Consider the following 144,179-nt stretch of genomic DNA (forward strand, 5'->3'; position numbering starts at 1 on the left):
ACAATATCATGACATTTGAAGGCAAGCAGATAGAACTAGAAAAAAATCATCCTGAATGAGGTAACCCAGACCCAAAAAGACAAACATGGTATTTACTCACTCATAAGTGGATAATAGGTATTTTTTTTAAAAAAAGGATAACTATGCTACAATCCACAGGGTTCAAGGGGAGACACCCAGATCTCCCTGGAAGGGGAAATAGAGGAGATTTCATGAGTGGACTGCGGGCAAGTGGGGATGGGAACATGAAAGATCAGGTTCGGGGGTTGTGAAGGGGGAGAGTAGTGAAAGAGACTACTGGAAGGCAGGTGCATCTCAGGGTCAGGTAAAAACCTGGCACAAGGGAATCTCCCAGGAATCTATAAGGACAACACCAGCTAAGACTCGCAGAAAGAGAAGATATGTATCCTGAACTGGTCATCTCCTGTGAACAGGCAAGACTTCAAGTAGAAGGAATGGGAAACCAACTCAACCACATAACCTCCAACCGACAGTATGTCCTGCCTATGGGATGTGCTGGGGTAAGGGTGGCCTAGAGATTGAGGGAATGGCCAACCAATGACTGGTCTAGCCTGCTGTGGATATCGTTCTATATAAATAAAACACTGATGGCCAGTGACCAGGCAGGAAGTAGGTGGGACAAGGAGAGAGGAGAATTCTGGGAAGCGGAAGGCTGAGGGGAGAGACACTGCAGCCACCACCAGGAGAAGCAGCATGTGAAGACACCGGGAAGCCACCAGCCACGTGGCAAGGTATAGATTTATAGAAATGGGTTAATTTAAGATATAAGAACAGTTAACAAGAAGCCTGCCACGGCCATACAGTTTATAAGTGATATAAGCGTCTGAGTGATTATTTTATAAGTGGATTGTGGGACTGCGGGGCTTGGGGAACCTGGAGAGAAGCCCTCCAGCAACAAATGGCGCCCAACGGCTCGAGTTTCCACGTTAAACCTGAGAATATTTAATAACCAATTCTAAACAGAGCCAAAACCAGGTTCCTGCTTCTTGTCTCATACGGGCAGCTAGACGCCGCAAAATGCAGGTTTGAACACTGGCGGGTTCCTGGCGTGTGCGTTTGACCGACAGTATGGCGGAAATGAGGGGTCTGCCAGAGGCACATTAAGCTGTGTGGTAGATTTAGTCTTTACTATTATTAAAAAAAAAAAAAAAAAAAGGTTTCTGGGCTACAAGCTGCTTTGATAAAAGCTTAGACCCACTATTTCTGAGACTTGATGACTCCCAGAGCTGGCAGAAAATGTACCACTGCCATGTTGGGCAACTGAAGTGGGTGGAGCCAGCAGCCACAGCGCCGTTTCAGTCTTAGAATGGTACAGTTTAAAGCAATAGGCTCAAGGCTCAAGGTAATATAAAAAATAAGCCACATAACGATGGCTACCACACAGAGAATCTGGATTATGTTGTCTTTGATATTTGTAACTGAAGAAAAACATTTGATTGCAAAAGCTGTTGAGTTATGCCAAAATGTATATTTTAAAGGTACCTTGACTTCAAAATTTGGATTTAAGGATATGTTGCTTTGGAAAAGAGGTTCTGCTTTTGTTTCCACAGAAAGCCAGAGGCTGTGGATTTGTTCCAGATTAAGATACATCAGGTTTCACCAGCCAAGACCCCCTGAAAGGTCTCCGATGACACCATGGCCCAGATGATCCAACATCCAGAGCGGTTTCAAGACAACTGGTTCAAACAATACAGCCTCACGGACTACCCCATAGGTCTAAAATTTTCTTTGCATCCCCATAAGATACAGCACCCCCCTCCAGCAGGAAATAGTAAGAGATGCTACACCCAAATTCCCAAATATACCAAGCTGGCTTTAGAGGTGGAATTGGCTCACTCCCCCTCTAAACCCAGACATATTGCTTTAAAAGAAAAATGGTTAAGAGATTCTTGTGTCCCAAATCAGAAGAGCCCTCTGATGTGGGACAGAAAAAAAAAAAATTTTTATTTAAAACAGGTTGATTATAAATGTGATCTCTTTCTAAAAAAGAAAAGGGGATATCATATAGATATATAGGAGGATATAGAGATGATAAGATAAAAGGGTAGATTAATGAACCTACTTTTAAAGAACAACTTGTTTAAAATGTTTTACATTGGTATAGATTTTAGTTTATGTTTAAAATGTTTTACATTGGTATAAATTTTAGTTTATTGATGCAAGCTTGGGGTTAATTTTGTTGTACTGTATATATATATATATATATATATTCTTGTTTGAGGTATTATGTTTATGTAACTCATTTAAAGTTGTAATGGATAATTAAAAATAGATTAATAATTAGTCATCTATGATAATCATATTTGTAGCCATGTTAGTTAAGTCTTCTAGGTATACATAGATATATTTCAGATAGATAGGTAATCTTCAAACACTTCATAGACCTAGAGAATATGGCATTTAAATAACTTAGAATTCTGTTGACATGAGACACAATTGCTCCTGGCTACACCAATTTGATCCTGAGAGAATGTTGGGCTTCTAAGACATTTCCATTTGGAAGTTTGTCTTTTTGGCACAAAATGGCCTACTGGACAAAGAACTGTCCTTGCCTTGATGGCTGACAGTACAAATGCAATGCTGTCCTTTCTGGACAAACAGGACACAAGGAAAGCGACCACTGTACTCTGCCAAGACAGGGTAAGATGGTTTTTCAGAAATCCTGCTTCTGAAAATGGTCTGTCAGATACTCTAGGCCTGTAGCCAATTTGAATGCACCAACAATACTGAGAAACATTAGGTGACTGTCCAGGCTGCCAGCTGTCTTGGTCTACTCTTGCAAGATTCCCGAGAGTTGCTTGCATTCATCTACTACTTCTCAGGTACCATTATGTTCCTTCTCAGGTCTTTGATGTGGTTGAAAACTAGATAGTTGTAATTTCCTCAGTTATGATAAAAGATAAGTTAGATATAAAACCTTAAACTCACAAATATAAGATAGGACATCTTCTTTAATATTGTAACTATAATTCTTGCTCGGTAATTGTTTTGTTATATGTAATTTTACCATGTTAAAGTTAAAAACCTTACTTTTTAAAAAAAGAAGAAAAGGGGAAATGCTGTGGATATTGTTCTATATAAATAAAACACTGATGGCCAGTGACCAGGCAGGAAGTAGGTGGGACAAGGAGAGAGGAGAATTCTGGGAAGCGGAAGGCTGAGGGGAGAGACACTGCAGCCACCACCAGGAGAAGCAGCATGTGAAGACACCGGGAAGCCACCAGCCACGTGGCAAGGTATAGATTTATAGAAATGGGTTAATTTAAGATATAAGAACAGTTAACAAGAAGCCTGCCACGGCCATACAATTTATAAGTGATATAAGCGTCTGAGTGATTATTTTATAAGTGGATTGTGGGACTGCGGGGCTTGGGGAACCTGGAGAGAAGCTCTCCAGCAACACTAGCCTAAAGCCGTTGCAGAATATTTGTTTGCACAGTGTGAAGATGTGTCACTGTGATTGGTTTGATAAAGAGCTGAATGACCAATAGCTAGGTGGGAGAGAATAGGTAGGACTTCTGGGGAAAGAAAGGACTGAGGAAGAAGAGTCTAAGTGGGTGAGAGACATTGAAGAAATTGCACATACAGTACAGAGGAGAGGTAACTGAGCCAGGCAGCAGAATATAAATTGATAGACAGGTTAATGTGTGTTATAAGAGCTAGTTGGGGAAAAGTCTAAGCTAAAGCCAAGCTTTCATAATTAACAATAAGTCTGTCATTATTTGGGGGCTGTCAGTCCCAATGAGAAAGTACAGCTACACAAAACTCATACCAGGAGAATAAGCCCACCTCTGACACTGCCTGGAGCACTAGGACCCATAGATCCTGATCCCACTGTTAGGAGTCCCACAAGAGGACCAAGCTACACAACTGTAACATGTATCCTAGATAACCCAGAAACCTAGGATAGAACCAAGCACAACTGGAGAGGGAAAAAATGTCAATGTAATGATACCTAACAATATTCTGCTATACTCATAAATTGGTGCCTAGCCCAATTGTCATAAAGAACACGATCTTTAAGGGACAAAATAGATTAAATATTCAAGTTTCCTTTGAAGTATCTTATAAAAATCTTCATAAGGAAAAACAATAATTTGTCTGGATGTAACAGATGGGTTTTTTTGTTTTGGTTGTTGTTGTTTTTGTTTTTGTTTAGTTTTGTTTGGGGGGGGTTGAGACAGGGTTTCTCTGCATAGCTTTGCACCTTTCCTGGGACTCACTTTGTAGACCAGGCTGGCCTCGAACTCACAGAGATCTGCCTGCCTCTGCCTCCCAAGTGCTGGGATTAAAGGTGTACACCACCACCGCCCGGCACAGGTGGGATTTTTAAAAGAAACAAGAATACAATTATTTTGTCACAAAATGTGGCTCTCTTTTCCAGTATGAACTTCTATGCAAAATTTTGAGGTAATCATTTTAAAACAGTAGTCACTGGGGCTGGAGAGAAGGCTCAGCAGTTAAGAGCACTGGCTCTTCTTCCAGAGAACCTGAGTTAAATTCTCAGAACCCTCATAGCAGCTCACAACCATTTGAAACTCCAGATTTCTGGTATCCACTGCCCTCTTCTGACCTCCATAGGCACCAAGCATGTAGGTGGTGCACAGACATATATGCAGACAAAATACCCATATATATAAAATAATTTTTAAAAAGTAGTGGTTACTTACTTAAACCAGAAGATAATAGCACCACAAGATGGATCACAAGAATCTTTTAACTGCACTGTGATAGAAACAGCTATAGCATCTTGTGGGAATCCCTAAGTCCTAGGGATTCCCTAGATACTCTACAGCCCAGAGTCCCACTGTATACTATAAAGAAGGACACTGTGCTCCAAACATAATTTACATAATTTACAAAGAATGCATTCTTCAGAGTATTGGTGAAATTGGCCACTCCACGTAGTTAAAAGGAAGGTTTATTTAGTGGATAACTTACAAATGAAGGGATAGGTAGGTGACAGGTTCTGGAAAAGATACAGTGCAGTTCTGCAGTATTCTCTGGAGAACTCTCCTTGGTCTACCTCTAGCGTCCAGGTCCAGCCAAACAAGAGAGAGTGGCGCATCCCGATCTCGGGTCTTCAGGGCCCTCCCTTGGCCCCACCTTGTAGGTGTGATAGTTACCAAAGCCTCAATGGGGGTTGGAACTTCCAGACCAAAGCTGGAATGGCTACCCACTACATCTCCCCCTTTTTGTCTAAATAAGAAGGTTCTAACTTAATACAAGATTATATACAAAGGAATGGTTATCAAATATTGTCCAGGAGTAATGAGGAATAATGACCTAGATATGATGGAACTACAATCAATGCAAGCAATATCAAGCAAGAAACACATAGTAAAATCCAGAGAAGTCTAGAGTGTAGGTAAATGGTATGTTACAAAGATCATTCCAAAAGGTGTCCTATCCTAAAGAACCTGAATCTAATACTTAATATGTTCTATCTAAGAGATTATATATACTAAGCTGTAACTATAACTGCTAGTCTTCAATCCCATCAAAGACCTGAGAAGGAATATGATGGTACCTGAGAAATGGTAGATGGATGCAAGCAACTTTTGGGAATCTTGCAAGAGTAGACCAAGACAGCTGGCAGCCTGGATAGTCACCTAATGTTCCTCAGCATTATTGGTGCATTCAAATTGGCTATAGGCCTAGAGTATCTGACAGACCATTTTCAGAAGCAGGAATTCTGAAAGACCATCTTACCATGTCTTGGCAGAGTACAGTGGTCACTTTCCTTGTGTCCCCCTTGTCCAGAAAGGACAGCATTGCATTCGTACTGTCAGCAGTCAAGGCAAGGACAGTTCTTTGCCCAGTAGGCCATTTTGTGCCAAGAAGACAAACTTCCAAATGGAAATGTCTTAGAAGCCCAACATTCTCTTGGGATCAAGAAAATATTCTTGCCTGGACTGCTTGATCCACTGGACATTCAGGACCCATAGGAAGGTGACCACTGAACTTGGCTTGACAAAATGGTCATTCGGGTTCCTGCTTTGTGGAGGAAACTGCCAGACATTCTACAGGACACAGAAAAAAGTGACTGAGAGACTCTAGGCCTGTGGACTAAAGACAGATGCCCCAACTTTACAAAAAAAAACTTTGGATGACTGTCCAGGCTGCCAGCTGTCTCTGTCTACCCTGCAAGACTTCCGAAAGTTGCTTGCATCCTTCTCCCATTTCTCAGGTAGTATTATATCCTTCTGAGGTCTTTGATGTGGTTGAGGACTAGATAGTTATAATTTCCTCAGTAATGATAAAAGATGGGTTAGATATAAAACCTTAGACTCACAAATATAAGATAGATAGGATATATTCTTTAACATTGTAACTGTAATTCTTGTTTAGTAATTGTTTTGTTGTTTGTAATTTTACTATGTTAAAGTTAAAACCTTCCTTTTTGAAAAAGAAGAAAAGGGGAGGTGCTGTGGATATCGCTCTGTATAAATAAACACTGATTGGCCAGTAGCCAGACAGGAAGTATAGGAGGGACTAACAGAGAGGAGAATTGAGGGAACAGAAAGGCAGAGAGGGAGACTGCCTGGAGCTGTCTCCAGGACAAGCAAGATGTAAGGTACCAGTAAGCCATGAGCCACGTGGCAAAGTATAGATTAATAGAAATCGGCTGAATATAAGAGTAAGAGCTAGACAATGATAGGCCTGAGCTAATGGCCAACCAGTTTAAATAATGTAAGCGTCTGTGTGTTTATTTGATAAGTGGGCTCCGGGACTGGCAGGACTTGGTGAGACCCAGAGAGAAAAGCTCTCCAGCTACATCAGAAGTCATGATTCATTGTTGAATCATTGTTCCTTCAAAATTTTTAATGTTATCTATCATACAATTGTAGGAGGCACAGATTAAAGAAATCATTAGAGGAACCAGACTTGTTAAAAAGGCAGGCCTATCTTCTTCAAAGGAAGAAATATGACTGTAGTTGGTCACTCAGAGGGCTGCCACCTCCATCAATAGAATATATCCTTCCACTTATTACAAATCCTTCCTCCTTACTCCTTGCCCTGACCACTGTTTATCAGTCCATAGAACTCACTATAAAGGACACAGATACTTTGTTACTTTGCTAGGGTGTGAGTATGCCTAAAATGATGATTGTCACATGGAAACATGCTTACATGTGTAAGAGAAATAAACCATGAGGTCAAACTCTGAACATTTTGAACCAGCCCCAGCTGAAATGGTATGGACTAGAGTTTCGTTCTTCACCTCAGACAGCTCTGAGGCTTGGGGCAGGAGGAAGGTCCCAACAATACAATGGAATTGTAGTACACAGTTTCAAAAAATAACTTTATTCACTTGCTCTTTCCTTGTTTTCTAGCGTTTGAGACCCATAACAAACAACTAACACTGGACACCAAACAAAATGGTGCATCTTGGTTTCCAGGCAGGAAAAGCAGAAAGTTCCCAACATCTGTACCTTTAGAAGAAAGTTATCTATTATAATCTTGAAATATTATTATCTTGTTGAACTTGATACTGAAACATAAATATTAAAACTTCATAAATAATGCATAGTTAAGACATTGTCTTACAACACTTGGGGTATAGCTACTTTAGAACTATTTTATATAAAAATGTCAGTGCTATTTTGCAGCTATTGATCTTTACTGATAGTGATTCAAAATCTATCAGGTGTTCTTGTTCTCCTGAGAGTGAAAGGAATTTCAAGTGTGAAGTGAAAATTAGCAAGATTCTGCCACATTTTGATGGTGGTTTTCCTGAGTGAATTGTTTCTGCTGCTTGACTGCAACCTTCAGAAGCAGAGGTGCTGTCTGTATTCTCTTTTCTACCTTTAAAGTCAATAGAAACAATGAAAAGTGAAAGAGGCCAAGCACAAAAACATGTGGAAAAGGATCACCAGTTATTTAATACCTATGACAACTGAGCTTAAGCTTACATTTGAGGGCTGTCATGAAAACCTGTCAGCAAAATTTAAAGTAAAAACACTCCACTAAGTGCAAGATACTGTCACTCAACTGAATCTTCTATTCAAAGAATAGTGCCATATGCTTTTGAGAAATACCTGCAGACTTTTTGATTAAATGCTAAAGGATTTTCTGATGAGTAAATAGTCAAAGACCAGGATAAAAGATACAATTCCAAATACTTTAGCAGTGTCAAAACCTTGGGGTCTTTTACTGAAATTGACTCCTGAGAAGATTCCACAATATTTTCTATTGGCTGGTCTGCTTACTTTAAAAAAAAAGTACAGGGTCTGTAACTAATCAAATAGACAAAACAATACTATATTTTATATCTTTACAGAAGAGAGAAAATTCTTATTGAGATTGTCAAGATGCAAGTGGAAAACAAAATGAATGGAAATGGTTACACTGAAAAATTAATACTTGGATCAAAAAGCAAAAAATACTAAATAAACACCAAAAAAGCTTGCTAATTACTATAAAAGAGATGTCTCTGGAATGCTATAGAAGTGCCTTGGTGGGTTGGTTTAGTCAAGAGAAGCATCATAAAGGACATTTGCACTCAGGGAATCATTGTAGAAGATTGGCCTGAGGATGAACATCGAGATGAGGCCTCAGTGCAGTACTGATTTCCTCTATAAGTGAGAAAGAGCTGATAAAGATTGTTGAAGTGGGCACTAAGTGACAAGGTGTGATATTTAATAACTCGCTCTGCCAGCAATAGATAAAGGGCAAGACCAGAAGCTAATTAGTAGATTGTTGGAATGATTGACACAGAAGGTGACAAATGCCTGCATGAAGACAGTGGCTGTAGCCATGAAGTCAACTATGAAGCATGTGCTTTTGAAGCAGGGCTGTACATCCCCTTGGAGACAGTAATTGGCATTGAATCAGATCCAAACCTGAGTTTTGGAGACATCTGAAGCAAATTGGTAAATTTAAGTTTTTCCTCTTTGACATGTAGAAAAGGAGTCTTATTTAGCATATATCTATCCAGGTTACTTTTTAAAACTTTAGTGTTAATCAGTCTTATTTTATCCTTGTATATTCTATAGGACTACAATCAGTATACAAATAAGCCTTCTCAGATATAGTTTGATAGGTTTCTCAAACAAAGCTATTCAAGCATTTTTGTATATTAAGGCAATGTCATTATTAAAATCTATATTACCTATTAATTCAACTCATTAAAGATTTATGAAACTTCCTGAGGGATTCTCATGTGATACTCCATACAGAACATTATTCTAGGTCCTGAAGGAATTCAAAGGCATTGTGTCCAGAAAAGCAAATGCATCACTGAAGAGCAGCCACTGAGCCTAAGCTATATCTAGCTAATGCATTCATTGCCTCATTTATTGAGCATTTATTGTACACTGTGACTATGAAGATATATCAACTTATAAGTGCTGTTACAGAAGCTTATCTAGATGACTGTAACCACACTAAGAAGTTTTGTTTTTTTATACAGAAAATAGTAACGCATTAAAGAATTGTAAGCATAAGACAAATGTGACATGGTTTTTTTAAGGCATGCAAGCTAATGCATAGAAAAAAGAACCAGAGAGCATAAGAAAAGAAGCCTAGAAAAGAAAGCCAATTAGCTAACAGCACTCAAGAGAAGAAATAGAAAGAACCAGACTCTAGGCAATTGGTGTTAGAAATGAGGAGAAGCTTACTAAGGAGGTAGAACCAAAAGGATGCAATGATGAAGAGTGGTAAGGAAAAGATTGCTATGACCCCACTTTCAATCAGCCATGGAAATAATGTCACAATACTCTGAGTGAGAAATCCAGGAGGGAGAGCAGGTTTGTAAAGTAAATCTACTGTCATTACACATATGACCATCTATAATGTGGAATAGTTATAAAGAAAATGTCCCACTCAGATCAAGGGACCCACTGCAAGGAAGGTAGCTGCCCAGAAGCAGAAACCAATGTAGCCTCATCTCCTAGAAAACTGAATTTGCCTACTAAACCACAATCTATGCACCTCTATAAGTCAACTTTTGCTCAGGGAATCCCATATCAACCCACCTGAGACTTCCTTAGACCTATATTGCAGCTAACAGGTCTTCCTACTCAATATGTCCATCTCCCTGTCCTCTCACATGTTAGCACTTATGGTGTAACCTAAAGACTTTCACTATTTCTGTTCCTTTCTTTGTCCTCTACCACAAACATTTATTCCAAATAAATCCCTTGTGTAACTAATGTCATTTTGGCATTACCTCCAGAAGGACCCAAACTTACATTGGCAATACACACAATGTGAAAAAAGCAGCTGAAGCAACAGGTTTGGGAATAGCTAGTCACTGGGATCACTGAAACTTGGGTGGAAATGAGTCTGTTCCACAGCTATAGATTCTAAGAAGCTGCCATTTTATAACATTTTGCTGCATATACTAGCAGCTAGAGGGACCGTGGCACAGGGCAGGCAACATGATGTATTTAGAATAAATAAGGTAAATGAGGCTCTAGAAAAGTTAGATTACATTGTAGCACTAGACATACACAAATGGGAATTTTTTAGCTCTCATCTAGTCCTATTTTCAATCTGTGTATAAATAAGTGGCATCTTACAATTTTCAAATCTTCCTACTATTATTGAATTCTGAGAGCTGAGCTATGGTTTTACTCCATTGTTTCCAATCCCAATATACTATGTACTTGAGAACCCAATGTTCCTCTACTTGGTGGAAGTCTTACCAACAAAATGTCATCTGGCTTGGCTCCAGTAGCACACACTTAATCCCCTTAGGACTCTGCATCTGAACATATTTTTAAATTTTTAATTAGCCACATAGATGATCGTGGGGTGTGTTTGTTCATATAAAATATTTTAACACTCACTCTGTTTCTACCTCATCTTGAACTTCTTCCACTTCCTTTGAAACTTGCCAAATCATCCTGTGCATAGTTGAAACCAAGAATTGTTAGTAATGATAAGGATACAATAGCATAATTCTATTCATGAACCACACAGAAATTGAATCTGAATTCAAATTATCTGAAGGGCTGATTTCTCTATGACATCACAGCTTACATCTTTAGGTTTCCAAGAATTGATACAGTCAAAGCACTAGTATTTAAGTCAAGTAGGCTGCCAACTCTGGACTCACCCCAACTCTGCCTGACAGTACATAGGCTTATCTGGGTAGAGGCTAACTGGTGTTGCCCAAAGAAAAAACAGATCCATGGTTCTTTGAAAACATCTATAGTATGCATAGATAAGAGAGAGAAAGAAAATGGAAGCAAATTTGACTTGTGTTAAAACTGCTCCACAAAAATATGACAATTCTTCTAGTCTACATAAGAACTAGCATTATACCACTCTGGCATATACCCAAGGAATGCTCAATCATACCACAAGGACACATGCTAAACTAAACATAGCAGCATTAATTGTAATAGCCAGAACCTGGAAACAACCTAGATGCCCCTCACCTGAAGAATGGATTAAGAAAATGTGGTACATATACATAATGGAGTACTACTCAGCAGAGAAAAACAATGACAACATGAGATTTGCAGGCAAATCGATGGAACTAGAAAATATCATTCTGAGTGAGGTAACCCAGACTCAGAAGGACAAACATGGTATGTACTCGCTTATAAGTGGATACTAGATATAAAGCAAAGGATAACCAGACTACAACTTACAACTCCAGAGAAGCTGGCTAACAAGGAAGACCCAAAGTGGAATGTATTGATCGCCCTGGGAAGAGGAAATAGATGAGATCTCCATGAGTAAACTGGGAATGAATGGTGAGCAATGGTGGGTAGGGGATGGAGGATGAAAACACAAGGGAATGGGATGGTTGAGCTGGAACAGGGATGGAGTGGGAAAGCAGTGAAATAAATACCATGAGAGAGGGAGACATCATGGAGATAGAAACTAGGTGCTAAGGAAATTCCCAGGAATCCCCAGTGATGACCCCAACTTAGACTACTAGAAATAGTGGAGAGGGTGCCTGAACTGAACTGCCTTGCCCCAGAGATGAGATTGATGAATTCCCTAACTGTCATCACAGAGCTTTTCTCCAGCGACTGATGGAAGCAGATACAGAGATCCACAGCTAGGCACCAAGTAGAGTTCCAGGAGTCCAGTCAGGGAGGGAGAAGAGAGATTCTATGAGCAAGTGCATCAAGATCATAATGGGGAAACCTGCAGAGATGACCAAACCAAACTAGTGGGAACTCATGAAAGTTGGATCAATAGCTGTGGAGCCTGCATGGGACTGGGCTGGGCCCTCTGCATAGTGAGACAGTTGTGTAGCTTAATCTGCTTGGGGGGGGGCGGTGGCATTAGAATCCATCCCTAGTGCATGAGCAGGCTTTTAAGAGCCCACTACCTATGATGGGACACCTTGAGGTGGGGGAGGGTCTTGGACTTGCCTCCACTGGCTGTGCCTCCCATGGGAGGCCTTGCCTTCTTGTAGAGAGGGTTGGGGGGTGGCTTAGGAGGAGAAGGCTGGGATGGGGGCAGGAGGAGGAAAAAGGGAAATCTTTGGTGTGTAAAATGAATGGAAAATTTTTCTTAATTAAAAAAAAAGAACTAGCATTTTTCTCACTGAAGATCATTATACTTCATAACCTATGTAAAGTCATACTTTAAATTCAAGACTGTAAATGTGATGGGCCAGTTTCAAATACTCAGGTTTAAAATCTTACATCTAGAAGCCAAAGTACATTATATAGTTTTGCCTTGACTCAACAGTCAAAGAGATGATAATATTTTGTAGCCTAAATTCATCTTTCATCCAAACATTATTAAAATATTTGGTTTTTATATAGAACTATTTCAATCTTTCTTTCAAGATTATCTAAAATTATTTGGGAATCACAGTGTGTGTTCTCTGTGTACCATTAGTTTTAAAATGTCCATTTTTGCTGGTTAAAGAAAAAACCTACCGCCTGGCGGTGGTGGCGCACGCCTTTAATCCCAGCACTTGGGAGGCAGAGGCAGGTGGATCTCTGTGAGTTTGAGGCCAGCCTGGGCTACTAAGTGAGTTCCAGGAAAGGCGCAAAGCTACACAGAGAAACCCTGTCTCGAAAAACCAAAAAAAAAAAAAAGAAAAAGAAAAAGAAAAAACCCAAAATCTTTTTCTCTTCTGTAGATTAATTTATTATTGTCAGTCAAATTTATCCTTAATATATCATCAGGACCATGGATGTTTAACAGTATTCATTGAACAATATTAGAGGTATTTTCAAGTTAATAAACACAAGTCAAGATATAATATGCAATTAATAAACCCTAGTTCCCTTTAAGGTATTAATGAAAACTGAAAAAGTAAGGTTTTATATCCCATTAATTTTTTTTTTACACAGAATTGGTCAAATTAAAAGAAGAAACAAAATTATTTACCTTTTTGAGTTTCTGGGTCTACAAATTGCTGAATTAATGAATAGTGATATGTTGATGTTTTCTTGACCATTTGTTGAATAATAAGCACATAATTCACTAATATATCAAATGCCAGTAATAAAGTCAAAATAGTTACCTTATATTTTAACTTCTTGCGTAGCTGAGAAAGGTAAAGTAAAATATCATATATTAACAAAGCATAATTTAAGAAAGGTCATATAAACACTACTTAGTAACCATCAGAATCAGAGCAATGGCTTAATGGTCAAAAACTAAACACTGTTAGAGAAAGAGAACATTATTCTCAGCAGAGATGAACTCAGCCATCACAAGGAAAAGCATAATTGCCATATTAACTAGGAAGACATCAATTCTAAGTGATAAGTGTTTTAAACATTGGAAAGAAATAGGTTGGTTCAGTACAGTGTAAACCATTATATTAACTGAAAATAAATCTTTCTATCAATGGGTACATAGTTCACCTATTTACCAATGTGGCATTAGCAAATGAGCATGCTAACTAACTTAACCACTAGATGGTGCTTTAGGCAGCCTCTCTATGTGTCTACATCACCCTTGTAAATGTCTCAAACAAGATCAAGTATTGAATGCCACTCACTTAGGGCAGGTGATTGAAATCAGCTTAAATGAGCTGTTAGTCTCTGAAAACAGCAATCAGATGTTTCTACTTCTTAACTTGACTTCACAAGACAAATAATCCCAGTATTCACATAAACTGATAAATTTTTTCCTTCCAAAGATCCCATGCACTTTTCCCAGCTATCATATTTTTTTCAGAATGTCTCTATTAGCTAGAAGCTAAATTATTTCCCTATAGTTCATATACAATAGAAAACAAAGTTAAATACAGTCATCATGATCACACAGCCAAAAGAATAGCAAGACATTTTCCTCTGAGTTTTCCATTTCTCTCTTTAAATGAAGCAGTTTTCATTATTATGTCTGTCTGCTGAAGGTGAACATTTGGTCAATGTTAAGGCTGTACATATCTAAAAGTGTTAGATGAATTTACAAAAGTGAAACAGTACCACCCACAACTTGTGATTTGTGGTGAAACCTCTGGTAGTGTCTACAAGGCTGTCCTCAGAGCACATAGTGCTACTGTACATCCTAGCAACAAGTTCAAGCAGAAGAGATCCAACAGCTGCTACTTCTATGCCTCTGGTTGTACAGCAGTGATGTTGCAAAGCCCAGAAAGCAAAGGCTGAAGAACAGTAGGAATACTCCATAACTGCCTGGGAACACAGCTAGAGCTCGTGGATACACAACACTTCTGCAGTGAGAACATAAGCTACGTGGAGGAAGCAAACTAAGCTTTTAATTCTGAGGTCAAGAGTTATTCTAAGACTCTGTGGCTATGATAGCCTATAAAATAGAGATCATGTAGCTTTCATGTTACCTATATGGATGTAAATACTGTTCTTAGAATCCACAACTACACTGGCATATGTATAGCATTATTTTATATCCAAGAATTGAATGACCATGATTTCTTCTCACAGGGGCTGAACAAGCAAAGTGGAATAAGTAAGATTCACCAAGCATCTCCACATAAGCATATAGCTATGTATCTCAGACTACACATCAATTCCTTTTCACTGATAATACCAGCCTTAAAGTTGCAGGAAGAATCAAAGCCAAGCAACACTGCACACTCAGGATTGTGAGTTCAACTTCTAAGAAATATTTTTATAACATCATATACCCAGAGCTGAACTGAGGTCACTTCATAAATTAGACAGGCCTAGGAGTCACAAAGCACAAGTTTTCGTTATTCATGTCAATAATTGCCTATGACTTGGATCCATCTACTTACTACATTTCTTAGCTTTCCTTGTTTATAAAACAATAGTATAAAAGGCACATGGTATGTATGGGGGGAATGAATAGTATACACAAAACATTCTTAGAATTCCAAAATCCTGAAGAATGCACACTGCTAGGGATAGACAGCTAATTTTTAGCAGAGGACACACTACCTTTTTGACTGTTTAAACAAAGAATAAACAACAATAAAAAAATTATCTACCTTTTTCAGGAAATTATTTGAAAGATCATGTAATCCCCAGTGCTATATTTACAAGATACAGAACCCTAAAATCAGTGATGTTAAACAACGAGACAATAGTCATTTGCTACACCAAAGTGTGCCATAGAATAAATCGAGACTTCTGTCTCTGGCTTACTGCTGGCTTCTGTCTCTACTAGGAAAACAAATGTTAAACATACATATATGCACATATGCACACATTTCTGCTTCATGATATCACAGAGCAATCGGTGCAGCCAAGAACTGCTTGTCAGGAATTGCTGACTATTGGTTGTTGGAGTTTGGATATGGGTTGTTCTCTCACAGACTTGTCTTTGAACACTTGGCCACCAGCTGTCAGCACTGCTTGAGGTAGTTGTGGAACCTTTAAGAGGTGGGTTCCCATTGGAGGAAGTAGGTTACTGACAAGTTAGTCTTGAATTCCTCACTAGCCCAGATGTGAGCAAACTCCTGCAACCAGGCCCTGATAGATTATATCCCCTCTAAATCTGAATTAAAATAAAACCTTTCTGGAGCTCAAGAGATGGATCAGTGATTAAGAGCTCTTACTCGTTTTTCAGATGACCAGGTTTCAGTTCCCAATACTGACATGGTAGCGCATAGCCAACTGCAACTCCAGTTCCATGGGCTCTAATGCCCTCTTCTATGGCCTCCTCAGGTTCCTACACTCACACTGTGCACATAAACTCACAGTCAAACACACATACACAAAATTAAATAAGCAAACCTTTTTAAATTAAAAACAATTCCTTCTTTACTCCCTTCATGCATTTTACCAAAGCAAGAGGGAACATTAACTCTTACTCTGGCGAAATGAAAAGGCTAAGAAGCTGGAGTAGGGACAATGCACAAGAACCCTGACAACTTGGTGCAACCTCACCGGACTAGGAGACAAAAGAACAGTGTTTGGGCCTGGCAAAGCAGCCAGAAACTGAACCATGTGTTTGGAGAAGCCAGAAGTCAGTTGCAACTTCCATAATTTATTTTTCACTTTGGTGTTATGGGGACTGGCTGTTGCCTTCCTGTTTTGAGCTTCATGCCACTACTCTCTGTAAGACAATGGGAGCAATTACTTACAATGCAGTGAGATGAGACAGTTGCCACACTGGAGGGAAAAAGCTAAATGTAAAGTTCTAAAATGCAGTGTCAAGACCTAATTCCAACAAAAATGTATGTGGTATAGAATACAAATGTTATACTTTGGGGCGATTAGCTATGAGGTACAGATCTCACACCATGCTAAGTATTTCATGTGTCACGTCATTACCCTCACCTCTTAGAAAAGGAAATGCACTCTCACAGAAGTACCTTGCTCAAGATTTCACAAGTGGGACTTGACTGTCAGATGACAAACCCTCAAAGTAGGGCAGGGCCACAAGTTCTACAGGCCTTGCTATAATAATTTATTGTATCAAGTTAAAGAAAGCCACATTTTCTTGTCTTTTAACTCTCCTATCGAGATGTGAGGTCAGCCGGGCAGTGGTGGCGCACACCTTTAATCCCAGCACTTGGGAGGCAGAGGAAGGTGGATTTCTGTGAATTTGAGTCCAGCTTGATCTACAGACTGAGTTCCAGGACAGCCAAGACTGTTTCATAGAGAAACCCTGTCTTGAAAAACCAAAAAAAAAAAAATGTGAGTTTAGTCTCTGTGACTTTGAATAATGATCAGGAAATGATAGTTGTGGAGCCTAAGAGACAAGCCTTTCCACTTCCTGTCTCTGATACTAGCTGCCATTGGAAGCAGCCAGTGTGCCTTGAGGAGCTTACACTCATGCAAAGGTCTAGATGGAAGGGATCCAAGGCCCATTCTGCAGTTATTCTGACTGTCTCCCAACTGACATTGCCTCCTGCATGTGAGACATTCAGCAGGTCTTGAGCCTTGAGTTGCTCCAAAACAGGTAATATGAACAAAAGACTCCTAAACCTGAGCAGGCTTCAGAGTCAGGAGCAAAACCAACACTTGCTGGCAGTGAAGGGTGTGGAGGTTTCAGATGGCTGCAATGAGCCCCTACAGGAAACAGGTAGAAAATACCATCTCTTTAAGAAAGCACTATGGGCATTAAAACATTCTCCTCATTCACCTAATCATTCAGTAGATTCTGTACTTCTTCACATACTTATTAGTACTAGGAACTCAGTCCAACCTGCAGTCCACCTGTGAGTGAGTTGGGAGTGCCATCTAGAGTTGAAAAGCCTGATAAGAGCTGTCTTCATCAATACCAAAATGCAAAGGAAAATTTGCTTTCTTTTCTTTTCTTTTCTTTTCTTTTCTTTTCTTTTCTTTTTGTTTGTATTTTGTTTTTCAAGACAAGGTTTCTTTCTTTGTGTATCTTTGTGCCTTTCCTGGAACTCACTCTCACTCTGTAGCCCAAGCTGGCCTCCAACTCACAGATGTCTGCCTGGCTCTGCCTCCCAAGTGCTGGGATTAAAGGCATGTGCCACCACTGCCTGGCTTAAATCAATGTTTTTTTTGGGGGGGGGTCATTTTTTTACTTTTATTTCATTTGCATTGGTGCTTTGCCTGCATAAGGGTGTTGGATCCCCTGGAACAGGAGTTACAGACAGTTGTGAGCTGCCATGTGGGTGCTGGGAATTAAGCCTGGGTCCTATGGAAGAGCAATGAATACTCTTAACCACTGAGCCATCTCTCCAGCCCCCTTTTCTTTATTTTGTAAGAATATTTCTCTCTGTCTCTGTCTCTGTCTGTCTCTGCCTCTCTCTCTCTCTCTCTCTCTCTCTCTCTCTCTCTCTCTCTCTCTCTCTCTCTCTCTCTCGTGTGTGTGTGTGTGTGTGTGTGTGTGTGTGTGTGTGTGTGTGTGTGTGTGTGTTGTGTACAGGGGCCTGTGGGGGCTATCTGATCCTGGGCCATCTCTCCAGTCCCCATGGGAAAAAAGTTTTCTTAACCAGTTTTACAACATGAACTGGAAAACACACTGAGAATCAATCCCGAATACAGCCCTTAAGGCAGGAGAGCCAGGCACTGAAAAGGAAGACGGTGGAAAGTTGACTCAGTCACTCAACTGGGTTGTGAAGAAACAGTAGGACATGGAGGCTACTGTGGTGACACTAAGAAGAGCCACTCTACCCTATGACAGTGGCAAAAAGAAAGGTGACATGCAGGGTTCTGCTGGATTTCTACTGCTCTTCCTAGGCTTTAAATCTGCCTTCAGCCCATACCCCAGAGCCAGGAAAGAATGATACTGCTCAGCCTACCTTCAGGAAGTTGTGATACCAAAGGCAGAGAAATCACTGAAGCTGACTCTACAGCATATAGCACCATTCCATTCATTTTTAAAGGAAGGGAAAAAAAACTATAATACACAATTATACCAGCAAGCATGAGTAAATGCATGTGTGTGAATTTATAATGAGTATAATATGCATGGATTTGTAATCTCTTCCAACTAATTGTAATTGCATAAACCAAAATGTTAAGTATAATCATTTTTTATATTTATTTATTTTATGTATATGAGTGTTTTTCTCACATGTATGTCTGTGCACCACAGGCATGCCTGCTTGGTGCCTACAGAGGTCAGAAGACTGTGTCAGACCGCTGAAACTGGAGTACAGACAATTGTGAGCCACCATGTGGGTTCTGAGATTTTACCCCATGTCCTCTACAAGAGCAACAAGTGCTCTTAACTGCTGATCCATCTCTCCGGCCCCAAGTATAATCATTTTAATGGATACTTTGCATTGCTTCTATGACATATTTATTTCATTTGCAGAAGAATATTTTTGTAGCATTTGGTCAGTTACCAGCCATGTTCTATGAGTTACCTAGTATGTCAATTTTTCAATAAGAAATGTGCAATCAAAGAGAAAAGGCATTAGATGAAGAGCATTAGACAAAGTGTACCAGCACATGTGCTGGCTCATGCTGCATGGAGCCAGTGATGACTGCAATCCCACACTGCATCTCAGTATTGACTCTACAGACAACAAGTTCTCTGCATTTTTTTCAAACACAGGAGATATAACTACAGAAAACACTAAATTAAACCAATTGCCTGAAAATATTGTCCATGGAAAACTGATGGTTGCAAGTTGCCCTCACAACCTTGTAAATTGACTAGACATCAATGAGTTACACTCTTTAAAGAGGTGAATTTATGTTATATGAATCATATTTCAAAGTTTTTAAAGCATACCATAAAGGGAAAACCTAAGAAAAAAATTAATTCCTTAGTTAGCAAGGTGGTTTAGCAGGTAGAGATGTGCTGCCAAGCCAGAAGACCTAAGTTCTATTCCCAAGACCCACATGGTGGAAGGAAAAGTGACCCTGATAAGTTCCTAACTTCCCACACTGACACTGTGGCATGTGCATGCCCCCCCCCCACACAAATAAATGAATTAACTAATGAATGAATGAATTGAATAAATGAATGAAAATAAATAGGAGCTGGAGAGATGGTTCAGCAATTAAAAGCACTGGCTGCTCTTCCAGAGAACCCAAGTTCAATTCCTATCACCTATATGAACTGTAACTCCAGTCCCCAGGGATCTGATATCCTCTTCCGGCCTCTGAAGACACTGTATGCACACGATGCACAGACATACATGCAGACAAAACACTCATACACATAAAAAGAAATAAATAGAAATTCTAAAATTACTTTTCAGAGACACAACTCCTACCATTTCAGAGTCTCTGATGATTAATATTGATTGTAAAATGTATCTAGATTCACTATGAAGACAAATATCTAGGCATGTCTGTGACAGTTTTCAGACTTTCATGTATGAAGACTGCCCCCAAATATTAACAGCAGCATCCTATGAGTGGGGCATGCAGAGAGAACGAATAGGAAGAGACACAAAGATGGAGAGAGGAAGGGAGAAAGAGAGGGAGGGGGAAAGAGAGAGGGAAGGAGGGAGGAAGAGGAGGAGGGAGAGGGGGAGAGGGAGAGAGAGGGGGGATATAAAGCAAATGGGATAAAATGCTGGCCTCTAAAGTTAGGTGTGAATCAGACAGTATTCTGTGATATTCCTTCTATTTATGCCAATGTTAAAAATTAACAAAACTTAAATGAAATTCAGCTTTCCTTTCTCCCAGTAGGGCACTCTCTTCCTTTAAAGATACCAAGGGCAGAGGCTGGCAAGATTGCTCAGCAGTTAAGAATATCTGCTGCTCTTATAGAGGCCATATTGGGTTCCCAGTGCCCACAGTGCAGCTCACAACCATGTGTAACCCCTGTTCCAGATCAAATGTCCTCTTCTGGCCTCCATGGGCACTGCTTGTACATGGTGCACAGACATACATGCAAGCAAAACACACATACACATAAAAAAAAAAACTTACCAGGCACAGTGGTACACACCTTTAACCCCAGCACTTGGAGGCAGAGCAGGCTCCTTGAGTTTGAGGCCAGCCTGGTCTACAGAGCAAGTTTCAGGACAGCCAGGGAAGTTACACAGAGAAACCCTACCTCAAGAAAACAAAATAAAATAATAATAACAATAAAACAAATATGTAATAATAAAGTATTTATTTTTAAAAAGTCTTAAAGATACCAAGGACAACCAAGCAAAGCCAGGCATCCCATCCTGGCTGTGTCCCAGGGAAGTTCATTTCTCCTTTCTTCCCAGTTCCTCAGTTGTGAAATGAAACAGAGCTATACTACAGCGTCTCACAGTCCTTATAGACATGAAGTCCCTCCATTCCATCCTTTAAAGAAGTACCTACCAACAGACTCACTTTCTTCAGACCCCATTTTCAGTGGTCCATTGGCTTTGGGACTGAAATCAACTCCCCAGCATGGTCACCTACACAGCAGTAAAGTTCTTGGAGAAGGAGGTGTGGCCCTGGGCTCTTTCTCTGGCTTCACTTTTTCATGGAGTGATCACTTCAGGTTGAAAGACATGTTGTGAATTTTGGTAGAAGGAAAAGACTCTGAGTCCACTTCTTTGACTTTCTTAGCTTGACTACCTGAGAGAAATTAAAACATTTCTCATTATGAAATTTCACAGTGTGACAATGTATGTCTGGAAAGAACAAGATAATCTTGGATCATAAATATAATGATACCTTTTTTAAAAAGTCTACTCATTAATTCTAAAGTGGTTGGTTCCACTGTAGTTAATCTTCTGGTGGCTTAGTACAACTGTTACTACATAGCAAGGCTCCATTGGCTTCATCATGGCTGGCTTTTTCCAGAACTCCAATCCTCAAAGTACCCTAGGTTTCATTTTTTAATTTAAAATTTTATTTTGCCACACTACACAGCCAAAAGTAAAATAAGTACCTTTATCTGTTTCATAAAACATAATTCTTATTTAGATTATTATTTGTTTCTATAGAAACAAAGAAACCAAATCCTGGTGTTAATGCTCACACATATAAATTTCAATTTATAAAATGGTATTTCTCCCCATTATTTTAATAGATAGCAAATTGGAAAATGCCATTTAAGCTAAGTTCTTTTTTTTTCAAAGATTTATTTATTACATATACAGTGTTCTGCCTACATGCCAGAAGAGGGGACTAGATCTCATTACAGATGGTTGTGAGCCACCATGTAATTACTGGGAACTGAACTCAGGTCCTCTGCAAGAACAGCCAGTGCTCTTAACCACTGAGCCATCTCTCCAGCCCCTTAAGCTAAGTTCTTTATCATAATATCTGGAATGAAGAAAAATCCCAACACTCTCCAAGAAAAAACAACAATAAAAAGACATATATGTCACAGAGTTGCTGAAAGTACGAAGGGTATGGAGTAATAAGGTATTACTCTGTGTGTGTGTGTGTGTGTGTGTGTGTGTGTGTGTGTGTGTGTATGTGTGTGTGTGTGTAAAATGGTCTTCTGCTTCTAGCTTTGTAGAGTTGGAATTCCAGGCACTTGTGAGTCACTTATGCGGATGACCTGGAACACAGGTCCTCTGGAAGAGCAGGTAGAGAGCTTAACTGATGAGTCATCTCTCCAGCTCCTGCTAACTTCATATTTTAAAAATTACTTTGAAGTAGTTTACTTCTTTCTTCTCATATCTTCTTAAAATAAAATAGACATTATATTACATTTGCACCCATCACAAAGAAAATATGTTTTAGTCAAAAGTCCAAGGAAATGTTTGAGATAGTCTACTGTCCATGGGAACAAGACTCTATGTAGTTGATGTATATAATAAATTGTTAAATAACAGAAGGCACCACATTCTGGGCACTTTATAAAAAAAAGATCAGACATGGCCCACAGAACAAACCCGTATCAGAGATAATAATATTTTCAAACTGCCTGGCATGAAAGTGGAGACTCAGAGAAGTTAGGTGACTTGCCCAAATTAAGTGGCAGAACTGGAAATCAAGTCCATGTCTGCTTCTAAATCCTGTTTTTTCAATTTCTATTTTCTCTATCACACCAAGACTACAGCTAAATGTTACTTCATTTTCTCTCATTTTTGAAAAGTAGTGTTTCTCCATATGATGTGAAAAGAAGGCATAAAGGGGGCAGAAAGTTTTAACTAGGAAAGTGGTCAGAGGAATAGAAAAAAAGTAATGGTTGTGGGAGGGTCAACCAAAACCAAAGATACATGCAAAAACCACGTGGAAACCCATCACTATATAAACCTAAAATATAATTCAAAGAAGAAATTTTAATGGAGGTACTCTGTGTCATTTGAAAATATTGTCCCCAGAAGCCATGGAATCCCAGTGCCAAGTGCAATATACTCCCTGAGTCTCTGACCAGACATCCCCAAGAAACTACCAAAACAATATAGGCCATTGCCATTATTCTTGGTTATCCACCAGAACTAGATGATAAAACCATAATGCGAATGATACCACATACCCTGGATACAAGACACAGAAAAATGAAGCAAGAAGTGATCTGGAAGCTTCCTCCCTGCTACCCAGCTTCCAAAGTGCTAAAAGGTGCTAGGCAGGCTAGTGGGAATAAGAATTTATCAATAGTATTTCCTGGTATGCTATAATTCTGATGTACTGAACAAGATCTGCCCACAAATGCAGCAGTGTCAAGCATACTCTGGGATCAATCAGCATGTTGCTCAGTTGTATTTGAGGCCTATTCCATAGGAGGTAAGACATGCCTGACACTGTAAACTTAAAGTCCATGGCTAGAAAGGGCACAGGCCCTAGGGAAGAATGTACTACTAATCTTTTGCTAATTGGACATGTACTCCTACTGCTTCCCAAAGACACTTTACCTAAAAACTAGAGCTCCCTCTGCCTGGGTCAGAGAAATTCCTCCCTGAAGAGGGTAACAGTCAATGTGGTGTCCGAGAACAAGTAACAGCTGAGTCATTAGCCCTAAATAACACACACACACACACACACACACACACACACACACACACACACACACACACCAATGCCCAGGGAACATCACAAAAAAAGGGGGGTGGAAAGAATGCAGGAGCTAAAGGATAGAAAGAAACTGTAACACAAATCTTAAATGGTCTTATAAAATAATAATAAAAAAAAAAACTCGGTGCCAGCTATTGGGGTAAATTCTGAAAGATCAGAGAGACAGAACAAGGCACAGTTAACCTCACCTCACCAATTTCTCAGCCAATCCTGTTTCCTCAGACTGGAAGCCTCTGAGTCCTCATCCGAATGGATCTCAGCTGAACTGCTGCTAAAAGCCTAAAAGCTTAAAAGCCTCTAGTTCCTGGTCCTCACACCTTATATACCTTTCTGCTTCCTGCCATCACTTCCTGGAATTAAAGGTGTGTGTCACCGCGCCTGGCTCTGTTCCCAGTGTGGCCTTGAACTCACAGAGATCCAGATGGATCTCTGCCTCCCAAGTGATAGGATTAAAGGTGTGTGTGCCACCATTTTCTGGCCTCTATGTCTATCTAGTGGCTGTTCTTTTCGCTGACCCCAGACAAGTTTATTAGGGTGATCAATATATTGGGGGACACAATATCACCACAAGAAACACCACAAAATGCTGTGTTCTGAATATGGGATGGCTATCACAATCGTAAGCACACAGCAGCTGTGGCTACCTGCATAAGACCAAACAAGATCCTGAAGAGCACAGTCTCTTGATAGAAATTCTCAGGTATTGTTTGTGCTTTGACTGGCACAAAAGAATGCAATCAGTCCATTGTGGGGTCTCTGCAAATACCATGGCCAAAAGAGCAATGATCTACACGAGGCAAGAAGGAATCAGTGAGGTTCAGAATGACTCAGTAGCTGGTATTCTTTCAAATTTAAGAGTCTAATACCAGGCAGCTTATTTTAGGCATATCTGAGTACAGTATGATTGGGGGGCTGAGGGGCTTCCTGGTGTAGCATAATCCCATGTGCACAAGGAGGTATAATTACATCAAAACTCTTTTCAAAGTATATGTCACTTGTTCCATAAAGATGGGTTCTAGAGATAGGCTACATGTGTTAATCTTTTTTTTTTTTTTTTTTTTTTTTTTTTTTGGTTTTTCGAGGCAGGGTTTCTCTGTGTAGCTTTGCGCCTTTCCTGGGACTCACTTGGTAGTCCAGGCTGGCCTCGAACTCACAGAGATCCACCTGGCTCTGCCTCCCGAGTGCTGGGATTAAAGGCGTGCGCCACCACCGCCCGGCTACATGTGTTATCTTAAGGGTCTAGGGAGAGCATCTGGTGTGATTTCAGTCATACAGATAGCATAGTGGTCATCTAGACCACTATAGGAACTTGGGAGAGCTCCTGGCCATACAGATAGCTCAAGGATCACCTAGGCTATCAGACACCTCCATTCCCAGCCTCTGAGCAGAAAACAGGTGATATGTCTCTTCCATTGAAGAGACAACCCTGTGTGTTTAAATGTCCTGGTTTCCCTCGTGCTTATCTGTGAACACAGGACCTTTGTACTTGCAACAGGGCCTTATGGCAGTGAAGGCATCAGGGTAAGAGCACACTGCATCCCTATACTATGTTTTTAACTGGCAAATAAATGATTGTTCCTGTATCTTTTATCAAGATGTAGTGTACGATGTCTTTAGAGACCACCCTCCTTGATCCCACCTCTTTCAGAATCTCCCTGATCTTTGTACTACCTCTGGATTCATCCCAAGTGTCGCTGGTTCATTTCCTTTTGGACATTTTTTAAAAGACTGAATGATTCCATTTATATGGCATTCTGGAAAGGACAAACTATAAGGAAAGAAAATAGAATAATGGTGCCAGTGGTTAGGAGCAGGAAGAGGGTTGGACGCTAAAGGAACAGCATAAGGGAATTGGAGGAGTGAAGAAATTGTTTTAGAACTTGACTGTGGTCACCATTCAGTGTCTGTGTATGTTTATCAAAAGTTATAGAACTGTACACTTAAAAGAGTGTGTTTTATTTTATGCAAACTATACTTTAACAGAAACAGAGTAAGGTTCATACCAATTAAACAGCAAACTAGACAATACTCGGGTTTGTCTTCAGATCATATAAACTTTTTGCCTTTTGGACATTTTTTAAGTTACTGTTTAGGTAGTTTTTCTTAAGCAAGCTTTCAGATGGTACTGTGAAAAGTCATTAGACTCCGAAGGACAAAAATAAACAAAATTACTGCTTTACATTAACATTCATAATACCACCACTGCTTGTTGTTCCTATCCCCATTGAAAATTAGCTGCCTTTCTAGTAATCCTGTAGAGGGTTTTTACAATAATCTGTAAATGTGGTATGTGATTTCTTTAGTGTGCAAACATACCAGTTAGGAGCTGTATCTGTGTTTTGTCCCTGGGTGGTGGGATTAAAGGCATGCACTGTGACCACATTTTTCACTGTAACTCTAGAATTTAGACAACAGCTAATTTATAGATATCTGCCTGTCTCTGCTGGGATTAAAGGTGTGGGCTACCACCATCCTGCTCAAATATTTTATTCAAATCACACCAACTCTTAGAGATTTAGAAAACAACTTTGGACTATAGTAACCTTTTGAATTTACTTAAAACATTTTAAATCTTTTAACTGTGTTTTTATTACCAAACAACAAAAAATATCCTTTTTATTTAAGAAGAGAACTCATAAGATGATGTCTCAGATAGCATGGTCCACATGGCAATCTATAGTCCAGCATTCTAACATGGAATTAAGACACGGAGTCCAATCTTAGAGAGAGAGGAGGGATTATATGAGCAAGAGATATTGAGACCACGGTTGGAAAAAGCACAGGGACAAATAGCCAAACTAGTGGAAACACATGAACTATGAACCAATAGCTGAGGAGCCCCCATGGAACTGGATCAGGCCCTCTGGATAAGTGAGACAGTTGGTTAGCTTGAACTATTTAGGAGACACCTAGGCAGTGGGAGCAGGACCTGTCCTTAGTGCATGAGCTGGCTTTTTGGAACCTAGAGCCTATGCTGAGACACTTTGCTCAGCTTAGGTGAAGGGAGGAGGGGACTGGACCTGCCTCAACTGAATCTACCAGGCTGAGCTGAATCCTCAGGGGAGTCCTTGCCTTGGAGGAGGTGGGAATGAGGGGTAGATTGGGGGGAATCCGTGGCTGGTATGTAAAATTAAATTATAAATTTATATAATTATAAAAAATTTTTTAAAAAGAAAAAGAAAACCCATTTTTCATTTCATGCCAATAAGGCAAGTGTGTCCTTGTTAATTGCTCTGTGGATGAGTTTCTTGGACCCTGACGGGGAATGAGTAAATCAAATTTGATATCTGATAGGAGGCCATTCAGAGTATTTCCAGATGGCAAAGGGCTACCTTGCCTGACTCTTGTTGATATGTATTAGTTATTCCAATACCAGTCTTTGCCACACTTTCTGCATACTCAAGAAGACTGGGGCCTTCTTTTTGTATTATCTTTAGAAAAAAACTTTGTTTCTAGGACATGAATCTTCTCTTATCAACATCACATTGCACAATGGATAAGTCACACCAACGTCCATCCTGGACCACTCGGAATCTCTCTTTTCGTGGAGCCATCCTAGCCTTCTGTTTCTAGCAAAAGCATGTTTGCAAAGGGAAAGTGAGAAAACTGCTAGGGGCTACCTCTCTCCCCTCTTTCTCTCTCCATTAAAATCTTATTTCTACCAGTCATACTCAGAGGTTCTCACATCACCAAAATAACTTGCTTGAAAGATAGATGGAGCCTGATTGTTTTCACCTGAAATGAAAACAAATCTATTTCTTGAACCAAAAAACCTAAGAATATCACTACTATACAACTTCTTTTCTTTTTTTTTAATGGATTTTTAAGACAGGGTTTCTTTGTGTAGTTTTTGGCGCCTGTCCTGGATCTTGCTCTGTAGACCCAGCCTGTCCTTGAACTCACAGAGATCCACAACTTATTTTCTTACCTTCACTAACCACACAGAAAATAAAAAATAAGTGATATATCTGGCTCTTTTGTCTTTCTGTTACCAATGTTTGGTGTATTTAGAAGTCTATAGAAAGTTTAAAAAATCATTACATCGATTCGTAAAAGGATTCTGTAAATTTATTTTTGCCAAAGTGTTTGAGGAGAACTGCTGGAAATAGCAGGTGGTGGCAACAGGAAGGTAAATGGAACTCACATTTCAGAAACTAAAGACAGCACGTGATGGATGAGAGCAAGAATTAATAAACAGCAACATGATCAGGACATATTCAGTGACACACAACTGTACATACCACATCAGCTCCAACTTCCTATGACTTGGAAGTTACCACTGGGGGTTCCACAATCAGGCTGCCCTGTTCCCACCATTCACAAAGAAGGAGAGGAACACACACAATCCCATATCTGGAATTTCAAGTTAGAAATATTTTCCATGTTACAGTTACTTTTTGCAAACAGTGTATGTTGTGGTTTAAAGTAACCATGTCATGCTGGGCACTTACTATGTGAGACACTGAGGTACCTGCTGAGAATGTAGCCATGATCAGGACAGGCATGTTCTGTGCTGAGAACTAGAATATCATGTTACAAGGTGCTGAGAACACACAGAAGAAAAGGCCTAGTACTGGACAGACAGTCCAGAAGGTTTCTTTGAATATTTATGAGTTGTAATGAATAAATAAATGAAGTATGCCTCATGGGAAGTGAGATATACAAATGCTGCATCCTTGCAACTACTGTCTAAAGACTTAGACTCTAAATATCACCTCCCTCTTTTCCATTCTTTGAGTTTTACTGAAATTCTTAATTCTGAGCCTTGGTGCACACACCTTTAATCCCAGCACTTGGGAGGCAGAGGCAGAGGATCTCAGTGAGTTTGAGGTCAGCCTAGTCCTAGTCTACAGAGTCAGTTCCTGAACAGGTAGGGCTGTCACACAGAGAAACACTGTCTCAGGGGAAAAAATGGAAAAAAGAAAGAAAAGCATGGTGCTAAATGGAATAAAGGGAGTGGCGACATTAGGGCAAGACCTCACTTAAGAAGTAAAGGAATTGAGTAAAACCAAAACTTATTATAAGCCACAGTCATCCTAGGGTCCCCACAAAACTCAAGTCCAAGTGGATCAAAGGCCTTTATATCTAGTATCCACTTGCTTTATATCTAGTATCCACTTATGGTGAGTACATTCCATGTTTGTCTTTCTGGGTTTGGGTTATCTCACTCAGGATGATATTTTCTAGTTCCATCCATTTGCCTGCAAATTTCATGCTGCCATTGTTTTTCTCTGCTGAATAGCACTCCATTGTGTGTATGTAGCACATTTTCTTAATCCATTCTTCAGTTGACGGGCATCTAGGTTGTTTCCAGGTTTTGGCTAATAGGAATAATGCTGCTATGAACATAGATGAGCATGTATCTTTGTGGTATGATTGAGCATTCCTTGGGTGTATGCCCAAGAGTGGTATGGCTGGGTCCATTCCCAATTTTCTGAGAAAGTGCTATACTGATTTCCAGAGTGGTTGTACAAGTTTGCACTCCCACCAACAATGGAGGAGTGTTCCCTTTGCTCCACATCCTCTCCAACATTGACTGTCATTAGTGATTTTGATCATAGTCATTCTGACAGGTGAAACGTGGTATCTCAGAGTCATTTTGATTAGCATTTCTCTGATGATTAAGAATGTTGAGCATTTCTTTAAATGTCTTTCAACCATTTGTGATTCTTCTTTTGAAAATTTTATGTTTAGCTCTTTAGCCCATTTTTAATTGGATTGTTTAGCATTTTGATGTCTAGTTTCTTGAGTTCTTTATATACTTTGGATATCAGTCCTCTGTCAGATGTGAGGTTGGTGAAGGTCTTTTCCCATTCTGTAGGCTGTCGTTTTGTCTTATTGACCATGTCTTTTGCCCTATAAAAGCTTCTCAGTTTCAAGAGGTCCCATTTATTAATTGTTTTTCTCAGTGTCTGTGCTACTGGTGTTATATTTAGGAAGTGATCTCCTATGCCAATGCATTCAAGACTACTTCCTACTTTCCCTTCTATCAAGTTCAGTGTAACTGGATTTATGTTGAGGCCTTTGATCCACTTGGACTTGAGTTTTGTGCATGGTGACAGATATGGATCTATTTGTAATCTTTTACATGTTGACATCCAGTTATGTCAGCACCATTTGTTGAAGATACTTTCTTTTATCCATTGTATAGTTTTGGCTTCTTTATCAAAAATCAGGTGTTCATATGTGTGTGGATTAATGTCAGGGTCTTCAATTCGATTCCATTGGTCCGTATGTCGGTTTTTATACCAGTACCAAGCTGTTTTTATTACTATAGCTCTATAGTAGAGCTTGAGGTCAGGTTGGTGATGCCTCCAAAGGTTGCTTTATTGTACAGGATTCTTTTAGCTATCCTAACTCCAGCCCTCTTGAACAATATGCCCAATCACACACTTTCTTTTATCAGTTGCCTTGGTCATGGTGTTTTATCACAGCAATAAAAAAATAACTGACACAGATAGTCACAGGAGCTTTCTAAAGTTGTCTACAACTAAATTGGTAAATTTGCTATAAAAAAATAAACACAGAGACCCAAATGTAGGATATATAAGCAAGGTATAGGAAGCAAGTGTTTGAGGTACATGAACTGAGACTTCTCCAGTCATTTGGAAACAAGGAAAGGAAAAATCTGACCATGGATAGTGTGAAGAAATCAGGGGATGGGGTTGGCGAAGAGTGATTAAAGAGCTAAAAATTTATTCTGACAATAAGTCAAGGTAGGCTAGTCATGGTAATACAGCAGGAAGACTGTGAGTTCCTAGAATAGTTAGCAAATTCCAAGCCAGTCTAGGATACCTAGTAAGAATTTGTCATTTCAAAAATGCAGAAAAAAATACTCTGAAGTTTTATAATAAGTAAAATTATAATATCAGAATTGGGACTCAAATAGATTTACCGTACAGAGAAGACTATATTGGGAGGTAGGGCATTGAGGCAAAGGGGTGATATCAAGAATGAAAAAGAAATAAGTTTGGGTGCTATTGTGATACCTGAGACAAGATGATGATGAAGAAGGCAATGTAGAAAGAAAAATGAACTGATACAAAAGATACTTTGCATCCTGAAAGCCCCTGGGAAGGGGCTGGGAGACTAGGGTCAAAGAAAAACTATCTAGACTCTGGTACACACCACACACACACACACACACACACACACACACACACACACACACACACACCAGTCACTTAAAAGGCATACACCTTGAGGACTAACAGCCAGCCAGTAGAGCAATATTCCTTGGAAAAGCTAGAAAGGAGCAATTAAAAAGGAACCCGGAGGGCAAATCAACAGAGCTTGGTAAGCACATGGGTTTAGAAGTCAAGTACATTGAGAAGCACCAAGTATCCTTGTGTCTAGCAACAAGGATGCCATGTGTAGTAATTTAGCCTGGTAGTGAAAGTTGATAAGAAGCTAAAAATCAGGCATTCAGCAAGAGTACAAAAAGTGTAAGCACATATGAAATGAAGTGTGAGGAATAATGACAGTTAAAGGTTTAACCATGGATGCTACACAAAGAAAAATGTAACACCAACCTAACTATAAACTCTTTGATCTACAGTAATGCCCTGCCTGCAAAATATGCTAGTGCAATGGCGGCACAAAGCCTGTGGGAGTAAACAACCAATATCTAATTTGAGTTAAGGCCTATTGGTGAAATTATTAAGGCCACTCCACATAGTTAAAAGGAAGATTTATTTAAGTGGGTAACTTACAAATGAAGGGATAGGTAGGTTGCGGGGTCTGGGGAAGGTGTATCGCAGTCCAGCGGTGTTCTCTGGAGCTCTGCTTGATCAACCTCCACTGTCCAGGGTCCAGGAACAGAGAGAGAGCTGGCCCATCCCGATCTCGGGTCTCCAGGGTCCTCCCTTGGCCCTGCCTTGTAGGCATGACAGTTGCTGAAGCCTCAATGGGGGTTGGAATTTCCAGATTAAAGCTGGAATGGCTACCCACTACAAAGACCCACTACATGAAATTAAACCCATACTCAACACTGCTTGGGTAACCAAAAAGGTAGCACCAGATAGCCCAGGGACCTAGGATAAAACCAAATACTACTGTCTACTAAAGGAAAATAGAAATAAAATGACTCCTAATGGCATTCTGCTATACTCATAGATCAATATCTTGCTCAGTCATCATCAGAGAAGCTTCTTTCTGCCACAGATGGGAACAAATACAGAGACCCATAGCCAGACAACATTCAGAGAGTGAGAGATCTCAGGACACTGATCCCTAAACAGGATTTTCCATTAAATCCCTCCTCTCAGGGCTAAGGGAACCCTGTGTAAGAAGAGGAAGAAAACTTGTAGTAGCCAGTGGGGATAGAGAACACCAAGGAAACATGACTCTTACTGCCATTTTATTTATTTATTTATTTATTTATTTATTTAGTTAGTTAGTTAGTTAGTTAGTTAGTTTTTAAGAAATTTACCCTGGGGCTCCCTGGCAATAGGATCAGGATTCATACCTGCTGCATGAGCAGGCTTTTTGGAGCCCACTACCTATGGTGGGACACCTCTCACAGCCTTGAGGTAGAGGGAGGGCCTTGGACCTGCCTCTACTGAATGTACCAGGCTCTGCTGACTCCCCATGGGAGGCCTTACCTTCTTGTAGGAAGGAATGTAGACGGGTTGGGATGGGGGAGGCTGGAGGGGTGGGAGGAGGGAAGAGGAGGATCTGTGGTTGGTATGTAAAATGAATTAAAAATATTCTTAATAAAAAAAGAAATCTACCTATATATTTTGGTTTTATATTTTTATGGGATTCCTGAGTGTGCAAATGAGTGTGTCTCTGCATCTGTATCTGTTTCTTGCACCTTTTCTTTTTTCTTTTTCATTCTGTTTGTTTGTTTTGTCCTAATCTAATTTGTCTGCTTTTGTTTGGTCTTATTTTATCATTATCCTTAAGATGTCTGGGTTTTTTTTCTAACAAGAGATAGAAAGGGAGTGGATCTAGATGAGAGGGGAAGAGGGGAATTACTGGGAGGAGTAGAGGGAGTGATTGGATATATTATATGGGGGAAATCTATTTTCAATAAAAGAAAAAAGAAAAAAATTGCCAGGATACAGCTTTTAGTCTTCTGTAGACTCATCTAATCCAATGTCCTGGAAGGCTGTGCTATCCCAAGTAGAAATAAGCCTGGGAGTAGTGGATTGCAAGAAACACCAATGATGGTCCTATTGAATTAGCTTGGAGAAGCTATTTAATTTCTTGGTGACTTCACCTCATTGTGAACTGAGTAGACTGTACTGCTATTTCTTAACTCATAGAGATTTTTTTTAATAAAACAGATTCATTGAGTACATGGCAAGGGGCAGATTAGTGTGCAGAAGCAAGACTAATTACCTAAGACTTAGAAAATACTTATGTACTAATTTTTATTTATGTATGTGTCAGTGGTACATGTACTTTCACGTAGGTGTGTGGACATACAACTGGATGCCAGCGATTGAGGTCTGGTGTCTTCTTCTATTGCTTCCCATCTTATTTTTTGAGATAAGGTCTCTCACTGACCCTTATGTCAAATTTGGATAGACTTACTGGCTAGTAAGATCCAGGGTTCTCCCGTCTCCAAACCATCTCCCTTCCAGCACTGGAGTTACAAATGTGCACCACCATACCTAGCTTTTTTTATGTGGGCATGGGGACCAACCACAGGTCCTCATGCTTGCCTAGGAAATATCTTATCAGTTGAACCATCTTTCCAGCTCCATAGAATACTTTCTGAGGTTTAAATAAGATACTGCAAGTAAAAGTTGCTCACAATATTTTGCATAGTAAATATTAGCTATTATTGTTGGTTACAGTTTAAATTATTAAAAGTTAATAAACTTGCATACTAAATATAACTTACCCTGACTGGCCTGGTACTTGCTACGTTAGACCAGTCTGACCTGGAACTCCCACAGATCTGCCTCCTGCCTCTGCTTTGCAGAGTGCTGGGATTAAAGGTATATGCTACCACAACCCATCTAAATATAATTTAACATTACTTGAAATTACCCAGCGTCTGATAGTTCTTGCTGATGAAGTGAAAGAACCATTTAGGCCAACAGTCTCATCCTGTAGCCAGCTTCTGAGTCCTGAAGGGATTTTCCCACGGTAATAGCACTAATAGCTGAAACATGTGTAAATACCACTTTTTTTTTTTACTTTTTGTAATGATTCACTGAAGATAGTAATTGACAACCACACTGATTAAGTCAATTAAAACTTGTATGTCCTTTTTATTAAAGGCCAGACAAAGAGCAGGCTGGAGCCTCTGAAAAGTCTCTTGGTGCCCAAGTTCAGGGATACATAGATTTTTTTCAAGGCAAAGCCCACTAAGACACATGAAAGTTAGATGAGGGTTAGAGTAATCTTGACAAAGAATAGTAGTTATTTTAGACATGACTTGCCAATTATTTCGGTTAATACATTTGGACGATGGTCAAGGCCATGGAAATCTTAAATGTATTGCCAAGGCTGACTGGGCTGAGAACTCTCTAAGTAACCAAAAAATATAGTCAAAACAAGAATGCATTATCTTAATCATTTCATTTTCATTATCTCTTCTACTATGCCCAACATCCAAGCTCGGCTCGTTGATTTTTGAGAAATCATTACAAATTATTCCAACATTCAACTTCCTTTTGTTTGGATAAACTAGAGACCAGTCCAAGAACTTGGTCCAGAACAGTCCGCCAATCCCATAGGTGGCGCTGAAGCACTGTCAGGGGAGTTGCTGGCAGCCGGAGAGGCTCCTCTGTCGGACGAACCAACGCTAGCGATTTCGTCACCGCGTTCTGGTACGCGGCCGCCGCCCGCGTAAATTTGAAATGGCTGAGGAACTGCGCAGGGTTGTACTTCTGGAGCCCGGAGCTATGGTTCCAGCGGGCCCCGACTTGGCGGCCGAGGAGGATCCGGCGTCTCGGAAGGAAGGTGAGCATTGCAGAGGGCTGCTTCCACGGCCCGGGCGGCCCGGCCACCTGCGTGGGAAGGCTGTTCCGAGCCTGCATCCGGACCTCGGAGCCGGGAGCTACTGTGGCCACCCTAGGCTCTCCGGAGTGTAGAGGGACTTGGATCTGGCCATGGAGATTCTATTTCCAATTTAATTTTTATTTGCCAATTTAGGACCTTGCATATGCTAGGGACGCACTCTACCACTGAGCACATCCCCAGTTCCTGTTTTGTTTTTTTGTTTTCAGGCAGGGTCTCTACATTAGTCCTGGGTGACCTGAAACTGACTGTGTAGACCAGGCGAGCCTTGAACTCACAGTTCCACCTGCCTCTGCTTCCCAACATTCCCGGCCCTGTAATTTCTTTTTTCCCTTCCCCCCTGTTAATTTTTTGTTGTTGTTGTTTGTTTGTTTGTTTGTTTGTTTGTTTTTTGAGACAGGGTTTCTCTGCGTAGCTTTGCGCCTTTCCTGGAGCTCACTTGGTAGCCCAGGCTGGCCTCGAACTCACAGAGATCCGCCTGGCTCTGCCTCCCGAGTGCTGGGGGCGTGCGCCACCACCGCCCGGCATCCCCCTATTAATTTTTAAAGCTAGTTTATATTAACACATTCAGCTATAATGTGCAGTGTAATAAGTTCTGTTAAAGTGAGAAATCATAGGTGTGACTTAAATCTGCTACTAACCTGCTTTATGAAACAGCCAAACTGTTTATGTACAGTTTACCCCCTTAGAAAACAACCAGTAGTTCTGATAGGAAAATGCAATAATATGAAAAGTCAGCTTTAAAGCGCTGTAAGGAACTACATTTTTATGCTAGCATATATGGAATATAAAAAAGTTGAATTTACAAGCCAGGTGTGATGGTGCCTGCCTGTGGTCCCAGAACTTGAGTGGTAGGAGCAGTAGTGACAGGGAAAAGGTCATCCTTGAGAGTTGTTTGCCAAAGGAGGCTTAATGAACAGTGTGAGTAGATGGTGTATTCTCACTACTCTGTGAAGCTATATGAGGTAATGGAAATCAGCCTTCTTGTGGTCATCATTTCTTAATATATAAATATAGACATGAATGTCTCCAGCAGATGAGTTTATTAAATTTCTTGGAAAAGTCTAAAATTATTACATTAAGAACAAATACTTGGCTGGTGGCATTTAAACTGTTCTTTCATGTCTGTCTCATAGGAGAAAAACATGAAGAATAGTTTCTGTAGCAGTTTCTTCAGTAGTTACTCAGGCACTCCTGTAGGAGCAGTTGGATCAGTTCAAATCACTGCTTTGCTTTCAAAGCAACCAGTTTAGATGTGTGTACAGTGATGATGGACATGTAATAAGAATTCCTGGAAAGAAGCTGTGTGTGCAAAGGCATATTTGACCTGTATGTGTAAAAGTTTATTTAAGGCATGTGTACAGTGTCTGATTGATTTCAGTGATGTGGAGAAGTTGTTTGTTCTAATTATAGTTCATCTTGGGCTACTTTAAATAATCACTCCTTGCCCACCTCTGTGTCAGATCTAATATCCCATGATTAACAAAGTCAGACCTAACACGCTATGACTAGCAGATGCAGCTAAACAGCATTTTGAATGCATTAAGTTAACAAACTCTAGTTTCTACCAGTCAAAGGGCTAAGAATGCTATCAGAATCTGATGTGTATAGCTGAGATTTCTCTGCTTGCCTATAACTTGCTTCTGGTTTCCATCAATGTATTTGAAAAATGTCTTGATTTATGACTTTTTTAAAATTCTGTTACTATAAAAAACTTAATGATGCAAATCAAAACGACTCTGAGATACCACCTTACACCTGTTAGAATGGCTACGATCAAAAACACCAATGACAACCAATGTTGGAGAGGATGTGGAGCAAAGGGGACACTCCTCCACTGTTGGTGGGAATGTAAACTTGGTCAACCACTGTGGAAATCAGTATGGAGGTTTCTCAGAAAATTAGGAATCGAACTACCTCAAGACCCAGCCATCCCACTCTTGGGCATAAATCCAAGGAATGCTGATTCATACCATAAAGATACATGCTCAGCTATGTTCATAACAGCACTATTTGTAGCCAGAACCTGGAAACAACCTAGATGCCCATCAACGGAAGAATGGATGAAAAAAATGTGGTACATATACACAATGGAGTACTACTCAGCAGAGAAAAACAATGAAAGCATGAAATTTGCAGGCAAATGGATGGAACTAGAAAAAAATCATCCTGAGTGAGGTAACCCAAACCCAGAAAGACAGTTATGGTATGTACTCACTCATAGGTGGATTCTAGATATAAAATAAAGAACAATCAGACCACAACCCATAGAACCATAGAGGCTATATATATAGCATGGAGGTCCCTAGGATGACTGTGGCATATAATAAATTTCAGTTTTACTCAATTATTGAAAAAAAGTAGCCAAATGAATGGAAACACATGAACTATGAACCAAAGGCTGAGGGGCCCCCAGCTGGATCAGGCCCTCTGAATAGGTGAGACAGTTGATTGGCTTGATCAGTTTGGGAGGCAACTAGGCAGTGGGACCAAGTCCTGTGCTCATTGCATGAGTTGGCTGTTTGAAACCTGGAACTTATGCAGGGACACTTGGCTCAGTCTGGGAGGAAGGGACTGGACCTCCCTGGACTGAGTCTACCAGGTTGATCACAGTCCTCGGGGGAGGACTTGTTCTGGAGGAGGTGGGAATGGAGGGTGGGCTGGGGCTAAGGGGAGGGGGTGGGAGGGGGGAGAATAGGGGAACCCATGGCTGATATGTAGAACTGAATGGTATTGTAAAATTATATATATATATATATATATATATATATATATATATATATATATAAAACTTAATGAAACTGCTTCCACATTGGAACATAGAATTTAGGGTAACCTAAAACTGTATTCCTGGGTCATGGTCACTATGCTGGCTAATTTTATGTCAACTTTACACAAGCTATATCTGAAATGACTGAACCTCAATTGAGAAAATGTTTCCACAAGATCTATCTGTAGGGCATTTTCTTAATTGATAATTGATGGGGGAAAACCCAGCCCATTGTGGACGGCGCTATCCCTGGGCTAGTGGTCCTGGGTTTTCTAAGAAAACAGGCCGAGCAAGCCAGTAAGCAGTACCCCTCTATGGCCTCTGCATCAATTCCTGCCTCCAAGTTTCTGCCCTGTTTGAGTTCCTACCCTCACTGCTTTTGATGATGAACTGTTATGAGGAACAGTGAGTAAAATAAACCCTTTCCTCTAAGTTGCTTTTGGTCATGTTGTTTCATCACAGCAATAATAACAACCCCTAACTAAGATGGTACTCATATTTGACTCCAGAAGGAACTATTTTATCCCTTCCCAAGTGATAATTGTGTTGATAGGACCATTTTTATTTATTTTTTCTTCAGCTGCCAGATTACTCTAACTGTTGGATAGTGTATACAGGATAGTGTCATTTTCACAGGTAGGAAAATAATGCTGTCTTTGATCTCATGTCTTTCTTTCAGGAAACAGTGTTTAGCTTCTTCTATGTGAGCTTTTAAATCTGCTTTTGGAGTTGAACTCATCATGACAGCCATAATACCTGCATTGGAGAACTTGTCTTTGAATGAAATTGACCAATTTCACTTGCTAATAGAAATTTAATTCAAGTTCTGACTTTATTTTGAGGAGATCTAGTTCATGTGTGTATGTCATGTGCACATAAACTCTCCCAATAATTCATACTTTCCATTTGGTTTTCATAAAGTACATAGCAGAAATCAGATGTTCTTCCCATTAAGATCAGTCATGGTAGTGATGGTCTAGCAGGCCCTGATAGTCTTTGAACTTATTCCCATGACTTTCCAAATTCCAACTAGTTGATGACAGAGAATTAGTCAAATTCTCTGCTTTGGGATTGATTTACTGATGCTATGTTTTTATCTCAGGTGATTTTTAATTGTGTTTTTTGTCTTCTGACAGTACAAACACTGTAAATTATTAAGTTTTTTTTCTGTAATATAAGTGGGAATTCACTGTTGTTTACAGTTCCTGGACAATTCTTCACTGCTTAAAATATGCAAATAATGTGGACATTGGTATCAAATTGTTCCAGAACTTCTTTCAGTATGTTTCTAAAGCTCTTCTCTAAAAATTGCATCTTCTTGTGAAAACATCATATAACACAAAGTAGTTATCTTGTTCTTCAAATGGAGCTCTGACATTGATTCTTAACAAAAATTTGTGATGAGTAGTTTTTTTCTTCAATATGAAATGTACCTTTAAAATCTACAACCAACAGTGTTGACTTTGCAGTCTTCAGCTCAATAATCACGTGCTTTAGAAATTTGTCTTGTTTAGCTCTAGGAAAATGTTCTCCATAGAACATACAAGCTGTGAATGGAGAACCATCTAAAGTAGAAAATCAGGAACAAGACATGGCTGCCCACTCTCTCCATATCTATTCAATACAGTACTTGACGTTCTAGCTAGACCAATAGGACAACTGAAGGAGACCAAGAAGATAAATTGAAAAGGAAGAAGCCTAAGTATTGCTATACACAGATGATATGATAGTATACATAAGCAGCCCAAAAAATCTTACCAGAGAACTCCTGCAGCTGATAAACACCTTCAGCGAAGTGGCTGGATACAAGATTAACTCAAAGAAATCATGGAAACAACACTCTTCACAATAGCCACAAATATAAAATATCTTGAAATAACTCTAACCAAGTAAATGAAAGACTTGTATGATAAAAACTTAAAATCTTTGAAGAAATAAATTGAAGACGATATCAAAAGATGGAAAGGAAAGATCTCTCTTGCTCATAGATTGGTAGGGTCAATATAGTAAAAATGGCCATCTTACCAAAAGCAATCTACAGATTCAACGCAGTCCCCATCAAAATTCCAACAGAATTCTTAACAGACTTTGGAAGGACAATATTGAACTTCAAATGGAAAAAAAAAACCTACAATAGCTAAAACAATCTTGAATAATAAAAGAACTAGAGGGATCATCATCTTTGATTTCAAGCTGTACCACAGAGCTATAGTAATAAAAACCACGTGGTATTGGCATAAAAACAGACATGTCGATCAATGGAATCAAATTGGAAATCCATATATAAATTCACACACCTATGGTCACCTGACTTTTTTATAAAGAAGACAGAAAGACACAATGAAAAAGAGAAAGCATCTTAAACAAATGGTGCTGGTCTAACTAGATATCTGCACGTAGAAGAATGCAAATAGATCCATATTATCCTATAGAAAATTCAAGTCCAAGTGGCTCAAAGATCTCAATGTAATGCCAGATACAGTGAACCTGATAGAAAAGAAAGTAGGGGAATAGCCTTGAACACTTCAGCACAGGAGATAGCTTCTAGAACAGAACATCAATAATGTAGGTACTAAGATCAGCAATAAATGGGACCTCATGAAACTGAAAAGCTTCTATAAGGCAAAGAACACAAAAGTAGAACAAAATGGCAGCCTACGTAATGAGAAAAGATTTCACCAACTCCACATCTGACAGAGCGCTAATATCCAAAATGTATAAAGAAATAAAGAAAGTAGACATCAACAAACCAAATAATCCAATTAAAAAATAAGATACAGATTGAAACAGAATTCTTAGTAGAGGAATCTCAAATGGCCAAGAGACAAATGTTCAACATCCCTAGCCATCAGAGAAATGAAAATCAAAACTACTTTGAGATTCCATTTTACACTGGTCAGAATGACTCAGGATGAGGAGCAAGGGGAGTAGTCCTCCGTTGCTGGTAGGAGTGCACACTTGTACAATCACTGTGGAAATCAATATGGCTTTTCCTCAGAAATGGGGAATCGATCTACTTTAAGATCCAGGTATACCATTTTTGAGCATATACCCAAAGGACACTCCATCCTCCTATAAAGGCACTTGCTCAACTGTGTTTGTATTGGTTTTCATAATAGCCAGAAACTGGAAACAACCTAGATGTCCCTCAACTGAAGAATGGATGAAGAAAATGTGGTACATTTACACAATGGAGTATGACTCACTTGTTTAAAAAAAAAAAAATAAGAATGACATCGTGAAATTTACAGGAAAATGGATGGAACTAGAAAAAAATCATCCTGAGTGAGGTAACTCAGACCCAGGAAGACAAACATGATATGTACTTGTCAGGGTCCAACCTTGGCCTGTCGAAGGTTCCTTGAAGCGGCGGAGTGAGGAATTGAGAAATGCTAGGTAGGAAAAAATATAGACGTAGATGAAGAAAAAGGTAGAGGCACAGGATAGCTTTGGGAGGGGGCCTGGGTCAATACCCAGTCATCTCATTTATTTCTAATGGACTTTTTATACACCAGCAAAGAGAGTGGCAAAAGATTTCCCCCTTTCAAGATCAAGGCATAAAGTACAAACAAGTATAGACCCTTTCTTAATTCTCTAAACACCTTATGGCAAAGCATCTTGTAATTAGGCCTTGAAGCATAAGACACCTGGTAACCATGCCTTTGGCCAAAACATCCTATTATGCAGCCTTGGAGAACAATATAAACTTTGACTCTCTGACCTTGAGTCAAAATAGAAACAAACCACAAGTTGGAATCTTTGTGGGCCCCCACATGTACTCATTTATAAGTGAATAGTAGCTGTTAAATAAATCATCATCATGATACAACCCACAGACTCAGAATGGCTAAGTAATAAGGAGGGCTCTAAGGGGTTCACATGGATCCCCCTAGGAAGGGGAAATAGAAAAATTTTGCAGGTTGACTGGGGACAGGTAGGAATGGGAACAGGAGGGATCAAGTAGTTGTGAGAGGGATGGAGGGAAAGAGTACGAGAAGAGAGTACTAGAATTGGAGGGCATTTGAGGGGCGTGGGTATGGAAACCTAGTGCAGTAGAAACCAGCCCAGCCTGCAAGATGTACAGGGGCAAGGAGATGCATATCTTGTGGGAACAGCCAACTAATGACTAGTCTAATTTGAGGTCCACAAAAGGGAGCACTGCCTGGATGACCAGGAACTGGAAGCTAGGCAACCTAGACACCTAGGGTAGGAAAAAAAAATCAATAAAATGATTCCTAACGGTATTCTGCTATACACATATTTTGGTGCCTAGCCCAGTCATCAGCAGAGAGACTTCCTGCAGTAGCTGATGGGAGCAGATGCAGAGACCCACAGCCAAACATTAGGCTGAGAGAGCCTAAATTGGAAATTTCCATCTGGTCCCATCCCTTGAAGCTAGGGCAAGCCCATGGAAGAGGGACAGGAAGAATTGTAGGAGCCAGAAGGGTCAAGGACACTAGGAGAACAGGCCCACAAAATCAACTAAGCAGGGCTCATAGGGGCTCACAGAGACTGAAGAAGCAATCATGGAGCCTGCATGGGTCTGTATTGCATCTTCGGCAAACATGATTGTTAGCTTTGTTTTTGGTGGGACTCCTCACAGTGGGATTGTCTCTGTCTCTTTAGCCTACCCCGGGACCCTTTTCCTCCTATTGGGTTGCCTTGCTCAGCCCTGATACAAGGGTTTGTGCCTAGTCTTATTGTAACTTGTTGTGCTGTGTTCAGAGAAGGAGTGGATCGAGGGAAAGTGGGAGAGGTGGTACTGGTAGGAATGGAGGGAGGGGAAATTGAGGTCGAGATGTATTATATGAGAGAAGAATAGAAACGGGGGAAAAAAGAGAGAAAGAAATTTGTCTTTTTCAGCCATGAGAAAATACTCTCCACAGAAAATATAATCTGCAAATGGAGAACTATCTAAAGTAGAAGTGACATCAAGACTTTCTTGCAGAAAAAGTATATCCAAAACTGGAGATGTATCTCAGTTTGGTATAGTGCTTGCATAGCATTCATAAGGCCCTGCTTTCTGTTCCCAGTACCATATACAACTGGGCAGAGTGTTGTACAGTCTCAGCACTTGGGAGGTAGAAATAAAAGGATTAGAAGTTCTAAATCATCTTCAGTTATAAAATGAGTCTGAGCTTATCCTGAACCTCATGAGACCTTGTCTCAAAAGTGCCCCTCCCCCCCCCAAAAAAAAGGAAAGGGAAAAAAAAGAAACTCCAGAATATATTCCTTACTGTCTTTATAATAAATCCCTAATCCTACTCTAATTTGCTGTTGTGCTCCTGGTTTTGTGCTACAATTTTTGTGATTTGTACCTCAGCAAAACTGAAAATCAAAACAAAAACAAAATAACTGTAAAGAATGAGTACTGAAGTAAGCTTTTTTTTTATTGGGTTTTTTATTTGTTTGTTTTGGTTTTTTGGGTCTTTTGTTGTTTTGTTTTTGGAGGGTTTGTTTGTTTGTTTTTCATTTTTTTAAGACAGGGTTTCTCTGGGTAGCTTTAAAGCCTGTCCTAGAACTTGCTGTGTAGACTAGGCTGGCCTTGAAATCACAGAGATCTGCCTGGCTCCCAAGTACTGGGATTAAATGCTTGTGCCACTGGCAATGTAAGTAAGCTATTTTTAAGCATGTCATATATATATATATTCCATTAGTGACACTATTATAAATTATTAAGAAATGCTGCCGGGCGGTGGTGGTGGCGCACGCCTTTAATCTCAGCACTCGGGAGGCAGAGGCAGGTTGATCTCTGTGAGTTCAAGGCCAGCCTGGGCTACCACGTGAGTTCCAGGAAAGGCGCAAAAGCTACACAGAGAAACCCTGTCTCGAAAAAAACCAAAAAAAAAAAAAGAAAAAAAGAAATGCCTTATTTAATCCCAATTGAAATAAGCATATTATTTCTATCTTCCCTTTATGGGGAAGGAAACTGATACACTCTAAGGCTTGTGTATTGTTTTTAAGTATCCTTGTCATTGTTGCTGTGAAGAGTCACCATGAACAAGGCAGCTTTTAGGAAGTATACAGTTTCAGATGGTTAGTCAATGGTCAGCAAAGCAGGAAGCATGGCAGCAGGCAAGCATGACACTGAGAGCTTGCTTCCTGATCTTCAGAGAGAGAGCGCAAGCACAGACCTCAAAGCCTACCCCTAGTGGCACACCTCGTCCAACAGTGCCATGCCTCCTAATCCTTCCTAAATGGACCTCCAGCTGTGAACCAAACATTCAGATATATGAATCTGTGGGGGCGTTCTCATTCAGACCATCACAGGAAGCAATGACCTTCAGGTGTATTTTGGTCAGTAATTCTGGTGGCCTTACAGACAAGGAAATGGAAAAGAGAAAATAGAAGGAGCAATTAAATGAAGGCAAGGGAAGAAAGTCTAGTAAAAATTTCACATACCTTCCCAGAGACCTCAGGAAAGCACTCTGCCAGTCTTAAGAGCTACCATTGGCATTATTTATTAATCACCTTGCCTACAAAAAAAATTAGTACATAGAATTAGATATGCTAGTATCCAATCATAGCTTTTGAAACCTATTACACATAGCTCATGTCTAAGGTGGTTTGTATTGAAATCTCCATAGTTGTCTTGATCAAATAACCCTTATGTAGCCTTAAGAATCTCATTCTAAGCTGGGAGGCAGGGTGCACGCCTTTAATCCCAGCACTCGGGAGGCAGAGCCAGGTGGATCTCTGTGAGTTTGAGGCCATCCTGGTCTACAGAGCAAGATCCAGGACAGGCACCAAAACAACATAGAGAAACCCTGTCTTGAAACGCCAGCCCCCCCACCCACTCCCGCAAAAAAAAAAAAAAACCTATTTTTTGAGGGGCCACTGACAGGCTCATAGTGTAGAAAGTAGAGAGGCCTCAACACTCCTTTTGAGAAGGAGTATAGGAGTGCAGTTTTCCTTTTTTAATTACTGGTTTTTAGAAATTAATGTAAAATTTTCATGTGAATGTATGTGTGCTTGTGGGTTCATGTGTACCACATACATGCAATGGCTTGCATAGGCTAGAAAAGGGCATTGACTTCCAGATCAAAGCTGGAATGGCTACCCACTACAGATTTCCTGAGCTGCCACATGGGTGCTGGGAATTGAACTCTGGTCTTCTGCAAGAGCAGTGCATGTTTTTTACTGCTGACCCAATTCCCCCAGCCTCCTTTTTAAAATATATATTGGTGGAATTGTTTCAGAGAAAAAATAACTATAAGATACTTGGTCTAATTGTAATAAAAATAAAAATCATGGAAGCTGGTGAGAAAAAGTACTGCTTTTGTAGTGGTTGCCCTAGGTTTGATTCCCAGCACCCACATCGGGTGGCTTACAATTGTCTGTAATTCCAGGAGCAGGGAGTTCCAATACCTCTGGCCTTATGCACTCATCATACCCCCCCACACACACACACACAGGCTTACATTGTAGTGGGTAGCCATTCCACATACAAAGAATTAAAAGTAAAAATCTTTGAAAGTCATAACTATTAGCTTTGAAAGAGAACTTCCAAAATCATCACAGGTGGTAACAAAAATAACTGAAATTTTCTAACTGGTTGTTATTTGAAGTATAATTTAGATTTTGAGATGTTTAAGCTTTATTAACTAGTGATATTACTGATCATGAGATCTTAAGTAGGGCATTCATCCTCAAAATCCTTATTTTTATTTTGTTTGGAAAATAATAGATAAATAAATAAATAGATTTGCAATTAGAAGCACTGTCTAATAACTAGATAGTTGAGTTTCTTTGTTATATTGTTTCAGGTTTATTCCAGGATGCAGATCCATGCAGTGATCATACCTGTCACGTTAAGCCAGGTGCTACTGTAAACACTCTTGTGCCAGAAGGAAAAATTCTTTTTCCACAAATTATCCCAACAAATGAACTTTTGTTTTATGAGAGATTCAGAGCCTATCAAGATTACATTTTAGGTGAGTAAGTTCTTGTCTTTTTATAGATCTATTTTGTAAGTAGATTGTCCTTAGATTGTCAGTTGTTCTGAGAAAATGGATTCAGGTGAATTTATTAACTTCTCGTTTATACATTTCCAATTCTTATTTCATTTGTAGCTGACTGTAAGGCCTCTGAGGTAAAGGAATTCACAGTCAGCTTCTTGGAAAAGGTCCTTAAACCATCTGGATGGTGGGCAGTCTGGCACACTAATGTGTTTGAGGTGCTTGTTGAGGTAAGTTGAGTTCTCTTATGAAGACATTTTGCCAACCTTTCCTGTGTGTTTCTGATTGTGTTCAGAATTGAATTAATGTGTTTGTTTTTAATCCTCCTTGGAATCATTGATCATTTTAAGGTTATATGTGATGGTTTTCATAAGACATGGCATCCTCATACATGTGTGATGTACTTTGTTTTCATTTGTTTCCTCCCCACAAATCTCCTCCCTCCCCCAAGTTAGTTCCAGCTTCTGCTTTCTTATCACATGTATTCCTTTACCCGTTCCATTTTATACCCTGTTAAGATCTTTTCCTCCCTTTTCATGATCTCTTTTCTTGTTTCTTTCTTAAAAATCCATGTATTTTTACATTCATTTATTCATTGTGTGTGTGTGTGTGTGTGTGTGTGTGTGTACGCGCGCGCATGTATATATGTGGAAGTCAGAGCACAGCTTGTAATCAGTTCTGTCCTTGTAGATTCAGGGTATCAAACTCAGGTAGTCAGGCTTGACAGCAAGCACCATTATCTGCTGAGCCTTGCCAGTCTCTAGATGCTCGACCACAAATGTATAAATATTACCTATACTAGTGAACTTTTGACATCTTCATCTGACATTCTACATATTTCAGTGTCTCAGTTTAGCAGTTGAAAAGTTGTGTTATTTTGAAGGCATCCTGTTAATTTTTTCCCAATTGTTTGTATATTTTGTGATGAAATTTACATATCTGTTGGTTTAGATAAATATTCTGGTTTTACTTGAAGATCTTACATGGACAGCTTCCTCTTGAGATTTTAGTTTCCAATGCCACTCAATGAGGAGAACACAGTTATGATAGCTCAACACTGAACTCTAGATGATACAGAAATACACTTAAAATTGATTAAAGCCCACTAATACATCACTGATGACCATAAGCAGAAAATGGGAAAACTCATATAGAAATATGCTTTGAAGTTAAAATTATTTAGGATAAATGTGCATACAGTAAGTAAATGAGGTAAAAGAAATGAATGAGAAAGTTCAAAATTACCTAAATACATGAAGAAGAATAAAAATTAAAATTTATTTTTTTAAAGCAAAAACAATAAATACCACTAAAACTATAGTACAGAAAAAAAAATGGGTGGAGGGGGAATAAGACCCAAAAAGGGGGGAAAAAGATAAACCACTAATAAAAAAGTTCACAAACATAATAAGCTGAATGTCAGAAAGGAAGTAATAAAACCATTTTTAAAAATACACTGAGAGCTAGAGAGGTGGCTCAGAGGTTAAGAGCACTGGCTGTTCTTCCAGAGGTCCCGAGTTCAATCCCCAGCAACCACATGGCTCACAACCATCTGTAATGAGATCTGGTGCACTCTTCTGACATGTAGATAGAACACTGTAAATGTAATAAATAAATAAATCTTTAAAAAAATACACTGAAGCCGGGCGGTGGTGGCGCACGCCTTTAATCCCAGCACTCGGGAGGCAGAGCCAGGTGGATCTCTGTGAGTTCGAGGCCAGCCTGGGCTACCAAGTGAGTTCCAGGAAAAGGCGCAAAGCTACACAGAGAAACCCTGCCTCGAAAAACCAAAAAAAAAAAAAAAAAAAAAAAAATACACTGAAATAAAAAAGCAGCTGATATTGTACTAAAGACAAAAAGCTGAGGGACAGCACAATACAAAGGGCAATAGCAATAGTAATGTTAAAATGTTGGAGCAACTTCTTTCTAGGTCCTTGAAAATTGGAAACTGTCACATACATCGGGTGGGAGAGGTGGAAAGTCTCTGGACTTGTGAACCTTTATCTTTCCTGTGGCTTATGCTGGTATTGAACCTGTATTGGACAAGTGTCTGATGTCCACCAGAGCGGTCTTTATTTTAGGAGTTTACCTTTGTGTTCCCAGTGGGCTCTGCAGATTCTGTCGCCCCTCCTGATGTTTCCCAGTTTATACCCATGAGTGGCTCATGTTCTACTTAGACTTTTCTCTCAAATGCATCAAGAGTATAAGAAACAGCTGCTGCACTGAACTCTTGTATAGGTTTAGTCTGTTGGTTGTTTTTTTATTCTTTGTCTCTTTGGGACCCCCACCACCCAGCTCCCAAATAAATCACACACAGAGGCTTATTCTTAATTATAAATGCCCAGCCTTAGCTTGGCTTGTTTCTGCCATCTTTCCTTGACTTAAATTATCCCATCTACCTTTTGCCTCTAGGCTTTTTCCTTTTCTTACTTCCCTATATCTTACTTTTACTCTTATTCTGTGGCTGGCTGTGTAGCTGGGTGGCTGGCCCCTGGAGGAGTCCTCCTCTCGCTCCTAGTTCCCCCTCCTCTCAGATTTCTCCTTCCATATATTCTCTCTGCCTACCAGCCCTGCCTATCCTTTCTCCTGACTTGCTATTTGGCCGTTCAGTTCTTTATTAGACCATCAGGTGTTTTAAACAGGCAAAGTAATACAGCTTCACAGAGTTAAATAAATGCAACATAAACAAATGTAATACACCTTAAAATAATATTCTGCTCTAGTCTATGCATTAAAAATCGTTTAAATATGAATCAAAGCCAAGCCATGATGACCCACACCTTTAACCCGAGCACTCAGGAAACAGAGGTAGGCAGATCTCTGAGGTCGACGCCATCCTGATCTACAGAGAGAGTTCCAGGACAGCCAAGGCAGTAACACAGAGAAACCCTGTCTTGAAAACCGAAAGTAAATAAATAAAAATATGAGTCATTTTGCTGAAGGGATGGAGCTTCAGTTTTAAGTAGACTGCTGGAACATCCAAGTTCTGTAGCTTACAGCAGTAAATGGCAGACATGTGACTCTAGAGGTTGATTGCCCTGTTGAGTTCAGGCTTAAGGCAGTGGAACTCCAGGGTTATTCTCAGTTGATGACTTCTGCTCTTGGCAGCTGAGAGTGGGGCTGCTTTTCTCTGTGTACTTCACTGCTGGTCAGAGCCTCCTGCTGCCAGCACTTTGCTGTTTTTCAGCATCTGCTCTCTGCAGCTGGCACCCAGAGCTGTCTATCATCTGGGGTTGTGGCAGGTTAAATTCAGGCTTCCTCTATTGTTCCTCCTACTGAGGCCCCCAATTTTAGCTCAGTTTCAAATAAGTAACATGGTGCCTGGCCTCTGCCCTCCAAGTCATACAGAGTAACAGTAAAATTCCAGAAGAAGCACGGCCTCACCAAAACTCACAGCCGGTTTTGAAGCTTGTGAAGCCTGTTGGCTTGTTCTGAGGTAGGACTCTCAGTCTCTTACTGGCACCCACCTTACTTACCTTTTGGAGGAAGCTTCTGTTTCCCCTCCTGCTGCTAAGGAACTTGAGTTCCTATCTTTTTCTCAGTACTTTTTGGCTTTCCTATCACTGCTTTTTTAATTTATAGCTCTGTTCCTCTTTCTCTTTGAGATATTTTGGTTTTTAAAATTCTGAGACTTTCTTTACTGTCTCACAGAAACAGTTTATTTTCTGCCATCTTACCCAGAAGTCCTCTGGTTTATTTTTCACCGTGATTGTAGGCTGAGGACAAGAGCCAGTTCTGTTTTGTTTATTCTTAAAAGGCATTCTGACCTATTTCTAACTTTTAAAAACTGGGTTATAAATAGTATTTTATATATGTGTTTCAGTTTTAATTTCTGGGTATTAAAATGAGTAACATTATTTTGAATTTCAGGTTACAAACGTGGACTTTTCAGCCTTGAAGGCAGTAGTGAGACTTGCAGAGCCATGTATTTACGAATCTAAATTGAGCACTTTTACCTTGGCAAATGTGAAGGAACTTTTGGACCTGAAGGAGTTTCACCTGCCTCTGCAGGAGTTGTGGGTGGTGTCAGATGACTCACGCGAATTTCACGAGATGGCACTTGCCATTGAGCATGTCAGGTAGGAAGGGTTGTTGATAGAAGTAACCTTGTGGTCAAAACTGTAAATTAAGTGAAATAATCCTAGTCCTTTTCTTTTCTGTCATGATGTTTAAACCTACAAATCCTAGGAAATGTCTTTACCATTGAACCACACATCCCCACCCTAGGAAAATCTTTTAAAAATTAAAAACAAAAATCTTAATATCTTAAATTTTCACCTTGTTTTCACTTCCAACCTATTGAAAAGTTGAAAAAAAATAGTACATGGAATTATTTTTTATCATTCGAATTCTTCAAATGTTGACAAAAATAAAGGATTCTTAATTTGGTTTTTATGGATTTAGAAACTGTCTTTTGTAGGGAGTATTTTTCTGTCCCACCAGCCAGTTCCCAAATAAATGACATGGAGACTTCTTATTAATTATTAAAGTTCAGCTGATAGCTAAGCTTTTTTGTAATTAGCTCTTATAACTTAAATTTATCCATTTCTATTCATTTACGTGCTGTCACTTGGCTCATGGCTTGTTACCTTATCTCCTACACATCTTACTTTCTCTATGCGTAGCTGGTGACTCTACCTATTCCTTCCCAGCATTCTCTCTGCCCCCAAAATCCTGCCTAGCTATTGGCCGTTTAACTTTTTATTAAACCAATCACAGTGGCATATCTTCACACAGTGTAAAGGAATATTCCACAATCCTCTTTCAAGTCATGAATGCTAAGGCTTGTGGTTGGCACATTTTGAATGTAATAGAACAGAAAAAAAGGTGAAAGGTAAGAAAATAGATGTGGTATATTTTGGTATGTGAATATTTACTAAAGAAATTTTGCTTTTAGCTGCTTAAAGTAAATATATATCATGAATGTCTTAAATTGGACACTAAAATCTGTATCTGAATTGCTGAGTAAAAGACAAAAATTGTATCAGTAATACATTTGTTTTCAAATTCTATATAATCTATGCAGTCAAACTTGGTAGTAGATTTGTTCTTTGTTTTGTATTTGCCTCTTTAAGGTGGGGAATAAAAATACCACTCCTATGTCAATATAGTAGGCCCTGGTGTATATACTCATTCTTTATTAATGAGCCTTATTTGTCTAATCAGATTGCCTTTCACAAATAAAATTCCAAAGAAACTTACATCTGAAAAGATACTAAGAATGATAAAATTAGATGCATATTCTTCTAGGAACTATAAGATTAGGTAATATGATGTCAATCATATTATTTGGTGTTTTGTAGTCTAAAAGGTACTTTGTACTTTCTATACTTTTAGTGGGTTAAACTGATTTTACTGAGACCGCCCTAATACCCAGACTCACTATGCTCAGATTGACCTTATCAAAACAAGACCAAAAAAAAAAGTGATAAGCACCCAGACTTATATATATATATATATACATAACTGGAAATGGCAGTAAGTGCTAAATTAGAATTACTGTGTTGAGATGGCTGTTCCATGGTTGTTTCTTGGAGAAGTGGCATATAAACTTGAGTCTGGAAGGTTAGCTAGGCAAGGAGGACAGGTGCAGGATGTCAGTGAGATTAAGATGTTGAAAGGCCAGCACATTCAGAACACAGTCACTCCTAGGAGATGCTAGACTGGGTGTTTTTATAGGTCAGAAGGTGCAGAGCTTTGTCAGTCAGTTATGAGTGCATGCACTAGAGTGGGGACTTGACAGGACAGGATAGAAACTGAAAAGTAGAGCAGTTGGGATGTGAGCATCTAGGAAGGGTGATGTGTGAGCCCTGTGGGAGGCTGAGCCCCATTCTAGGTTCTGCTTTGAAAGAGTAAGCTCTGGAAGAGATGCATGGTGAATGATATATAAGTATCTGTACTGTATTGGTATGGATAATACTTGAGCTAGATATGGAATTTAAATATATTTACCAGGTGGAGAATGTGGAAGGCATTTGACCAACATACTACAAGAGAATTTGAAAGAGTGTGTGAAATTGGGAGTTTGTGTGTAAGTGATTTAAAGTTTGCACGCTTTAAAAGCAGAAGGGCTTTAAAGATACATGATAAAAATGAGTGAATACTATGTCTAAGATTTGTTTAGAAATAATGCAGTATGAACATGATAAGGAGATAAGAGGAATAAGTGAATTGAGTTGCTGAGAGCTGCTGGTTGCAATGGCTTTACCAGAGGCCACAAGAACATACAGCAGATGGCAATTGATAGTTCAGGTGTCAACCCACCAGATGAATAATTCTCTGATGGAGGAATCTTGTTAAACAAGGCTTATGGAACCACAGACTCTGAACTGGTTGCTTCTGTCTGTAATTTTCTCATGTGTCACTGCATTTCTTCCCTATAAACAGCTGTGGGTATTTTCCCCACTGCTTGTGTGTTTATCTCATGAATATATTTCATCTACTGGGCACACATATCTGGATGGTCAGAAAGATGATTTCTGCTTAAGCTATATAATTTTGATGAATAGAAATAATATTAGGATATTTTTCAAAGCTCAGACTGACATAGTAAAATTACAATATTCTCAGTTATAAAGACAGCTTTTCACACATTTGGCTGATTTCAGATTTCAGGGCAGATTCAAAATAGACTAGTTGCCCCTGCAAAATAATTCATAAGGGCAAATTCCCAGGTGTCTGTTGAACCAAAGTCAGCCTGATAACATTAAGACATAACTCCCTGCAGCAGTTTATTAAGTCTTGAATTTCAATGTTGCTCTCTGTCTGGGAATCCTGTCAGCATGGCCTCCCTAGCCTGAGAGCAACTATGTGCATAGTGTTCTTAGAATAGGTTGGACCCCCATGTACGTAGCTCATAATTGTCCAGAGTTTGGCAGTTGAAGGAGGTGTGTGTAGAAAGAGCTATGTAAAGAGCTGATTAGAGCTGTGTAAACAGCTGTGTAGCTATGTAGAGAGCTGTAAAGAGCTGTGTAGAACTATGTATAGAAGATGAGTAACTGTAGAGAGATGGAGCAGCATCTATGTAAAGATGTGTGTGCCGGGCGGTGGTGGCGCATGCTCTTAATCCCAGCACTTGGGAGGCAGAGCCAGGCAGATCTTTGTGAGTTCGAGGCCAGCCTGGTCTACAGAGTGAGATCCAGGACAGGCACCAAAACTACACAGAGAAGCCCTGTCTCGAAAAACCAAAAAAAAAAAAAAGTGTGTAAAAAGAAATATGTAGAAGAGAGGTATGTGGAGATGTAGCTGTTGAGGAAAGATGTATGGATAGAAGAGAGAGCTATGTAGATGAAATGTATAGCTATGTATGTAGAAGAGGTGTATGGAAAATGGAGTTGTTATTTTTTAAGATGAAGTAAAAGAGAAAAGTTACCATCATAAAGCATGTGTTTCTTTATCGCCCGTCAGATAGAAAAAGTCTAGCCCTCACTGCATTCATGGGTTGTTTTGTTTTGTTTTTTGCAATCCCTGGTGCTACCTGGAGGCTGGCCCCCTAGGCAGCGTTTGTGGGTAGAGATGGGGGAAATTACCTGTGAATTGATAGTATTTGAAGCTGCTATTCATATTGTCTGTTTTCTTTTATCTATATGTTTGGAATTTTTTCATATGTTGAAGCATCTGGGGAGTTTTAAAGAAAATATGAAGCAATTTAGTGAAGAAAGGGTTTCTTTTATCTTACTGCTCCAAAGAGGGACATAGACCATCATAGTTAGGAAGGTAGCAGCAGTGTAATACTGTCCCCAAACCTTGTATAGGCAGGATGGAACCAGAGAAATAACTGCCCGTACAGCCATGCTAAAACCTTTAAGCTTCCTGCCTAGTATTTCTTTCAGCAAGACTCCATCCCCTAAATGTTTCCAAACATTGTGACCTGCTGGAGACCAAGTGTTCACCCTCATGAGCCTATGGTAGACTTCCCATATTCAAACCACAACACCGGCCTTTTGAACCAGCATTTGAATCTGATTGATATTAAGCTTCTTTTCAGGTTTTTCTATAAAAACATTTGGAGGAGCTGGGATGAAGAAGAAGAAGATGAGTATGATTATTTTATCAGATGTGTTGAACCGCGACTGAGATTGTAAGTATTTATTACTTACTGATGTGGTAGACACACAGACAGGAGCTTCTGATGTACAGATAGTGCATCATGGCAGTTATTGAATAAACCTTTTGGGGGAAAAACAGACACCTGCAGTGTGTGTGTGTGTGTGTGTGTGTGTGTGTGTGTGTGTGTGTGTACTTGTATACTTGTATTCTGTTTCGTTTTGAGATATAATCTCTATAGTCCCCCTCCCCCGCCCTGGTCTCACTAGTATTGCAATAATAGGCTTGTGTCTATTATTTAGTTCTATTTATGAACTAAATTAAAAGTAGAGTTTTAAGAATATCTAGGTTAAAAGCTTGTAAGTCCGAAATATTGGGAGCCAGGCCAATCCCAGGCTTCCTCAGAGGCCCCAATGAAAAGAAAAAGGGAACAGAGAACTCTAGTTCTGTGTCCTTACCCAGGGTATAAACTTGGCAAGATCCCAGTGTAGGGCTGATGCCAGGGCCTTGAAGGAGTTACGGTTTTGGCCTCTGGGAACCTGGCTTTCTCCTCTGAATGGTTGTGGTTGTCAGCCCTGGGGTAGCTGTGTCTGAGGAATCCTGTTTTCTTTGCCAACATCATCTGATTTAGCTCTCTGCTGATCTTTGGCCGTTTTGTTCCTTGCAAACCGTATATAAGATGCTCTACTTTTTAATAAACTTGCTTGGGATAAGTCATCAACTTATGAAAGACTTCCTGATTCCAACAATCTGTCTTCTGTAGTTCTCATTCCTCCCCCTCCTCCTAGACACCTAGCCATTAGGGACTCTTATTTCTGTGTGTTCAATTCACTGAATAATATTCAACTGAGCTTGTATGTTAAGAATCTTGGATATTGTTAAGAGACTGAATATTTTCTAAGTTTATTTTGGTTACTTAAACAGCAATAGTTAATTTTTATAGGTGTGAAATTTAATTATAGGTAAATGTCATATGTATCTGGTATATTTGATCTTTACCTACAGAAAAAATATGTTCTGATTTGACAGTCTTCCATATGCTAACAATGATTAATTAATATGGTATCATACATTTCACTGGCAAATGTGAGAACCTAAGGGAGATTATTTTTGTTGTTGTAATGGAGAAGAAAGGAAAATGGTCTGATAGAAATGTTGGCAGATGGGAAAAGTTCCCTGTGCTGATAGAAGAGTTGTCAACAGGCAACATTTAAAAGTGATCAAACCATATTGTTTTGATTTTTATTATGTGTATTTTTCCTTTCTAATTCAAAACACACTATAACAAAATGTAGGAGGCAGAAATATGACTGTTGGTGTATTATTTTCAAACTTTGAAGTGTCAGTATAAAAAATGTGCTAATTAACATGGTTGCAGAAATGTTAAGAGACTGCTTTTAAAATTGAGTCTGGTCTTCACAGCTTGACCTGATGCATCTGTCAATGATGGTCCCTGGTTTCTTGTTTGGAAAGTGGACTTGCAGATTATCTTTAGATGCATATGGGTTAACTAAAGCACCAAATCCACACTTTCTAGTGTCTTCTAATATTTGAAAAGCCTGAAAATTTATTTTCTTTAAAATGTTAAGTATTCGCTATAGTTTGATATGTTTGCTTAGGGTATGTTTTTCTTCTCCCATCTTATTCAGAGCATTACTAATTTAAAACAGCAAAACTTCTACAAAACAAAACATTTAAGGCATTATTTCTCAACATTCACTATGTATTAGTTTCTGTAGAGAACTTTAGAAAGTACATCTGTGTTTAAGAGAGCTATTTAATTGGTCTGATTGGGAGTCTGGACATTTACATTTTTAGATGCTACCCAGGTGAGTATAATATTAAAAAGCTCTTGTTTGAGTCATAACTAGTTAGTACACTTTTAATTGAGAAATAAAATGATTATTTAAAAATTATATATAATTATATATAATGAGAGTAATATTGTACTTAAGTTCCATATAGATCCTCTCTTTTTTTCATTAATTTTTACCCACTAGCTTAGTCATGTCATTTTACTGCATGCATTTTTTTAAGATTATTTATTATGTATACAGTGTTCTGTCTGCATGCCTACCTGCACTCCAGAAGAGAGCATCAGATCTCATTATAGATGGTTGCGAGCTGCCATTGGGTTTTTGGGAATTGAACTCAGGAAGAACCGCCTCTCTGAGTCATCTCTCTAGCCCCTGCAGTCTTTTTCATCTAACTCTTTCCTTTGGTTAGTTGAGCCAGAGGTAACTAACCAAAGAAAAGATAGAAGGTCTATCTTGTTTACTGTCTCAAAGAACCAATTCTTGATTCATTTATTCTTTGTAATGTTTTCTTTTTTTCTATATCATTAATTGTTGCTTTAATTTTTGTTATTTTTCTAATTTCTTGAATTGCATTGTTAAGTCATTTATTTGTACTCTTCCTGGTTTTTTTAATGTAGGTCCTTGGGGCTATGAACGTCACTCGTAGAACTGCTTATAATGTGTCTCAGAGGTTTTGTTATGTTTCTCTTTTGTTTTTATTTAGTTTCAGGAATATTTTGATTTATTTGACCCACTTGCCATTCAGTAATAAGTTGTTTAACTTCTCTGAGTTTATACACTAGTTTGCTAGAGTCTTGTGTCAATTTTATATTTAAATATTCAGATAGGCTACAAGGGATTTTTTTATTTTAAATTTTTTCTGTATTTGTTAAGGTTTGTTATTGCTGTATATGAATTCTTTTAGGCCATTTGGAATCATGGAATGTTTTTGTTTTGTTTTAATCATTCAACTATGTCAGATATTTTTTTCTGGGTACAGTAGTCTTGAGTTGGCAGTTGTAGTCTTTTATAACTTAGAGTGTATTGCTCTTGGCTCTTATGGTTTTCAGAGACTCCATTGATAAATCAGGTGTTATTCTAGTGGACTTTCTTTTATATGTAACTTGTATCTTCTTTCTTCTAGCTTTTAATATTTTCTTTGTCTTGTATAGTGTTTTGGCTATGATATGATGTGGAGTGTTTAATTTTCTGGTTTTGAGTAGTTGGTGTTCTTTGAGTATGTCTTTCCTTAGCTTGAGAAAGTTTTCTTCTATGATGTTGTTAAAGATCTGGTCCATGACATTGCCTCCTAATTCTTGGTCTTCTATGCCTATAATTTCAAGATTTAATGGTATCCCACATTTCTGGTTTTTTCCTATCCTTTGACTAAAATAATAATTTCTTAGCTTATTTTTTTCTAGAACCTCTGCTGTATCTTGCTATTATATTTTCTGTTTGATTCATTTTACTTGTAAGGCTTTGCTCTGAGTTCTCTAATTGGAATACTGAGTTTTTCCATTCCATCCTCATTTTGACTTGTATTCTTTTAAATGTTTCTATCTCTTTATTGAATTTAGTTTTCAAATCTCAAATTATCTTCATTCAGCTGTGTATTTTTTCTTGTACATTACTCAAGTATTTATTATTTTCTTCTCAGAGATCAATGTTTGTGTATTTACATTTTTGCATAGTTTGTGATTGTTCTTTTAAAGTCTGTGACCTGAGGTTCATCTAGCACATTCTCATTAGAGAACACTTCTATAGGACTAAGTTTGATGGGAGGCATGCTATTTTATTTTGGGCTTTCATATTGTTTTGGTTTTTATGATTTGACCTGAGCATGTGGACTTCTTTCTTTGGTTGTGTGACTGGTGTGCAAACCTGCCCCTCTTTAGATTAGGCCAATGCAGGCCATGTGTCCGTAGAGCAAGGCCAGGTATAATAAGTAGGTGATCTGTTGAATTGGACCAGGGAAAGATAGCTCCTAAACTACAGGTCTATAGCTAGTCCAAGAAAGGAGGTTTACGAATGTTGAAAGTTCATGAGCACAACTCTATAATTAGGATTACAGATTTGCAGATGGCAGGGTGGGGTGGGGTAAAGACTAATTTAAGGCCAGGGAAAGGTAATAAGAGATTTACTCCGGAAAGGTGGCTTACTCACAGGCCAACAGATCAAGAACAAAGCTTGTAAGTTTGCAGATGGCTGATGGGTAGGGGGAAGAATAGAAAAGTAAGAAGTGACCCAGGAATGGTGGCTTGCAGACAAAGAGAGTGCTAAAAATGATGGTAAAATAAGCTGAGTCTTTGAGGACTAAATCAAATCTTAATGATAGGAAAATGTCCTAGAAAAGGGAATGGATTTTAATTTGCTTTTAAACTTTCAGGTATTATGATATACTTGAAGATCGAGTTCCCTCAGGACTTATTGTTGACTACCACAATCTGTTGTCTCAATGTGAAGAGAGTTACAGAAAATTTTTAAATCTGAGAAGCAGTTTGTCAAATTGTAATTCTGATTCTGAGCAGGAAAATATCTCCATGGTGGAAGGGTTAAATTTGTATTCAGAGATTGAACAGTTGAAACAGAAGTTAAAACTCATCGAGAATCCTTTGTTGAGGTATGTGTCTTGTTGTTCTTAATTATTTAGCATATCTTACTAGCTATCTTAGTGAGAAGTGATGGTTCTTGTTTTCTTGTTTTGTTTTTGTTTGTTTGTTTTAAAGATATGTTTTTGGTTATCAGAAGAACTCTAATATCCAAGCCAAGGGCACTCGTCAAAATGGCCAGAAGGTCACCCATGTGGTTTCCTCCACCATGAAGACAGGTCTGCTGCGGTCTCTATTCAGGGACAGGTTTTGTGAGGAGTCTTGCAAAGAAGAAACAGAAATTCAGGTAAAAAGAAATTTTTGCTCTAAGTGACTGCTTTTGATTAACTCCAAATTTTCACCAATTCTACAAAGTGTTTACAGAAAGTTTCTGGAGTTGGTTTTCTATGAGATCCAAATAGTAAGAGCACTGTTCTTTTTCAGTGATAGCAATGCAAAAGCACATACTAGGCTAAGTGCACTATTAGAAAGATAGATAAAAACAAAGTTGGGTTCATTTTCAAATGGGACATGAAGGCCCTTGGAGTGATACCTAAGTGGCTTTGGGGATGTATATTTACAATATGTTGTTTTCTAGTTCCATAGTGATCTGTTGTCTGCTATAAATGCCTGCCATGAGGGTGACACTGTTATTATTTGTCCTGGCCATTATGTGGTTCATGGCACCTGCTCCATAGCTGACTCCATTGAGTTAGAAGGTGAGTATGGAAGATCATAACCAAACTTTTATTCATAGTAAGTAAACAGTAAATTAGTGATCTTGACTAACTCCAAAATTCAACCCATCTGATTTCAAGTGAGGTGCTTTGACACATTAATGATTTTTTTTTTTTCATTTTTCAAGATAGGGTTTCTCCCTATAGTTTTGGTGCCTGTCTTGAATCTCGCTCTGTAGACCAGGCTGGCCTCAAACTCACAGAGATCCACCTGGCTCTGCCTCCCGGGTGCTGGAATTAAAGGTGTGTGCCACCACCACCCAGCTCACATTAAGGATATTTAAATTGTAAAAGAAATTGACCCAGTGTTAGAACAGTTTGAATCATAAGTGTTTGTAGCAGTATATTGATAAGATTTTTATAGATGCACATTAAAAACAAAGACTATTAGTAACAAGTATAGGTTCTAGAAAATTGGTAGTTTATAGAAAGGAAATCTATTTCTAGAACAGAAGTGTGTGGGTGTGTGTGAATTTGTTAATTATCTTACAAAGTAGCAGGTTTCCTTGTGACGTTTTCATATTTACCCTCGCCACAACCTCTGCCTGTCACTGCCTCCTTGCTTCCCTATCCCTGCTTTAACCCTTTGATTCCCAGTACTCCCTTTCTACTTTCATATCACGAGTTCTGTTATTTCTCGCACCCCTCCCTTCATGATATATACTATATCCCCTCTCATCTAAATACAAATACATTAAAAATTAGAAGCTAAGATACACATACAAGAGAGAAAATGAGATGTTTGTCTTTCTGAATCTGGATTACCTCACTTAATATTTTCTGCTTCATTTACCTGTGAACTTTATAATTTCATATCTTCTTTTTTAGAACTGAATTGTATATATGTACCACAATATAAATATTGTGTATATAAACCACAATATCATTATCAGTTGATGGATATCTAGTCTTTTTTTTTTTTCATTATGAATGGAACGGCAATAAATATGGATAAACAAGTATCTCTTTAGTAGGTTTGAAGAGTTCTCTGAGTGTTTGTCCAGGAGTGGTATAGCAGGGTCATATGTTAGTTCTATTTTTAGTATCTTGAGAAATTTCCACACTGATTTCCATAGTCCATATTACATTCCTACTAATAGTGAATAAGAATTTTTCTTTCTCCTCATCTTCACCAACATTTGTTGGCATTCATTTTCTTTTCTTTTCTTTTTTTTTTTCTTTCTTTTTTTTTTTTTTTTTTTTTTTTTTTTTTTTTTTTTTTTGGTGGGGGGTGGTTTTTTGTTTTGTTTTGTTTTTGTTTTTCAATACAGGGTTTCTCTGTGTGACAGTCCTGGCTGTCTTGGAACTCACTCTACAGACCAGGCTGAGATCCACCTGCCTCTGCCTCCTGAGTGCTAGGATTAAAGGTGTGCGCCACCACTGCCCAGCGTAATTCATTGTCTTAATGATGGTTGACTATGATGAGATGAAATCTCAGGGTTGCTTTAATTTGCATTTCCATAATGACTAAAATGTTAAATACTTTAAAGATATTCATTGGCCATTCGCACCTCTTCTTTGGACGTTCTCTATTCAATTCCATGGCCTGCTTTTTCATTGGGTTGCTTGTTTTGTTTTAGTATTTTGAGGGTTTTTTTTTTAAAATATCATATATATTAACCATCTTTTGAATATATAGCTGGAAAATATTTTCTCCCATTCTGAAGAGTACATTTTCCCTCCATTAACAAGACCTTTGCTGTATGGAAGCTTAATTTCATGAGGGCAGTTATTGTTTATTAGTCTTATCTCCTTGAATACTTGGAATACTTACCTATGCATAGTTCTTGAAGTCTTCCCTGTGTATTTCTCTAACACTTTCAGAGTTTTAGGCCTTATGTTTTGATCTTTAATCCCTGTCCAAGATGAGGAGTAAGCATCTAATTTCATTCTTCTACATGCATATGTCTTTTTCCAAGCATACTTGTTAAAGAAACTGTCTTTTCTACAATGAATATTTTTGGCATCTTTGCTAAAAATCAAGTGGCTGTAGCTGCATGGGTTTATATCTGGATCTTATCTACCATGCTGTTTTTGGTAAATGGTGATACTTTTTTTTAAATTCATTATTGCTTTGGCTTTATTAGGACTCTTTAAAAAAAAGTTGCTTATTTATTTTCCTTCTTGTTTGACAATTTCATATACGTACACACTGCGTTATGATTTTATTCAACCTCTCTCATTACCTTCTGTCATCTCCTTTTCCATCCGAACTTCTTCCTACATAGCACCTAATGGTTACACCATTACAGAAAATGATAAGACATACACACACCCCAGCAATCATTACCAGTCATTGGCTCTCAGGAAGGAATGAAGTTTCATGGATACCTCATCTATCCAAGATAAGCTGAAGAGCTCAGTCTTGTATAAGCATGTAAAAATGCTCTTTGTTTATGGTTGCAGTGGCCATGTCATATATGGATGACAGCAGTTCATGATACTCTTTCCAATCTTCTATTAAATTGTTTGGTGCCCTGACTTCTGTGATGGTTCCTGATCCTTGGATGGTGGTTGTTGTAGCAGATGATGATTTAAATGTCACTTAGCAGTCACATATTCTTAACACTTTGACCAGATATATATCTCCCTCTCTGCAAAGGGTAACATCATGTTTGGAAAGTAGTTTGACAGCATGTTCAAATATGGAGACGGGTAGTATTCTCTTCCTTTCAGCCCATGAGCTTCTCAGCCATAGGTTTATAGTACCAGCTATGAAATATATCTAAAGGAGTAGGCCCCATATCCATTCACACAGCAGTTAGCTATTACCAAGATAGTCATGCTACCATTGTATCAGTGAGCATATTCTGTCTGGCAGGTGTGTGTTATCGCAAGCATGTTCCACAGTTGGGTGAGACTATTGTTAAGATTTTTCCCTTAGCATCCTGGATAGCACCTCCTGGTCCTGTGAACCCTAGCCAGCAGAGAGGGAGTTCTGCATGGTTGTATATCATTTTCTCTGTGTCCTATAACAAAAGTATGTTACCCTCACGTTCTGGTGGGTGACCGAGAGCAATGACAATAGCCTGTGTTCTTTTTGGGACTTCTGAGACGTTTCTGGTCAACAAGTCACAGGACAGTATACCACCTCTGGTACTGGGCTCTTGTTTAAAAGCATATGACTTTTTTTTTTTTTCCCCTAGAGCTGAGGACCGAACCCAGGGCCTTGTGCTTGCCTGCAAGTGCTCTACCACTGAGCTAAATCCCCAACCCCAAAGCTTATAACTTCTGTGAGGACCATTATCCATACATGAAGAGTACTTCCATTGCAAGCCTTTTTTAGTTTAAATTCTTTAGCTTTTTTTTTAACTTTATAAAGTACTGTTTCTATATAACTTTTCCTATCTTTCCAGCACTCCATATCCACCCCTAGCTCCCCGACTTTTATGTCCCTGTGTTTTACTACCTCTTCCCTCAGTGTTTGTCTGCCCATGGCATCTTTCTTGACACTATAGAGAATTAAATTTTAATTTAAAAAAATCTAAATTTTGAAGCTATGTATACAAGAAAGAAAATATGGGTTTTCCTTTCTGGGCCTAGGTTACTCAGTGTAATACTTTCCAGTTCTGTAGCACGAATCCTAATTGGTCTTAATAATAAAAACCTGGAGCCAAATATCAGGGTAAACACTGAAAGACCAGTAAAGGAACCAACCACTAGACTTCTTATCTCTACCGAATCCTCAGCCTGAAAAGGTTGAGCTCCTCTCTCCAACCCACCTTATCATCACTTCCTGTTTCCTCCTCTTAAGTGCTGGGATTAAAGGTATGTGCCACCACTGCCTGGCCTCTAGTGGCTAGCTATGCACTCTGATCTCCAGGCAAGCTTTATTTGTGTATACACAAACAAAATATCACCACATTTCCCCTTTTTTGTCTAAAATAAAAAAGAAGGTGATAACTAATATAAGATTATAAATTATATACAATAAATATGACTGTATACAGTATATACAGTCAATAAATACAGCAACACTATCTAGTCTATAAACAATTGACAAATGCACAGAAAAATACTCCATATCTATCCTGTCTTGTTGAGTCCAGAATTCATAATGTAGATGTAATTGTCTTATTAAATAAGAAACACAGAGCCAATACAGAGATGAGAGCCAAGAGGTCAGAGCAATAGCTAAGAGCTAAAAACCTTACCCTTCACTGTCGCTGTTGTCCTACCTCTCCGAAAGAGACCTACTTCCTATGTTTCTGTCTTTTTTATAGAGTTTCTGTTCTGCCTTCTCATTGGTTGTAAACCCAACCACATGACCTCCTAGTCACTGCCTGTCTGTATAGACCTCCAGGTCTTCTATGGTTGGTATTGAGATTAAAGGCTTATGTCTCCAATCCTGGTGGTATCCTTGAACACACAGAGATCTACCTAGCTTTGCCTACCAAATGCTGGGATTAAAGGCATGCACCACCACCGCCCAGCTTTCGCTATGGCTTGCTAATAGCTCTGACCCCCAGGCAACTTTATTTATTAACATACAAATCACATTTGATTTACAAATATCACCATATTTCCCCTTTTCTATTTTAATAAAAAGAAAAAAGGAAAAAAGTTGTAACTAATGTAAGAAAAACTATATACAAAAGTACAATAACTATATACCATATATACAAGCAATAAATACCTAAACAATGTCTAGTACATTTGTATTTGACAAATTCAAAGAAAATAATTCCATTATCTATCCTATTTTGGTAAGTCCAAAATGTACCTAATTCACTTTCTATCCTAACTAATCTTCAACTATAACTAACTAATCTTCAACTATAACTAACTAATCTTCAACTCCCTCAGAGATCCAAGAAGGAAATAATATTAGCTAACAAAAAATAAAAACAGGAAGTGCATGCAAGCAACTTCCAAAAAATTGTGAGTTGACAGAAACAGCCAGCTGCCTGGACAGTCACCTGAGGTTTCTCCGCAGTGTTGGGGCATCATCTTCAGCCTATAGGCTTAGCGTATCTGACAGACTAATTTGTAAGTAGGATGTACACAAGGTCAACAGTTCAACCTCACATTGGGTGAGAGCAGTCCTAATTCACTTTCTAACCTAACTTGCATTACCAAAATTATCTTTTAATGTCTCTCAACCTTATATACTTTACACATCTCTAGTGATTTTCTTTGCTGAATCTGGTAACAAGGATAATTATAACTATAGCTATAAAGACTTCAACTCCATCAGAGACCCAAGAAGGAAATAATATTACCTGAGTAAACAGGAAGTACAAGCATGCAACTTCCAAAAAATGTGAGAAATGACAGAAACATCTGGCTGCCTGGACAGTCAGTCACCCACAGTTCCTCTGCAATGTTGGGGCATCCATCTTCGGCCTACAAGCTAAGAATATCTGACAGACTTTTCTGTGAAGCAGGATATTCCAAAGGGCTGTCCTACCTTACCTTGGCAAAGTTTAGCAGGCCTTGCTTTTGTGTCCTTGTCCCATTTGGACAGCATACTGTCAACAGTTGAGGCAAGGGCATTTTCTTGCCCAGTGGCTAACTTACCACAAAGAAAGTAAACTCCATATGTAGTTTCTTCAATGCCCATCATCTTCTCTGAAGTAAATTTGTGCTGCCAGGAGCAGATATGTCTCATTGTTATTTAAAAAAAAAAAAAAAGGAACCTATGTTATTAAAATATCTTAAATACCATAGTCAGTAGCTCTCTGAAGTGTTTGATGTCTACCTAAAGTATATCTCTTTGACCTTGAAAACATACCTGATATGACTACAAGTTCAATTGTAATAGGTGACTAGTTACTAACCTGCATTTCCTTATTATCCTAAATAGTTGGTAATAATAACTTTCTAGGACTAGGAATTCGCATGACATTGATAAATGAGCTGTATAGGTATAATACCTTCAACAAGATTAGAAACGTGTACAGTATGCTCTAACAAAAATAATCTTAATTTTGTATCATATATAAAAATCCATATCAATGTAAAATATTTAAGTCTATTAGTTGCTTTTTTGGTTTAAAAGTAGATTCTATAATCTATCCTTATCATATCTATAGCTCCCTTTTTTCTTTTCAAAACAAGAACTCTCAATCTAATGTCCTTTGTTCAGCTTTTTTTCTGACCATTACCAATAACAACTTGTAACCAACCACTCTAAACAATGACAAATATCCATAACCCACTGAATGACCAAAAGCCACCCACCCCATCTCTTATGAATGTGGGCATCATGTTCTTAAGTTTACTTCCTGCTGTCTGGGGGCAAAGGCATCTTTAGGGGATCCTGAAAAGAAAAATTTGAGTTAATTTCAAGTCCTAGGAGAGGTAGCTGTATCATTTGTTGTCCAGTTTTTCATAATGGGAAAGTGCAGGTCTTATCTCAAGTTCTGGCTAGAGTAGTCTGTGAGGCTGGATCATCTCAGCTAGCCACCTCAAGATTATCCTGAGCAGTTTGTTGTCCAAAGCTGATCTTTGGGTGGTATTTGTCAGCTTAGTAACATTATCATAATACAGATGGAATCCTCATTGTGGGACCCCGTCATCCTTTTGGAGACTTCAAAGGTCACTGTTAGGCATGTTCATGGTTCACTGCTGAAAACTTAAACATTTTAAATGTCATATGCAGACATTTATTTATTTACCAAAAAGGTTAAAGGATTGATGTTTGTTGTATACATCCAGAGTACAAAAAACTTAATTCCTAGTTACCTAATAGAGACTCAAACTCAAAATCATGTACAGGAAGCTAGATGAAACCTTTTTCTAGAATTACTTAGTACTCCATGTGACCATTAATATCATGACAAAAAAAAAGTTTAAAATATATATAATTAATCTTATAGATTTTGAGAAAATAATCATACCTTACAAAAAAAGTTTTAAAGAGTCAAAATGAAACCAAAAGATTGTGAGATTAGTGGCAATAAAATAGTCCCTTAATTTTTGTTTTTCTTCTATCCCTTATCAGGTGACTCTTCTGACATGAGCCTGAAATTTTAGCTTTTACTTTAAGAAGCATTCTTGGGTTTAGAGAAGGAGAGAGTCACACTCATGTCTTTAGAGAACAGCAGAAACAAACATTTAGGAAGAGTTAGGAAATTTCATCCTGTTGAAAATGTGATATATCAATAGGCCAATTTACTCTTTTTCTTGGGACATTTTTTTTCTGGATGATTTGTCCTTTTTCTTCAGATGTCTCATTTGGTCTTCAGATTCTTTAGCTGGATGCCTTTATTTTCCTGAAAAGACAAAATAAAACCCTTCCCCAATCCTAACTTTGGGGAGGTTCCCTTTTGGCAAGTTATATCTGATCAAATGAAAAGCATTTGTTAGTTTTATGAGTTAGTTTAAATTGAATGGTCATGCTGGTTGATGAACTATCACCTCTTCTACTCAAGAGGTCTCTCTTGTTCAAATCTAATCTTTATCAATTTTGATTAATGGTTTCTCCTGAATTTTTTGTTTTATTTCTTAAAGCTTTTCTATCATCCAGAGCAGTATGATTTTTCACAATTGGCTTTAGGTCCTTTAATTGCTCTGGGAAGGAGTTTCCTCCACAATGACAGGAAAGGACTTAACAGAATTTGACATGGGGGCCTATGAGAGACCCCTCAAGGTGTTACCGATGGCAAAGGGTTACCTTGCGTGTCCCTTGTTGATCTACATTTATTAATCCAATGTCTGCCGTTACCACACCTTCTGCATACTCCAGAATCCATGCGTTCTATTGGGATTATTCTTAGAAAACAAAAACATTGTTTCTAGGAATGTTGTGTTTAAAGTCCCTTTTTAGGTGACCTTGTTTACCACAATTGAAACACTTGACATTTCAATTTTTCTTCAAACCTCTGGAAGTCACCTCCTATCCAAGCAGCATCGTGGTCAAGAGATTCAATATTGACTGTATCTCAGATCCATTCCTCCAAGGGTGCTGATCTTGCCTTTAATAGTCTAATTACCCTTTTGCATTGTGCATTAGTGTTTTCAAAAGCCAAAGATTCAATTATTATTTGTCTAGCTTCTGAATTTGGTATCATTCTATTTACTGCTGAAGTCAATCTTTGTAAGAAATAGTGAAATTTTCTTTTGAGCCCTGCATAACTTTAGTAAATGACTCAATTTTCTTTCCTACTTCTTCAATTCTGTCTCAAGCATTCAAGGCTGCTAGGAGGCATGAAGCTAGGGTGTGGTCATTATATAGAGATTGCCTTTCTACATTAATAGCATAATCTCCCTCTCTAAGAAGTTGATCCTGGGAGATTTCAATACCTCTCACCCTACTTCATTGCTCAATAGTTGTAGCCTCATCTTTCCACCAGGTCCTCCACTCTAACTGAGGACCAGGCTTCAAGACTGCTGTGACCAAGTCTCTCCAGTCTTGAGGGATAATTCTATTACAAGTTGATTACAAGTTTAACATCTACTTCACAAAAGGTGAATGCATGCCATATGAGACTATTGCTTCCTTGAATCTCTTCAAATCTAACATTTGCACAGGAGTCCATTCAGATAGTCTTATAGTCTTGAGGATATCTATCATTTGGCAGTTCCTGTAAGGTTACTGGATAAATTAAAGTTGGCTGTTTGAAATCTTAGGCTGTTCCTCCCTAACCTTATAATGCAATGCTGAGATTATTTCTCCTTTAAATTCTTCTGTCTGGGTCTGAATATCTCTATGGTATGTTTTAATAAGTTTTTCTAAAACTTTTATCTCTGTACTGTAGCAGGAATCTTAAAAGTTCTTATTAATAAAATCAAACCCAAGGCCAGTTATTGGGGTCAATGCTGGAAGATCAGAGAGACAGAACAAGCCACAGCTATCTCACCTTGCCAATTCCTCAGCTGGTCCTGTTTCCTCAGACTGGAAGCTTCTGTGTCCTCATCCCAATGGCTCTCAGCTGAACTGCTGCTTAAAAGCCTGAATGCTTAACCAGCCAAATGCTGAACCAGCCAAATACTTCTAGTTTCTGGTCCTCACGCCTTATATATCTTTCTGCTTTCTACCATCACTCTCTGGGATTAAAGGCTGGCTTTCTGGGATTAAAGGCGTGTGTCACCATGCTTGGCTTTTTCCAATGTGGCCTTGAACTCACAGAGATCCAGAGGGATTTCTATCTCTGGAATGCTAGGATTAAAGGTGTGAGTGCCACCATTTTCTAGCCTTTGTATCTAGTGGCTGTCTGTTCTCTGACCCCAGATAAATTTATTAGAGTACACAATATTTTGGGGAACACAATACCACCACACTGTACTCATTAACGAACTTTTTTAATGATAAGATAAAAATGATCAAACAGGTAATTTTTATAATTGACATTATGTAAATCCCATCTAAATTAATTACCCTCTCATTTAATTGTTCCATTTTCAAACCATCCTGTGTATTATCATATAGAGACCTAAGTCCATTGTAATAGTGTTTCCCATTTTTTAAAGTGGGAAATAGCTCTCTTTTAACTAATTCCTCCCTTTAATAATTCCCAATTTTCTCACCAGATCTACTGGTGATAATGATTCGGTTATGAGGCTGACTGTTTCTGCATAGAACAGTAGAAGCCAGAACGGGTTTCAAGGTGGTAGCAGCCCAAGGAAGGGAGTCTGGGGAGAGCCCACAACCCACCAAGAGAGGAGAAGCCAAAGAGCCAGCCATCTGCACAGAGGCACGGGCCAAAGCAGCTAGCTCCTGTGGTTTTCGGGGCCCAAAAGCCTATGGAGTTTGCTGCAGATAGGCTGCAACAGAAGAATCCTAGGTCCACTCAGAGGCTTAGGGGAATACCGCTTGCCTGGAGATCAAAGTGTGGAGCTAGCCATTAGAGGCCAGGCAGTGGTGGCACACACCTTTAATCCCAGCATTTAGGAGGAGGAAACAGGAAGTGTGATAAGGCAGGCTGGAGACAGGAGCACAGGCCCCTTTTCACTCTGAGGATTCCTAGAGGTAAAAATTCTTTCTCATGACTGCTGCTCTGCCTCTCTGAACTTTCAGCTTTCACCCTGATATCTGACTCCAGGTTTTTATTATTAAGACCAATTAGAATTCATGCTACAGACAGTTCTCTTCACGTAAGTGTTTTTCTCTCTTCCTTAGGATATGGTCTACCAGATGATATTGTCATAGAAAAGAGGGGCAAAGGAGATACTTTTGTGGATTGCACGGGTATGGATGTTAAAATTTCAAGCATAAAATTTATCCAGCATGATTCTATAGAAGGAATCTTAGGTAAGTATCTGGATATTTGATGTATTTGTTTTGAGCTTTGAGAGAAAAATTGGCTTTCATGGAAGATAAAATTTAATACTACTTGGATATATGGAGGGCTGGTTAATACTTTATGTGCATATCATGAAAATTTAGGAATCCTCATAGTGAAAAATAACTCAGTTTATTCTTGAAAACTTATTCATTTCTTTTCTATTAATGTTTTCTTGTTGTGGTTTGGTTTGATTATTGAGACAGCCTATCACTCTGAACCTAGCCATCATGGCAAATGGCAGCCCTGCCTCAGCCTCCTGAGCCCTGGGTTTATAGGCATGTTTCACTACACCTAATACTAGTATAATAGTTTTAAAGTTGAAGACCCTTTTTTGGACATGTTTCCTAGTAGTAGGTAATTAGATTACTGAGGCTCTATCCTCAGGAATGGATTGGTACAGGTCTTGTAGGAGCAGATTAGTTCCCCTGAGAGTATGTTCTTATAAGAATGAACATGGTGACTCTGTTCTTCCTTGCTGGTACACGTACCCCTTCTATATGTAGCTCCTCTCTACATTGTGACATATGTAGGGAGGTCTTATCAGATACCATGCTATTCTGAGTTTACACACCTACAATTGTGGTGAGGAATTTTGTTATAGATACACCAAAAAGACCAAAACATTGTTCTAGTATTTGTTTTATAGGAAATGTAGCCACCTGTTTTCAAGATCCTTTTTCTTTTTCCAAGGTACCCAGCAAAGCTGTTTGTTGATATATAAAGACCAGTGTGGTAGTTTGAATGATAATGGATCTCATTGGCTATTTGAATGCTTGGTTCCCAGTTAGTGAACTATTGGGAAGGCTTAGGGATGTGATCTTTTTGGAGAGTGTTTTATTGGGGTGGACTTCAAGGTTTCAAAAGCCCACATCAGGCTGAGTCTCACTCTGCCTGCTTTCTACCTGTTGATCAGGATCTAAAATTCTCAGCACTTCTCCAGCACCACACCTCCCTGTGTGCCGCCTGATGATCATGTACTTAACCCTCTAAAACTGTGAAGCAAGCCCCTGATTAAATGCTTTTTCTTATTTCTCTTTTAAGAGTTGCCTTGGTCATGATGCAGCAATAGAACAGTGACCAAAACAGCAGATTAAGTTTAAATAGGCTGAATACACAACAAGATGGGTTAAGCACATAGTCTTAAATGATCTCAGCACCTGTTATTAACTTGGCTGGAAAGTTCATCAAAACTTTAGTTTTTTGGGGGGGTCAAGAGATATTTTTATAAAGAGTTATCACAACATCTAATGTTAGCTGTAAGCTGTTTCTGATACTGATATATCACTTAAAGTAATTGAATGAATATTTTTGTTACAGTCATTCACCATGGCAAGACCACACTGGAAAACTGTGTACTGCAATGTGAAACTACAGGAGTCACAGTACGCACATCAGCAGAACTTTTCATGAAGAACTCAGATGTATATGGTGCCAAGGTATTGCTTTGTCTTTGGAAAGAAGTAATTAGGGTGTTTAAGTTCAAAATAAATAAAACAAACAAGATACCAATAGTTGTAAATCTATTATTTCTTCAAGGAAATTCAGACATTAGTAATCTCCTAGTCACCTCAAATTTAGGAAGTCATTAAACATAAGACCTCTGTAGCATTTTATAAACAAGGCATTGGAAGAGAAAATGATTGTCTAACTTTCCCTATGATGACCTTAAGAAGTATAGACCCCTGGGCTCGTAAAATGGCTCAGCGGTTAAGAGCACTGGCTATTCTTCCAGAGGTCCCGAGTTCAATTCCCAGCAACCACATGGTGGCTCACAACCATCTATAATGAGATCTGATGCCCTCTTCTAGCCTACAGGCAAAACATACAGACAGAATACTGTATACATAAGAAGTAAATAAATCTTTTTTTTAAAAAAAAGAAAGAAAGAAAGAAATATAGACCCTTAAGATTATACCCTGGTGAGACTGGAGAGGTAGCCCAATGGCTAAGAACTAATATATTGCTCTTGGAGAGGACCCAGGTTCAGTTCCCAACACTCATGTCAGTAGACTAACAACTATTTGTAACTCCTACTCCAAAGGATCTGACACCCTTTTTGTGGACTCTGGGCATCTATACTCACATGTGCACATTCCTACACAGATATGTGTGTGTGTGTGTGTGTGTGTGTGTGTGTGTGTGTGTGTGTGTGTGTGTGTGTGTAAATACTTTTAATATTTTTAAAAGATCATAACTTTATAAATATTCTAACAATTGAAGCTGTTACTCTAAGTGCTTGAGAATTTCATTCATGCATATATACACCTTTTCCCTCTTCTCCATTTCCTCCCCTACCTCTTTATCACTTTCCCCTCCCAACTTCATGTGCTCTTTTTTTTAAACCTTTGTCCATTTATTGCTGCCCAGATGTGCATGGGTTGAGGTCCATGTGATGGATTGACTGAGAATGAGCCACCGTAGGCTTTGTTGAGAGTCATTTTGAATAACTACATCTTTCAACAAAATTGTTAAATAAATTTATTGATGTAATCAGAAAATTGATTTGTCTATAATGAAAATGTGTGATAAGCATTAAGTGTGGCACTCTTTACTCCTTGTAATGTACATCTTTTTTTTTTTTTTTTTTTTTTTTTTTTTTTTGGTTTTTCGAGACAGGGTTTCTCTGTGTAGCTTTGCGCCTTTCCTGGAACTCACTTGGTAGCCCAGGCTGGCCTCGAACTCACAGAGATCCGCCTGGCTCTGCCTCCCGAGTGCTGGGATTAAAGGCGTGCGCCACCACCGCCCGGCCAATGTACATCTTTATAAGTGTTTGTGTGTGTGATTTTTATATGTGCTACTGTTTGTCTCTGTGGTGTGATGTGTGGATATGTGTGTGTAGGGATATGTGTGCTCATGTACTCATGCATATATAAGACAGGTTGATGTTGAATCTCTTCCTCGATCACTTCTATATTATTTATTTTTGAGGTAATGTCTCTCAGTGAATCTGGAGCTCGGTTAGTCTGGCTCGGCAGTGATCCTCCTGTCTCTGTCCTTACAGCACTGGAGTTACAGGTTCACACGATTGTGCCTGGATTTTTATGTATGTGTTTGAGATCCAAACATTTCATGCTTATGTTGCAAGCATTTTAGTAAATGAACCTTTTTTTTTTTTTTTTTTTCAGTTTCATGAATGTGATTTTTGAAAGTGCTTAGTTATCAAAAGTTGCTCATCATTGGAGTATTGCTTGGTACCCCAATATTGCTTGGTGGCAATATGGATTAGAACTGCCTAATAAAGGCCAGCAAAATGGCTCAGTGGATTAGATGCTTGCTACTAAACCTGAAAACCTGAGTTTGGTCCCTGAGAACCAAAATGGGAGAAGGGGAGAACCAACTCCTACAAATTGTCTTATGATTTCCACAGGTACACCATGGCATGTATACACACATACACACACACACACACACACACACACACACACACACACACACACACACTGTAATATTAATAAACCTTTATAATTGTGTCTTTTTAAATATTTTATTTGCATATATGTGACTGTTTTGCCTGCTTGTATGTCTGTGCACCACATGTATTCCTGGTGCTCATGGAGGGAGGCCAGAAAGAGGGTGTAAGATCCCCTGGAATTGGACTTGTGAGCCACCATATAGGTGCTAGGAATTAAACCCTGGGTCCTTTGGAAGAGCAGCTAGTGCTCTTAACTGCTAAGCCATCTCTCTAGCCCCTATTCTTAACTTTTTAAAGCTGGTACCTCATATTTTTTAGGGTGCTGGTATAGAAATATATCCTGGGAGTAAGTGTACCCTGACTGACAATGGGATCCATCACTGCAAGGAAGGGATCCTTATTAAGGTGAGCATTAACTGAAACATTTTTTCTAAAAGTTAGAATGATTTCACCTAAAAAGTTATGTATATGTCTCATGTTGTGTTTTGTTATTTTGTTTTGTAAAGTATAAACAGTACATAAACTTTAAGAACATTAATAGTAATTAAAGTCTTGTATCTTTAGATCCTCAGAAATAACAGCAACACTTACTTTGAACTCAGTACTACAACTTACTAATAAGCATAGCTTTTGTACTTTCCTTTTTAGAAATAGTGTGGGGAAAGGCAGAGAATTTATGAAACTTGTTCAATATGACAGTTCCTTAACATACTTGTTTTCGATGTTACAGGACTTCCTTGATGAACATTATGATATTCCCAAAATTTCTATGATCAATAACGTCATACATAACAATGAAGGTTATGGAGTTGTTTTGGTGAAGCCTACGATTTTCTGTGATCTACAGGAAAAGGCCCAAGATGAAACTAGTGGTATGCTATATTCAGTAATTTAATTAAAATATGTAAATGTACTTATTAATTGAATATAAAACTAGATCTAATTTACTGTATTTCAGCAGTAAATTCTGGTGACAACTTTAGTTTTTCTTCCTCAAAAATGTTGCTGGAGGTCTGGCAATAGAGTTCAACTTGTAGAGTGTTTGCCTAACATACACAAAACTGTAGGTTCAGTCCCAACACTTGGGCATGAGAATTGAAGCTACAGAGAGTCAGAGACCACTTTTCAAAAAAACAAGCAATCAAACAAACATTAAATATGCTTGGTCATAGAGAAAAGCTTTTTAAAATCTAAGTATGAAAGAAACTTTCAAGTTTGACTTGTTGATCTGTTCATTCAGAGCTTTGGTGTAGTTCAGTGAAAGTCCCTTTTTGGCTTCTTGTCAATGTGTGAAATACAGTAGCTTCTGCAGGTATTTGTGAAGGATGAAAATGGGAAAAGAATTTTCCAGGTTGAAAGTTCCTTTTGCCTGAAGTTTATTAGAGTTTGCCTTTGCTTTTTCTTGGTTGAAACTGCCTCCCTGTTACCAGCTTCCTGGCAGTAAAAGTGAGTGCACACAGTGGAAATGTGTGAATTTCAAGTCATTGATGTAAACCACTTTTAAATATCAGACATAAAGAAGTATAAAGTATTGGTGTGCCGATGGAGATTTTGAGGCAGTTTAAAGAATATGCCTTGCCATCATTCAGGGTCCATCCTACTCAGGACTTAGCAGGGTAAAATTGAGATATATGTTGAATAGAATCGTACCTTGAAAGCTCTGGTGGAAGAATCTACTTCCTATTTCTGAGTTCCTCTTCAGCAACCAGCTAGAGGGGGAAAAACTTTTAAATAGCCTTAATTGCATTGCTCGGTGATAATGCAAAATCTTTTTGTCATTTAGTAATCATGTGAGTACCCTCTTGAGGATGGAAATTATGATGGCAGTCAATTAGCTGGTAGAGTGAGAGTTCATTTAAGAAAAGTAGCACTGTTATATTATTCTTTGTCTCCTAGCTCCCAATGCAGAGCTTAGCAGATAGTAAATTTCCAGGAAAATGTCTGTCCAGTGACTAAGATTCTAGGATGAAGAAGATAAACAAAATTTAAAATTGGTGACCCTATTAGTGTCATGAAACTTTTCAAGAAGATTCATTGAGATTCTTATAGTAAAGAATTAATAAAATCCAGTTATAAACTCTTGGCAGAAAATACTTGAGCATAACAGATTGTGTTAGAAATACCCCCTTGTTGGTTTAGACTGTACATTTAACTTCATTATAATTTGTTTCCTCAGACAATACAATTCAGAAAAATAGAGAGGCGGGTGCCACTGAAGGATTAGATCTGGAAGAAATGTTTCAGTGTGTGGCCAGCAAAATGGAGCTTTATGCCACAGCTGAATTTTCTGAACAAGCTAAGGGAAACTGTGAAATTATAAATGAACTGCTTGCTACTTCCATGCAAAAAGGCCGGATGAAGAAACGATTGAGCGAACTTGGGATCATACAAGCTGATGACAACATAATGTCACAGGAGATGTTTATTGAAATTAAGGGAAACCAGTTTAAGTGGAATGGCAAAGGGAGTTTTGGCACATTTCTTTACTAGCTACAATGATATCAGTAGCTCACAAACTATTGCATTTTGAACATATCCTAGCAATCATGCTGCTTATGTACTTTGCTTCCTTTGCTTCCTGTCTGTATATTATGTAATATGTACTTGATTGGACTTGTGTAAAGTGTGTGTTTACTTCTCTCTACATGTATTAGATGCAAAGCACTCCTTTCTAACAAAGCCACAAAGACATAAAATATGGCTGTATGTGTATCTCATTAGTAGAGCATTTGTCTAACATGCCCAGTGCCCAGGCCCCAGGTTTGATACCCAGCATTCCTCCTCACCTCCCTCACAAAAAGAAAGGAAACTAACTGGAGATTTCTTATCTAGAAGAGTATGCTTTCTTAAATGTACAACTCTCCCATATTAAGCCTGAAAATACACTTTAGCATTGAAAATGAAAGAGATGCAAGATGTGAGAACAAGCATCAGTAGATGTCATGTGTACAGTGTTCCTTTGTCTGTTTGAGATAGGGCCCCTACATAGCCATTTCTGTCCAGGAACTCAATGTATAGACCATGCTGGCCTCAAACTCATTGATCCACCTACTTCTGCCTCCTGAGTGCTAGGATTAAAAACACATGTCACCATACCTAGCTTGAATGGGATATATTTTTATATTGAAATGTATTGTCATCAAAACAGAACTAAATAACAGGTTATGGTTATGAAAGAGAAAAGTGTTCAGAGCCAGTATTGAATATGAATGATTAATAAGAAAGCATCTTTCTTTTGCTCTAGTATTCTAATCATCATTCTCTTCTCCTCCTTATGATCTCCCCCCCTCCAACCTTTTCTTTTTAAATCATTATCTCTGCTGGTTCAAAACTATGTAGTCAGGGTTGGGGATTTAGCTCAGTGGTAGAGTGCTTGCCTAGCAAGAGCAAGGCCCTAGGTTCGATCCTCAGCTCAAAAACAAACAAACAAACAAACAAACAAAAAAAACTGTGTAGCCATTAATGTCCTTGATCCTCCCACCTCAGCCTCCCAGACACTAAGACCACTGAGTTGGAGCACTATTCCTTGTTTTGTGTGATTCTGGAAATTAAACTGAGGGCTTTGTGTGTACTGGGCAAGCACTCTACCCAGCAAAATCCTCAGCCGTCTGGTCATTTTTCTTACTCAAACTATCAGTAGATACTTTTTTTTGTATTTAATATAAAAGATTGTGTGTCATTAATTTTTGCTTATTTTTCATGGGGAGATGTGAACAGATCTTTACTACCCCCAGACAGGGCACTGTCAATTGACCAAAGTAATGATTCCACACAAGTCTAGGTTAGTAAGGAGTTAGAGTTGTATAGGTGACCCAAAAGAGCTACACCACTGCACAGTCCCACCCCATTGTGAATGAAAGCTATTTCATGGAGTTCCACCTTCAGGTAATCTACCTCCTGTATATTCTAGCAATACCCCTTTCCCAAAGATCTCTTAGAACTGTGAGACAGGAAAGGTTTGTAAAATCCTAGGTAAGAGTCAGTTGACTCTACCTCTTGTATTAAAGAGTGTTAATAGCACCATTACCATTACCCTAGACTTAACATTGCCATGACTATGGCGCTAAAGTCATCTCTGCATTCTGCTCATCGTGTCAGCATTGTTCCTGGTCTTCCTTCAGTGTTGTCCCCTGAGCTTTGGATGGGATGATATGCTTATGATGCTGTTTTGAGCATTGGGCCCCTTGTCATATTAACAATCACGTATTGGCATTTAACTGGTTATGAGTCTTGATGTAAATAGTTTTTCTCCATAACCAAAATTGATAGCAGCAGTAATAAGTATGCTTAATAACAAATACTTAGAGGGAAGTTACATAGTCACATAACATGTGTTAATAGTATGCTTCATACCATAGTCTTTCCCCACTACCAAATATAAGTTAGTCCCTGTCAAATGGGCCTTAAATCTAGCATTTGTTATTTGATTTTTTTTTTTTTTAATTCTAGCCTTTCTGACTAGGGTAAGATTATCTCAATTTGGTTTTAGTTATGAGTTAGAGTTGGGGTCAGGGGTTCATGATTAAGGTTGCTATGATAAATCACAGCCGATACAACTTACAGAAAAGGATTATTTGGGTTTACTGTTCCAGAGGGATAAGTCCATCATGGCTGGTAGGAAGTCAGCAATCTGCAGGCATGGTAGTAGAAACGAAGTTGAGAGCTCATCTCAGCCACAAGCACAAAAGCTCACACTTCTGCCTGTGCATTTCAGTTTCATTGTCTCATTTAATTTTTGTTCGTAAAACACTTGCCAAGACAGTGAGGGAGGAAAATACCTGACTTGTGAGTGTGTAACCGGAAGACCAAGCCAACAGCAGATGGATGCCAGACAAGCACAGTGCCCCGAACCCTTCCTCCTCAGAGACCTCAAAGATCTCAGCCTTGAAGGGGAGAGGAGATGCCACGGAGGCGAGGCAAATGGAATGTTGGCTTTGAGAGTCATAAGCCAAATGAAAGCAGGCACCAGTGGTAGGAAGTGGAGGAGGGAGGTTAAGACTGCGTTTTAGGCCGGGCGGTGGTGGCGCACGCCTTTAAGCCCTCGGGAGGCAGAGCCAGACGGATCTGTGAGTTCGAGGCCAGCCTGGTCTACCAAGTGAGTCCCAGGAAAGGCGCAAAGCTACGCAGAGAAACCCTGTCTCGAAAAACTAAAAAAAAAAAAAAAAAAAAGACTGCGTTTTAGGAACAGGGTCGGTGTCGTGGTGGAGGTGAGAGCCATGGTTAGAGGGTCAGGGACAGGTTAGAGTTTATCATGACCTGGACCCCAGTCACCCCTGTCAATCAAACAAGGGTCATTTCCCACCATGACCCGGACCCAGTCACAGCGGTCAAAGGCACATGACTTCCGGTCCACAGCCCTGCTGCGCCTAAACACCCGTGAACTCGGGATCTACGGGAACCCCGAAACCACTGCCGCGACTTCCTCCTCTGAGGGTGACATCAGGCGACCAGAAGCCGATCCCACGCCAGGCTGAAGTGAGCCGGACGCCACGCGTGCTGTGGGAGTTCTGGGGTGCGTGGTCTCCTGCACCGTATGCGGGGCCCCGCAGGTCGGTCCATGGGGACTGAACGCTGGAGACCGCAGGGCGTCTAGAGTGCATCACTCGGAAACTAGGGCGGAGAGGCCCGGCCTGGGAGCCAGTGACAGTGACGGACCCGTCCACGTCCGTTCCGCGTGACCATCCCGCCACCCACGCCGCCCGCCGCTGTTCTGGGTGCGAGGCAGACGGAGCGTCCCGCACGTGGGCTCATTGCGCTGAGCTTGGAATCGGAACCATCTTCCGGGTCTTCTGTTTTTAGGAAAACAGAGAGGACCTGCTGGGGAAACTGAGGCTCCAGTCTCCTGTGACATCACATGTAACCCACACCTTTTGAGGGATGGATGATGGACAGAAAGTACTGTGTGAGGAGCATCCCACTTTCAGGGAAGACTGTGTGAAGAGCACCCTGCTATCAGTGAGCACCACAGGAGGCGCACCCAGGAGGTTGGTGCTGTTGTAAAGACCACCACAGAGCCGATATCCGATGCAAGCACACAGGGGTTTATTAGTAACTAAGCAAGCCCGGGTTTGGTCCCTGTCCAACGATACAGCAGTGGAGGAGGACAGCCCTGAGCACTCACTTCTCGTGATTGGATGAGGGGGCTAGGGTGAGGTAGTTCTTTGAAGTTACTGGCTGAATATGAGCATGAGGTTACTAGTTGCTAACAGGATACAGGGTATCTACAGAGACATAATTATTTTTTAACTCCCTATATCCTGTTTTTGCTGAACCCAGGACATATAAATTCAGATTTATTGTTCCAGTCTTATTTTCCCATGAGTTCAGTCTCCGGTCAGCTCTAAAACTGCTTGTCAGCAAATACCTTTGCGGGGGAGGGATAGCGTTTCTCAAGAGAGCTACTGATTTTTCCCTTTCAGTGCAAGTCAGTGAGTACTGTAACATGAATCTTAAAAGGTCTTATTAATAAAACAACCCAGAGCCAGGTATTGGGGTGAAATATCAGAGAAATAGAACAAGCCACAGCCAACCTCACCTCACCAACTCCTCAGCCGATCCTATTTCCATGAATCCTCAGACTGAAAGCCTCTGAGTCCTCACCCCTGAGGGTCTCAGTTGAACTGTTGCTTAGTTCCTGTTTCCTCAGGCCTTATATACTATTCTCCACCATTCTCCACCCAGCCATGTCACTTCCTGGGATCAAAGGCACGTGTGCCTCCAAGCAGAGGCACAAGATCTCAAGTGCTGGAATTGAAGGTGTGGGCCTCCACACCTGAGTGTCACCAGTGTGGCCTTGAACTCACAGAGATCAGTGATAGGATTAACGGTGTGTGCCACCTCTGTCTGGCCTCTGTCTAATCTAGTGACTTGTTCTTTTCTCTGATTCTCAGATAAGTTTATTAGGGTACATAACATATTAGGGTACACAATATATCACCACAGAGCACTCTTTAAGGAGCACTTCCACTGAGGGAGCACTGCCTGGCAAGCACCCCTGCAGTCAGTGAGCACCGTGAGGACAATCCCTCTTGGCAAGCACTGTGTGGGGAGCACCTAGTTGTCAGTGAGCACTGTGTTGAGAGCACAGATTCTTGGGGAGCACCCTGCCATCTGTGAGCACCACGTGGGGAGCACCCTGCCATCTGTGAGCACCATGTGAGGAGCACCCTGCCATCATGTAGCACCTCATGGGGAGCATCTAGCCCTTGGGGAGCACCACACTCAAGCGTCCTCCCTTGAGCAGCCACAGAACGGGAAGGCAGCGCCACAGCAGGGCTGCAGCCAGGGCTTCCAGAGTGCATTGAAGGCCGAGAGCTGGTGGGGTACAGGGGTGATGCTGGCGCGGTGTTCCCGCACGGCCGCCGCCATCTTGCTGAGCACTGCCTCAAACAGCACCTCGTTCTCTGAGCTCAGCGGCCGAGACTCGGCGGGGTCTCGTGAGATGTCGAACAGCAGTGGCGGGTCGTGGTGAGTGACGTCACCCGAGCACGCACACACACCGCTGCCATGGCAGGCATCCATGCCCTCGGGGGAGCCGTGGGGGGTGATGTAATGGGCCTTCCACACGGTGTTGCCTGCAAGGGGAAGAACCACGTGACAGCGTGACCCCATGGCCTTCCTTCCATATTAATCCAAGACCTCATGGAGCGGGACCCCAGGAACAGCCCCGGGGGGCGGGGGGTACGAGACTAGGTGACCTCATTGTGCGATGAGCATAACTGACTGCATGAGCGATGCTTGAGGTCACGGGACCGGGACAGTTATCTCAAGACACTTTCAGAGGCTTCTTCACCCACTTCCTCTTCCTCTCCCTCACTTCCTCATCCTGTCCTCTTCGTTTCCCCTCCCTCTTCCCCACAATTCAGTTTCCCCATTCCTTCTTCTATTTACCCTCCCTCTTCCTCCCAACTTCCTCTTCCCCTTCCTGTCCTCACTTCTGATACCCCTCCTTCCTCTTCCTCTTCCCCACCTACTTCCTCTTACATTTCCACTTCCTATTCCTCTTCCCATTTCCTTTTCATCCCCCCCACTTCTTCTCCTGCTCCCTCTTCCTCTTCCATTCCCCTTCCTCTTTTTACTTCCTCTTCTGTTTCCTCGTTCCCTCTGCCTCCCACTTCCTCTTCCCCTAACTCTTCCTCTTCCATTTCCCCTTCCTCTTCCCATTTCCATTTTCCTTTTGCTTCTGCCCACCCCTGTGCCCACTCACAGTCCCTCTGGTGCCACCGGACACTGTGCAGGAAAATGCCGCAGTAGTGGAACAGGAACTCGTGGTCCGAGCGCTGCACGCGGCCCTCCAGCAGCGGCATCAGGTTCCGGCCATCAATCACTCTTCATACAGAGAAACAACCGGAAGCACAGGGGTGGGGTGGGGGTGGAAGGGGGCATAGGGAGGGAGGCGGGATTTCAGTACAAATCACCTCCACCAAGTCCGTCATCCCTCGGACCCCGCCCCCACCCACCCCACCCCTCAGCACCTGTCCTGGGGAAGGATCCCGCCGCCCACGTGACTCAGCGTGGGGAGCAGGTCCATGAGGCTCGTGGGCTCCTCGATTACCCGTCCTGCCTCCAGCACCGTGGGCCACCGGAAGATGCCAGGCACACGCACTCCGCCCTCCCAGCCACCGGTGCCACTGCCTCCTGTCACGTGACCAACACGGAGCAGGGGTGGTGAGAGGGCTGAACACGGGCGGGGCGACTGCAGCCCAGCCCCAGGTCCCGGGTTCGAATCCTGCGCCCTGCCCCCCTTCGGGGAATGGTGGGGAACACAGTGTAGGTGGCTTTTGACTTCCACACCGAGCAGGGGCGACAGCAGCGCATGCTGGGAGCCCGAACTCACCCCGGTAGACCCCATTCCAGCCTCCCGCGTGAGCGCTGCCCTCTCTGGCCTCCAGGCGGCCGCCGTTGTCCGACGTGAAGTAAACCAGGGTCTGATTGGTCAGGCGCTCCCGGTCCAGGGCAGCGAGGACCTTCCCTGGAGGGGGAGGGGAGAGGGGGAGGGGTAAAGTTTTCCTGTGCCCCGCCTGCCTGCTCAGGCTTCTGCTAGCTGGATCTTACCTCCTAACCCATCTCTATGAATCTGCACTTGCCGTGTGGCTCGTGGCTTACCGGCGTCCTCTATGGTTGTAATGTCCCACCTAACCCTATTCTGCCTCACCATTGGCCAAACAGCTTTATTTATCAACCAATCAGAGTGACACATATTCACAGCGTACAGAATGACATCACCCATCAGGAGGGGCCAAGGCTGAGCACACCGACAGTGGGCAAGGCTTAAGGTGAGCATGAGGGCGGTGGTGGCCCGAGGTGGGCTTGTAGGGGTGGGGCCTAGGGTGAACACGGCAGGGGCGGGGCATGATAAACACCTGATGGGGGGCCTGCAGGGAGTTGGTGGGTCAGGTGGGGGGCCTCAGATGAGCACCCTCAGTGCCTGCTTGGGGTAAGAGCGCCCTCTGCCAGGGAGTCCTGGGGTCCCATGGGGGTATCATATGTGACGACTGAACAACAGCATCCTAGGGTTCACACAGATGTTATTTCTGATGATGTTAAGTGACAATATGATGCCATCACCCAGATCACAGGATGCTTCTTATTAAATCACCACGATGTCACCCAATGACCATGAAACATTTGCCTGATTTACTTCCTGTGCTCCTTACATATGCAGTTCCCGCACTCGGTCACATGACACTCACCCACCATCCAGTCCAGCTCCTCCACATTGTCCCCATATGCCCCAAACTTGCTGCGACCCACGAAATTCCCGCGTGTAGGCAGGGGCGTGTGCACATGCAGAAAGGACAGGAACAGCAGGAACGGGCCTCTCTTATGCCTGTGGTGGGAATTCAGGGGGTCACATGTCAATCACCCTCAGGCCCTGCCCCTAAGCCCTGCGCAGGACATGGTATCACCTGTCGATGAAGGCCAGTGCCTCCCTCAGCATCAGCCCAGATGCCCGGGCCTCCTCGGCTGGCTGCTGGACAATGTCATGGTCACGCATGATGATGCAGTTCCACCTGCGCACGAAGCCATAGCTGCTGAACCAGGACAGGAAGAAGAGCGCGGCCAGGAAGCCGGAAGCGGCCACAAGTGTCCAGGGGACAGAAAACCAGCGTGCCAGGCGGGGCACCAGCAGCAGGAAGGGGAGGGTGGCCAGCACTGCTGATGTCACCCACAGTTGGATGCGCAGCCTACGGTGCACTTCCGGCCAGGAGCTGGCACCGCAGTCCCCCAGCAGCCCCAGCGGCATCCCATAGAAAAAGTTGAAGCCATGGTTGAGCGGGTGCGCACAGTGGTCGCCACGGGATGCACAGCTCATGCCCAGATGCCACTTCCCTGTGTCGGGGAGGGGAGAGTGAGGGTTAGCGATGTCAGGCCCTTGTGTCATCCTAGGCAGGAAACGCCCCTTTTTCACATGTGTATAATATTCCTGGCATGCACCATCTTCGATGGAAACACAGCCTAAGGGCTTTGCATGAGTGTCCCCAATGGGTAAGGGACAGCCGAAGCCCCGCCCACTCTGGGTGGCACCTTCCTCCATACCAGGCCTCCAGCATGGAACCCATCACTGCAGCTGACTGCACATGTCACGTGACCAGCTAACTTCCAATCCTGCCTTATCTTCCCCTCGGTGCTGGGCTGTGACCCCAGGATTGAGAACTAAATGAACCTTTCCCTCTAGGAGGAGGCTAGCTGTTCTGTTGGGACATGTGGGCGTTGATAACTGACAGGTGTCAATCACAGGGCATCCTGGTATCATCCTGGGTAAGAAGTCCCATCCCTCAGTCCCACCTGTGAAAGAAACACTTTAGCCCTGACCCCAGAACCAAAGAAACACTCTTTGGCCCTAGAATCAGAACCAGCGAAAGAAATATGCCCTGGCCCTGAAATTAGAGCCAAAAGGCCAAAAATGAACAGTGAAAGAAACATCCTGTGGCCCTGAAACCAGGGCCAAATTTGCCCCGGACCAACTAAGCAGAAAAGTAACCAATCCCGGAGCACGAGATCTAGCCAGTCTGAGCTCAAGGACTGAAGTCTGACCAATCCTCACCCCGAAAATCTTCTCCCTGGAAAAACTCCGCCCTAAGGAGAAAATACAAACCCTGCACCTGCTCAGTTTGCTACCTCCCTGGCTGAGGTGGGATTCTTAGATTCTTCCCTCCCTGGGCTGAGCGGCCCCACTGGGGAGGCCTTCCCCGGAGCGGGGCTCTCAGTGCTGCACACTTACGTGTTCCTCGGCTCCCCACAGCCGGAATACTTTTCCATCCCAGCCGCAATGCTTGCTCTCCCCTCCCTCACCTTTCTCCTTTCTGACCTATGACTTCTCACGCCTCCTCCCTGTGACCCTGACCCCTCCCCTCCTCTCTCTGACCCCCCCACTCCTCACCTATGATCCCTGTGCGGTATCCGCGGTGCTGCAGCATCTTGGCGAACGTCGTCTCGTTGCTCGGGAGTCCGCCTGACCCGCCCAGCCACGTGACATCACGGTACATGTTGTTGGGTGATGCCATGCCTAGGGTAGCAGAGGTCAGGGGGTCATGGAGCTGCCATCTGAACTCGTCCGCCTGACCTCAGCACCCTCGGGATGCCATCATGACGTCAGCACCACAGGACGATGTCAGCACTCTCAGGAGGACACCATGACGTCATACGTCATCACTATACACAGTACTATAGTATAGTACAGTACAGTACCCTGACCTCAGCACCCTCGGGGCTCTGTCATGATGTCAGCACCCCAGTGGAAGTATACGTACACATATGCAAATTAATTTGAGTGCCAATTAGCATATATTACTAGAAATAAGCCACCAACCCTGACTCTGCAGAGACATCTGGTCAGGCAGGGGCAGACACACTGCATGCTGGGTAGGGCGCTGCCAGTGATGATGTCTGAGCACGCTGGGGGTGCATGCTGGGTAGCAGGCTGCCCACAGTGACATCAGGGACACGTGCAGTGCATGCTGGTTCTGGAGCTGATGCAGCACACCCACCTGAGCGCACGGGGTAGCGCCCCGTGAGGAAGGCTGCGCGACTCGGTGTGCACACGGACGCAGCCGCCAGGTGCTGCGTGAGCATCACACCCTCGCTGGCCAGACGGTCGATGTTTGGGGTGCTGCGGGGTCACAGGGAGGTCACGTGGTGGCAGCGGGGCAACATGTTATGCCCCAGCTGTCAATCAAGACTTGACAGCAGGGGGGGAGGGGGAGAGAGGAGAGGGGGAGAAGGGGAGGGGGGGAGAGGAGGAGAGGGGGAGGGGGAGGGGGAGGGGGGAGAGGGGGAGGGGGGGGAAGAGGGGGAGGGGGAGGGGAGGAGAGGGGGAGGGGGTGGCTGCGTGTGTCACTGCCCACATCACAGCAGCTACTGTGATTTCTGCGGCTTCTGCAAGATGGCCGCCACCGCTGGGGTGACGTCACTGAAGGGGGCGGGCTGAGGGCGGGAGTGCTTTTACCTGACGGAAGTGTTTCCATAGCAGCCTAGGTCCCCCACACCGAGGTCGTCCGCCATGAGCAGCACGATGTTTGGGCGGGAGTTCCGGGTCACAAACTCGCCACCCGTGAAGGTGAAGCAGACGGACAGCCACAGACGGAGGGTCCTGGGGAAAGGTGGCCACAAAGCCACCGCCCTCCCGTGTCAATCATCATCCCTCAGACACGCCCACAGCCCTCCCATGTCAATCATCCCTCAGACACGCCCACAGCCCTCCCGTGTCAATCATCCCTCAGACACACCCACAGCCCTCCCATGTCAATCATCCCTCAGACACGCCCACAGCCCTCCCGTGTCAATCATCCCTCAGACACGCCCACACACAGGAAATAATGTATCTTCTCACCATGCACCTTGCAGGGGCATCTTCTTCTGTTTTGGGAAGCAAAGCACAAAAATAAATTTAAAAAAATGTAATTTTGATCACGTGTCACCTGCATGTGACCTGGCCATGTCGTCATGCTGATGTCATTCTGATAGACTATTAGATCAACTGGGACAACATGGCTGCCCAGCGGGGCTTATTTCAACGCGAGGTGGGAAATATTTATCAGGTTTACCGGAAATGACGTGGCTTTCTATTGAGATCCTTGAGTGTCCTGTTTCCCGGCAAGTGACACTAATCGGAGGTGGGGCCTCCTGTAAGGGGCGGAGCCTAGAGGGAGGGAGTTACGTCACTGCAGGCCTTTCCTTCAACGGGACACAGGAAGTCTTCTTACTTCCGGTCCACTGTGATATCAGCAGCGGGGATTCAGCATGTGCTCCCAGGATGCCCTGCTCCACCCCATGCTCCCGGGATGCTCTGCTCCACTCCTGCTCCCAGGATGCCCTGCTCCACCCCTGCTCCACCCCCTGCTCCACCCCCTGCTCCACCCCCTGCTCCACCCCCTGCTCCACCCCCTGCTCCCATGATGCCCTGCTCCACCCCCTGCTCCACCCCCTGCTCCACCCCCTGCTCCACCCCCTGCTCCACCCCCTGCTCCACCCCCTGCTCCCATGATGCCCTGCTCCACCCCCTGCTCCCATGATGCCCTGCTCCCATGATGCCCTGCTCCACCCCCTGCTCCCGGGATGCCCTGCTCCACCCCCTGCTCCCATGATGCCCTGCTCCACCCCTGCTCCCGGGATGCCCTGCTCCACCCCCTGCTCCCATGATGCCCTGCTCCACCCCTGCTCCCGGGATGCCCTGCTCCACCCCCTGCTCCCATGATGCCCTGCTCCACCCCTGCTCCCGGGATGCCCTGCTCCACCCCCTGCTCCCATGATGCCCTGCTCCACCCCTGCTCCCGGGACGCCCTGCTGTCTCACGGCCTCCCGCGACGCTCTGGGTCACCACTCCACCCCCCTCCTTCACTAAGCACCATGGGACGTCGCGCAATGGCTCCCATGTGTAACGGGGAGCGGAAGCGGAAGTGGAGTAAGCAGCACAGGCCAGTGTTGCAAGGCATGCTGGGACGGCAGGGAGTGAAAAAGGCGCCCACATCCCTGATGCCGTGCACTCCGACCCCTGCCCGGACTCCCTGCGGCCCTGACCCCTGACCCCAGGTCAGACCCGTGGGGACATGGGAAGAAGACCCCGTGCACACGTGGCCAAGGATGTGGGATATCCTGGGCTAAGACCAGTATAACCACGGATTCCTTATTAACTCCCAGAATGCCGTGCGCCCAGAGTCCCGGCGGCTTCATTACAAACAGGGCGGGAGAGGCAGAGCCTGAGCAGTAATTATACTTCCGGGGTCTTTGATGTCACGGGGTCACGCCGGGGTGACCCCAATCGCCCAGAAGCAGCTGTGATGTCCTAATTGTGGTGTGGGCGGAACCTGGAGTCGCTCAGGGTCAAGGGTGAAGTTCAAAGGGGACTTGGGCAGTTGTTAAATCTTCCCATCGCTCCCTGCACCCTTAATTACTTAGCCAGCCAGGCAGGGTCAGACAGGGTACCGTAGAAAATGGGGGTGCTGGGACGGCATGACGTCACAGGACCACGTGACCTTCCGTGACTCCCCCGTCACCGGGGGATAATTTACAAACACACAAATTTACGTACTCCTGTCAATCAAACGCACGCCATTGCCACCGTGACCCGGACCCCACAAACACATCATTTCCTGTCATGATCGGTACCCAATCGCAGCCATGACCCAGACCCACTCACAGCTGTCAATCAAACACGGATCATTTCCCACCATGGCCCGGACCCAGCCACCCCTGTCAATCAAACACTTCCCACTTCCCACCATGGCCCGGACCCAGTCACCCCTGTCAATCAAACACGGATCATTTCCCACCATGGCCCGGACCCACTCACAGCTGTCAATCAAACACGGATCATTTCCCACCATGGCCCGGACCCACTCACAACTGTCAATCAAACACGGATCATTTCCCACCATGGCCCGGACCCACTCACAGCTGTCAATCAATCACGGATCACTTCCCACCATGGCCCGGACCCCAGTCTCAGCTGTCAATCAAACACCATTTCTCATCACCACAGACAAATGGAAGGACAGACAGTTCCTGTCTCCAAGCAGACAACACTCCAGAAACTCCTTCAACACCTGTCTCGTGCTCCCACCAACCCTGGGGCTCCCCCCTGCCAAGGTCAAGGGTCACGGAGAGCAATCGACCCCCCAGTATTGTGGTAATAAACCGAATAATCTTCCGCACTCACCCTGAGCTGCTGCTGCGGCTCCTACATGTGGAGAGTCATTCCTGTCAGGCTGGTACAATGGTCAGACCTCATCAGCATGTCCTGGTACCCCTGCCTCATTAGCATAATTAAGTACCCACTGTCCTCATTACCATAATTACATATTAATTAGGGAGTCTGGACTACAACCCCCCCCCCCCAAATCCGAGCTCTTTATACAGAGTTTTAATGATAACCTGGAAGAAATGAAGCTGCGGTCACACAGAGGTCAAGCAACAGGTCTCACAGGACTTCAGCTGCCCACATTTCCATCACCAGCGTGGGGGATTAGGGTGGGAATTAGTGAAGAATAAACAGGGAGGGGCCTGTGCATGCTGGGAGGGGCTTGTGTGTTGTGGGAGGGGCTTGTGTGTTGTGGGAGGGGCTTGTGTGTTGTGTAACTTGTGTGTTATTGGATAGGTCTGTGTATCGTGAGCCTGTGTATTATGGGAGGGGCTTGTGTATTGTGGGAGGGGCTTGTGTATTATGGGAGGGGCCTGTTTCTTATGGAAGGGGAGGGGCCTGTGTGTTACAGAATGGGTCTGTTTTATGGGTGGAGCCTGTGTCTTATGGGAGGAGCCTGTGTATTATGGTAGTGGCCTGGTACATGCTGGGAGGGGTCTCTGTATTTTGGGAGGACCTGGTACATGCTGGGAGGGGTCTCTGTATTTGGGGAGGACCTGGTGCATGCTGGGAGAGCCTTGGTCATTGCCGGGCACTCCCCACACTGGCCATGCACACTCAGGCTCCTACACTTGCTGCTGCGGTCCCAGCGTCAGCAAGCTAGCTGTACAGACCACCTTAAGGAGTCGGGCAGTCCTGCAGCTCCTGCTGCCCTAACCTCCTCCCTGTAGCTATTTCTACAGAAACTTACAGCATCTGACTTCGGGTGGCTGAGGTGGCTTCCCAGGCCCATGTAGGCTAAAAACGGGTTCCAGCCTGATCCCTGTCGACCCCGCCCAACCAGACAGACCAGTTCCTCCGGGTGGGGGTTGGGGGACACCGCGGAGACAGTGGCGAGCTGGGTCAGAACCGGCGGTAACCGACCGGATCCGGCTGCTCGGCCTCCACAGTGAGTCTGGGCAGGAGGGGCAGAGGGTGGGGGCTGCCTCCCGGGACCGGCATCCTTGTCTTGGGGGAATCCAGGCGGGAATTCGGCAGAGGGTGGGGGCTGCCTCCCGGGACCGGCATCCTTGTCTTGGGGGAATCCAGGCGGGAATTCGGCGGGAAAAGGAGCGGAGCGGGGGACAGCAGAGAACGCTCACCCCCGCCGGGGAGAAACCCAAAAATACTTCAGGGGCTCCTTTCAGTGCACGTGGGAGGGTCCCACGGCGGTGTAGCTCTGCGTGGGAAACCTTGGGGTGGAAAAAGTTGGTTAACAAAACGAAACAAAAGCTATTTTTTTGCAGAAAAAGAGCTTGGAGGGAGACAGGAAAGACGAGGAGGGAAAACTAAACTGAATTAAGATGGATGAGAATCAAAAGCTAAATTAAGAAATTAAGTTGAATAAGAAAATGGAAATGGTATTTAAAAGAAATCTAAACAGAATGAAATTTGAAAGCACACTGAGGCGAAAGTTAAACTAGAAATAAAATTGAAAATTAGTCGAAATTTAATGAAAATAAAAATTAAGTTGAATTAAAGTAAAATCATAAAGAAAAATTTTAAAATTAAATTTAAAATTAAAAAAAAACAAAATGCTTGTTGGGCCGCTGTGGGGCGCCTGTCCCAGCGTGGCACGGATGAAAAATAAGTAAACAAAGTGGGAAACTGTCAAAGCCGCTATTTCTGTGAGTTTTTAGCCTATGACAGAGCGAGGTTCTCAAATATGAAAAGATTTTTAAAGTTTGAGAACATTAGAGATTTTTAATGGTTTTATCACGACTCTACCAAGCTCCCGTCCCACAGGCCCTGGCAAAATCCCAGCCTCGCGCAGGATGGGAAAATCCTCAAAAATCAAAATATTTACACACGGAGTGCACAGGAGTTGGTAACTAAAAGATGAAATTTATCTCTAAATTCAATTTCAGCCGACGTTAAACATGGACACGCTGGCGGGTCTCTCCCGTAACACAGGCCCCTCTATTTCCGTTTCCGGTGCGGTCAGGTCTCCAGCAGTGTCCTCTCCAAAGTTTCCTGACCTGCAGCAGTTCTAGGAAGGGTCACGCTGATGATGTCACAGTTGATCCACCAGGGCCACGTGGGGGCTGGGCAAGTGGGCAGCAGTGAGGTCATTGACAGCTCTGTCAACTGTCATTACCCAGAATCCCCTGGAAGGGTCTCAGTGAGGGGTATGGCCTGTGGGTGTGTCCTTAAGGATGATTGACATGATGACTGTACGTGTCCTGAAGGATGATTGGTAGGGAAGGAATATAGGTGTGTCCTGAGGGATGATTGACACAGGAGGGCCGTGGGCGTGTCCTGAGGGAAGATTGACACAGGAGGGCTGTGGGCGTGTCCTTTATGGGTGATGGACGGGGTGGGGGCATTTCCACTGTGGGCAGCACCATCATGCAGGCAGACGGAGGGGCAGGAACTATGCAGGTGCCCTTTTTGTCGCATGCTCACTTGTCACGTGTTCACTTCTCAGGAATTCTCAGGCCAGAAGCGTCATGCCCCATCACCCACATTTCTGGTAAGAGAATCTCCCAGAAGTCCCTGTTGTGGAAACTTAATTGACAGTTTATATTTATTTGAAAATTAATCCCGTACACACCCATGGTGGCCGGAAGTCTCCACTGGATCCCTGGACCCACATGTAGCTGCCCAGCATGCACTGCAGTGATGACGTCCACGCTCGCTGCCTCAGAGACAGGGATAGGAGAAGCAGGATCCATGGATGACGTGTCCCATGCGTTTCAGGAACCGCCTTGCGGCCCTCCTGGGTGTCTTCCTCAGCCTGGAGCCGGTCACGTGCCTGGACACAGCACAGTCTCGACCCAACTTCCTCCTGCTCCTGGCAGACGACCTGGGCATCGGGGATGTCGGCTGCTATGGCAACAGCACCATCAGGTGAGAGGAGAGTGTGGATGAACTCTGATTGGTCTTAATAATGAAAACCTGGCGTCGGATGGGGGTCAGCGCTGAAAGTCCAGAGGAGCGAAAGAGCAGCCGGACTGTCGGCCTCTGCTGATCGCAGACCCAAGGGTGTGCGGCTGCTGCCCCGGCTTCTCATCTCTGTCTGTACAGACTCCAGTCCTCTGTGGTTAGCTGACGGCTAGCTCTACCCATCACCACGGGGGAGGGCCCGGGTACCCATGATGCATCAGGATCTGCCCTTCCCATGATGCCAATGCTGGACACTGATTTCCCATGATGCCTCGGGCCAGATAGTGAAGTGAGCGTCACCGGGCCAGCCTTGCCCAGTGAGGCTGACACTGGGGTCACGTGGGTGTGCCAGTGTCACGAGGGTGTGCTGCCCCCATGCCACGATCCACGCCCTGCCCCTCCCCACCAGGACCCCGAACATCGACCGACTTGCAGAAGGTGGTGTGAGGCTCACGCAGCACCTGGCGGCCGAAGCTGTGTGCACGCCCAGCCGGGCGGCCTTCCTCACCGGGAGGTACCCCATCCGCTCAGGTGGGAGGCCCATATGCCCTGATGTCACTTCCTCCGCTCAGTCCCACCCGTAAGTCCCCACAATGGCCCACCGAGCAGTGACTCCACGGACTGCTGATGACGTCACATCTTCCACTAGACCTCACTGATGACACAACTTCCTCCAGATAGGCATGTTCCTTCCACTGCCCTGTTCCTAAGTCCCTCCCACTGATCTATGACTCCAGCCTTTGGAAAATCCCACTGATGACATCACTTCCTCCCCTAGGCCCGGCTCCTAAATCCCCCTACTGACCGATTACTATATCCATGGATGATCCTCTTGGTGAGGTCACTTCCTCCCACTAGATCCCACTGTTGACATCACTTCCTCTCATTAAGCCCCATTCCTAAGTCCCTCCCACCGACCTATGATGCCATCCATGTATGACCCCGCTGCTGACGTCACTCCCTCCCTCTATTCTGCTCTCCTGAGTTCCTCTGTGAAAGGTAGGGCCAGGGGCATGCTGGGAGCTATGGGAGGCCGCTCTGGGGGAATCCTGTCGTGTGCCCCACGTCCTACTGTGTGTACACTCTCCAGATTTATCGTCCTTCCGGTGCAGGCATGACTTCCGGTAATGGCCACCGTGTCCTCCAGTGGGCCGCGGGCTCCGGTGGCCTTCCTGCAGAGGAGATCACGTTCGCGAAAATCCTGAAGGAACAGGGCTACGTCACGGGCCTCATCGGTGTGTTCTCTGATGTCCTAGGATGCAGGGGTGGTGACGTCATCTGACCAGGGGTGGGCGGTGACGTCATCCATGAGTGGACGGTGACGTCACCCGACTCAGTGGGGGTGAGACCATGTGATGTCACGCAGGTGGTGCCGTCACTGGGCCACCGCCCATGCGGTTTCTCCCCCTCCAGGGAAGTGGCACCTGGGTCTGAACTGTCACTCGTCCTCCGACCACTGCCACCACCCGCTGAGTCACGGGTTCCAGCACTTCCTGGGCATGCCGCTGGGCATGATGGGGGACTGCGCAGGGGCAGAGCCTTCCGAGAAGCGCGTGGCTCTGCAGCGCCGCCTGCACCTTTGGGGCCAAGCATGCGCGCTCGCTGCGCTCACCCTGGCTGCCGGGAGGCTCACCCGGCTCCTCCGGACCCCGTGGTGGATGCTGGTCCTCGGCCTGGCCGCGCTGGCCGCCGTGTTCCTCGCTGCTTCGCGTCACGTCGGTGACCTCATCATCTACGCAGATTGCTTCCTCATGAGGAACCACACCGTGACCCAGCAGCCCCTGCGCCTCGAGCGGGTTGCAGGCCTCATGCTCCGGGAGGCCGAGACCTTTCTGCAGCGGTGAGTAGTGCAGGGCAGGGTGGGAAACCCTGACCCCCCAATCCCCGTCCCTCCCTCCCGTGGTGCCCTGCGGGGAGTCGGTTGTCGGTCATGCACATGGGAACGGGGCGAGGAGAAAGCCCGTAACCCTTGGTGGGTGTCCCCAACCATGACTGCCAGAGAGTAAGTGGAGGCAGGGGGGTGACGGGGTGGACGACAACCTGGACACAGAACAACGGCCATGTGATCAGTAAACGAGGAGCTGGGTGATGGGCATTGATTGATGGATGGAGACTAGGCAGGTGGATGATTGACGGGTGAGTCATCCATGGGTGACAGATAATGGACATTGAGGGACTGATTGACAGCTGATAGGTAGCTGAAGGCCTGATCAGAGAGTGACTAAGAGATGATCGATGAGTACACACACAAGACAGAAATACGTGATTGACAGGTCTATAAAGGATGGTTGATAGATGACAGATACATGATTGATTGACAGGCAATAGGTACAGATTGACTTACAGGTATATGATTGATTGACAAGTATACAGATTGATAGATATAAATACAGAATGGCAGAAACATGATTTACATTTATAGGTACAGATTGATGGACACACATGATTGACAGATGATAGGTACAGTTTGACTGAAACATGATTGACAGAAGTATAGATTGATTGACAGATATATGGTTGACAGATATTGGCGCAGATTGATTGACAGATGATTGACAGATGACAGTGGATAGACAGAAAGAAGAGATGGAAAAGCCAATACTCATGTCGTCAGGCTCCAGGCGGAAATGACAGGCCGAGAGGCAGGACTACGGGGAATCGGGGAGGAAGTGGGTCAGAGGCAAGGATTTCACTGACTTTCTCCTGCTTCCGCCGCTGACGTCACCACCACCCAGCCACAAGCACCGCCCCTTCCTGCTGTTCGTGTCTTTCCTGCACGTGCACGTGCCCCTGGTGACCACTGCGGACTTCCGGGGGCGGAGCCTGCACGGGCCCTACGGGGACAACGTGGAGGAGCTGGACTGGATGGTGGGTGAGTGACGGGGCCGGCGCGGGTGGGGTCAGTGCGGCCCCTGCCCGGGTCACACGTCAGTGCGGTCCCCCGTCACACGTCCGTCCGTCCCCGGGTCACACGTCAGTGTGGTCCCCGGGTCACACGTCAGTGCGGTCCCCCGTCACACGCCCGCCCGTCCCCGGGTCACACGCCCGTCCGTCCCCGTCGCACGTCTGTCCCCGTCGCACGTCCGTCCCCGTCACACACCCGTCCGTCCCCGTCACACGCCCGTCCGTCCCCGCAGGCCGCGTCCTGCGCGCGCTGGACCGGGAGGGACTCACGGACAACACGCTCGTGTACTTCGCGTCCGACCATGGCGGCTCGCTCGAGTCTCGCGCGGGTCCCGTGCAGCTCGGGGGCTGGAACGGGGTGTACAGAGGTGAGCGGTGCCCCGCCCAGTACTTAACACGAGCACCCCACAGCCGACCATGCATCCTCCCGTGATCCTTCACTCTCATCTCTTCCGGTCCCTGTCTCGAGCTCCTGACAGGTCTTCCAGGGTTGTGCCCGTGTCTCTCTCTCCCGTGATCCCTCGCTATTCCCCTCCTCGCCTCTATGTATTGCTACTTCCGGTTCCCAGCATCTTCCAGCTCCGGCCTGACTTTCCGTCCCAGCCTGAATTCTGGTTCCTCCCTCGCAGGCGGCAAAGGCATGGGCGGCTGGGAGGGCGGCATCCGCGTTCCCGGCATCTTCCGCTGGCCTGGGGTGCTGCCCGCAGGCCGGGTGGTGGATGAGCCCACGAGCATGATGGACGTCTTCCCCACCGTGGTCCTCCTGGGGGGCGGGGCGGAGCCAGCGGACAGGTGAGCCATGACGTCACACAGGACGTGAGCCTGGGTGACAGCGGCTGTTACATGGGCTGAGGAGAGGGAAACCATGGAACCAGTGAGCAGTGACGTCACACCAGATGTCAGTGAGGGCTGCGGTTATGTGGGCGCATGGTGGGTGCGGGGCAGAAGGGTGGATGAGCAATGACGTCACACAGGAAGTACGCTTGAATGTCAGGTGGGGCTGTCACATAGTACAATGGGGGGACAGGGCTGCAGAGGACTCGAGTGACAGGTGTGATGTCACGTGGTACAATAAGGGGGCGGGGGAGGGGATAGCATAGGACTTGAATGACAGGTGGTACTATAGGCCTCCATACTAGCACTGTGGAGCACGTTTGATTGACAGCCAATGTGTCACCACCCCCCAGGGTGATTGATGGGAAGAATCTGATGCCCCTGCTGCAAGGGGAGACCCCACACTCAGACCATGAGTTCCTGCTGCACTACTGTGAGGTGTTCCTGCATGCCGCGCGCTGGGTGCAGCGTGACCGTGAGTACACGCATAGCCCCTCCCCATAGGAAGGGAGTACTTGAGTGGCCATGGGCTAGGCTCCTCCCCTTTTGGCATCCATCAGTCAATGACGTCACTCTTCGGGGCTATGTACTATTCCCCTCCCCCTGAGTAGACATCCTGTCATTCAGTCAGTCATCCATTTAATCGACAGGAGGAAGAGTCTGGAAGGTTCACTTCATGACCCCGAACTTCCACCCGGAAGGGGCAGGTGCCTGCTACGGCAGCAAGGTGTGCCCGTGCATCGGGGACGTGACAGAGCATGATCCGCCTCTGCTCTTCGACCTCTCCACAGACCCTGGAGAGACCCACCCCCTGACGCCTGACTCGGAGCCCGAGTTCCACGCAGTAGTGGGGAGACTGCGGCAGGAGGCAGCAAGGTACTCACTGAGCCAGGTCTACCAGCAGCTGGGCTCCATCTACAACATCTGGCGCCCATGGCTGCAGCCGTGCTGCGGAGAGTTCCCACGCTGCGGGTGTGACCTTGAGGAGTGACACCCATGTGGCACCCACGTGGAGCCAAGGGGCGGGGCTTTGCACTTCCGGCAACTTCCGAACTGGAAGTTGTAGCCATTGCAGTGCATTGTAGGTCCGGGTTTGGGGAGTTCCTGTGGTGAGGTGCATTGTGGGTGCTGGTGCAGGGTGTTCCACTGGTGCAGGTGTGAGCTTGAGGAGTGACGCCCACGTGACACCCTCACAAGGCCCCACCCTCGTGAGGCCAAGAGGTGGCTTTGCATGTCCATCACCTTCAGGATTGGATATTATCACAATGCACTGTGGGTGCTGTTGCGGGATGTCCCACTTGTGTGGGTGCGACCTTGAAGAGTGATACTCACATGAAGCCCACTGGGTACTCAGGGTCAGGGTGGGGTGTGGCCGATAGGAGTGATGCTCGTGACACCACACAGGGCTGAGGTGTGGGGCTTTGCCTGTCCATCACTGTCAGAATCATGTCCATAGAAACCATTGTTGTTGGGCTTCCTCCAGGTTCGAACCTAGAGTGTTAACAGCCAGCTGTGATCTGCCTTCTGTGAGAGCTCCCTGGGAGTTTACTAGGGTGTAAAGCTTGGTTGGGAAAAACCTGGCAAACCAGGGTATTCCTGATGGAGAACTTGCATTGGGCATTATCCCTTTGAGATGCTTAGATAAGATATTTTGGGAGTGGAAATCAACTTGCTAAAGGTGTAAACTGGATAACAATAAAAAAGCCCTTGGCTAAGGGAGAGGTCTCAGTCTGCTAGAGGCTAAGTCCCCCTGCAGCTGGAAAGGTTAAAATCATCCTTAAGGTGCCTCTGGTCTTCTTTCCAAGGACCCACATGAGCCCACACCAGATCTACAACTCATTGTGGGTGCTCGTGCTGGGCATTCCCAGGGTGCAGGTGTGACTGCGAGTGACATTCATGCCTGACTTCCCTCACAGGACACAGACACTGGGGGGTGGGGTGGGTTGGAAAATTGGAATTTTCACCCCAAAATATAAATCGAAATTTCCCAAAATAATACAGAAATAAAATTTAAAATTCCCAGACAGATCCCAAATCCAAAGAGAGTTGGAATGTTTCGGATCAAGACCAAACATGTTGAACTATATTTGGAACTTGTGTGTGTGATGTCATACCCACTTGACCTTTACTGAAACCACCTGACTAGTGATGCCACCTCAGTGAGTGCTGAGGTGAACATAGAGGGAGTCTTTTATTTTGGTGAGGGGGACTTAGCTCTATGTACCAAACCCGAAATTCAGCAGTGCAGGGGCTAAGCTCCGGCCCACAATGTATTGCGTATGGGCCAACTGTTATTAAATTGACTGATAGAATAATAAAAAACTGCCGGGCGGTGGTGGCGCACACCTTTAATCCCAGCACTCGGGAGGCAGAGGCAGGCGGATCTCTGTGAGTTCGAGGCCAGCCTGGGCTACCGAGTGAGTTCCAGGAAAGGCGCAAAGCTATGCAGAGAAACCCTGTCTCGGAAAAAAAAAAAAAAGAATAACAAAAAACTATTGGAGAACCAGATGTCTGTTACACCCCCCCCCCCCATCTTTCTCCCCTCTCTTCCTTTCTCTCATCATCATCCCCCTGCCATAGACATGATCCAAGCCTGGGTGCCATGGATCTATGTCTGTTAATTGATAGACCCCAGACCCAGGGTACTACCTTCTCGAGGGGGCACCCCAAGAACCCAGACTCCAGTCCAGTTGATGCAGCAGCAAGAGGTGTTTATTGAACGTCTGTACAGACGGGCAAACTCTGCTCCTAAGAGCAAGAGTCACATCGCACTACAGTCATATAGGTGCTTTTAAAGGAAAAACCCATAAACCCCACAAGATTACAATCTCCATATAATGTCATTTCGATTGGTTTATTTCTAGAGGCTAATTTCCTAAGATCATGGTCTGGTATTCTTCCTGAAACTTCAAGGGGGGTATCAGGGCGGGAGTGGAGTTTACATACAGGTCATGGTGGTCCTTCCTGGAACACTTGCAACTATCCCAGTCACAGCTGAGCACATCTCTTGACAGGAATCTTTTTACATTGTTACATTGTCACAGGTTGAATAATGACTGAGTCAGGTGGCCCTTGGAACTAGTTTTTTTAGTTTCTCATTTCCTGGGGCTTGGGGGGTGTAAGCCTGAAGGGTTAGGGTCTTTCATTAATATCTGATCCCGCCCCTTCCTCTCTCTCTTCTGCTTTTCTCCCACGAGGTATGCACCCTTCTCTTTTTTCTGTCTCCCTCTTTCTCTCCCCCCAACCCCCAAAGAATAAAGCTTCACTGAGCCCTGTCTGCATGGCATCTCTGTCTCTCACCAGCCACGGGACACCTTGGCTCTGCCCTCCGCATGCAACATCATAACACTGTCCACCCCCACAGTCTGTTACAAGAGCAGATATTGGGATTCTCCTGGCGGGCCTTAATCCGGATTCTCACAGATTTTTCTGCCAACCAAGCCAAACCAGCTTGCAACTGAGTAGAACCCTAGAGGTGAGGTTGTGGGGGTGGTGGCAGAGTAACCAGCATAAACCGTATTAAACTAGATAGATAGCTTCCCACAGGGGATCGCCGTGAGGAGGTGGGTCCCGGGTAGGGGAGGAGAGGGGAGGCTGGGATGGGAGATGGGCACCTGCACACTTGGTCCCTGCACCCAAGCCCACCAAATCTGTAGCTAAAAAATGTCTGGGGCCACTGCAACCCCACCAGGTCACCACTTAACCTCCACCTGGCCCATGACCCTGTCATTGATGGTTTGACCGCATCCCATATTATGCTCCCCGGTTCTGCCGGGCCTCCGAGCCTCCTTCAATCATGTCTCCAGGTCCAGCTCCTCCACGTCTTGTCGCCTTCCGTCTCCTCCCTAGTCCAAGAGTCAACTGACACACCCAGTTCAGCTTGAAGCAGATTTTCTGGGAGAAATAATGCCCCTATTGCTGTTCACTCACTTTTTTATACTAAACAAAAAGCTTGGAATGTTAAAAAAATAAAATTAATTAATTAATTAGAATTTTAAATAAACTCATTTAAATTAAATTTCATAACAGCCAGGACTACACACAGAAAATCTGTCTCTAAAAGCCAAAATGGCAAATTAAAATAAAAAGATTGGTAAACAAGTTGATATAAAATGAATGAGTTTTTTTAATTCACTCTAAAGAAATAAATTTGAAATGAATTAGCTGAAAGTCAATTTCAAAAATTAATTTAAAATAAATGTATTTAATGTAAACTAGTTTACAAAATATTAATTAGAAATAAAATATATTTATTAACAATAAATTAATGACAAACTAATTTGCAATAAATTAGAGATAAATTAATTAGATGTAAATTATTTTATAATTAATTAATTTGAGAAAGATTAATTTACTGTAAATTACTTGGAAGGAGGATACTAGTTGGAAGTAAATCAATTTAAAAGAAACCAATTTTAAATAAATTAGTTTGAAATACATCAATTGTAAATAAATTGAATTAAAATTAAGGAGTTTAACATAAACCAGTGTCAGTCTCCATCTGCACAGGCGCCATGTTGGCTCCAGTCCTGCTGCGGCCTCTTGAAGCTTCTTGGTCTACCTTGTGTGGAACCAAAATAAGACCAAAATGCTCTCACCCCAAAACTAAAGGCCTAAGACTGCTCCTTTTAGCTACAGGCCATAAGTTACTGGAATAGGCCATTAGTTACTGAAACCAGTCAGTTCAGATTCCAGAAACCAGGAAGTGTAGAAGTTCAGAATCACAAGATAGTCATGAGGTAATGCCTGCCAGACTATGGAATGTCCTCTCCCTGGTTTCCAGGGTAACTGATCACAGAAATGCCCCCACCTGAGGGCAGCCAATGAGAAATGGTGGCGGGCAACCACTCCCTTAGAAGTAATTTCTAGAAGTCCCTAGAAGCGAGCCAATCAGAATTGTACCTGTACTAGCACCCCTAAATGATGTAACCTTGTGACTTTTCCCTTTAAAAACTGAGCTTGCAGACAGGTGGGCGCTTCCTCCAGCCTCCACTGCATTGGATGTATTGGACGAAGTCCCTGCCTAGGCTTGTATTGCTTTTGGATATCCAGAATTAAACCTTGCCTTTGCATTCCGGCATGCTCGTCTTTGGTGGTCTCTCTGGGGATCACGATCAGGGCACAACACCTTGGTGAACTCCAGGAAGCCAAGCATTCTCCTCAACATAGCAGGCGAACTGGGCTTAGGACACCTCGGTTGCTTTGGCAACAATAGACTGAGGTATGGGTTGTCCCGATGATCCTTCACTCTCCTCCCACCACTTCCGGTTCCAGTTGGGGGGTTGGGGGTGACTGGTGTTGTTGGCTTGTTGCCTCCTCCATTTGCATTCTTAGACTGAGGATCACTGGGATGAGGTCACCAGTTAACTCCCATGATTCCCCGAAGGTTGAAGCCTTTTTCCTCCAGTCATGTGGCTGACCGTGGAGTGACTGATCCACTAGGATCCGGAACGTGGATTGTTGCGCTGCGGAGGGGTCACCTAGCAAATCGCTGTGGCCCCACTGTGCACCCCGAGTCTGGTCGGTTGGTTGGGAGGGAGTGTGACCCGTTATGTCATCACAGTGGATAATAATAGCTTTAGGATCACCAAAGACCTGCTGAACCTTGATCAATCCACCCACCTGCCAATCAACCTGCAATCCTGTCAATCACCCAAACACATGTCAATCATCTACCCGACACCAACCTGTCCACCAGTCAGTCAACTCACATAAACATCAATCATCCCTCAGGACAATCTACATCCCCTCCCGTGTCAATCATCCCTTAGACAGGGCCACAACCCTCCTGTGTCAGTCATCCATCCCTCAGGAGACACCCACCCATGATTGACAGGTCAGACACCCCCTGTGTCATGAATCAATTTTGTTTAACTTCCTGCTTTGTTTATGATACAAGACATTGGCCCCACCCTCCCCTACACTGGGGGCATGTCCATTCGCAGCCTAGAATACACAGCACTCTGCCGCTCCCCCCAACAAAACGTAAGAGTAAATACTTCAGTGCAGATGCAGGGAGTGGTAAACAGGCCAGGAGAGGTTACAAGGTCACGTGGGGTCATTCTGGGGTCACGGGGTCAGGGGCGGGGCCTTACCAGCTGAGACACCAGGCACTTGGCACATTTCAGCTTAGTCCTCACACCCTAGTTTAAACTAGCATGTTTGCCCCTCCCCCCACTGACCCGCCATCAAGCTGCAGATGTAAAGTCAGGGGACTACCTGGAGAGACACCCCCCTTCCCTAAAAAATATCAAAAAAATTGAAATACAAAAATTCAGTTTACTGGCAAATCAACATTTGAAGGTTTTTGGATTTTTGATAACTGTGATGATTGACAGTTGTGGATGATGGACATCTGAGAATGATTGACACCTGCACATGATTGACACCCAGAGGCAGAGGAAATGGGGAGTGGAAAAGTATAAGGTAATTGGACACAAAATGTCATTCTGATGTCTGTCATCCCAGCATGGATGAGGAGAGCTGCGGCAGGGAAGCGGGATTGCTGTGTGAGGCTAGTGGGATGTGAGGCAGGGGGATTGCTTTTAGTGTGATGCTAGCCTGAGCTGAGGCAGGGAGACGGCTGTGAGTGTAACTGTGAGTGTACAGGGGATTGCTGTAACTACTAGGGTAGCCCAAGCTAGCATAGAGAGATTGGTGTATGAATCTACCCTGAGATGAGGCCGGGGATTATGGCAAGTTTGAGGCTAGTCTAGTTACTAGACAAAAACGTAATAGAAAAGGGTTCTGCTGACTGAATAGGAGTTCAGGGCAGTGAGAACTGAGGCTGCCATGGGGGCTCTCTGAACATCAGGGGATCAGCCCCAGGACATACAGAGTCCCTACACTGTGGCAAGACCTAGGGGGCAGGAGCGAGACAGGACTGGAAGTGATATGATGACGTCAGCGAAAGTCAGGGGCAGGGCCAGAGGAAACGGACAGGAGAAAGTCAGGAAATGGGAGAGAGAGGAGGTCCCACCCTCCACAATGGCATGATTGACAGCCCCTCCTGCTGGGAGCTGAAATGTTCTGCCCCCTGTGGCTCCATCCCATAATTCCACCAGTGATGTTTCCAAAGTGACATTTCCAAAGCTCCTCCCCCTCCAAGGAATGATGTCATGGTGCTGGGGTCAGGAGTCCTTAAGTTACCAGAAGTCTCACTTTATGGTCATCTTCATCATCCCCCTGCCTCACACCCAGTCACGTGCATTGGCTTTACAGGCAGGGGCCCTGTTTGGCAGGGCAGGCCTGAATTGTTTGTAGCACCAGTTTTAAGCAAGTAGCTCCAGCTGCGGGTCAGTCAGACCTGGGCCTGAACTAGAGAGCCTGGCCGCCCAGGCCAGAAACTGGACCTGCTACCAAGCCAAGCAGTTTTTAGTGGATTCTTGTCACATTGGGCGCCAAATGTACACGTAACCAACTGTCTTATTAAATAAGAAACACAGAACCAATGCAAAGAAGAAAGCCAAGAGGTCAGAGCTAAGAGCTAAAACCTTACCCTTCCTCCAGCGGTGGTTTTACCTCCCCCGAAAGAGAGCTACTTCCTGTGTTAAAGTCTTTATAAAGACTTTTGGTATTGCCTTCTCATTGGTTGTAAACCCAATCACACGACCACCTCATCACTGCCTGTCTGTACAGACCTCCAGATCTTCTGTGGTTGGTAATGAGTTTAAAGGTGTGTCTCCAATGCTGGCTGTATCCCTGAACACACAGAGATCTACCTAGCTCTGCCTACCAAGTGCTGGGATTAAAGGTGTGCACCACCACTGCCCGGCTTTCCTATGGCTTGCTAATAGCTCTGACCCCTGGGCAACTTTATTTATTAACATACAAATCACATTTTAGTACAAAATAAAATACCACCGTATTTCCTCATTTCTATTTTAATAAAAAGGAAAAAGGAAAAAGCTTATAACTAACATAAGAAAAACTATATACAAAAGTACAATAACTATATACAGTATATACAAGTAATAAATACCTAAACAATGTCTAGTACATTTGTATTTGACAAATTCAGAGAAAATAATTTCATTATCTATCCTATTTTCATAAGTCCAAAATGTATCTAATTCACTTTCTATCCTAATTAATCTTCAACTATAACTAACTAATCTTCTACTCCCTCAGAGACCCAAGAAGGAAATAATATTAGCTAACAAAAATAAAAACAGAAAGTACATGCAAGCAACTTCCAAAAAATTGGGAGTTGACAGAAACATCCAGCTGCCTGGACAGTCATCTGAGGTTTCCCTGCAGTGTTGGGGCATCATCTTCAGCCTATAGGCTTAGCATATCTGACAGACTCATTTGTGAAGTAGGATGTACACAAGGTCAACAGTTCAACCTCACATTGGGTGAGAGCAGTCCATGTACCAGAAACACCTGAATTCCACTAGTGTCCTGTCATGATTCAAGATTTTAAATTCTGGAAATTGTTGATGGTTTTTGAATTCAGCAGTTCATTCTTCTTGTCTATGTGTGTATGTGGCTTCATCTCAGCATCCTGTTCTTCTCCACATCCCTCTATTAAATGCCATTCTACTATTGAGAGGCGTGAGCTTAGTTCCTCTTCAAGAATAACTGTTTCAGCTGCTGTTCCATTGCACATCAGAAGCCATCAGCCCACTGCCTGTTCGGCTGCCTTAGAAGAAAAGGGCACTGTAACTTTTCCGGATTGCAAAGGCCACTTCAGGGATGGTGCCATATTGTCCTGGCCTCAGAAGATGCCTTTTGATAAAGCCATAACCACACTTGTTTTGGCAAGAATCAGTAGTCCTTTGTTTCATGTCTTGTCTGTCCTGTTTGTCAGCAGTTGATTCGAGGATATTTGTTGTCCAATGGCTAACTTTTGCCACAATGAATGTTAACTCCAATTGCAGTTTTTTCAATACCCATATTTTCTCTGAAGTAGATTGGTACTGCCAGGAGCCGACCTGTCTCATAGTCAGAACAAAAAAGAAAAATTTTCTAAGTTATTAAAACATTTTAAATGCCATATTCTGTAGATCTATGAAGGGTTCGAAGATGACCTGTCTATCTAAAATATATCTGTTCAATCTTGAAAACATACCTAATATGACTACAAGTTCTATTATAATGTCTAACTACTAACTTTCATTTCTTTATACCCTAATAATTGGTAATAATAACATGCAAGGATCAGAAAATTGCATTACATTGTTAAATGAACGGTATAAGTACAATTAGAAATATACATATAGCATTTTTAACAACATCAATTTTAATATATATAATTTGTATACAATATAAAACAATCCAATCCAATGTAAAGTATTTAAAACTAGTAATTGTCTTTTTCTTTTCTTTCTTTTTTTAAAATGAAAAACAAGAACCTTAAATCTAATCTCCTTTGCTTAGCCCTTTTCCTAACCCTTGACAACAACTTGTAACCAACGCCCCAATCAATGAAAATTATCCCAGACCCCAAACCCATTAAAAGACCAAAAAAACCACCCACTCCACACCACCTCGTTGGAAATGCGGGCGTCATATTCTTAAAATTGCTTCCTGCTGGGTATGGGAGAAGGTATCTTTATCTTGAAAAGAAAAAATTTAGGTTAATTGTCAAATTCTAGGAAAGGTAACTATATCCTTCGTTATCCAGTCTGTGTATAATGCCAAAGTTCAGGGTTTATCTCAAATCCTTATTCAAGTAGTCTTTGAGACTGGATCATTTCAGCTAGCCCTCTCAACATTGCTCTGATCACTTTGTAGTTCAAAGTTGATCTGTAGATGATGTTTGTCAGCTTAGTGATATTATTATTGTCCACGTGGAATTGTTGTTGTTGTGGGGCCCCATCTTCTTCCTGGAGATTTCAGTTGATGTTAGGCCTGGCCTCAATTTCATGCAGAAAACTGATAAGAGACTCAAACACAAAGACATATATGCAGCTAATTGAAGCCTTTTTTCTAGAATTAGTTAGTACTCTATATGACCATTCATATCTTAACAAAGTTTAAAATGTATATATATATGCATATTAATCTTATAAATTTTGATATAAAATTCATACTTTAAGAAAAGTTTAAAGAATCAGAATAGGGGCTGGAGAGATGGCTCAGCCTTTAGATTAGTAATAGAATAGTCCCTTAATTAATTTAGCTTTTCTCCTGTCCCATAGCAGAAGATGGCTCTTTTATTCTGGCATGATACAGGGAGTTTGCATTTTCCTTTTAACAACATGCTTGAGTTTAAAGAAGGAGAGAGCCATTCTCTAGAAAATATCATTCTGAGTGAAGTAACCCAAACCCAGAAGGATTTTCTAAAGGACCTTTCTACCTTGTCTTGGCAAGGATCAGCAGTCCTTTCTTTTGTGTCCTGCATATCCATTTTGGACAGTATACTGCCAGCAGTCAAGGCAAGGGCACTTTCTTGCCCAGTGGCTAACTTTTGCCACAATGAAAGTAAACTCCATAAAGAGTTTCTTTGATGCCCATCGTCTTCTCTAAAGTATATTGGTGCTGCCAGGAGCAAACATGTCTCATTGTCATAAGAAAAAAAAATCTATGTTATTAAAACATCTTAAATTCCATATTCTGTAGATCTCTGAAGTGTTTGAAGATGACCTATCTATCTAAAATATACTTCTGTTTGACCTTGAAAACATACCTAATATGAGTACAAGTTCTATTGTAATAAGTGACAAAATACTAACTTGAATTTTTTCTATCCTAATTAGTTGGTAATAACTGTCAAGGACTAGCAATTTGTGTTATATTGTTAAATGAGTTGTATAGGTACAATACCTTGAACAAGATTAGAAATATATGTACAGTATTTTCTAACAAAATCAATCTCAAATTTGTATCAATAAACAAAATTTGTATACAATATACAAAAATCCAATCCAATGTAAAATATTTAAAATTAATAGTTGCTTTTTAAAAGTAGATTCAATAATCTACCTTTTAATCTTATTATATCCATATTTCTCTTTTTTATTTTCAGAGTAGATTCAATAATCTACCCTTTATTCTATCATTTCTATATCTTTTTAGAGTACATTCAATAATGTACTTTTTAATCTTATCATATCTATATCCTCTTCTTTTCTCTTCAGAGTAGATTCAATAATCTACCCATTTATCCTATCATTTCTATATTTTTTAGAGTACATTCAATAATCTACCTCTTATCTATATCCTCTTTTTTTCTTTTTCTTTTTTTCTTTTTCTATTTTTCTCAAACAAGAACCCTGAATCTAATCTCCTTTGTTTAGTTTTTTTCCTGACCATTACTAATTAACAACTTGAAACCAACCATCTTAAACAATGACAATTATCCATAACCCATTGAATGACCAAAAACCACCCACCCCACCTCTTGAGAAAGTAGGTGTCATGTTCTTAAAATTACTTCCTCCTGTATAGGGGAAAAGGTATCTTTAGGGGAGCCTGAAAAGAAAATTTTTGGGTTAATTGTCAAGTCCTAGGAGAGGTAGCTGTATCATTTGTTGCTCAGTCTGTTCATAATGGGAAAATGAAGGGCTTGTTTCAAGTCCTTGCTCAAGTAGTTTGTGAGGCTGGATCATCTCAGCTGGCCATCTCCAAATTGTCCTGAGCATTTTATAGTCCAAAGCCGATCTTTGGGTAGTGTTTGTCAGCTTAGTGATATTATCATTGTCCTGGTGGAATAGTCCTTGTGGGGCCCTATCATCTTTTTGGAGACTTCAAAGTCACTGTTAGGCATGGTCATGGTTCCCCACAAGAAAATGATATAGACTCAAACCTGAAATCATACAGGAAGTGAGATGAAGTATTTTTTCTGGGATTAATTAGTACTCTATATGACAATTACTATCATGACAAATGTTTAATATATGTATCTTATTAATTTTAATATAAAATTCATATCTTAAGAAAAAATTTAGAGTCAAAATAAAACCAAATAATTATGAGATTAGTGGCAATAGAATAATCCTTAATTTTGGGTCCCATACATATCAGGTGGCTCCTCTGACATGAAACAGAGATTTTCTTTTAACAAGCATGCTTGGGTTTAGGGAAGGAGAGAGCCACACTCCAACTCCAAAGCTGGCTTTAATTTTTAATTGAACTGTGATTACATAAAGACAATTTGCATTATGTGTCTGCAGAGAACAGCAGAAACAAATATTTAGGAAGACTTATGAAATGTTATATGTGATATATCAATAGGCCAATTTACTCTTTTTCTTGGGACATGTTTCTGGATGATTTGTCCTTTTTCTTCAGATGTCTCATTTATCCAATGTTCTTCAGATTCTTTAGCCTTCATTCTCCTGAAAGATAAAAACAAAAACCTTTCCCAAACCCTAACTTTGAGGAGGTCCATTTTGGCAAATTTTATCTAAATAAATGAAAGCATTTGTTAGTGGTATAAGTTAATTTAAATTGAATGGTCATGCTGGTTGATGAACCATCACCTCTTCTAATTAAGTGGTCTCTATGGTTCAAATAGAACTTTTATCATTTTTGATGGTATCCATAGCTTTTCTTCTCCTGTAGAATCAAAAGATAAAACCTCATTTCCATTCTGAGGTCAGAGCATCTTTAAAATATACAGGTTGATTTAATTCTGTAGTTTTTTTTTTCTATTAGCCAATGTCTCTCCACAGGTGTTGTTCCTTTCTCATTAACACTGAGAAAATTCAAAGTTAATAGAGCATTATGTAATTTATTTCTGGGAGATTTTGTTACCCCTTTCTGTTTATTTAGCATATCCTTTAGAGGTTTTTTTGATCTTTCTATGACTGCTTGGTCTGTAGAATTTTGTGGTTACCTGTAATATGTTTTATTTTGTAATAAGCAAAAAAAAAACTGTTTCATTTTACCAGAGACATATTCTGGAGCATTGTCAGTTTTAATTAGTTCAGGTGTTTCCATGATGACCATAACTTTTAGATAATGTGTGATTATAGAATCAGCATTTTCAGGACTCAGAGCAGTTACCCATTGAAATTCTGAATAGGTACAAATGGTGTGGTGTGCATATTTCAATTTTTCAAACTCTACAAAATGAAACACAACCATCTGCCAGATTTTATTCCTCTGAGTACCCTTTGGGTTACATCCTGCTTGTAGTGGAATTCAATTGTAAAAAGAACAAGTAGGACATTTTCTTATCATTTCTTTGGCTTGTTGCCAGGTTATAGAAAAATCCTTTTTTAAACTCTTACTATTGACGTGTTTGTTTGTTTGTTTGTTTGTTTGTTTGTTTGTTTTATAACATTCTGAGACCACTAGCACATTTCCTATCAATAGTTTATAGTCTTGTCATTACCTTGTGCTAGAGGTCCTGGCAGGCCTCTGTGGGATCAGATGTGAATTATATATATATGGGATGATTCCTATTCTTGATTTATTTTTTGCAACTGAGTAAATAATAAAGTTAATTCTGACTCATCAGGGATAAACTCTGCAGTTTCACTATATAAGACCACTCTTTCATCATATTGAGAGTCAGTAACTATGTTGAGAGATTCTGAAAAATCCATTAATAACATCAGAATATTATATAATTCTGATTTTTGAACCAAATTATCTTTCCTTGTTTTTTTTTTTTATCTGTATAAAATGTAGGGGCTCTAGATATTGTTTCCTATACAGTGTGAGGCAGGATCCATTTAGCTCTCTTTATAAGTTTAATTATATTGCTTTTGGGATATTTGTTGTTAATCTCTCCCAAAAAATTACTGGAAGCTCTTTGCCAAGGTTCACTTTCTGCCCATAATTTGTCAATTTTGTCATTAGTTAAAGGTACTACAATTCCTACTGTGTCTATTCCTGCTAATTGATGAAGTCTCAATTTTCCTTTTAAAATCAACTCAAAGATCTTTTCACATAAGTTTTTAATTTTTTACTGTTTATTTGGTAGAAATATCTATTCCAATATAATATCTTCCCTGTGCATTAAAATTTCAGTAGGAGAATGTTTAGAGTATAAAATAACCAAAATGCAATCAAGCTTTGGATCCACATGATCCACATGTGAATTCTGTATTTTCTTTTCCATCAAAGTCAATTCTTTCTCAGCTTCAGCTAATAATTCTCTTGGACTATTTAAGTCCTTGTCACCCTCTAAGGTTTTGAAGAAATTACTCAGTACATCAATTTTTAACCCAGCAGTGGTCCATAGATAGGAAATGTTTATGAATAATCTTTGAAAGTCATTAAGAGTTCATAATCAGCCAGGCCATGGTGGTACATGCCTTTAATTCTAGCACTCAGGAGGCAGAGGCAGGCAAATCTCAGCCTGGTCTATAGAGCAAGTTCCAGGACAGGCACCAAAGCCATACAATGAAACACTGTCTTGAAAAAAAACAAGAACAAACAAACAAAAAGAGAGAGTTCATAATCAGTCTCTCCTAATTTGCACCTTTTGGGGTCTAATTTTATGTAGATATATCTTATATCCTAAATAATTAATAGAATCTCCTCTTTGTATCTTTTCAGGAGTAATTTGTAATCCCCAACAAGGCAAAACTTTCTTTACTCCTTCAAGCATTCTTTCTAAGGTAGCTGCATTTGAATCATCTAGTAAAATACTGTGCATGTAATGGTTAAATTATTGATTTAGGAAATTGTTTATGTATTACTTCCAACAGCTGTTGTACAAAATATTGGCACAGGGTTGGGCTAGTTAACATTTCCTGTGGGAGAACTTTCTATTGATATCTCTTGACTGGCTGGGAATTAAGTAGGTGTTATGAAGGGGATATTTTTCTTGTATTGAGAAAAAAACAGTCTTTTAAAATTAATAACTATAAGAAACCATCCTTTAGTTACCAGAGTAGTGAAAGGAATTCTAGATTGTAGAAAGCCCATTGGCTGAATTACCTTGTTAATTGCTGTTTGATCTATTACCATTCTTCACTTACCAGATTTCTTTTTAATAACAAATACAGGATAATTCTAAGGGCTAGTTGATTTTTTAATATGCTGAACATTCACCTGCTCTTATACCAGCTTGTTGCGGTGCGCCTGTGCTACCACTACCCGTTCACCATGTCCAAGTGACGGACTGTGGGTTAAAAAACAGAGACAAAAGACAGCAGGTCATTTGCCTTAGCAGAATGCCAAATGCCATTTATTGAAGGAGGGGGGAAACCTTAAACACAGGCTTACAGCACAATGGAGGATCCCCAGAGGGCAGAAGTTCACTACCCAATGTTCTACATTGTTGCATCTAAGCTGTTTACACCCAAATGCAGGATACACAAACAAAGAACCTCCAGTGAGAGTTCAGGAAGAAGGAAACTGGCAGGAAATCAGTATACAGAGGACATCTGGTCAATGTCAACAAGCAAGGTGGCAGCTACCCAAAATGGGGGCCCAGGGCACAACAGGTCCCCCCTTTTTACTAAAAAGTAAGCTTCTGATTTAGGTTACGTGGGATGTCAGTAGGTCACCTTACCCATTATGGAGACACCTGCCCAGGCCACACAGGCGCTCTGCCTTAGGTTGGTGACTGTCCCCCAGGCATTATCCATCTCTGAATACTCATTATCATACAGGCTAAACCACGTGAGCTGTAGAGTTAACTGTTGCCAAAGCTCTCAAAGTGGCACTGGGCTTACAATCTGTGCAACACAGAAAAGACCAACAGAAGTCCTAACCCACCCATAGCCAGTAGGCTAAAGGCAATTGAGTCATTCCCTTCTTAAACGAGCCTTACTGCAAATTGGAGTCCTCATAAGGTGGTATCCCAAAAGCAAGTGAAACTTGAATTTATAAATTTCATACCTTTCAAAGCCAATCAAAATGTATAACTGCTGAATTAAATTTATCATGCCCAATAGAATGAAAGAGTAATTAACCATGGTAGCTACTTTTGCTGTCAGGGTCTCCATTGTGCTAGCTGTAGTAATTAATTATGAAATGGCAATCCCAGAAACAGTAGCAACAGTGGCCACCACTGCTATAACAACAACAATGGCAGCAACGATGTAAAAAACTCTTCTTGAGTGTGTGAGCATCACCTGTGTCTAACTGCCACGGTCCACTGGCATGGACACAGCTCTGGGAACACGAACCACCAAGGCCCATTTTTTTCTTGATCCCAGCATGACTTAAGCTGGCAGCTCTGCAAAAGAACAACTAAGGACCACAAAGAAAAAAGAAAAAAGAAAAAAAAAAAAACAGCAAACAAGGAGCAGAACTAATGGTCTCATAATGGCTACATTCAGGCTCATAAATTTTAAGGTATCTTCAAAAGAGGCTAGATGAATTTCAGGAGGCCAATAAATGTTGTAAAGAGCCACTCCTGAAACGTAGATACTACACCAGCTTGAAGAGGATTACAAAAATGAAAAGGTTTAGCTGGCATGCTATTGTTAACAGATGGAGGTCAGTGACCTTCAGGGTTATCCTTAATCTTCAAGGTGTCTGGGTGACACATTATCAAACATACTTGAAAAAGCAGTTACCATACATTACCTTCTGTAGAATCCAATCTCGTGGCTGCCGTTCCTAGGCTTACGTTAATGCTTGCCAAGGCTGGCTGTATTGGGCTCTCAATCCCCATTGACATCAGAAGGGGAGAGTTTTTCACGAAGTCCCAATAGGTCTCTGCCATGGTGGGATTCAGCAGCAGCCACAGGGTGCACACAGTGCTCAGAAACCCAAAGAGGAACCTCATTGTCCTATGAAAAGACACAAACAGATCCCCAGGCCCACACCAACACCAGATTGGGTCCCCTCCAAGTGCCAGTAGAAAGATCCTTCCATTACACCAGAGGATGATTTGCAACAGGAGCCCTCCAATGCTTATCTGCAGCGGATACTCCAGCAGAATCCACTGATACTAAATTTAAAATATATAAAACAAGGGAAAGAATAGAATGTGGAGAGGAGAGGTGAGCCCCTAGCTCCCCTCTTTTTACTTTAGCAAAATATGTTTTTAAGGTATGATGGCAGAGTTCTACTATAGCTTGTCCTTGAGGATTATAAGGAATACCAATCTTATTAACAATAGAAAAACCTTGGCAGAATTTTGAAAATCCCATACTGCTGTAGGCAGGACCATTATCAGTCTTTATGCATTTTGGCACTCCCATATAAGCAAAAGCATGAAGACAATGATTCTTTACATCCTTAACTTTTCCCCCTGAATGGGCAGAGGCAAAAATTAGAGAGGAATATGTATCAATAGACACATGGGCATATTGTAATTTTCCAAAGGAAGGCATGTGTGTGATGTCCATCTGCCACACATGATTAAGTAAAAGTCCTCAGGGATTAACTCCCAAATGAGGAACAGGTAAAAATTCAGCACAAAGAAGACATGGTTTAACTATCTGGATGGCTTGTTCCTGGGTTATGCCTGTGTGATGACAAAAAGATCCAGCATTAAGATGATAACGTTGATGCAACTAAGTAGCCTTTTCAAAGGCAGAACAAATTAATATGACAGCCATATGAATAATGGCATCAGCCCTCTGATTACCTTCACTTAGCGGTCCAGGCAATTGAGTATGCGCTCTAATATGGCCCACATAAAGGTTATGCAAGTGGGACCATATGAGTCCTTGCACTTGCAATAAATATTCATGAATGGGAGAAATAGATGGTATGTAGGCTGTTGTCTCCAAAGTCATAATGGCATGTGCCACATATTGGCTATCAGTATAAATATTTACACTCTCGTCAGAAAACATCTGTAAAGCAAGCAACAGTGCCTGTACCTCTGCCATCTGGGCAGAAGTGCACTGGACTTTCATTCTCTTTACTATGTTACCAGAAACCACCACAGCAAAATCACATGAAGTGCCATCAGTAAATACCACACAAGCCTGAGGAATAGGAGTCATCTATACTATCTTGGGAAATATAACAGGATACAATTTAAAAAATTGACACACATCATTGGAAGAGTAGTGAGTATCAAATTGACTCTGCATGGAGCATTACAATATGGTCCAATCATTATCATTAGCTTGCAACCATGCTATTTGAGACTGGGTGTATGGGGTCACCACAATATCTGGCTCCTTTCCAAAGGTTTGAACACTGATCTTGATTCCCTTAAATATAATCTGAGCGACAGCCTGAGGATAAGGAGTAATGGTTTTTGCTGGAGAAGCTGGGGAATGTTCCCATAGAATAGGACCTGTTTGCCAAAACACTCCAGTAGGTGAAAGAGAAAACCGAAAATATTCATGACCTAAATAATGATAGGGAAAGGATACCTGTACCTTTTCTGGGGCTATCTGTAAATTAGACAGGCTAAGAACCTCTTGTAACTTAGAAAAGGCATCAAAAACAAGTTTTTATCTTTAGCAGCCAATAATATATCATCCATATAAGTCAATCACAATTAAATGCCAGTGTTTAGGAATTGCCACAGGGCCAGGCAAGTCAGGCTGTGTTGCTCTGATGAGAAGCATGGTTTTATTTACAGCTCTAAGATCCTGTAATAGCCTCCATTCTCCTGACGTCTAGTAGAGGCCAGTTGGGATCTCAGGATTCTTGTGAAATAATAGATAGATCTAGCACAAGAATCCAGTAATCTTTTAATCTCAATCCCATATAATTTTATTTTTAATTTAGGCTGTTTGTCATTGATAACTGTTTGCCAAAACACCTTTTCTCCTGTACTTCCAAAGCCTCCAGTTCTACATATAGGTGCCATTTTGCAATTAAAATATGAAAGCAATAATAATTGAGCAATTCTATCACCAGCTTCTGTTTCTATCGTCCTTTTTACATATGTCAAATTATAAAAGCATTACATGCAATCTCTATAGGATTTGAAGAGGTAACTTTAGGTAATACTCTTCTAGAGTATTTTTATAAAATCTTAATAATAGGATACTTTTTTTTATAGATCCCAAGTAACACATTAATGCAAATAGCCAATTATTAACAATGTGGACCAAACAATTTACCTGCATTTTATTTACTGGAAAAATAATTTTGTAACCTCTTTATGAGTAAGATATTATTTTTTATCAGTTTATCTTAGCAACAACATTATTTAATAAGCTAACAATCCAATCCATTTCAGGTGTGTTATATTTCTATAGAATTTCCAAGATTTTATAGAAAGCAACTTAAAGAGCAGAGCCAAATTTTCAGTAATGATCAAGAGACAAGAGCATACCTAATATATAGTTCAAAATTATGAATTCTGTTCCTTTAGTTTATTTACCATGAGAATCAACCATTCATCCAAATATTTATTAACACAATAAAAAGAACAGAACATCCTTTATACAATGAATGATTAATATGTCTGGAAATTTATTGGTGAAATTATTAAGGCCACTCCACATAGTTAGAGATTTATTTTGTGGGGTAACTTACAAGTGAATGGATAGTTTACAGAGTCTGAGAAAGGCGTGGTGCAGTCCATTGGTATTTTTTGGAGAACTCTGCTCAGTCTACCTCTAGTGTCCAGGGTCCAGGAACTAAGAGAGCCCACGCATCTGGATCTCGGGTCTTCAGGGCCCTCTCTTGGCCCCACCCTGTAGGCGAGACAGTTACTGAAGCCTCAGTGGGGGTTGGAACCTCCAGATCAAAGCTGGAATGGCTACCCACTACAGAAATTCAATAGCATTGACTTAGCATTCCTTGTCCTGACTGAAACCATTTTTCACCAGAAGTTGGTAAACTTTTAGCGCTAGTCCCTCCCTGGGCCTGTGCTCTCTTGGTGTGGGCTGAGGCTGCAGCTTCGGCTTTGGTTCTGCCTGGTGCTGGGCCTCTAGTGCTGGCACCTGCCTGGGCCATGCTCCATTGCAGCTCCACCTCCCATTGGTGCATACCTGTCCGCCCACTGCTCCAGGCCATCTTGTGCATGCTGGGCATGCACACTCCTGTTTAAGCTTTCTCTTACTCCCATGAAGGGATTACCTAATAATGAGTTATTCCCACCATAAGGGAAAAAACAGAAAAACATTTCCCACTAAGGGATCCTAAATATTGAATTATTCCCACTCTGAGGGAAAAAGGATCATTTAAACCAAAATAAGCAAACAGACAGCAAAGCTTTAAGCTCTGGGCTTGCTTGCTGTTCATCCAGCAGTGGTCCCACCAGTCCCACTTCTGACTCTAATTCAGATGCTGCTGCTCTGCACTGGCAGGCAGAAAGAGCTCAGAGTTTTAGCTTATCCTGAAATTTTTTAAATTGGAAAGAGCCCTTTCTTTCTCCATTACCACTGAAAAGAGGCTTTTTTCTTTCCTTCATCCTTCCTCTATAGGGCCCCAAAATCTTTAGGCCTAGTTTCAAAAAATTTCCCCTTTTTACCAGGAAAATCCTTTTTTCTTGATTAAAATTTTCCTCCCTTTTCTAATGGGAAATTTCCTTTCCTTCACTCTTCTCTACTGGGAAGATTTTTTTTTTTTTTATTTAAAATCGTTAGCTGTCTTGCCCTTCTTAACTTCGGTACCCTCCTGCTTCAACAGTCCAATTAACTGACTGTGATCTAGCTGCACCCATTTCAATTCAATTCACCCTTACCTTCTTTTTTCTTTAAAATGCTGGCCAGCCTTACTCAGTTGTCCATCAACGACGACCCTTCTTTCTCGGATCTCGGTAGAACCTCCACCAGTTGTTCTGAGGCCTGTAGTTTCTTTGTTGTTAAAGGACATTGCTGAACTCATACAGGCTTGTGTGTTAACCATTTTAAAGGTATGACTATTGGTGTTTTTGAAAGATCAGCAGCTGTTGTGATCTGTGCCTGTACAATATGGATGTCAGTGACTGTTCTTTATAATACCTTTTAATATTTTTCTCAGAAACATATGTTAGTTTATGGTTTGTTTCTGAGATTGGAGGAATGTTAATCTGGGTATTCCATTATTGTAATAAATCAAGGTCCCATAGATTTATACCTACATTAGCCACATATGGTTTTAATTTTTCTCCCTGTCCTTCTGATCCTATATATTCAACCCATTGTGCTCTGTTTCACTTGAGATAATGTTCCAATCTCTAGCAGCTGAACATTTGCCTCCTGAAGAGACCAATTTGGATGCCAAGATTGTGGTGCAGTTACTGTTATGTCTGCACCTGTGTCTTCAAGACCTTCAATGAGAATGTCATTTATTCATATTTTAACTTTGGTCTTTGTTCATTTATAGAAGTTTGCCAAAAATTGTTTTATGGTTTCTCCTGAATTTTTTGTTCTCTCTGCTATAGCTTTTCTATTACCCCAAGCAGTATGAGTTTTTACAATAGGCACTTGGTTATTTAATGGCTCTGAGAAGGGGTTTCTTCTATGATGGCAGAAAAGGACTGAACTGAATTTGCCAAGTGTGCCTGAGAGAGGCCCCTCAGGAAGTTTCCTTAATGAGTGCTTACATTTTATTAAAAGACACAATATTAGTTATCTTACCAAATACTGAACTTATTAGCAAGAGCACACCTGATTCTTTAAATTATTCTAATTAAATAACTACAAAAATAACCCCAAGCTTCTCACAGGTTGAATTCACACACTCTGTGAACCAGCACCATTTCATCTGCTGATCCTGGGCACTCAAAACAGGACTTCTGCAGTACTCACTATCCATTGCTGTAAGCCATTAAAATTATACTTAGAACATATCAACAGTTTACAAGACACATTTGACTTAACAGCAAAAGGCAGAATGCCATTACAATTATTTTTTAAGTTCCATTATGGTTTATCAACCATAGGATTGTTATAACAAGCTCTTCCTGAAACTATGATTTACAACTCACACAAGAACATATGTATCTTAACAAAGGCATAGCTCAGTCACTGTAAATTTCACATAAACCCCAGGTCTTGTTTATAGTACATTATGGTCTAATTTATGTTGTAAAATATTAGTTTAAGATGAATTTATGCTGTTAAATATTTGTTTAAATGATGCAAAAACATGTTGTATTTGTTTAACCTCATAAAGTTGTGTTATTTTACCTGCCTAAAACACCTGATTGGCCTTATAAAGAGCTGAACAGCCAATAGCTAGGCAGGAGAGAGAAATAGGTGGGGCTTGTGAGCAGAAATAATAAAGAGGAGAAAACAGCTAAAAAATAGGAGTGAGAAAAGAAGGAGAGGAGGACAACAGGGGCCAGCCACTCAGCCACCCAGCCAGCTACAGAGTAAGAAGGAAAGAAAGTAAGAAGGAAAGATGTAGAATAAGAAAAGGCAAAAAGCCCAGAGGCAAAATGTAGTATGATGCATAAAGTAATATGGGATAGCTGGGCAGTAGTGGCACACACCTTTAGTCCTAACACTCAGGAGGCAGAGGCAGGAAGATTTCTATGAGTTTGAGGCTAGCCTGGTATACAGAGCGAGTTCCAGGGCAGGCTCCAAAGCTACACAGAGAATCCCTGTCTCAAAAGAACAAAAAACAAAAAAAGAGAGAGAGAGAGAAATGAGATAATTTAAGTTAGAAAAGCTGGCTAGTAACAAACCAAGCTAAGGTTGGGCATTCATAATTAAGACTAAGTCTCTGTGTATTTATTTTAATTTGGTGATATATTTTGTATGCTAATGAAGCTTGCCTGAGGATCAGAAGACAGAGCCAGCCATTAGATTAGACATAGAGGCCAGACAGTGGTGGCACACAACCTTAATCCTATCACTTGGGAGGCAGATATCCATCTGATTCTCTGAGTTCAAGGCTATACTGGAAAAAGAACCAGGCAATGGTGGCGCACACCCCAGTACTGGGAAGCAGACATGCCTTTAATCCCAGGAAGCGATGGCAGGTTGGAGAAAGGTATGTAAAGAAATAGCAACTAAGGTAGTTCAGATGACATCATTTTGGGTGAGAACTCAGAGGCTTTCAGTCTGAAGATTCATGGAAACAGGATCAGCTGAGGAGTTGGCAAGGTGAGGTTGGCTGTGGCTTTCTCTGCTTCTCTGATCTTTTAGCTTTTACCTCAATATATGGCTGAGGGTTTTCTATTAATAAAATCATTTAAGATTCAAACAACATCTGGCACCCAATATGGGGCATGAATCCAAAAAGCCACTTGCCTGTGGCCTTGAAGGCCTTGGCTCAGGTCTGAGTTGCACACTGTCAGAGTCTTCACCCCATGTGGGCCAGAGTCCCTAACCCACTGGCTAAGTTTTTGTTGCAGCTTCTCTGCAGCAAACTCCATAGTGTTTTGGGGGTTCCAAATACCATAGGAGTTAGCCATTTTCTCATTTTCCTTCATGCAGATGGCTGGCTCTTTGGCTTCTTCTCTTCTGGTTGGTTGTGCGCTCTCCCTTGATCCCCATCTTGGGCTGTTATCACATTATTTAGCTGCCTTAAAACCGACTTGGGCTTCTACTGTTCTACACAGAAACAGTCGCTTCACATCTGAATCATCATTGTCAGCAGATTTAGTGAGTCAATTGGGATTACTTAAAGGGAGAAATTAGCTAAAAGATAGTTTTTTTTCCACATTAAAAATGGGAAGCTTGGGAGGCAACTAGGCAGTGTGACCAAGTCCTGTGCTCATTGCATGAGTTGGCTGTTTGAAACCAGGAGCTTATGCAGGGGCACTTGGCTCAGGCTGGGAGGAAGGGACTGACTGGACCTGCCTGGACTGAGTCTACCAGGTTGATTGCAGTCCTCAGGGGAGGATTTGCCCTGGAGGAGGTGGGAATGGGGGTGGGCTGGGGGTAAGGGGAGGAGGTGGGACGGGGGAGAATAGGGGAACCCGTGGCTGATATGTAGAACTGAATGGTATTGTAAAATAAAATAAATAAAATAAAAAAAAATGGGAAGCTGGGTGGCAATGGCACATGCCTTTAATCCCAGTACTCAGGAGGCAGAGCCAGGCAGATCTCTGTGAGTTCAAGGACAGCCTGGTCTACAGAGTGAGATCTGGGACAGGAACCAAAACTTCACAGAGAAACCTTGTCCCTGGGGGGTGGGGTGGGGAGGAGAAACATTTGTAAAATGGAAGGCATTTATTCTCTGTTTGACTATACATTAAATGGTCTAAAAATGGAACAATTAAATGAGAGGATAATTAATGTCGATGTAATAGATGTAATGTCAATTATAAATATTATTTGTTTGATCATTTTTGTTTGATCATTAAAAACATTAGTTTAATATGAATGCCAAGATAAAAGTTTTAGAAAAACATGTTAAAACAGATCTTAGAGATATTCAGACCCAGACAGAAGAATTTAAAGGTGAACCAATCTCAGCATTACATTATAACATTACAGAGAAACAGACTAAGGCTTTCAAACAGCCAACCTTAATCTATGCAGTAACCTTACAGGAACTGCCAAATGCTCAAAGCTGTGTAAGAGCTAACTGGACTTCTCTACAAATGTTAGATTTGAGGAGATTTAAAGAAGGAATAGTCTCATATAGTATGCATTCCCTGTTTGTGAAGCAGATGTTAAACTCATGGTCAACTTGTAATAGAATTGTCCCTCAAGACTGGAAAGATTTGGTTATAGCTGTTTTAGAAGTTGGTCCCCAATTACAATGGAGGACCTGGTGGAAGGATGGGGCTAAAACTGTTGAGCAATGAAGCAGGGCTAGAGGTATTGAAATTTCCCAGGATCAACTTCTTGGAGAGGGAGATTATGCTATTAATGTAGAAAGGCAATCTCTATATGATGACCACCCTAGCTTCATGCCTCCCAGAAACCTTGAATGCTTGGGACATAATTGAAAAAGTAGGAAAGAAAATTGAGTCATTTATAAAAGTTATACAGGGCCCAAAAGAAACTTTCACTGATTTCTTACGAAGATTGACTTTAGCTTTAAATAGATTGATACCAAATTCAAAAGCTAGACAGATAGTAATCAAATATCTGGCTTTTGAATATGCTAATTCATAATACAAAAAGGTAGTTGGGCCATTAAAGGCAAGATCAGCACCCTTGGAGTAGTGAATTTGGGGTACAATGAACATTGAATTTCATGACCATGATGATACTTGGATAGGAGACATGATTTCCAGAAGTTTGAAGGAAAATAGTAAGGTCAGATGTTTCAAATACAATAAATAAAATCACCTACAAAGGTGACCATAAGCAGAGCATTCCTAGAAACAATGTTTTTCAAGGAACAAAGGCAACAGAATGCCCCTCCCTTCTGGATTGTGCAGGAGGTGTGGCAAAGGCAAACATTTCACTAATGAATGTAGATCAACAAGGGACAGACAAGTTAATCCTTTGCCTTTGCCATTGGGAAACACACTGAGGGGCCTCTCACAGGCCTCTATGTCAAATTCTGTTCATTCCTTTCCTGCCATCATAGAAGAAACCCATTCCCAGAGCAATTAAAAAACTTAATGCCTATTGTAAAAAAGTATACAACTCATGGTGATATAACAACTATATAAGAGAGAACAAAAGATTCAGGAGAAACCATAAATCAAAATTGATAAAGATTAGATCTAGAACCTCCCCAATGTTAGGATTTGGGAAGATTTTTGTTTTTGTCTGCTGTGGATATCACTCTATATAAATAAAACACTGATGGCCAGTGACCAGGCAGGAAGTATAGGTGGGACAAAGAGAGAGAAGAATTGGGGAAATAGGAAGAAGGAGGGAGAGACACTGCAGCCACCGCCAGGACAAGCAGCATGTAAAGATGCCGGTAAGCCACCAGCCATGTGGCAAGGTATAGATTTATAAAAATGGGTTAATTTAAGATAAAAGAACAGTTAACAAGAAGCCTGCCATGGCCATACAGTTTATAAGTAATATAAGTGTCTGAGTGATTATTTTATACTTGGATTGTGGGAATGCGGGGCTTGGTGGAACCTAGAGAGAAGCCCTCCAGCAACATTTGTCTTTCAGGAAAATTAAAACAACCATCTTAAATAATTTAAAGTCATTTGAACAGATAACCATCCAAAGAAGAAGAGAGAACTACCTGGAAAAAATTACCAAGAAAAAGAATAATCTGACCCAATGTGATCTTTGAAGTCTCTAAAAAGATGATGGAGCCCCACAACAACAATTTCATCAGGATCATACCACTAAGATGACAAATACCACCCAAAGATTGACTTTGGACTACAAGCCATTCAGGACAATTTTGAGATGGCTAGCTGAGATGATCCAGCCTCACAGACTACTTGAGCAAGAACTTGAGACAAGCCCTGAACTTTCCCATTATGCAGAGACTGGACAAATGATACAGCTACCTCTCCCCGAACTTTACAATTAACCCCCAATTTTTTTTTAGGGTTCCCTAAAGATGCCTTCACCACCCTCCCCCCCCCCCCCCGACATCAGGAAGTAATTTTAAGAACATGATGCCCACATTTGCAAGAAGTAGCATGGGCAGTTTTTGGTTGTTCAATAGGTTATGTATAATTGTCATTGTTTAAGTTAGTAGGTTACAAGTTGTTATTGTTAATGGTCAAGACAAGGAGATTAGATTTAGGGTTCTTGTTTGAAAAGAAAAGAAAGAAAAACAAAGAAAAAAGAGGATATAAATCAAATATAAAAAGGTAGATTATTGAATCTACTCTGAAAACAAAAAGGGGATGCTATAGATGCTATAGGTAAAAAGATAGATTATTGAATCTACTTTTAAAAAGAAACTATTAATTTTAAATATTTTACATTGGATTGGATTTTGTATATTGTATACAAATTATGATTATTGATACAAATTTGAGATTGATTTTGTTAGAAAATACTGTACATATATTTCTAATCTTGTTCAAGGTATTGTACCTATACAGCTCATTTAACAACATAATGCAAATCACCAGTTCTTGAAAGTTATTATTACCAACTAACTAGGATATAATAAATGTAAGTTAATAGTCATTACAATCAAACTTGTAGTCATATTAGGTATGTTTTCAAGGTCAAACAGAAGTATATTTTAGATAGACAGATCATCTTCAAACACTTCAGAGATCTACAGAATATGGCATTTAAGATGCCATATTTTAATAACATAGATTTTTTTTCTTATGACAATGAGACATGTTTGCTACTGGCAGCACCAATATACTTTAGAGAAGATGATGGGCATCGAAGAAACTCCTTATGGAGTTTACTTTCATTGTGGCAAAAGTTAGCCACTGGGCAAGAAAATGCCCTTGCCTTGACTGCTGGCAGTATGCTGTCCAAAATGGACATGCAGGACACAAAAGAAAGGACTGCTGATCCTTGCCAAGACAAGATAGGAAGATCCTTTGGAAAATTCTGCTTCACAGATGAATCTGTCATATATGATAGGCCTGTAGGCCAAAGATGGATGCCCCAATGTTACAGAGAAATCTTAGATGACTGTCAAGGCATCCAGTTGTTTCTGTCATTTTTCATATTTTTTGAAAGTCACTTGTTCACACCTCCTGCTTACTCAGTTAATATTATTTCCTTCTCGAGTCTCTGGGGGAGTTGAAAATTAGCTAGTTATAGTTACAATTTTCCTTGTTACTCACTGAAGAGTTGTAGAGTGTATAAGATTGAAAGACATCAAAAATATTTTTGTTGGTAATACAAGTTAAGATAGAAAGTGAATTAGGTACAACACTTTGGACTCACAAAAATAGGATAGGTAATGAAGTATTTTCTCTGAATTTGTTAAATGTTCATGGACTGGACATTTTAATGTAACTCTTGATTATATATATTGTATACATATTGTACTTATTGTATATAGTTTTTCTTGTATTAGTTATAACCTTCTTTTATTATTTTAGACAAAAAAGGGGAAATGTGGTGATACACTGTGTACTCCAATAAAACTTGTCAGAGACGCAGAGGACAGAGACAGCCACTAGATTAGACATAGAGGCCAGACAATGGTGGCACACACCCTTAATCCTATCACTCAGGAGGTAGAGATCCATTTGGATCTTTGTGAGTTCAAGGCCACATTGGAAATAGAACCATCCAGTGGTGGCACACATCTTTAATCCCAGTATGGGGAAGCACACATGCCTTTAATCCCAGGAAGTAGTGGCAGGTTAGAAAAAGGTATGTAAAGAATTAGGAACTAAGGCAGTTTAGCTGACATCGTTTTGGGTGAGGACTCAGAGGCTTTCAGTCTGAAGATTCATGGAAACAGGATCAGCTGAAGAGTTGGCAAGGTTAGGTTGGCTGTGGCTTTCTCTGCTTCTCTGATCTTTCAGCTTTCATCTCAATATCTGGCTCAGAGCTTTCTATTAATTAGACCATTTAAAATTCAAACAACATTTGGGCGCTGGGTAGTGGGTCCCAAAAGTATAAAAAGAACAAAAATAAAAACAAACAACTACAAATTTATGCACACACACAAATCCCAGAAACATAGCAAATATTTCAAACATAAAACAAAAACAAATGTCAGTGAATACTCACTAAATATCATGCTTTATGTGTGAGAGACAACATAGTATAGATTGTGTGTTGAAGATGTCTAAGTTACTTTACACTTTCTTTTTTTAAAGATACCTTAATTTTTATTTTTATTTTTATTTTTCAAGGAATAGGTCAAATCAAAAAAAGACTGTGACATTTATTTCAAGGTTTAAAAAAAAGCTAAATATAGGCAGGATGAACAGAATATCCTTTATGTGCCTCAAACCCAGCCCAGCCCAGCGTTCATCACTGCACCCCATGAGTCTGCCGCTGCCATCCATCCACTCAGTTGCAGAAGCCTCGGCTCTTGTCCTCTCCCCCCCCCCAACATTTTATTCAAGTTTAATTTTAAGTGATGTTAATTACAGCATTTGAAGTGGAGGATCTAATGTCACACAAAATGGAAAACTCTAAAATATTTCCATTAAACTGCTAAAAAACAAAACCAAAAACCAAAAAACACAGCACAAGGAAGAATTAAGTCCTGAATGATTAGCTCCCCATTCCATCTGTTCACCTCTAACCACACTGTCAGGCTACTTTTGGTATAAAATAGGTACTGATAGGCTAGGGTGGGAAGAGGACAGAGGGATTTGCCTTAAAAGGTCCCTTTCAGGCCGGGCAGTGGTGGCACACACCTTTGATCCCAGAACTCAGAGGCAGAGGCAAGCAGATCTCTGTGAGTTCGAGGCCAGCCTGGTCTACAGAGCGAGTTCCAGGACAGGCACCAAAACTACACAGAGAAACCCTGTCTCGAGAGAAAAAAAAAGTCCCTTTCAAATGGGTGCTTACATACTTTTTTAGCAGTTAGGGTTACAACCCTAAGGTTGGAAGCCCAGGAAGTCACAATTTCATCAGTGGACTCGGTACAGATTGACCAAGAGCCTACACATCATCAGCTTTCTCTTGCAACCATTCTAGATTGAAAGGGAAAGCGGGCGTCTCTTGAGAGCCCTTCCCGAAACCATGTCAATAGCTTTCAGAAAGGGCTTTTCTGAAACGAGGTTTCTTCTGTACCTCTGAAATGGTAACATCTTAAATCATCCTTAACCTGGATCTAACATGGTGGTTAGGAATGCTTGCATCCTATCATACAATAAATATTAAAAGGTACACTAAATTCTGAAGGTGGCTCTTCGGCAAAATAGTTTAAAATGAATGATCGTACAGTATTCATTTAGCTTGAAGTCCAAGCCTGTGGATGCCCGGTTGGTGTTTTAGCGTTTCCCCCAGTGTTAGGTGAAAAGAAAGAATAAAAGGTCAAGTTCAGGTTCAGCACGATCTGGTCCTCCGCGGTCATCTCGGTGTCCGGGGACCATTTGTGTTCGAGTTCTCTGTAATGTCAGGACGTACTCGATCCACCTGTACTTGGTCTCCAGGCTGCCATTCACTTTGGTGGGCTCTGTGTTGGATGAGCCTGAGCTGGTAAATTCCAATCTATCCTCAAACCAGGTTTTCTTAAGCCAGGTCCACATCCCTTGGTGAAGATGTTCCTGGAGAATTCGCCAAAATCCGCACCGGTGGGAGGCACTGCCCTCTTCTCTCAGAGACAGTGATTGATGGTGGAAGCAGCGTAGCAGCGGGGCAGTTACTGTGGGGAGCTGTGGCCAGGAGCTCCTGCCTCTCTTCATTCAATCATTGCAGGCTCTGTAAGCTGTTCCTCTCTCAAAACCTCTTCAGGCTCCAGGGATTGGTGTCTTTGTCTGTCCAATTCTGTCGGATTCTGTCCGATGCAGCCAATTTTTATTTTTATTAGATTTTTTTTATTTATTTTTTAAATTACACTCATGATATTCATTACTTACACACATGATATTAATCACATTTGTGGTATTTATAGATTACATTCACAGTGTTTATTCAAATATATATATATATATATATATATATATATATATATATATATATATATAATTTTAATTTTAAATGTCGAATGTCATTTCTTCAAGGGGGTAGGAGGTTAACTACAGGCTTACAGCACAATGGGAGGACCCCAGAGGGCAGAAGTTCCCTTCTGATGTTTTACAATCTTGCATCTAAGCTGTTAATGCCCATTATTCAGGATACACAGACAAGGAACTTCCCTTAAGCATTCAGGAGGGTGGAACCTAGCAGGGAATTAGCATTGGGAGGATATCAAGGTCGAGGTCCATACGCAAGGCAACAGTTACCCATAACGGGGCCAGGACCCTGCAGGTCCCCCTTTTATTAAAAAAATGAGCTTCTGACTTGGGTTGCATGGGACATCAGCAGGTCACCTTACCCGTCATGGAGATGCCTGCCCAGGCCACACAGGTGCTCTGTCTTAGGTTGGTGAGTGCCCCCCAGGTATTACCCATCTCTGAATACTCATTATCATACTGGCTCAGTCTTGTGTGAGCTGCATGGTTAATTGCTGCCAAAGATCTCAAAGTGGCCCTGGGCTTGCAAAATCTGTGTGTTCGATGCAGAAAAGACCAACAGAGGTCCTATCTCACCCATAGCCAGTAGGCTAAAGGCAACTGAGCCATTCCCTTCCTTAACGAGCCATACTGTACGTTAGAGTCCTTGTAAGATAGTATCCCAAAAGCAACTGGAACTTGAGTTTATAAATTTATAATTTTCATAGCCAATCGAGATGTATATAACTATTGAATTAAATTTATCATGCCCAATAGAATGAAAGATTAACTGTGGTAGCTACTTTTGTTGCGAGGGTCTCCACTGTGCTAGCTGTAGTAAGCAATTATGAAATGGTAATCCAAGAAACAGTAGCAGTGGTGTGTGCCATTGTTATAACAGCAACAGCAGCAGCAGCAGCAGCAATGTCAAATTATCTTCTGGATTATGTGGACATCCACTGGCATGGATACAACTCCAGGAACACGAACCGCCAAGGTGCGTTTTTCTTGATCCCAGCATGACTTTAGCTGGCAGCTCTTCTGGAGAATCCAATCTCGTGGCTACAGTTCCTAGGCTTACATTAATGCTTGCCAAAGCTGGCTATATTGGGCTCTCAATCTCCATTGGCATCAGAAGGGTAGATTTTTTTTCATGAAGACCCATTAGGTCTCTGTCATGTTGGGGTTCAGCAGCAGCCACAGGGCACGTTCAGTGCTCAGGAATCCAAAGAGGAACCTCATTGTCCTGAGAAAAGACATAAACCAAACTCTGGAGCCACACTAACACTAGATTGGGTTTCCTCCACGTGATAGTAGAAAGATCCTTCCATCACTCCAGAGGGTAATTTGCAACAGGGGCCCTCCAGTGCTTATCTGCATCGGATCCTCAAGCAGAATCCACCGATAAACTCCATCAGAATCCATCAATAAAAAAATTTAAAATATATAAAACAAGGGAAAGAATAGAATGTGGAGAGGAATGATGAGTCCCTAGTTCTCCCTTTTTTAAACTTTAGTAAAATGTTTGTGTAATATTTCAAATTTTTCATTTATTTTTCTTTATTTTTTATTGTTTAAAATTAATTAATTAATTAATTTTTCTATTATCAGATTGATAGAGTATGTATTCTTATCTTAATAGTGAGATGTTTCATTGAGGTTTGCTCAGTAATTGAGTAAAACTGAAATTTATTATAAGCCACAGTCGTCCTAGGGACCTCCATGCTATATATATAGCCTCCATGGCTCTATGGGTTGTAGTCTGATTGTTCTTTATTTTATATCTAGAATCCACCAATGAGTGAGTACATACCATAACTGTCTTTCTGGGTTTGGGTTACCTCACTCAGGATGATTTTTTCTAGTTCCATCCATTTGCCTGCAAATTTCATGCTTTCATTGTTTTTCTCTGCTGAGTAGTACTCCATTGTGTATATGTACCACATTTTTTTCATCCATCCTTCAGTTGACGGGCATCTAGGTTGTTTCCAGGTTCTGGCTATTACAAATAGTGCTGCTATGAACATAGCTGAGCATGTATCTTTATGGTATGAATCAGCATTCCTTGGGTATATGCCAAAGAGTGGGATGGCTGGGTCTTGAGTTAGATTGATTCCTAACTTTCTGAGAAACCTCCATACTGATTTCCACAGTGGTTGTACAAGCTTGCATTCCCACCAACAGTGGAGGAGTGTTCCCTTTGCTCCATGTCCTCTCCAACATTGCTTGTCATTGGTGTTTTTGATCGTAGCCATTCTGACAGGTGTAAGGTGGTATCTCAGAGTCATTTTGATTTGCATTTCTCTGATGATTAAGGATGTTGAGCATTTCTTTAAATGTCTTTCAGCCATTTGTGATTCTTGTTTTGTGAATTCTCTGTTTAGCTCTTTAGCCCATTTTTTAATTGGACTGTTCAGTATTTTGATGTCTAGTTTCTTGAGTTCTTTATATACTGTGGAGATCAATCCTCTGTCAGATGTGGGGTTGGTGAAGATCTTTTCCCATTCTGTTGGCTGTCTTTTTGTCTTATTGACTGTGTCTTTCGCCCTGAAACAGCTTCTCAATTCAGAGAGGTCCCATTTATTAATTGTTGTGCCCAGGGTCTGTGCTGTTGGTGTTTTATTTAGGAAATGGTCTCCGGTGCCAATGCGTTCAAGAGTGCTTCCTATTTTCTTTTCTATTAAGTTTAGTGTAACTGGATTTATGTTCATGTCTTTGATCCACTTGGACTTGAGTTTTGTGCATGGTGACAGATATGGATCTATTTGTAATCTTTTACATATTGACATCCAGTTATGCCAGCACCATTTGTTGAAGATACTTCCTTTTTTCCATTGTATAGTTTTGGCTCCTTTGTCAAAAAACAAGTGTTCATATGTGTGTGGATTAATGTCAGCGTCTTCAATTCGATTCCATTGGTCCATATGTCGGTTTTTATACCAGTACCAAGCTGTTTTTATTACTATAGCTCTATAGTAGAGTTTGAGGTCAGGAATGGTGATGCCTCCAAAGGTTGCTTTATCATATAGGATTCTTTTAGCTATCCTGGGTCTTTTGTTTTTCTATATGAAGTTGAGTATTTTTCTCTCCAAGTCTGTGAAGAATTGTGTTGGGATTTTGATGGGGATTGCATTGAATATGTATATTACTTTTGGTAAGATTGCCATTTTTACTATGTTAATCCTACCTATCCATGAGCATGGGAGATCCTTCTATTTTCTGATATCTTCTTCAATTTCTTTCTTTAGAGATTTAAAGTTCTTATCAAAAAGCTTCTTCACTTGTTTAGTTAGTGTTATCCCAAGGTATTTTATATTATTTGTGGCTATTGTAAAGGGCGATGTTTCTCTGACTTCTTTCTCAGCCCTTTTATAATTTGTGTATAGGAGGGCTACTGATTTTTTTGAGTTGATCTTGTATCCTGCCACTTTACTGAAGGAGTTTATCAGCTGTAGAAGTTCCCTGGTAGAGTTTTTGGGGTCACTTATGTATACTATCATATCATCTGCAAATAGTAAAAGTTTGACTTCTTCCTTTCCAATTTGTATCCCTTTGATCTCCTTTTGTTGTCTTATTGCTCTAGCTAAAACTTCTAGTACTATATTGAATAGATATGGGGAGAGTGGACAGCGTTGTCTTGTTCCTGAATTTAGTGGTATCGCTTTGAGTTTCTCTCCGTTTAATTTGATGTTTGCTGTTGGCTTGCTATAAATTGCCTTTATTATGTGTAGGAATGTTCCTTGTATTCCTGATCTTTCTTAGACCTTTATCATGAAGGGGTGTTGGAATTTGTCAAAGGCCTTTTTAGCATCTAATGAGATGATCATGTGGTTTTTTCTTTCAGTTTGTTTTGGTGTATTACATTGATAGATTTTCGTGTGTTGAACCATCCTTGCATCTCTGGGATGAATCCTACTTGGTCATGACGGATAATTGTTTTGATGTATTCTTGGATTCAGTTTGCCAATATTTTGTTGAATATTTTTGCATCATTGTTCATGAGGGAGATTGGTCTGCAGTTCTCTTTCTTTTTTGCATCTTTGTGTGGTTTGGGTATCAGGGTAATTGTAGCCTCATAAAAAGGGTTTGGTTGCCAGGCGTGGTGGCGCATGCCTTTAATCCCAGCACTCGGGAGGCAGAGCCAGGTGGATCTCTGTGAGTTCGAGGCCAGCCTGGGCTACCAAGTGAGCTCCAGGAAAGGCGCAAAGCTACACAGAGAAACCCTGTCTCGAAAAAACCAAAAAAAAAAAAAAAGAGTTTGGTAGTGTTCCTTCTGTTTCTATTGTGTGGAACACTTTGAAGAATATTGGTATTAGTTCTTCTTTGAAAGTCTGGTAGAATTCTGCACTGAAACCATCTGGTCCTGGGCTTTTTTTGGTTTGGAGACTTTTGATGACTGTTTCTATTTCTTTAGGGGTTATTGGTCTATTTAAATGGTTTATCTGGTCTTGATTTAATTTTGGTATGTGGTATTTATCCAGAAAATTGTCCATTTCTTCCTGGTTTTCCATTTTTGTGGACTACAGGTTTTTGAAGTATGATCTGATGATTCTCTAGATTTCCTCATTGTCTGTTGTTATGTCTCCCTTTTCATTTCTGATTTTGTTAATTTGGGTGCTCTCTCTTTGCCTTTTGGTTAATTTGGCTAGGGGTTTGTCTATCTTGTTGATTTTTTCAAAGAACAAACTCTTTGTTTCATTGATTTTTTTGTATTGTTCTGTTTTCTATTTCATTGATTTCAGCCCTCAATTTGATTATTTTTTTCTTTTCTTTTTTTGTGATATATATTTTTTATTTTACAATACCATTCAGTTCTACATATCAGCCATGGGTTCCCCTATTCTCCCCCCTCCCACGCCCTCCCCTTACCCCCAGCCCACCCTCCATTCCCACCTCCTCCAGGACAAGTCCTCCCCCGAGGATTGTGATCAACCTGGTAGACTCAGTCCAGGGAGGTTCAGTCCCTTCCTCCCAGACTGAGCCAAGTGTCCCTGCATAAGTTCCAGGTTTCAAACAGCCAACTCATGCAATGAGCACAGGACTTAGTCCCACTGCCTAGGTGCCTCCCAAACTGATCAAGCCAATCAACTGTCTCACCTATTCAGAGGGCCTGATCCAGCTGGGAGCCCCTCAGCCTTTGGTTCATAGTTCATGTGTTTCCATTCATTTGGCTATTTTTTTTAATAATTGAGTAAAACTGAAATTTATTATATGCCACAGTCGTCCTAGGAACCTCCATGCTATATATATATAGCCTCTATGGTTCTATGGGTTGTGGTCTGATTGTTCTTTATTTTATATCTAGAATCCACCAATGAGTGAGTACATACCATAACTGTCTTTCTGGGTTTGGGTTACCTCACTCAGGATGATTTTTTCTAGTTCCATCCATTTGCCTGCAAATTTCATGCTTTCATTGTTTTTCTCTGCTGAGTAGTACTCCATTGTGTATATGTACCACATTTTTTTTCATCCATTCTTCCGTTGATGGGCATCTAGGTTGTTTCCAGGTTCTGGTTATTACAAATAGTGCTGCTATGAACATAGCTGAGCATGTATCTTTATGGTATGAATCAGCATTCCTTGGGTATATGCCCAAGAGTGGGATGGCTGGGTCTTGAGGTAGTTCGATTCCTAATTTTCTGAGAAACCTCCATACTGATTTCCACAGTGGTTGTACAAGTTTACATTCCCACCAACAGTGGAGGAGTGTTCCCTTTGCTCCACATCCTCTCCAACATTGCTTGTCATTGGTGTTTTTGATCGTAGCCATTCTAACAGGTGTAAGGTGGTATCTCAGAGTCGTTTTGATTTGCATTTCTCTGATGATTAAGGATGTTGAGCATTTCTTTAAATGTCTTTCAGCCATTTGTGATTCTTGTTTTGTGAATTCTCTGTTTAGCTCTTTAGCCCATTTTTTAATTGGACTGTTCAGTGCTTTGATGTCTAGTTTCTTGAGTTCTTTATATATTGTGGAGATCAATCCTCTGTCAGATGTGGGGTTGGTGAAGATCTTTTCCCAATCTGTTGGCTGTCTTTTTGTCTTATTGAGTGTGTCTTTTGCCCTGCAAAAGCTTCTCAGTTTCAAGAGGTCCCATTTATTAATGGTTGTGCTGAGGGTCTGTGCTGTTGGTGTTTTATTTAGGAAATGGTCTCCGGTGCCAATGCGTTCAAGAGTGCTTCCTATTTTCTTTTCTATTAAGTTTAGTGTAACTGGATTTATGTTCATGTCTTTGATCCACTTGGACTTGAGTTTTGTGCATGGTGACAGATATGGATCTATTTGTAATCTTTTACATATTGACATCCAGTTATGCCAGCACCATTTGTTGAAGATACTTCCTTTTTTCCATTGTATAGTTTTGGCTCCTTTGTCAAAAACCAGGTGTTCATATGTGCATGGATTAATGTCAGCATCTTCAATTCGATTCCATTGGTCCGTATGTCTGTTTTTATACCAGTACCAAGCTATTTTTATTACTAAAGCTCTATAGTAGAGTTTGAGGTCCGGGATGGTGATGCCTCCAAGGGTTGCTTTATCATATAGGATTCTTTTAGCTATCCTGGGTCTTTTGTTTTTCCATATAAAGTTGAGTATTTTTCTCTCCAAGTCTGTGAAGAATTGTGTTGGGATTTTGATGGGGATTGCATTGAATATGTATATTACTTTTGGTAAGATTGCCATTTTTACTATGTTAATCCTACCTATCCATGAGCATGGGAGATCCTTCCATTTTCTGATATCTTCTTCAATTTCTTTCTTTAGAGATTTAAAGTTCTTATCAAAAAGGTCTTTCACTTGTTTAGTTAGTGTTATCCCAAGGTATTTTATATTATTTGTGGCTATTGTAAAGGGTGATGTTTCTCTGACTTCTTTCTCAGCCCTTTTATCATTTGTGTATAGGAGGGCTACTGATTTTTTTGAGTTGATCTTGTATCCTGCCACTTTACTGAAGGAGTTTATCAGCTGTAGAAGTTCCCTGGTAGAGTTTTTGGGGTCACTTATGTATACTATCATATCATCTGCAAATAGTGAAAGTTTGACTTCTTCCTTGCCAATTTGTATCCCTTTGATCTCCTTTTGTTGTCTTATTGCTCTAGCTAGAACTTCTAGTGCTATATTGAATAGATATGGGGAGAGTGGACAGCCTTGTCTTGTTCCTGAATTTAGTGGTATCGCTTTGAGTTTCTCTCCATTTAATTTGATGTTTGCTGTTGGCTTGCTATAAATTGCTTTTATTATGTTTAGAAATGTTCCTTGTATTCCTAATCTTTCTAAGACCTTTATCATGAAGGGGTGTTGGATTTTGTCAAAGGCTTTTTCAGCATCTAAGGAGATGATCATGTGTTTTTTTTCTTTCAGTTTGTTTATATGGTGTATTACATTGATTGATTTCCGTATGATGAACCATCCTTGCATCCCTGGGATGAATCCTACTTGGTCATGATGGATGATTGTTTTGATGTATTCTTGGATTCGGTTTGCCAATATTTTGTTGAGTATTTTTGCATCAATGTTCATGAGGGAGATTGGTCTGTAGTTCTCTTTCTTTGTTGCATCTTTGTGTGGTTTGGGTATCAGGGTAATTGTAGCCTCATAAAAAGAGTTTGGTAGTGTTCCTTCTGTTTCTATTGTGTGGAACACTTTGAAGAGGATTGGTATTATTTCTTCTTTGAAAGTCTGGTAGAATTCTGCACTGAAACCATCTGGTCCTGGGCTTTTTTTGGTTTGGAGACTTTTGATGACTGTTTCTACTTCTTTAGGGGTTATTGGTCTATTTAAATGGTTTATCTGGTCTTGATTTAATTTTGGTATGTGGTATTTATCCAGAAAATTGTCCATTTCTTCCTGGTTTTCCATTTTTGTGGAGTACAGGTTTTTGAAGTATGATCTGATGATTCTCTGGATTTCCTCATTGTCTGTTGTTATGTCTCCCTTTTCATTTCTGATTTTGTTAACTTGGGTGCTCTCTCTTTGCATTTTGGTTAATTTGGCTAGTGGTTTGTCTATCGTGTTGATATTTTCAAAGAACCAACTCTTTGTTTCATTGATTTTTTGTATTGTTCTCTTGTTTTCTATTTCGTTGATTTCAGCCCTCAATTTGATTATTTCCTGGCGTCTATTTCTCCTGAGTGAGTTTGTTTCTTTTTGTTCTAGAACTTTCAGTTGTGCTGTTAATTCATTGGTATGGGATTGCTCCATCTTCTTTATGTGTGCATTTAGAGCGATGAATTTTCCTCTTAGCACTACTTTCATAGTGTCCCATAAGTTTGGGTATGTTGTACTTTCATTTTCATTGAATTCTAGGAAATCTTTAATTTCTGTCTTTATTTCTTCCTTGACCCATTGATGTTTCAGGTGGGCATTATTCAGTTTCCATGAGTTTGTAGGTTTTCTATAATTTTTGTTGTTATTCAGTTCTAACTGTAAGGCATGGTGGTCTGATAAGATACAGGAGGTTATTCCAATTTTTTTGTATCTGTTGAGATTTGTTTTGTGTCCAAGCATGTGGTCAATTTTTGAGAAGGTTCCATGGGGTGCTGAGAAGAAGGTATATTCTTTTGTGTTAGGATGGAATATTCTGTAGATATCTATTAGGTCCATTTGAGTCATAACATCTGTTAGGTCCTTTATTTCTTTGTTAAGTTTCAGTCTGGTAGATCTATCTTTTGGTGAGAGTGGTGTGTTAAAATCTCCCACTACTAATGTGTGGGGTTTGATGTGCATTTTAAACTTTAGTAGTGTTTCTTTTATGAATGTGGGTGCTTTTGTATTTGGAGCATAAATGTTTAGAATCGAGACTTCATCTTGGTGGATTTTTCCCGTGATGAATATGTAATGTCCATCCTGGTCTCTTTTGATTGATTTTAGTTTGAAGTCTATTTTATTAGATATTAGGATAGCTACACCAGCTTGTTTCTTAGGTCCATTTGCTTGGAAAACCTTTTCCCAGCCCTTTACTCGGAGGTAGTGTCTGTCTTTGGAGTTAAGGTGTGTTTCTTGTATGCAGCATATGGATGGGTCCTGTTTTCTTATCCATTCTATTAGCCTGTGTCTTTTTATAGGTGAGATGAGACCATTGATATTGATTGATATTAATGACCAGTGATTGTTAATTCCTGTTATTTTTTTTTGGTTGTGTTGTGTTGTCCTTCTGTGGTGTATGTTGGTGTAGGATTATCTATTGCTTGATTTTTCATGGATGTGTTTAACTTCTTTAGGTTGAATTTTCCCTTCTAGTGCTTTCTGTAGGGCTGGGTTTGTGGACAGGTATTGATTAAATCTGGTTTTATCCTGGAATATTTTGTTTACTCTACCTATGGTGATTGAGAGTTTTGCTGGGTATAATAGTCTGGGTTGGCATCCGTGGTCTCTTAGTGTCTGCATGAGGTTTGTCCATGATCTTCTAGCTTTCATAGTCTCTATTGAGTAGTCTGGTGTTATTCTGATGGGTTTGCCTTTATATGTTACTTGGTCCTTTACCTTTGCAGCTCTTAATATTTTTTCTTTATTCTGTGTGTTTAGTGTTTTGATTATTATGTGGCGAGGGGACTTTTTTTTTTGATCCAGCCTATTTGGTGTTCTGTAAGCTTCTTGTATCTTCATAGGTATTTCTTTCTTTAGGTTAGGAAAGTTTTCTTCTATGATTTTCTTGAATATATTTTCTGTGCCTTTGAGTTGGTATTCTTCTCCTTCTTCTATCCCTATTATTCTTAGGTTTGGTCTTTTCATGGTGTCCCAAATTTCCTGGACGTTTTGTGTTATGACTTTTTTGTCTTTATTGTTTTCTTTGACTGACGAATCTATTTTCTCTATCGTGTCTTCAGTGTCAGAGATTCTCTGTTCCATCTCTTGCAATCGGTTCGTTATGCTTGTTTCTGTAGTTCCTGTTCGTTTAGTCAGGATTTCTATTTCCAGCATTCCCTCAGCATGTGTTTTCTTTATTGTCTCAAATTCATTTTTCAGATCTTGGAATGTTTCTTTCATCTGTTTAATTGCTTTTTCTTGGCTTGATTTGATTTCTTCCCATTTTTTGTTCGTTTTTTCTTCCATTTCTTTAAGGGAGTTCTTTATTTCCTCTTTAATGGAGTTTTTCATTTCCTCTTTAAGGGAAGTTTTTATTTCCTCTAAGGGAGTTTTTTATTTCCTCTTTAAGGAAAGTTTTTATTTCCTCTTTAAGGTAGTTTTTCATTTCCTCTTTAAGGAAAGTTTTTATTTCCTCATTGAGGGAATGTTTTATTTCTTGTTTAAGGGCCTCTATCATCTTCTTAAAGTCATTTTTAGGGTTGATTTCTTCTGTTTCTTCTGTCATGGTATGTTTAGGTCTTGCAGGTGTAGAATCACTAGGTTCTGATGTTGCCATATAGGTATTTATGTTGTTGCCTGTATTTTTGCACTGGCGTCTACTCATCTCTTCCTCTGTGCGGTGCAGGTGGTGTCTGTGTCTGAGAGTGCCTCTCTTGTTCTAATTTTTAGTCTTGGTTTAGTAGGGGTTCTTGGTTAAATTGGTGCTATTGGGCTATTTCTTCAGGGGCAGCTGATTTCGATCGGTGAATTATATACTTATGATTCTGGTGATCTGGTTTGGTGTCTGGGTAGCGCCTTCTTCTGTGTTCCCAGGTCACGTTTTGTTCATTTGTCAACTCCTCAGCTGATCTTGTTTCTTCAGACTTTAAACTGTAGGCATCTGAATCCTCTCCCAGATGGGTTTCAGCTGAGCAGGGTAGTCTCACCAACATCTCCAAGTTGTTGGGTTTCACAGGATCAGTAGCTGGGCCCTGGGTTGTCCTCAGACGAAGTGTTCAGATTCGTTCTGGTTCTGACCCATGGAGATAGCTTCTTCCCCAGATGTTGGGGTTAGGGGCGTCCCTGTTCCAAGCTGCGTCTGCTTGTCTTTGTCCCTGGGCCTGTCTACCTCTGCAGTCCGCCGCCGGGCCTGTATGTCCCTGTCAGCTGCCGCTGGGTCTGTCTGCCTCTGGGGGCCGCCACCGGGCCTGAATGTCTCTGCCGGCTGCAGCCGGGACTGAATGTCCCTGTCGGCCGCTGCCACCAGGCCCGTTTACCTCAGTGGGCCGCCGCTGGGCCCGTCTACCTCTGTGGGCCGCCGCTGGGCCTGAATCTCAATTTGATTATTTCCTGGCATCTATTTCTCCTGAGTGAGTTTGTTTCTTTTTGTTCTAGAGCTATCAGTTGTGCTGTTAATTCATTGGTACGGGATTGCTCCATCTTCTTTATGTGTGCATTTAGAGCTCTGAATTTTCCTCTTAGCACTGCTTTCATAGTGTCCCATAAGTTTGGGTATGTTGTACTTTCATTTTCATTGAATTCTAGGAAATCTTTAATTTCTTCCTTGACCCATTGATGTTTCAGGTGGGCATTATTCAGTTTCCATGAGTTTGTAGGTTTTCTATGATTTTTGTTGTTGTTGAGGTCTAACTTTAAGGCATGGTGGTCTGATAAGATACAGGAGGTTATTCCTATTTTTTTTTGTATCTGTTGAGATTTGTTTTGTGGCCAAGCATGTGGTCAATTTTTGAGAAGGTACCATGGGGTGCTGAGAAGAAGGTATATTCTTTTGTGTTAGGATGGAATGTTCTGTAGATATCTATATCTAATAAATAGATAGTCCATTTGAGCCATAACATCTGTTAGGTCCTTTATTTCTTTGTTAAGTTTCAGTCTGGTAGATCTGTCTTTTGGTGAGAGTGGTGTGTTAAAATCTCCCACTACTAATGTGTGGGGTTTGATGAGCATTTTAAATTTTAGTAGTGTTTCTTTTATGAATGTGGGTGGTTTTGTATTTGGGGTATAAATGTTTAAAATCGAGACTTCATCTTGGTGGATTTTTCCCATGATAAATATGAATGTCCATCCTGATCTCTTTTGATTGATTTTAGTTTGAAGTCTATTTTATTAGATATTAGGATAGCTACACCAGCTTGTTTCTTAGGTCCATTTGCTTGGAAAGCCTTTTCCCAGCCCTTTACTCGGAGGTAGTGTCTGTCTTTGAAGTTAAGGTGTGTTTCTTGTATGCAGCAGATGGATGGGTCCTGTTTTCTTATCCATTTTGTTAGCCTGGGCCTTTTTATAGGTGAGTTGAGACCATTGATATTGATGGATATTAATGACCAGTGATTGTTAATTCCTGTTATTTTTTGTGGTTGTGTTGTGTTGTCCTTCTGTGGTGTATGTTGGTGTGGGATTATCTATTGCTTGATTTTTCATGGATGTGTTTAGCTTCTTTGTGTTGGATTTTCCCTTCTAGTGCTTTCTGTAGGGCTGGGTTTGTGGACAGGTATTGATTTTATCCTGGGATATTTTGTTTACTCTGCCTATGGTGATTGAGAGTTTTGCTGGGTATAACAGTCTGGGTTGGTATCCATGGTCTCTTAGTGTCTACATAAGATTTGTCCATGGCCTTCTTGCTTTCATAGTCTCTATTGAGAAGTCTGATGTTATTCTGATGGGTTTGCCTTTATATGTTACTTGGTCTTTTTCCTTTGTGGCTCTTATTTTTTTCTTATATTTTTTCTTTGTCTGTGTGTTTAGTGTTTTGATTATTATGTGTCGAGGGGACTTTTTTTTTTTTTCTGATTCAGCCTATTTGATGTTCTGTAAGCTTCTTGTATCTTCATGGGTATTTCTTTCTTTAGATTAGGAAAGTTTTCTTCTATGATTTTCTTGAATATATTTTCTGTGCCTTTGAGTTGGTATTCTTCTCCTTCTTCTATCCCTATTATTCTTAGGTTTGGTCTTTTCATGGTGTCCCAAATTTCTTGTACGTTTTGTGTTATGACTTTTTTGACTTTAGTGTTTTCTTTGACTGATGAATCTATTTTCTTTATAGTGTCTTCAGTGTCAGAGATTCTCTGTTCCATCTCTTGCAATCGGTTGGTTATGCTTGTTTCTGTAGTTCCTGTTCGTTTAGTCAGCATGTGTTTTCTTTATTGTCTCAAATTCATTTTTCAGATCATGGACTGTTTCTTTCATCTGTTTAATTGCTTTTTCTTGGCTTTCTTTGATTTCTTCCCATTTTTGTTCGTTTTTTCTTCCATTTCTTTAAGGGAGTTTTTTATTTCCTCTTTAAGGGAATTTTTTATTTCTTCTTTAAGGGCCTCTATCATCTTTTTAAAGTCTTTTTTAGGATTGATTTCTTCTGTTTCTTCTGTCTTGGTATGTTCAGGACTTGCAGGTGTAGAATCACTAGGTTCTGATGTTGCCACATAGGTCTTTATGTTGTTGCCTGTATTTTTGCACTGGCGTCTACTCATCTCTTCCTCTGCTCAGTGCAGGCAGTGCCTGTGTCTGAGAGTGCCTCTCTTGTTCTAATTTTCAGTCTTTGTTCACTAGGAGTTCTTGGTTAAATTGGTGCTCTTGGGCTGTTTCTTCAGGAGCAGCTGATCTCAGTTGGTGAAGTATATACTTATGATTCTGGTGATCTGGTTTGGTGGCTGGGCAGTGCCTTCTGTGTTCTCAGGTCATGTTTTGTTCATTTGCAGACTCCTCAGCTGACCTTGTTTCTTCAGACTTCAGACTGTAGGGATCTGAATCCTCTCCCGGATGGATTTCAGCTGAACAGGGTAATCTCACCAACACCTCCAAGTTGTTGGGTTTCGCATTATCAGCAGCTGGGCCCTGGGTTGGCCTCAGACGGAGTGTTCAGATTCATTCTGGTTCCATCCCACAGAGATAGCTTCTTCTCTGGATGTTGGGATTAAAGGCATCCCTGTTCCAGGCTCTTGATTAAGAGCTTGTTTTCACTAGCTCTTCAATGGGTAATAGCTCAGTTTCTGGTCTTTATTGCAACTGTGTTTCGGCTGCTGCCTGCTGGGCCTGCCTGTCTCCTTCTCTGCCTCTGCCTGGCTTGCCTGCCTCTGCTGAGCCTACCTCTGCGGGCCACTGCCGCTGGGCATACCTGCCTCTGCGGGCCACCGTCGGGCCTGTCTCTGCCGGCCTTCCACCGCCGCTGCCGTGCCTGTCTACCTCTGTAGGATGCCACTGGGCCTGTCTGTCTCTGTGGGCCACCGCCGAGCCTACCTGCCTCTGCTGGCCACCTCCGCTGGGCCTACCTGCTTCTGCAGGCCACTGCTGGGCCTGTCTGCCTCTGTAGGCCACCGCCTGGCCTACCTGCCTCTGCCGGTTGCTGCTGGACCTGTCTATCTCTGCCAGCTGCCGCCGGGCCTGTCTGCCTCTGCTGGCTGCCGCTGGGCCTGTCTGTCTCCGTGGGCCACCGGCAGGCCTGTCTGTCTCTGCCAACCGTTGGCAGCCTACTTGCCTCTGCCTGCTGCCACTGTCGTGCCTGTCTACCTCTGTGGGAAACCACCGGACTTGTCTCACTTTATTCTTTCTTTCTTTCTTTCTTTCTTTCTTTCTTTCTTTCTTTCTTTCTTTCTTTCTTTTTTTCTTTTCTTTTCTTTCTTTCTTTCTTTCTTTCTTTCTTTCTTTCTTTCTTTCTTTCTTTCTTTCTTTTTGTTTTTTCGAAACAGGGTTTCTCTGTGTAGCTTTGTGCCTGTCCTAGAACTCACTCTGTAGCCCAGGCTGGCCTTGAACTCACAGAGATCCACCTGCCTCTGCAGTGTTGGGATTAAAGGCATGTGCCACCACTGCCTGGCTACTTTACATCTTCAAAGTAAAATGATATGTGAAGTAAATTTCATTAATTCACTCACTTTCAAAAAAACCCCAAAACTTTCTTGTGCATGTTGTTTTGTAAAGTGAAACTTCATTATTAACTCACACTTTTAATGCTTTTATGTTCCAATTTTATATCTTTAGGTATAGCAACTTAAGCATACAAACATAACTCTGGGAAATTCATTCAGTTAGGATGATATGAGAATAAGATATCTACATTTAGAAAGTGATGTTAAATTTCATTCAGTTCATATGTCTATGTGAGGGTGTCAGGTTCCCTAGAACTGGAGTTATAGACATTGTGAGCTACCATGTGGGTGCTGAGAATTGAACCTGGGTCCTATGGAAGAGCAGTCAGTGCTCTTAATCACTGAGCCATCTCTCCAGCCCCATAATTTAGTTTTTTAATTACAATTCTAAATGGTGGCTTTAGAACTGGAGACAGAGTTTACTTTCTCATTCTTTGGTGATTGGTGCTTTGATAAAGGTGTTTCCCTTTTAAGCATCAATTTACTTAATTTTTGAATTTTAATAGGTTGAAAGAATTAATTACTACAAGATTAAATAAATAAACAAGTAGCTTTCCACTAAGTAACAACTACTTATCACCTTGATCAAAACAAATAAACAAAGCTTGCCATCTAATGGCTCATAGTCTTTTATAAATTTTTCATCAGAAATAACACCAAACTCTACACTTCATATTCTTTAGCTTTATACAATAGGAAAGGTTATTTTCTGCAAATGTATGTAATATGGTACTGAAGTATTTCCTAAAAGTGTTTCAGATGTGTAGTCAGAGTATAAATTGAAAATTAGGACCTAAAAGTATAGAAATTTGAATGACTGAAAATCCCAGTGTATTAGGTTTTTCTAAAGTCACATAATTTATGTACTGAATCTCTCTCTTTCTTCTCTCTCTCATGTATCTATCTATCATCTATCTATCTATCTATCTATCTATCTATCTATCTATCATCTATATATCTATATGTATGTATGTATATATATGTATATATGTGTGTGTGTGTGTGTGTGTGTGTATGTATGTATGCATGTATGTATGTATGTATTGGAATGATTTACAGGCTGCAATCCAAAAATGGCCATCTATTAATGGAAAGTCCAAGAATCTAGTAGTTGCTCAGTCCCACAAGGCTAGGTGCCTCAGCTGGTTGTTTGGATATGCAGGAATCCCAAAGAAGTAGGCTTCAATGTCTGTGAAGGAATGGATGTGCTGACAAGGTGAGGGAAAGCAGACAAAGAACTAAGACACAACCTTTCATCTTCCAATGTCCTTCCAGCAGTAAGTGTTAAATGTGTGCCTGCCAGCCTCAAGGTCTGGATTAATGGTGTGTATCATCTAGCATCAGGATCTGTATCAAAGGTATGTTCTCTTCTTGCCTTAAGGCCCAGATCGCAACTGTGTACTCCATTTCTGAATTATAGTTCATTCCAGTACAGTCAAGTTGACAGCCAAGAGGAGCTATCACAATTCACCCCTGTCAACTTGACACACAATCATATGGCCTTATATTATGATTAATTTCCAAATGGAGAAAATGACCCCATCATAATTATGCCTAAACATAACATAACTATCCCACATACAATTGCAAATGCATTGTATATTTAGAATACTGGCAATATCCCTTGGGGGACATCTTTCTACTATTTCAAACTTATATTTGATAACCACTGATATTCTCTTAATTGATGTTGCAATATAATGAGGAAATTGAAAGAACATACAAATATATTGTCAACAAAATACAACAGAAGCACCCATGCCAGTTATAATCCTCATTTCTGCAACTTGTCACATGGCCTTAGATGGTATTTAGAACTACTTTCCTCTACTACTTATTCTGTATTTCTTCTATCCTCTGCAAGAACTTCAGAAGGTCTTGGATCTTTTCCTGGAGAAGCGACCCATACCTTCATTCCTGATGGATCTGTGCCCTTTGTCATCTTTCCTGGATTAGATTATTGTAGTTTCCCATTAACTTTAGTTGTAGGGCATAGTAGCACCAAATGATGCCCTAAATGATCTCCTGCACTCCACATATAATCGTTCTTACCTCCATTGTGGAGAAGCAATCAAATTTTCCCATAGTAATCTGGATATACCACCACTCTTAATGGTGTTATTCCTTTCTTAGTCTATTGGTTTAAGGGCATCTGAAGCCCAAAATGACCAGGTAGAGGTCTGACTTTCCAGTTCAATGGAATGTTTGCTGTGGCTTATGATAAACAGGAGCATTCCCTCTCTGGAACCAAAACTTCTAGGCCAGCAGAACTTAGGGTTGCAGAAACAGGAAGCAAAAACTTTCCTAGTGGGTCACTAGGGGTGATAATGAGTGGAAATATTTCTTTTTCCACCCCTTGGATCCTGGACCCATGATCCTGGCTATAGGAGAAACTATATATCATATATTGTATGTATGATACACACACACACACACACACACACACACACACACACACACACATATATATATATATATATATATATATATATATATATATATATATATATATGATATATGTATCATATATTGGATACTGATTCAGAGCATATACTGTGTTCTGGAGAACCTTGCCCCAGCCCTCAAGATGCAGCCACCTAATTGGTACTGTAACTGTGTCTTTAAAAGACCAAAGGCCATTCATTCCATTTTTCTATCAGTCAGCTTCTTCAGAATGCTAGGAAATGTGGGAAGACAAGTGTATTTCATAATTGTGGGCCCACTAGCACACTTCTCTGGCTGTGTAGTGAGTTCTCTGGTCACAAGCAGTACTGTGTGGAATATCATGTTGATGGATAAGACATTCTAAAAATCTATTGATGGTGGTTTTATAGAAGCATTACATGTAGGAAAGGTAAATCCATAACCAGAATAACTATCTACTCCAGTGAGGACAAAGAGTGGCCCAATTTAGTCAAACATTAGGTTGCTGGCTGATTACCATAGGGAATGGTACAATATCTGGGGCTCAGTGTTGGTTTCTGCTGTTGGCTGATATGGCACTCAGCAGCAGCTATAGGCAGGTCAGCCATGGTGAGTGGAAGTCCATGCCTAACCCCCATGTCTGCCACTATGGCCACTTTGTTCATGGGCCCATTGGGCAATGACATGAAGGGCTGGGAAAAGAGCCTGACTGTCCACAGAAAGAGTCATTCTATCTAATTGATTATTGAGATTCTCCTTAGCTAAAGTCACTTTTTGGTGAACATTTACAAGGGATACAATTATCTTCAAACCCTTGGCCCATTTGGAGACATCTATCCACATACTTCTTCCCCAGATGTCTTTTCTTACCAATTTTCCAATCATGCTCTTTCCAAGTCCCTGACCATCCAGCCAATCCATTTGCTATAACCTAGCAATCATATTGAATAGTTGCATATTAGGCAATTTCTCCTTCCAAACAAATTGTATGATGATGTGTACTACCTGAACTTCTTTGTGGTGCCTGCATGATGTATAGAACCATCAGTAAACCCAGCCCTAGTTTTCTTTTCTTCAGTCAACCAATCATAGGGAACACCCCATGAGAATATAGGTGTATGCTTGGCAGCAGAAGGCATTGTAACATGATTAAAAACCATAGGCATTTGGGCAACTTCTTCATATAGCTTGCTTGTGCCTTCGGGACCTGCTTGGGCCTGATCTCTTATATACCACTATCATTTGATAACATATTGCTGCTGTGCATGTCCTATTTATAACTTTGTGGATCCCATAACATCCAGCTCATGATAGGTAGTTCAGGTTGCATGGTAAGGTGGTAGCCCACTGTTCAATGTTCAGTATCTCCTACAGGCAGGGATTAATGGGATGTGCTTGCATACTTGGCCATATTTAGTTTTGAAAATGATTCTGTGGGCACTAGTGACAGACACTTGAAATGACTTTAAGAGGTTTTATATTGTCCAAATTCACCAATGCTCCTTTTCTTGTATGTTACTCCATTTTCTTCTTTTCCAGTTGTGTGTGTATGGTGGTATTTTATTTGTACTGAAATGTGATTTTAATTGTATGTTAATAAATAAAGTTGCCCGGGGGTCAGAGCTATTAGAGCCATAGCAAGTGCATGGTGGTGGTGGCACATGCCTTTAATCCCAGCACTTGGTAAAAGAGCTAGGTAGATCTCTGTGTGTTCAGAGATACAGCCAGCATTGGAGACACATGCCTTTAAGACCTAGATGGCTGTACATAAAGGCAGTGACGAGGCAGTTACATGTTTGGGTTTACAACCAATGAGAAGGCAGAACAGAAAGACTATGTAAAGATATTCACACAGGAAGTAGGTCTCTTTCAGAGAAGTAGGAGCACCGCAGGAGGAAGGGTAAGATTTTAGCTCTAAGCTCTGACCTCTTGGCTTTCTCTTTTACATTGGTTCTGTGTTTCTTGTTTAATAAGATGGTTGGTTACATCTATATCTGGCACCCAACATGACAAGAATCCATTAAAAACCGCTTGGCTTGGCGCAAGGGTGACCAGCTCTCTAGCCCAGGCCACCAGCTCCCTAGTCCGAGCAGCCGGCTCCCTAGACCAGGCTCAGGTCTGCTTGGCCTTAGGCTGGACTAACCATAAGCTGCTTGCTTAAAACCGGTGCTACAAACAACTCAGGCCTGCCTTGCTGAACAGGGCCCCTGCCTGTAAAGCCAACGCACCAGGACAGAGCTCAAGGAAGCCAGAGCCAAGCCTTGACTCAGCTCAAGGGGGAACACGTGGCTGGATTTAAGCTTTAGCCAGCTATGCTTTCTTGCTCTCTCTCTCTCTCTCTCTCTCTCTCTCTCTCTCTCTCTCTTCACACCTCTGACACTAGGTGGTTGTTTTGTAATTCCCTCAGATTTCTACTGTTCTACGCAGATTTGGTAAGTCATAACATGTCAGATATTTTAAAGGAAACTATTTAAAAGAGAAAATGTTTCCACATTAAAAAAATGGGTTTTATGTGTACATTGGAAGAAAATTGGGTTTTGTTTGAAATTTTAGGCAGTCTGACAATGGAACAACTATATGAGAAGATTAGTATTGTTGGAATTATGCAGTTTATCACTATGCTATCCTCATTTTAATATTTAAAAAGATAGTCAATTTAAGTGCCATGATGACAGCTTTAGAAAAACTTGTTAACCCTGTAAAAAATCAGACAAAAGAAATTAACAGTGAAATTGTTTCGTTTGGATCATAAGGT

The 144,179-nt window shown here is 41.4% G+C and overlaps 3 protein-coding genes, 1 long non-coding RNA gene and 1 pseudogene across 4 annotated transcripts; 2 read left to right on the plus strand and 3 right to left on the minus strand.

Annotated features, from left to right (window-relative positions):
- The first annotated feature begins 34,480 nt into the window (after nt 1-34,480).
- Shcbp1 (SHC binding and spindle associated 1) lies at nt 34,481-74,893 on the plus strand. Its single transcript, XM_006988330.4, has 13 exons — nt 34,481-34,652; nt 45,246-45,413; nt 45,552-45,667; nt 49,308-49,516; nt 53,425-53,517; nt 57,666-57,899; nt 58,006-58,174; nt 58,466-58,586; nt 68,668-68,799; nt 70,151-70,269; nt 72,564-72,650; nt 72,976-73,117; nt 74,422-74,893. Exons 1-13 carry the CDS (start codon nt 34,550-34,552, stop codon nt 74,733-74,735), a joined length of 2,007 nt encoding a protein of 668 aa, XP_006988392.2. The 5' UTR covers nt 34,481-34,549; the 3' UTR covers nt 74,736-74,893.
- Nucleotides 35,931-39,021, minus strand: LOC143269135 (zinc finger protein 277 pseudogene; annotated as a pseudogene).
- Nucleotides 74,894-78,733: 3,840 nt separating the features above from the next.
- On the minus strand, nt 78,734-85,571 carry Arsh (arylsulfatase family member H). The gene is made up of 11 exons (XM_042262644.2): nt 85,292-85,571; nt 85,078-85,103; nt 84,694-84,837; nt 84,236-84,357; nt 83,629-83,754; nt 82,154-82,577; nt 81,938-82,074; nt 81,082-81,216; nt 80,720-80,882; nt 80,452-80,573; nt 78,734-79,819 (listed from the first exon to the last, which is right to left on the minus strand). The coding sequence occupies exons 2-11, from the start codon at nt 85,095-85,097 to the stop codon at nt 79,467-79,469; spliced, it is 1,746 nt and encodes a 581-aa protein (XP_042118578.2). The 5' UTR covers nt 85,098-85,103; nt 85,292-85,571; the 3' UTR covers nt 78,734-79,466.
- A 2,422-nt stretch (nt 85,572-87,993) lies between these two features.
- Nucleotides 87,994-95,980, plus strand: Arsl (arylsulfatase L). Its single transcript, XM_016006796.3, has 11 exons — nt 87,994-88,492; nt 90,011-90,055; nt 90,283-90,432; nt 90,878-90,999; nt 91,581-91,703; nt 91,882-92,308; nt 93,204-93,340; nt 93,606-93,740; nt 94,002-94,164; nt 94,560-94,681; nt 94,857-95,980. The coding sequence occupies exons 2-11, from the start codon at nt 90,033-90,035 to the stop codon at nt 95,195-95,197; spliced, it is 1,743 nt and encodes a 580-aa protein (XP_015862282.2). The 5' UTR covers nt 87,994-88,492; nt 90,011-90,032; the 3' UTR covers nt 95,198-95,980.
- On the minus strand, nt 90,092-92,235 carry LOC121823396 (uncharacterized). Its single transcript, XR_013045443.1, has 2 exons — nt 92,102-92,235; nt 90,092-91,720 (listed from the first exon to the last, which is right to left on the minus strand). It is a non-coding gene; the product is annotated as an uncharacterized LOC121823396 (long non-coding RNA).
- Nucleotides 95,981-144,179: the final 48,199 nt, after the last annotated feature.

This window comes from Peromyscus maniculatus, chromosome 17, assembly GCF_049852395.1.
Source record: "Peromyscus maniculatus bairdii isolate BWxNUB_F1_BW_parent chromosome 17, HU_Pman_BW_mat_3.1, whole genome shotgun sequence".
Taxonomy (NCBI): Eukaryota; Metazoa; Chordata; class Mammalia; order Rodentia; family Cricetidae; genus Peromyscus; species Peromyscus maniculatus.

What these genes read in the sequence shown, in the direction of transcription:
- Shcbp1 (XM_006988330.4), top strand. Translation starts at nt 34,550, where the DNA reads ATGGCTGAGGAACTGCGCAGGGTTGTACTTCTGGAGCCCGGAGCTATG. An exon ending in TCCGGCGTCTCGGAAGGAAG is followed by an intron (nt 34,653 to 45,245) that starts GTGAGCATTGCA and finishes ATATTGTTTCAG; the next exon opens with GTTTATTCCAGGATGCAGAT. An exon ending in CTTGCCATTGAGCATGTCAG is followed by an intron (nt 49,517 to 53,424) that starts GTAGGAAGGGTT and finishes GCTTCTTTTCAG; the next exon opens with GTTTTTCTATAAAAACATTT.
- Arsh (XM_042262644.2), bottom strand. Translation starts at nt 85,097, where the DNA reads ATGCCCCTGCAAGGTGCATG. An exon ending in TATGGAAACACTTCCGTCAG is followed by an intron (nt 84,358 to 84,693) that starts GTAAAAGCACTC and finishes GTGACCCCGCAG; the next exon opens with CACCCCAAACATCGACCGTC. An exon ending in GGAGCTGGACTGGATGGTGG is followed by an intron (nt 81,217 to 81,937) that starts GTGAGTGTCATG and finishes CTCCCCCTCCAG; the next exon opens with GGAAGGTCCTCGCTGCCCTG.
- Arsl (XM_016006796.3), top strand. Translation starts at nt 90,033, where the DNA reads ATGCCCCATCACCCACATTTCTG. An exon ending in GAGGTACCCCATCCGCTCAG is followed by an intron (nt 91,000 to 91,580) that starts GTGGGAGGCCCA and finishes CTTCCGGTGCAG; the next exon opens with GCATGACTTCCGGTAATGGC. An exon ending in GCGCTGGGTGCAGCGTGACC is followed by an intron (nt 94,682 to 94,856) that starts GTGAGTACACGC and finishes TTTAATCGACAG; the next exon opens with GAGGAAGAGTCTGGAAGGTT.